General features: G+C 35.8%; 3 protein-coding genes and 5 pseudogenes across 3 annotated transcripts; 6 read left to right on the forward strand and 2 right to left on the reverse strand.

Moving 5' to 3' along the window:
• The first annotated feature begins 7,195 nt into the window (after positions 1 to 7,195).
• LOC120147838 lies at positions 7,196 to 11,074 on the forward strand (annotated as a pseudogene).
• Positions 11,075 to 12,485: 1,411 nt separating this feature from the next.
• On the reverse strand, positions 12,486 to 13,238 carry LOC120147820 (ethylene-responsive transcription factor ERF017-like). The gene has a single exon (XM_039161107.1). The coding sequence runs from the start codon at positions 13,192 to 13,194 to the stop codon at positions 12,493 to 12,495; it is 702 nt and encodes a 233-aa protein (XP_039017038.1). The 5' UTR covers positions 13,195 to 13,238; the 3' UTR covers positions 12,486 to 12,492.
• Positions 13,239 to 14,915: 1,677 nt separating this feature from the next.
• Positions 14,916 to 16,986, forward strand: LOC120147839 (annotated as a pseudogene).
• A 6,626-nt stretch (positions 16,987 to 23,612) lies between these two features.
• LOC120147840 lies at positions 23,613 to 25,617 on the forward strand (annotated as a pseudogene).
• Positions 25,618 to 30,997: 5,380 nt separating this feature from the next.
• Positions 30,998 to 51,719, forward strand: LOC120147842 (annotated as a pseudogene).
• Positions 51,720 to 88,433: 36,714 nt separating this feature from the next.
• LOC120147843 (secreted RxLR effector protein 161-like) lies at positions 88,434 to 89,084 on the forward strand. Its single transcript, XM_039161120.1, has one exon. It carries the CDS (start codon positions 88,434 to 88,436, stop codon positions 89,082 to 89,084), a length of 651 nt encoding a protein of 216 aa, XP_039017051.1.
• A 5,313-nt stretch (positions 89,085 to 94,397) lies between these two features.
• Positions 94,398 to 96,347, reverse strand: LOC120147826 (E3 ubiquitin-protein ligase AIP2-like). Its single transcript, XM_039161113.1, has 5 exons — positions 96,127 to 96,347; positions 95,806 to 96,022; positions 95,082 to 95,284; positions 94,770 to 94,985; positions 94,398 to 94,656 (listed from the first exon to the last, which is right to left on the reverse strand). The coding sequence occupies exons 1-5, from the start codon at positions 96,283 to 96,285 to the stop codon at positions 94,507 to 94,509; spliced, it is 945 nt and encodes a 314-aa protein (XP_039017044.1). The 5' UTR covers positions 96,286 to 96,347; the 3' UTR covers positions 94,398 to 94,506.
• A 1,488-nt stretch (positions 96,348 to 97,835) lies between these two features.
• LOC120147844 lies at positions 97,836 to 99,401 on the forward strand (annotated as a pseudogene).
• The last annotated feature ends 20,955 nt before the right edge of the window (positions 99,402 to 120,356 follow it).

Consider the following 120,356-nt stretch of genomic DNA (forward strand, 5'->3'; position numbering starts at 1 on the left):
TGTTCTTCACTCTGCCTGACCAGGGCAGGTTAATTACTGCTTTCAGCGTCTAACGCCTCCCGCTTCATTTCTAGATCTACTTTGTCCGGACATCTATAAATACAACCATATAGTTCTATTAGCAAAATACATACTTACTATTCCATCAGATCAGAGTTTCCACTATTTGTTGGCATGTATACCTTATAAGACACTCTAGACTTCGTTTATGCTGAGAATCGACTAAACCTGGCTCTGATACCATTAAATGTAACACCCTTAACTCATATCCGACCCAAATACAAGTCTGAGGTGTCACATTGACTTTTCAAAACCTTGACTCTTATAGAAAATCCCGGGATTTTTTAAAACTTTCATTAAAACGAAATACTTTAATTTACATAAGACCATAAAATACAAAATCGATCAGAGTATTCGTAATTAACACTTATTACAACCAACATTCTATACATACCAACATACTTTGTCAATTACTTATGATCTGATCTCCTAGTAGTATTGATGTCCGTGCTACTTCTATTTTCACTTTTCCTGATTCTTGGTACCTACGTGTAAATCACTTCCACGCTAAGTCATAGACTTAGTGAGGCAATAATGAATATGCAACAATAAACTTATGAATGTTCATACTTACCATTGGATCATGACATTTCAATATGCATGTATCTATCGCACGATAACATATAATGCACATACGAAACTTACCTTCTTGTATCATTTTCACTGTAAATCTGCATTTCAATTGTATAGCCCATAATATTGAGAATAGAGGTATGTGAGTACATTGAGGTTGTGCACTAACGCTGTCACCACAGCTTGTATCAATTCCCTCATGGGGCACCGAACCTTAGTTCAGTATTCGTCCCATAGGACTATTATCTATGTCCCGTAGGACCCCTACATCCCGAAGGACTATATCCCGAAGGACTATTATACCTTCGACTCTTGGCATGCCAATTACACCTATAGTTCTCATATCGTATACTATGGGCATTATTGTTATTTCATATGTTCATTTACTCATATCATTTCTCTATTGATCATGTATCTCATATCACTTCATATCATGTTCTCATATCACATGTCATATCACATATCATATCACATGAACATACATATGTCTTATGCATGTATCACAATAATTATCATGTATGCATGTTCACCACTATATATTATAAAAATCAATAGGGATTAGACTTATCACAAGTCTTATTCCATTATAATATACATATAGTATGCACTCACCTTAGCTTTCTTTGATTCGATTCTAATCCTTTGATCGTTCCGAAATAAGCTTACTTTTAGTATCTACATAATCACACATGGATTTATATCAGTATTATAACTAATATACTCTAATGGTTCACTCTTTAGACTAAGAGAAAGTCAATTTCATCTTTTAATGAAGGTATGCATCGATGCACTACTGATGCATCGGTGCATAAAAGGTATTCGATGTATTATTATTGCTGGGATGCATCGATGCACTCCTTATGCATCAATGCACCAATTGCATTCGATGTTCATTATTAATTGGATGCATCGATGCACTACTTATGCATCGATGCATGAATTGCATTCGATGTTTTTATTTTAAAAGAGTGCATCGATGCACTACTAATGCATCGATACACCTTCAAACAATTTCTGGGTTTTAACCTTAAAGCATCGATGTACTATGAATGTGCATCGATGCACTCTGCCCATAATCCTCTTTTTGAACCCGAAAATTCATTCATTTGGATTAATCCTTCATGTTTAATCCTCTTTTTCATTATTAACTCTAGTACACATCCTTAAACCAATTTATACTAATTTATTCATCTTAACCTTCAATCCTATCCTTCATATGTAATTCAAGAATTACATTAAAAATCAACATGTTTGAATTCCGCTTTTAACACTTCGTATATCTTAACTAGATTGATGACAAGTCAAATATAACTTTTAATTCTATTATGAACTCTCTTCCAGATTTCAATTAAGAACTTCAAATCTTAAATCTCTCCTAACTCAACCATCCTTTGATGTTAAGATAACTTAAGCTTTCCTCAAGCTTAGTTATCATCCAATAATCAAAAACCAATATTAAATTTAACAAGAAACTCAATAATCAGAAATCTTACCTTTGCTTTGGTTCATACGCACAAGGAAGAAAGAAGAAGAAGAGAACTCTGGAAGCCTTTGTTGTTCTCTCCTTTTCAACCCACTTGTACTCATATATATCCTTATCCCTTCTTTAATTAATTTTCCTTGCAAATGACTCTTTGGCCCTTTCATTCCTTCTTCCTTTCAATTAAATTATACACAATCATTTACATATAAATCTTATACTATTCATTCATTCTATTTAATCACCAAAATCTGAAACTTTCCAATTTAGTCACTAACCGGTATTGAGGATGTTACAACATTAGTGACTAATTTATTTCTTTTGGAATTTTAGTGGGGAAAACAAAAATTACTCAAGCATTAGTGATCATTTTTGTAGTTTACCCTTAAATTAACATTTTTTATTGGGTAAACTACACATTTAGTACCTAAACTATCAATTTTGGTCCATTTTAGTACCTAAACTTTCAATTTTTTCAATCATACCTAATGTTTAGTTTCCATTTCATTTTAGTACATTGCCATTAAAAACTTAAATCGTTTTGTACCTAAACTATCAGTTTGACCCGTTTAATACCTAAACTTTCAATTTCTTCAAAACTTAATGTTAAATTTTGAACGATATACTAAAATAAAACAAAAACTAAACTGTAGGCATAGTTTAAAAAAAAAAAGTTTATATACTAAAATGGATCAAAACTAATAGTTTAGATACTAAATGTATGATTTACCATTTTATATTTTGTTCACAGTTGAACTCTAATTATGAGTCCAAAATTTTGATTATTCAATACCAACACGCGTTGTTAACGGGTTGGGTTTGGTTTGGCTTTAAAGAAAGTAGAGTATGCCATTTTCCCTTTAAATTGTCCCCCGGAAAAATTTCAAATTTAAAGTCCAGATTCTGAAACACAAAAGCAATGCTCTCAATTTCCTCGACATCCCATCTTATAAACCACGCCGTCACGGGCGTCGTTGACGACGAGGACGATTTTAAGCTCCTCCCAACTCAAACCCTTTCAGTTTCCTTAAAATCTACATCAGGCAAGGTCAACCGAATTATGGTCGAAGACTATTAGGAAAGATTATAAACAACGGTATTGAACAAGCAAAATGATTACTTAATTGAATTACACACGCTTATATACACTGGTGCAGCTTACATTCCTCATAACTGCAGCTTAACAGACTCTAACAGTCTAGCTTAGCTGCTTAACAAACTAACCAACTTTAACACCTTAACCACTAGTATACATACACGTCTCTAATTATAACAGTCTAATATTCCCCCTACTTGTTTCAGCTTCCTTATTTGTTCTTACAAACAGGCACAACACATATTCTGCTGCGAAACTCTTCAAAGGCAGTTTGGTCAGAGGTTTGGTGAACCCATCAACAATCTCATGTACAGCTGGAACATAGTTAACCTGAATCTGCTTGGCATCTACCTTCTCTCGAACAAAGTGCACGTCCAAGTCTATGTGTTTGACTGAGTGTGATAAACCGAATTGTCACTCATTGCCACTGCACCAGTGTTATCACACAAACTACTGGTTCTTATAGTTTCTGTAGCCCTAGATCAGCAAGTAAGGCATTCCCCCATGTTACTTCAGTAGCAGTGTCAGCAACACATTTGTACTCAGCTTCCATCATTGATTGAGACTGATTTCTGCTTCTTGGAGCTCCAGCAACAAGACATCGACCAACAAATACTCCATAGCCAAGATAGATCTCCTATCATTAACACTAGCTCCCCAATCCACATCAGCAAACGCTGAAATTGTCAACATTGCATCAATCGACTGAAATAATAGTCTATAGTCCACAGTTCCATCCAATACCTCAATATTCTCTTAACTACAAGCATATGCGTTTCTCGTGGAGCATGCATATACTGTGCTACCGTCCCAACATTGTGACTAAGTCTGGTCGCGTGTGACTATATTCACTAGGGTTCATCAATAATTCACCCTCGTCCCCCAAAAGCTTAGAGGACATACCATTGGTGTCGTGCACGCAGCAGCTCTTTTCATTCCAGACTTTTCAAGTAATTCAGTACAAACTTCCTCTGACTCAACATAACTGAGCCATGTACCCTGCACTTCAATTCCCAAGAAGAAACTAAGTAAGCCAAGGTCTTTTAACGAGAACATGTTGCTGAGTAGCTGAACCACCTCTTGAATTACAATCAATGACTGCCCAGTTATGACAATGTCATCAACATATACCATAGAAATAACTCTCCATTATCCCTTTTGCTGATGAACAACGAGGGATCAACTCGTGAGGTTGCAAAGCCAATCTGAACCACTATCTCGAAGTTCGGTGTGCCAATTTCTTGGGGCTTGCCTAAGACATAGAGAGCCTTTTTAAGTTTACAGACAGAGGAGTTCCATCTACATAATTTTTATCGAATCCTCGCGGTTACTACATATAGACATCTTCATCAAGATCCCATTAAGGAATGCATTGTTGATGTCTACATGTCTCAATTCCCAACTGTTAGCCACATCTAAAGTTAACACAACATTAAAGGAAGAAACCTTACAAATGGGCTAAAGATGTCAGTAAAATCATGTCCAGGTACTTGTGAGAAACCTTTTACAACCAATCGTGTCTTATGTCATTGTATAGAACTGTCAGGATTGCGTTTGATTTTAAACAACCACTTGCAGCCAACTGGAGCACAACCTGCTGGCAACTTATCCAACACCCACATGTGTTCTTCTGAAGAGCATCATACTCAGCTTGAATTGCTTCTCTCTAACTAGCAGACTGTAATGCTTACTGAATCGTAAAGGGCACTTCATTCTCAAAATAACTGGTGTAGAATTTAGGTTTAAACACTCCATACTTGCTACGTGTTAGCATGGGATAAAAATTTGTACCAATGTGTACTCAACAGCCGACTGCATGTTGCTGTGTCTATCCCTCCACCTGATTCAGCATGATCATCTACACCAGCCATGCTCAGAGGCATAGTTGAATTTACATCATCGTTCACAATGGTATCTGTGATTGCTTCTGTTGTGACTTCCTCAGCCACATGCGATGTATCTCCATGCTGAGCAAGGACGTCCAACCGAGTTTGATCCGTAGCCTCATTATCATGACCACAGTCAACTACCTCGTCTGGAGTAGTGCTGCGTGGCCAGCTTCTCACAACAGTAACAATAGGGATGTCCCGAAACTACACTCCTGAACAATGATGTTTTAAACAAAGCACTACTTTATTTGTAAAGGGAAAACCCATTTTGTTAAATACGACATGGCGTGATATATACACCCCTACCATCACTCGCAAAGCACTGATATCCTTTCTGCTGAGGACTGAAGCCAAGGTAAGTGCATGGTTGTGATCGAAAATCTAACTTGTGATTCTAAAAGGGTCTTAGATGTAGAAAACATTGGCGCCCGAAAACTTTTAACGAATCATACTCTGGTTTATTTTGAAATAACTTTTCAAATGGTGTCATTCCATCAAGAATCACTGTAGACAGTCGATTAATAAGTGAATTAAAGCTACAACTGCATATGACCAGTATTGAATAGGCAGGGATGCTTGAGCCAGAAGAACGAGCCCGAGTTCAACTATATGCTGGTGTTTACGCTCCACAACACCATTCTGTTTAGATGTGTGGGAAGGATAACCGATGAGTGATCCCTGATTTTGCCAGAATCATTGAGAGCGGTCGAAACTCAACACCCCAGTCTGACTGGACTGCCTTGATTATCAGCCCAAACTGATTTTCTATAAGTTTATGAAACAATTGAAAAGTTGTACAAGCTTATGCTTTACTTTTGAGGGGATAAACCCATGTGTAACGTGTGCATGCATCAACAAATGAGATTTAGTAATGGAAGCCATTAGATGCGACATGGGGAGGTCCCCACAAATCAAAGAACACAAGTTCAATGGAGTAGCATACTGACTCTTCGAGGAAGAAAATGGCAGTTTATGGCTTTTTCCCATAAAGCAAGCCACACACGTTTTATTAACATTCAAATCAAGTTTTACATCAATTACTTTAGCTATTTTATTCATAGCATAGCTGGCTGGATACCCTAATCGACGGTGCCACAGTTAGATTGTGACATGCTGGCAGACACGAGATGAGCTGGAGTATTATGGCTCTCTACACGCTTACAGCCAAACGAAAAGATGTACAACCCTTCTTTCTCTTCACCTTGCAGAAGAATTTCCTTAGTAGCCTTATCACGAACATAGCACTTTTCTGCATGAAATTTAAGGAAGACAAAATTGTCCCTAGCAAGCTTCGAGACCGAAAGTAAATTCTTGGTTATCCGAGGCACATGTAATAATTCATTTAACAGCAAAGTTCTTGAAGAAGAAGAAACAACAACAATATTACCGATGTTATGTATATTAAGGGAAACTCCATTTCCCACAGTGAGCTTACCTGGACCTCTAAACTCAGCCAAATTTAAAACATTTGTTGCATCAGGTGTAATGTGATGTGTTGCACCCGAGTCGATAACCCAGTGATCAGCAGTTTTGGAGATCATATTAACTTGAGCTTGACCAGTCCCTTTACAGCACTCACAACTCATATTAGGGGTCTCTGACACTGAATAATATGCATTAGCAGGCTGGTCTTTGTGAGATCGTGAATAAGAGTTTACACACATATATTCCTCATCGAAATGATGCCAACACCAGTCAACTAGGTGACCAAGTTTCCCACATAGTTGACATTGAATCTTAGCTCTTCCCCGACCTCAACTCCTAGGTCTGTGCATTGAAGACAATCGAGTAACCTTGCACTCGTGTCGATCACCTTTACCAGAATTGTAATCTTCCTGATGCTGAGCTAAATTGGCACTCATGGGAAGTAAGTCTAACTTCTCATCAAAGCCAGCTAACTGCTTCAGCATATAAAGGACTGTATAAAGACTGTCCAACAAGATTGTCTCATTCATCGTAGTAATAACAACCATAAATGGTTGGTACTCCTTGAGCAACCCTTTCAAGACGTTGGCAACATGACAAACATGTGAAACCGCACTGCCACACGAGGCAAGTGCATCGCAAACCTCTTTAACTTTGGTAAGATAAGTACGCATGCTGTCATTACCTTTCTTGAGTGACTGCAGTTTACAATGCAAGCTCATCGCAGTCGTTGTAGACCTATTGGCAAAGAGCTGTTGTATCGTAGCCCATACTGTAGCAGCCGATTCAGCACCAACAAAACTGGGGAAGAAGATTGGAGCTGATGGTGGAGAGAAGCCGCGACGCAAGCGCACTATCTTGTGCCACGAAATCCTCAAAAGCATCATTAACGCTCACTTCACCATTGTTGCCAATAATCGTCTCAGGTGGTGGCTTTAGAGCACCGATCAACAACTGTTCTAGACTATGGCTACGGACAGTGAACAGGATTTGCTGCTTCCATAGCAAGTAGTTCGTCTCATCGAGAACAACGTTAACTTTCTTATGCGAGAAGCCTTTGGACGACTCATTTCCAGGCGAGAACGAGCAGCAGCAGCGGAGGTTTAACAAGAAACCCCAAGATCTTCAGTGAAAGATACCATATTAGGAAAGATTGTAAACAACAGTATTTAACAAGCAAGATGATTACTTCATTGAATTACACACGCTTATATACACTGGTGCAACTTACATTCCTCATAACTACAGCTTAACAGACTCTAATAGTCTAGCTTAGCTGCTTAACAAACTAACCGACTCTAACACCTCAGCCACTAGTATACACACACATGTCTCTAATTATAACAGTCTAATAAAGGCCAGTGCAGAAAAATCGTGTTAAAAATGGGAAACTTAAAAATATTCCTTCATGGTGTTGCATTCCTGGGACACAATTTCGAGTGGTAATGGTCCCTATCTGTTAATCGTAATTTTCAGCTAATATATTTTTCATAAGAAACAATTCTACTGCAGAAACGAGTTTTTCTTTCTTTGTATCACACTATTTTGCGGACACCCTATAACATGCATGGTTTATTATGTATTGGGACAAGCTACTAGTTAAGTACAGCGGTGCATATATATTGTCTTTTATGGAGCTATTTGATAGCTAACTGAATCAGGCTTTAGATATTTTTCTTTTTTCGGTGGTTCTTAAGTTTGTCATAATTTGAATTTTCAGGATGCTTTCAGATACCTCAGAGGAGATTGTTCCCACTGGTTTCTAACACACTTCCATATGGACCGTAATGACAATTTTCTTATTCAGTATATTCTCAAATACATAGCAGGAAGCTACTTTTATATATATAATAGCCAGCTTTGTTTTTACATATAAGTTCCCATCAGAGGGGTGGTCACCAAAATTGAATTTCTAATAGTTGCAGACTCGCTGCAAGGAGAACTGTATTCTTATATTCTCTGATTATGCCTATTCTTTTTACAGCCATTCTATAGGAGATACCCAACTAAACCGTTAGGGTGGACTGACCTGCTACGGTGTATATATATTTACTTAAATCGATTTCATTACTGATGCGAAAGAGAATTGAATAGAATCTTTTCGATCATGCCTTTACCTTTCAATGTCTTATATTGACTTTAATGTGCAGACAAATCCATGCTCATTCTATTTTGCCTTTATATTTGATAGTGCAGCAACTCCATTACCCTGAACACTGTTACATTGCAAGACTTTATCCTTAAACCCATGGTCAATAATCTGTTTTATCCTCTTCTTTGGTTTTCCTTGGCAGATTATCAAGGTTTAACCAAGTCTTTTCGTCATGGTAAAATTTACTGCTCCTCAATCACAGCACGGCTTGTAAATCTGAAGCTTGGAATCCCATGGGCAATGTTGCCAGTTTTATCTCTCAATCAAAAGATCAATATTTCTGGTATTTACATAACATGTCTGGACGCAAATCACTGTCTAGGATCCATCATGATACTCTTTGAACCACCAAACGGTAAGGTGTGGTCTTCACCGAATTCTTGAGACATTTTGTAATCATTTTGCAAATTGCAATTAATTTGCCTTTTTCCCCTCTTAAACATATCTGCATTTGTTTATGTATCCAGGCTGTTCTACACACAGCAGATTTTCGCAACAGTGAGGAAATGGCAAGCATGTCTCTTTGGAATGCCTGTCCCATAAATACCCTAATCCTTGACACAACTCACTGTAATCCTCAGGTTAGGCTTTGTATCAATAATACCATTGCCTTAGACAATAATTGGTTGCTCACTTGCTCTTCAATTGTATGCTTGGTATTTTTGAACTGGCTGCGGCTCTAATATTGATGATTGTTTCATGATTATTTTTGTTTGAGATTTGCTTCTGTGCCGTAGATCAACTAATGTACGTATTAACTTATGGCAATCTCCTCTCTTTCATTTAGTTCTTTATGCCAACATAAGACAAAATTTTATGTCTATGGTCCACATGTTTACACGTACAACCTTCGAATACAAGATTTTATATTTTATGTAGTTTTCTTTAACTTTCCATAAGATAGATTTCTCATCGATAACTAAATCAAATTTATTTTTCATGCCATAATGTCCATCAGTATGACTTCCCAAAGCAAGAGGATGTAATACAATTTGTCATCGAGGCAATCCAAGCAGAGACTCAACCCAAAGATGCTCTTTCTAATCGGCAGCTATACAATTGGTAGAGTTTCACTGCCTTTTTTTTGACTTGCACAAATACATGCTTTCACCTATGGTGGATATATATTGAATAAGGCCTGCACTTATTAAGAAAACAGGAAAGGAAAGGCTATTCTTGGAGGTCGCGCGTGTCCTTCGTAGAAAGGTTTACTGCTGCAAAGCTCCGTCTATTGGAATGCTTGGGATTCTCCGAGGAAGACATGCAGTGGTTCACATCTAATGATCAGAAAAGCCAGATCCATGTTGTCCCTATGTGGACACTTGCAATCTTCAAACGACTGAAACACGTATCTAATCACTCTGCGGTGTGGAACATCTAGTATTTTACCTTAATTCTTTTCTTTCATGAGATAAATATACGTAATGAGAAATGAGTTTGCTATAACATGAGAAATAATTTGTTTAGTTTCTCATTGTCAGCCTTCTTCTCAGCGTCGATTCAGTCTAGTGGTTGCTTTCTTTCCTACGGGTTGGTCCTTTGGTAAGGGCAAAAAGAAGTCTCCTGGGAGAAGGTGGCAGCAGGGTACCATCAGAAGGTATTTCTCTCATCCATATCTGTTCGTGAACAAAGTCTAATTCAACTAATAATATGAAGCTGCACTGCACTGGAATACATATAATGTAGGCATAAGGGTACCAAAAGCATCAAACTTTTAAGAAAAAAAAATTAAGTTCCTGGTTATATTTTTCTTTTTACTTCAAAATAACATTAATTCATTCATTTGATGACACTAAACCTAACAGTTTTTTTTTGAACCCGTTAGTGCTACTTGTCATGTCATAGTGTTGTCAAATTTCAATATATTTTTAGGATCTTTTTTTAAAAATTTTGTAAATTCTGCTTGGTGGAACCATAGTGTATCATGTCACAGTAATAACTTAGGAAAAACTGTTAAGACTTAACGATCAAAACTGGTTAAATTTGATTTAATTTCTCGGTTTGAGGACATAATTAATTTAATTTATTGATTTGAGAGTTCAACTGAGGGCAAAAAATATTCAGGGACTTAATTGGTTCTTTTCACAAGTTTGAGGGCTTTATACGCCCTTAAGACAAAAATATAGTATCAAACCTTTCTACTCATGTGACCACATCCAAATATGGTGCCCATCACAAGCATCAAACACAGATACTTTAGAGAAAAGGAGTAAGCAATATAGGGTCTGATTGATCACAATTGATGCTATTTTGCAGGTATGAAGTACCTTACAGTGAACACAGCAGCTTCTCAGAGCTGAGAGACTTTGTGAAACTTGTATCTCCAGAAAACATAACCAAGTGTAAATAACGATGGACCAGATTCTGCTAAAGCCATGATATCCCAGTTGCTCTCTTGATCTGTTCTCTCAAGCTGCAGCATTTTGTCTTCTGCAAGGTAAAACCAATCTATACTTTTATCAATTGTAAACTATATAACCATGTCTTATGTAGCTCGTAGATGGAATAAGAACCATAAGTTTTGCCTGTTTTCGTACAATTAACCATAAGAATATTGCTTTGGCATTATCTGCTACATCATTAGAGAATAGCGAGCAAACCAATAATTATTAGAGAATTTATAAATAAATATTCAAACCTAATTTAAAATTAATGATATATAACTACTATTGCAATAATTTATAATTCTGTTTAAATACAATTATAGTACTTATTATAGGTGTTTAATTTTTTTTCCAATAATAACAACAATAGTATATGAATATATTTTTTGGGTAAATTGCGCATTTAGTATCTAAACTATCGGTTTTGATCCGATTTAGTACTTAAACTATCGGTTTTGATCCGATTTAGTACCTAAACTTTTAATTTATACAAAATCACACCTATTGTTTAGTTTTCATTTCATTTTTAGTACCCGCTGTTAAAAATTTAATGTGTACACAAAGTTAAATTTTGAATGGGGTACAAAAATGAAACAACAATTAAAGTTTTTAACGTTGTGGTACTAAAATAAAATAAAAATTAAACTTTAGGTATAATTTAAAAAAAATAAAAGTTTAGATATTGAAATGAACCAAATTAATAATTTATTTAATTTATCCTATTATTTTAAGGTGCGTGACATCAAATATAACCCCATAACAAATATTGGTTTTGAGCACGTGTTAAAATTAGAGGTTTCGTTTTGTTGCTTTATAAAATATCCACAATATTGAAATGTCCAAGTATCAGTGCGGCACTAAAAATCTGATGCTCACTTTTAAGGAATGTTTTTGAATAAAATACAATGATTCCACGTGCTTGATGCTCACGTTAAAGAAAAATTTTAGAGATATAATACACCGTTAATAGGAAATTTTTTTTTTATAAATGAGTCGAATATTTTCAAATTTATTAAAAGTAACTTTAATTTTAATTTAAATCATTATAAAAATTAAGTAATTTTATATTTCATAAAATTTAGTTGTTTTGGATATATTATTTAAATTTTTTATTCATTATCGTACAACTTGTTGAATTTAACTAAGAAACGGCTTTAAATTGGTTTATTAGAATTGAATATGCGCTCTTGATCCGTAGATTAATGAGTATACATTAGACAATTAAATTAACCCAGGAACCATGAGTATATATGAATAAAGTACAAAAAGAAACTTGACCTATGTCAATGGAATATCATAATCTTACTGTATATCTGGGGGGAACCAGTGACTTTAGCAGCTAAAATTCGCCAAAATTATGATTATCCCAGTGAATAATGACCAAAAATGAAACACGAGATCAAGATGGAATAAATATACTGTGGCGTTTATCTTCAAAAGTTCCATAGAAACGATGACTGTGAAAAAGCGTCGCAAGCGTTTCCGTCATCAAAGTCGACGTCAACCGGCGGAGGAGGTAACATTTGCGGCGGCGTAGGAGTGTAGAGTTGATCGACGCTAGGCAAATAAAAGCTATAATCGGACATCCCTTGATAATTGGTATTATCCAACATGCTCAAAAACGACCAATCCATCATCTCTTCATCGTCATGATGACCACTATCCTCTACTTGTGCTGTCACCGCTGTCACATCCGACACTGACATCGATGAAGATGTCGTATACTGTTCTGTCCCTACACTGTTGTTGTTATTATTATTATGGTTATCGTCCCCGCCGGTTTTCACCTCTCTGGCGAACCTAGCCGCTACCACCTGAATCTCCTGTGGACTAAGCGACCTCCCGCCGGCGATATCTGGTGGGTTTTCTGGGAAATTGAACTTAGCATCGCGGCCACGTAAACAGTAAAGCGCCGCGTCGAACGCCCTCGCCGCTTTCTCCGCCGACTCGTAAGAACCTAACCAAATACGCTCGCGGCTGTTGGGAAGTCTGATTTCGGACACCCATCTCCCCCATTTCCTCTTCCGGACACCCTTATACTTTGAACTGTTACTACTATTACTACCATTTATGTCAACATACTCCGACGTCGGTGATGCTGAAGATGATTGTTCGCAGATTGTCGGCTTCACCATCAATTGAAAAGCTTGAAAATTTATTTTGCAAAACGGTCCCTTCGGTTGTTAATTTTGCTTTAAAAAAGGGTTGGCTTTGAAATCTTTGAAGGCTGAGCTTTGGATAATGAAAATGGCGGCTCTTTGGGGATGAATATATATTGGTGGGGGAGGGTTGACAAGTGAAGAGTGAAGACCGGAGTAGCAGCAATTTATTAACGTTTTCGTTGAAGATCGAAGCGTGTTGAATTGAAGTAAAGGGAACGGATACTTGGCGGTCTAAACACAGCTAGAAAACGCGGTGGGGGCCGGAGACGAAAACCACGTGCATGAATTTTGTAGCCTTGTGTTTTAATTGGTCTAATTTTTCTTCCTGTCCCTCTACTCTTCAATCCCTTTAAAATTTAGTTTCTCAATTTATTTTTCTGAACTGTCCGAGGTGATTAAAAGGATTAAAGGCTACACTATTATTCATAATTTTTAATCTATTGGCAACACTCATACATCTTACAGAAACAGCTGCTCGAACTCGAGTCTTCAAAAGAAAACAAAACAACATTATTTTTATTATTGAAGCCACTCAATAGATTCTAGTTTCATAACCTATAGTTATTGGAAGTTAATCAATTAAATATTAAAATGCCACATATTTGATTTTAATGGAGTTCTGTTAATTATATTATCTGATAGATTTTAATTTTCAAATCATACCGCTGGAGAGGTTAGATTCTCAAAAATAAAAGTAAAAGGACTAAATTTTAAAAGCTCAAAGAGTATAGGGATCGAAATGAAATTAAGTTTTTTTTAATAATTCCCAGAGAGTAAATTCGCCCAAGTTAATTCCTTTGAATATTAAAACAAAATTTTAATAGAAATTCATTATTGGTATCATCAATTGAACATAAAATTTTAAATTAGGAAATCAAACAGACTAAATTCTTGGAAGTGAAAATAAAAGCACTAAATTCGAAGTTCACACTACTCGGTCGGTTGCCCTCCAGACGATGCTAATTAGTTTGGCGGCTGAGTATTCATTTTGGATTTTCTGTTTAATCGATTAGATCCCGCGATTCAGTTATTTAAAAAAAAATCAAAATATTATTTTTTTTCCGTTGTGAAAAGGTGAGACATAAAACAGAAATAAATAAATGTAAGTATTTTTGTTTATTAACTTTTCTAATAGGTTTAATCGGGAAAAAAAATTTGTAATAAGTCAAAAGTGTGACAATTTTAAAAATCAAAAGGGTAAATTACACATTTAGTATCTAAACTATAAGTTTTGATATATTTTAATACCTAAACTTTCGATATTTTAAAAATCACACGTAATGTTTAGTTTTCATATGATTTATTACTCGCCGTAAAAAGATTAACGTATTTAGTACTTAAACTATCAGTTTTGGTCCACTTTAGTACCTAAATTTTTAATCTTTTCAAAACTTAACGTTAAATTTTGAACGAGGGTACTAAAATGAAAAAAAAAACTAAAGTTTTTAACGACATAGTACTAAAATAAAATTAAAAAACTAAACTTTAGGTATGCTTTTGGAAAAATTGAAAGTTTAGATATTAAAACGAACAAAAAAAATTAATGATAGTTTAGATAACAATCATCCCTTTAACCACTGAGGTCGATTGGTTGGTGCTATTAATTGTAGAATTAAAAAGCAATACATGAATATATTAATATAAAGGAAAGTGTGTATCTCAACTAAGGGGAAAGGAAGAATGTTGAGTAGTAGATGAAGTGGAGTGAGAGGTGAGAACGTAACGCGTTTGTCAAGTAAGACTGGTAATCGTGGGGAAAAGTTTGGCCTATATTCCATAAATTAACAAGCATTGTTTGCTCGGTTAAAACATGTTGAAAGACAAAAGTCTTCGTTTAGATAATTCAAGATTTGTTTTTGGTCAAAATTTTAATATATTTCTATCATTCGATTTATATATATATTTCTCGGTTGATATATGACTTGAAACTATTTGAGAAAATTATCACTTCAAATATAATTGTTTGTTAAGTAGTTTTAAAAATACATCTTTAATATAATTTTCAGTTTTTAGATTAAAATAGGATAAAATAATATAAAATAAATAAATTTTTAATTTTCATAAAATAAGGGATGTAATCCATAATTAGACAGAGAAAATACGTACATAAAGTACAAATAAATAAATAAATTAAAAATCTTTCACGCCATTTCTTCGGACAAATTAATGATAGCCGCTGCTGCCTCCGCAGCGTTCTGATCGCCGTCCATTTTCCCTTCCAACCCCCAGTGCTCTGCCTTATCCGCCGTCGTTCTGCTCTGGCTTCACTTGTTCTTTTCCCTTTCTATTTTTTCACTCAGAAAACGAGGTAAAAAAATTAAAATCCCCCCACCAATTCCTGATTGACTTGTTTTGAACCTAAACCATTCTTTCCAGGAAGCTTGAAAAAGCAAAAAAGCTTAAGCAACGGCCACGCAGTTTATTATAGACCAAGTTTTATTGAACAAATCAGTACATAACCGGCGGCTAATTCAAACTCTCACCAAATGTTTGATCTTTTGTCTCTGAGAAGAAACTGTTACCAACAACCCTTATTTGGGTGGTTTCAAATTAGACCAATGACTTCCAGTAGACGTGTACAAGACCGTAGCAAGAGCAAACGAATTCACCATCTCGAAATTGTAAAAGAGAAATGGAAAATATTATCAAAGGTGGTGTTTTTATGGAAGTTATGAAGAGAGAAAACGAGATGGTTATCCCCGTGAGGTCATTGTATCAATAAAGGAAGCAAATCAATTTACTGAAACCCCATAAAACAACCGATTTCATCGAGAATTGTCCCAAGTTGTTCGAATTATATAAGGATCGAAGGGGAACCTTATGGTGTGGGATGACTAAAGAAGCTGAGGATTTGTTGGAAGAAGAGGAAAGGTTGATTGAGGAACAATCAACCAAAGCTGTCGAGTATGTTACTAGGATTCTGATGATATCGGTCGATAAATGGATTCAGTTAGATAAGAATAAGATTGCTAATTTCAGGAGATATTTTGGTTTGCCAGTTGAGTTCAGGACCAAGTGGGTGAATCAGTATCCACAACATTTTAGGGTGGTAAAATCTAAAGATGGGGTGGAGTTTTTGGAGGTTGTAAATTGGAATCCTGCTTGGGCTGTTACGGACGTGGAGAAGAAAGCATTGGGTTTGAACAATGGGATTGGACGTCAACCAGGTGTACTTTCGTTGCCTTTTCCTTTGAAGTTCCCTCCTAACTACAAGAAGGTGTATAGGCATGGAGAGAAGATCGAGCATTTCCAGAAAAGGTCTTATTTGTCTCCCTATGCGGATGCTAGGGAGCTGAAAGCGGGTTCATTTGAATTTGATAAGAGACCAGTTGCTGTTATGCACTCATTTCCAACCATCACACTCATTTCCAACGGGAGCTTGAGATGCCGCAGAAGTTGATGAGGCTACTTTTGAAGCATTTAGCATCTTTTATGTTTCTGAAAGGGGGAAGAGATTTAGTGTTTTCTTGACTGAAGCTTATGAAGGTTGTGAGCTGATTGAGAAATGCCCGTTGGTGTTATGGAAGGAAAAGGTCCTGAGCTTTGTTGGTTATAGAGGAAAGAAGAAAAAGATTCTTACTTTCAGTGACCTGTCAGAGATGGAGGAAAGGGATATAATTGAGGGTGATACCGAGATGGAAAGCATATGTGCGAATTTTGAGGAAGAGGAAATCATGGATGATTTATAGGCTGTTTCACTAACTAATGATGATGTTGGAGATTCCTCATGTTAGCAATGCATATAAAGGCACAAATAAAACTTGAGGTTATTTTCTTTTGCACATTTAGTTTGTGTCGCTTCAGTTGAGTTTGAAAGTTCAAATATGCCAGTACTTAAAATGGATTTTTTAAGCAAAGCTTATTGCCTCCTTGTTATTTGTTTGTAAGTGTTTTACTCTGTATTTTTAGTTGTTCTCTTGTTAATATAATTACATGTCAGAAATGAGCTAACAACATAATATGCATTGGATGTAATAATGTAAAGATATTCAAAGTTTGAGTAGGCTCTTGAAGCACTCCTCTAAACTCATGAGTTGTGAACTTCCTGTATCTGAAACTGATTGGTGGTTCTTGGTATGAATTTGCCTATTATCTCCCAACAAGTTTTGACTGCTACATTGAGGTGTATGGATTCAATCTGGGCTCTCAATTATATATGCATGAATTCCTTGGTAATTTCTGTCCACCATGGATGAATAGTAATCAATATCACATACCACATATTGCTTGCTTTTGATGCTCTGATATTCAGATTCTATTTGCAGATTTGAAATTTGGAAGATAGCCTCTCCGTTAATTTGGGACTCAATGGAAGCCATTTGAAACTTCTAACCAATTCTTGTTATGACTTGTTAGTGCTATAGGCTATGAATTTCATTTTGGATTGTGATATTTTTCTCTTTTCATATGAAAATATGGAATCTGATTGAAACTCACTTATGATAGAGTTTCTCCGTTGTGCTTGTCTTAGTTGACCTTATCAGATGTGAGCTTTCTTTTAAAGTGAACACTGTAATAGTCAAACCTTTATGCATGAATTGTTCAACTCTTCAAATATGTTTCTAATTTTTTGTCTCATTCTTGTTCTGTTTAAGCAATCACTGTTTCACATTTTCCCCTCTATTCAGATTTATGTTTAGCAACCAGATGGATTTATATATTTAACTACTTCATGTTGGATATTGGCAAATCTAATTTGCAATCAGTGATAGCATGAATTCTTCATTCGAAAGCTTTCCTTCAATCAGGGATCTGTCTTGTTTTTTACAGTGAGTAATTTATTTTTCTGTCTTTCTTTCTAGTTTACAGAAAGTTCAAATAGTTGTTACCGGTATGAGTTTTCTTGTTTACATAAACTGCGATTTGATTTTCCTTTCAGATTGAACAAGAAAACTCATTCAACAATAGAAAATATTTGCAGTGAAGTGAAAACAGAAAATCTCAGACTGGACGGTGATGGCACAACGGCAAGAAATTCAGCCAATAACTTGGCCATGTTTCCTTTTCATACTGGTAACTTGCACGCAATTCCTTAGGCCAAAGTAGAACATTTTTTACGGTTTATAGATGCCTAAAGCATTAGTGCTTCTATAATGATGAACTAAGTCTACCTAGCTTAGAAATTAAATTTGAAAGCTACTGTTATCTAGTTGCTGCCTTTTTCATAATGATCTTTCCAACCAGGAAAGAAATTGAAATTTCATCCAACTACATGGCAGAGTTTTTATATTGCCACATTTTAGATCTTGAAAAGACTGCACTGGTTTGTTTGAAAGCTATCTACTGACTATATAGTCTAAACGAACTTACCCTAGCTAAGTCATGTCGAGGAAAGGCCCCCATAGTCTACTTCTCACCGAACTTTTTTAAATGTACATGGAGTTCTTAACTACACCTTTAATGGTTTCGCATTGTCAAACAGCAGGGGCAAGAGTGAGAGAGACTTACTGTACACAAATAATGATGATGGATAGAGATAACCCAATTTTCTTTAACAATTAAGCTCTAGATAAAGTTATTTAATATATAATTAGTTATAATTATTAATGTTTTGATACAGTGTAAGTAGGTTATCCCTCATGTTATTTGTAGATATATCTGCATGCAAAATGTATTGAAGATTAATGATATATAGGAAACGAAGTTATAGAAAAGGAGCATTGAGCAATCTCTATATGTAGTGTTACGATTTCGAATTCGTTATTATATGTTTGCTCTAGTTTTTTTTTTATGTTGAAACCTTTTATTTTCTTCTAAATGCTTGGGGATTTTGATGTGTTGGGTATTCGTATTCATGAAGCTTCAATTTCCATTACTTTTTTGCTTCATTTATTTATTAATTGAAAACCATGTCAATTAATATATCCAATAAACTAGTAAACTTTGTAGTAGTAGTAGCAGTAGTATTTATTCCAAGTAAAGATGGTAGCTAGACAATGCACAGGGCTAAACAGCTAATGACAGGTCTGGAAACCTTAAGGCAGTTGGAAACCTTACAACTAGATCACCAAGTTGGTTCCTACATTAACTATACTCTACCCACCACTTTACAACTAAAATTATTACATATATATATATATATTTATGCATGTATGTATATAAGCCTGGATCTTTATCATCCTAGCATTAATCCTGGCTGTAACATGGCTAGAAATGAGCAAGTTCTCTTGTCAACGAAGATCATAAACTGTGGGATCGAGTCCTCCAGGCCTAACATGTTGAAAGTATTGTTAAAAGTTCAAAGATTGACAACCAATTTTGAAAAAATGGTTTTCAAAGTTTGGTAAATGTTTCTTTGAAAAATGGTTTTTCAAAGTTTGTTAGATGTCTATTGAAAATGATAATGGGATAATTACAAATAGTCACTGCACTTCAGGGTATTTACAAGATTAGTCCTTAAGCTTCAACTATAAATACCCTAGCTCTTTTAGCTTCAAAATCATCCCAAATTATTTCTTTCTCCCAATACTAGAGAGTTTTCTTGTGAGTAGTGAGTGTTTTGTAAACACCTGTAAATTTTCTCTCTTTAGTAAAAGATCTATAGTAGTCCGGAGACATAGGCATAATTGGCTGAACTCCGTTATCAATTTCGGGTATTATTTTTTCGCTTTTATTTCGTATTCTCACTAATCTGGTTATAGGGAAATTACTCGTTCTCGTTTTATTTTCCTAACAACTGGCATCAGAGCTTTTGGTTGTGAATTTTACAAATTTTTTTTGCGATGTTAGTATTCATTACTATTCACTTGAATAGTGAATTTCGTAAATAGTAAAATTTTGTCGGGGATACGAATTTGTTGACGGAGGTGTTCTAATACATGGTGGTTTGCAAGAAATTATCAGAAACGATCCAAACGAAGCCAGATTCGAGTAGGAGCGATGGCTGCAGACGAAGGGACGGTGAAAATTGAAAAGTTCGATGGTGCGGACTTTGGCTTTTGGATGATGCAGATTAAAGATTTTTTGTACCAGAAAAATCTATATCAACCTCTCTCAGGAAAACAACCAAAGGGCATGAAGAATGAAGACTGGGCTCTTCTCGACAGACAAGCTTTCGGAGTTATCCGACTGACATTATCCCGCAATGTTGCTTTCAACATAGCAAAGGAAAAGACCACGGCAGGTCTTATGGCGGCTCTCTCTAGTATGTATGAGAAGCCATCAGCCTCAAACAAAGTTCACTTGATGAGGCGATTATTCAATTTGTGGATGGCGGAAGGGGAGGATGGCGGAAGGGGCATCAGTAGCTCAACACTTAAATGAACTCAACATAATTACAACCCAGTTGAGTTCCGTGGAAATTGAATTCGATGATGATGTTCGAGCTTTAATTATCTTATTATCTCTACCAAACAGTTGGAATGCTACTGTTACAACAGTCAGCAGCTCGTCGGGAAGCAGCAAATTAAAATTTGATGATGTTCGGGATCTGGTATTGAGTGAAGAAATTCGACGGAGAGAATCGGGTGAAGCATCAAGCTCCTCAGCCTTGCACACGGAGTCTAGAGGGAGAACTTCATAAAGAAATTCAAATCGTGACAGATCGAAATCCAGAAAGAGAAAATCAAGAACGAGAAAGAAAAATTTTACCTGTTATAATTGTGGCTAGAAAGATCACTTTAAAAGAGATTGTCGAACACTGAAGAAAGATACCGACGCACAGGAAGCCAACATGACAGAGGAGATAGGTGATGCCATGATTCTAAGCGTCAACAGTCCGATTGAATCATGGATCTTTGATTCAGGGGCATCTTTTCACTCCACCCCATGCCAAGAAATCATAGAAAACTATGTCAGTGGTGATTTTGAGAAGGTTAATCTAGCTGATGATGAAACCTTGAAGATCGTCGGAAAAGGAGACATCCGACTATAGTTGTCAAACCAGACCACCTGGAAGCTGACAGGAGTGAGACATATTCCTGTCTTCAAAAGAAATTTGATTTATGTAAGACAGCTTGATGGAGAAGGATATAGTACAACCTTTTCAGGCTGTGAATGGAAGATTAACAAAGGAGCACTCGTCATTGCTATGTAACCTCAAATTTAGAGAATATCATTGCAGTAGCAGATGCTGATGGAAAATCAAACTTATGACACCCAAGGCTTGGCCATATGAGCGAGAAAGGGATGACACTTTTGTCAAAAGGGAAGCTGTCGGATCTAAAGAATATAGATGTCGGACTATGTGAGGATTGCATCTTTGGCAAACAAAAGAAAGTCAGTTTTGCAAAGATTGACAAGACACCCAAGGCTGAAAGTTAGAGTTGGTTCATACTGATGTATGAGGACCATCTCCAGTTCCATCTCTTGCGGGCTATGTCACCTTCATCGATGATTCTACAAGGAATGTGTGAGTTTATTTTCTTAAGAAGAAATCATAAGTCTTTGATACCTTCGGAAAATAGAAGGTCATGGTGGAAAATGAGACTGGTTTGAAAGTCAAGCGATTGAGGTTTGATAATGGAGGAGAGTACAAAAAGTAGATTCAGAGATTTTGCACAAACAATGGGATCAAGATGGAGACAACAGTTCCCATGACACCGCAGCAGAATGGCGTAGCAGAATGCATGAATAGAACTCTGAATGAACGTGCCAGAAGCATGAGGATACATGCCGGCTTGCCCAAATTACTATGGGCTGAAGTTATCAACACTGCAGCTTACTTGATCAACCGTGGGCCCTCAGTTCCTTTGGATGGTAGAATACCAGAGGAAGTTTGGAGCAAGAAAGAAATAAATCTTTCACACTTAAGAGTGTTTGGTTGCATTTCTTATGTACACATAAATTCTGCTGAAAGAAATAAACTTGATGTCAAATCCAATAAATGCGTCTTTGTTGGATATGGTGGTGATGAGTTCGGTTACCGGTTTTGGGATTACAAAAATCAAAAGATCATCAGAAGCAGAGATGTCATTTTCAATGAGAATGTGATGTGCAAAGACAGGTCAACCATAGAATCAAGTAGCTCCAATACCGAAGCTGAAACAAAAGAATTTGTTGAGTTCAAGGAGATTTCTGGAAATGATGTTCAAATCAGTCCTGAAGCAGTTCAAGAAGAACCAGACACACCGGAACTAATACGCTCCTCTAGAATTCCTAAATCAACACAGCGTTATTCGCATTCTTTGCACTATTTGTTGCTGACTGACAATGGTGAACAAGAGTGCTATGATGAAGCAATGCAGGTGGAAGATTCAGTCAAGTGGGAGTCTTCTATGAAAAATGAGATGGACTCACTTATGTTAAATCAGACGTGGGAATTAGTTGAATTACTACCAGGCAAGAAAGCGCTCCATAACAAGTGGATTTACAGGATCAAAGAAGAGCACGATGGAAGGAAACACTACAAAGCAAGATTGGTTGTCAAAGGTTTTCAGCAAAAAGAAGGTATTGATTACAATGAAATTTTCTCCCCAGTCGTGAAACTGTCTACAATCAGATTGGTGTTGAAAATTGTAGCTGCAAAAAATCTACATCTTGAGCAGTTAGATGTAAAGACAGTTTTCCTTCATGGTGATTTGGAGAAAGAAATCTATATGAGACAACCAGAAGTCTTCATAAAGGCAGACAAGAAAAACCTGGTATGCAGGTTGAAGAAGAGCTTGTATGGTTTAAAACAAGCACCTAGACAGTGGTACAAGAAGTTCGATAGTTTCATGGGTAGCAATTGTTTTACCAAATGCCAAGCAGATCATTGTTGCTACATCAAGAGGTTCGACAACAACTTCATTATTTTATTATTGTACGTTGATGACATGCTCGTTGCATGCTCAGACATGCAAGAGATTATAAACTTGAAGCAAAAATTGTCGAAGCAGTTTGCTATGAAAGATCTGTGCGCTGCAAAGTAGATTCTTGGGATGAGGATCAAGAGAGACACAAGTCGGGGACTCTGATGTTATCACAGGCTGAGTACATCAACAAAGTACTCTCCAGGTTCAACATACAATATGCTAAACCAGTAAGTACACCTTTAGGTGTTCATTTTAGACTTTCCAAAGAACAGTCACCAAAGACGGAGGAAGAACGTGCACACATGGTGAAGGTGTCGTATGCCTCAGCAATTGGAAGCCTGATGTATGCCATGGTTTGTACTAGACCAGATATTGCTCATGTAGTGGGAGCTGTTAGCAGGTACATGAATAATCCAGGCAAGGTACACTGGGAAGCTGTCAAATGGATCCTCAGATATCTGCGGGGTACTACAAACAAAGCACTTTGTTTCAAAGGTGGAGAAATGATACTGACAGGCTATGTAGATGCTGACTTAGCTGGAGATATTGTCATCAGAAGGAGTACTACGAGGTATGTCTATACTCTAGGAGGTACTACAGTGAGTTGGGTTTCTCAACTACAGAAGATAGTTGCTCTCTCCACAACTGAAGCAGAATATGTCGCTGTTGCAGAAGCCAGCAAGTAGATGGTTTGACTCCATTTATCTGATCGATTTTGAATGTTTTCAACCAAGTGATGACTTAAAGAGTCTACATTTCATTGTGTTCTCCATTTCTTTCTACTTCATGTCAGGGCCCCAATCCATTTATCTGATTGATTTTGCATGTTTTCGACCAAGTGATGACTTAAAGGTTTAACTGTTCTTGCATGAATGAAAATATACTTGCATTTCTTGCTATACAAGAAACAAGGTCTAATTTCTCTGAATTTCATCCCTCTACTTTGTGAAAACTGAGAAGTTAGTCCCTCTAATGTTAGAATTTGATCATATACTTTATGAAAACTGAAAGTCAGTGCAGTTGTTAGACATGTGAACCTAAACTGCTGGTTTTTTGGATAATTTATTGCATATAAATTGCTTAGTTGCTGATTTTTGCTAATTCTTTATGTTTAAATTACTAACATGTTGACTTCTAAGTCAGCCAACTAATGGTAAGATTTAACAGTGTAATCCAATTGGATTGGATTCTACTTGGCTCTATTCCGGACTTAGTCAGGGCCCTTGTGGCTACTATATAACAGAGAGTCTCATATCAAAATTTTAAAAAATAGAGGGATAAAATTCTTAATTATACCTGAGAAACAATTAATTTACGTTTATCCTAATTGCTATTACATTTTCAGGTGACAAAGGAGCAGTTCATTGAAATGGCAAGAACATCAGGCAAGTTTGACGTATCTAGTCTTGAATTCCAGAACAGGATTGTGAAATCATCGGGAGTTGGTGATGAAACTTACGTCCCTAAAACTATAATGTCCAATGAGATCTGTGCAACCATGAAACAAGGTCGCATGGAAGCCTCGACAGTGATGTTTGGTGCACTCGATGAGCTATTCAAGAAGACCAGGGTTCCACCCAAGGATGTCGGTGTCCTTGTCGTGAACTGCAGCATCTTCAATCCGACACCATCGCTCTCTGCAATGATCATCAACCACTATAATATGAGAGGCAACATTTTGAGCTACAATCTTGGTGGGTTGGGGTGCAGTGCCGGGATCATAGCTGTGGACTTGGCTCGAGACATGTTGCAAGCAAGCCCGAACAACTATGCTGTTGTGGTGAGCACTGAAATGGTGGGTTACAATTGGTACCCTGGTCCGGAACGGCCTATGCTTGTTTCAAATTGCTTTTTCAGAATGGGATGCTCGGCAGTTCTTTTGTCGAATCATCGTCGTGACTAACACCGTGCCAAGTACCGTCTCAAACACCTTGTACGGACACATAAAGGTGCTGATGAACGTAGCTTCAGGTTTGTTTTCTTTGGCTTTTGGAACCAAATCATGGAATTTATGATATCTATCCAAATTTGAGTATGTGGCTTTTTGCATTGTGGTTATACGAAGTACTTTATGTTAATATTTTCTCGATTATAAATTACGGATCAGGTCTATCTACCAAGAGGAAGATGAACAAGGTTTTAAAGGGCTTAAGGTAAGCAAAGATCTAATGGAAGTAGGTGGATATGCACTGAAAACCAACATCACCACATTGGGGCCATTGCTACCCTTCTCCGAGCAACTTTTCTTCTTTGCTAAGTTAATTTGGTGACACTTTTTCGGCGGCGATAACACCAAAGCATCATTGTCACCATCCTCAAAGCCTTACATCCCCGACTATAAACTTGCATTCAAGCACTTTTGTGTGCATGCTGTGAGCAAGTCCGTGCTCGACGAGCTCCAGAAGAATCTCGGACTCACCGACAACAACATGGAAGCCTCGAGGATGACCTTGCATCGCTTCAGGAACACTTCGAGTAGCAGCATATGGTATGAACTGGCATATTTGGAAGCTAAAGAAAGGGTTAAAAGAGGAGATAGGGTTTGGCAGATTGCTTTCGGTTCGGGTTTTAAGTGCAACAGTGTTTGGTGCGTCGTGTTAGTAAGCCGTCGAGGGATAATCCTTGGCTTGACTGCATTGATAGATACCCTTTGGCACCTTAAAACTGCCATGGCTGGTTAATAATAATGGGGTTTGAATGAGTATTTGAGATATTTATATAATACATTTAGTTTTAAAACTTTATGATAATATGTCGTTATTTGATTCGTCCACAATACATAAAATAAAATTATACATTTTGAATGCATCAAATATCAATCCATCATTTAGTTGCATGAAAAAGATTTGATGAATGTTAAAAGACTAAGAGAGCCATATATTATTTGTAATTATAATAATATTATATTAGAACCGTAAATATTAATGTTAAAATCTCGAATCTTATGTTATAAAATCATATATATTACAATTGAATCACGCTCATAATTTCGGCATATATTACTTTAGTATTTGTTTAATACATGTATATAGAACATGGTCATATATATATATATATGATTTATTATAATCATTTTTTTATTAATATGTGGTAAATACAAGATAATATTTATTTAAAGATAAATCTTAACAATTTGGATATTAAATGCTTATGCTTTTAACATTCATAGTGTTTGAACTTAGGTTCTCAGAATAACAATAATTCTTTTATCACAGAAGCAAGATGTCACTTGGTTTGTGTTATTATTATTATTATATATATTATTATTAAAAATTATATTTGAGTTTTAGAATGTTGGCAAACATCCAGATGACAAATTGCAAATACTTGGCAAACTATATAAAAATGTGGTAATATGGGGAGTCGGCAAATCTTGGATTAAAGGAGCAACAAATCATCACCTGGAGGATGAAGTAGCAGCAGCTTAAAATTCAAGTATGGCAAGTAATTTGTGCTTAATTATTAAGAAGACTTCAAAGCGGTGGTGACTTGGCAGCAAACTGATGGATTACAAAATTAAAGACAAGCACGTCATTGAATCTTGAAGCTTCACGAGACGGTTTAGATCTTTTATATATGTGTGTGTGTTCCATTAGGCTTAGGAATGTAATGTAATGTGTGCGTAATACATGTACGAGTGAGAGAAACACGAGAGTAAGAGTGAAAGCTTAGCAAAGTTATATCGGTAAACTAACCACATACGGTTAGTGTTGTATGTAATATCGTTATATCGAATTTTGTTTCATATCAATATTATTTAGGTTATTAAAATATATTGAATGTCCACTATGCTTCCAATATTTATATATTATAAAATAATAAATTAAAAAAAGAGAAAATACAGAATGGGACAAACATTGTCGTATTTGGTTGTACACATCTACTTCAATCAGAAATGGTAAATGTGAATTTAATAGAACAACACGGCTTTTAGATGAGACCGCCAAAACTTATGCTCTTTGAAAGAAGGACCGTCAAATCTGGATCAGTGTTGAATCTGGAACCAAGAATTTAACGCCCAATTTCTTCGCAACTTCCTACGTAGCTTCAGCTTCACTTACACCGTTTGATCGATTCTGAGGAGTTGGGACTACAACACCACGATTAGATTCTATTTGACCGATAAATTTCTGATTCTTCTTGTTGCGCTGTTGTCCTGCTTTGTTCCTTTTCCCTTTGTTTGGTCTCTTCTTCTTTGGTGTTTTCCCCACATGAGAATTTGATCCTACTGATTGGATTTGATCACACTGGCCAGCCTGCTGCAATGCCATACACAGCTTATTTGGGTTGAGAAAGTTCGAAAGTGGGCCCTCTGAAGACGCTACCACATTGGACTCTGGGTTGGTAACAACTCCGATGGAGACATTGAGGAATCTTGACCCATGTGAAATAAAGGACCCAACAGTAAAGTCCCCATTTTCCATACTATCATTAGCTTACCCAAAAGCAACCCTCTCAGCTTCAAATATCGACCCATTATCAGAACGCACTAGGACATCAAACAACCCTTCATTGACCGGAACCGAAACGATCTGTAAACCCATGGATATTACTTTCCTCGAAGCATGAGGAGACGTTCGCTACGAACCCAACACCTGCAACAATACATACAACTGCAATACCAACTTTTACAACATTCACCTCGAGACCCTCTTCTACATTTAAAACAGCATCATTGTTGAACAGATCTTCCGACTCAAACTGATTCTCGCCCCCAAACCTATTGAATGACGACCACCTCTCATGAACGTCCGATCCCTCTCAAATTCCTCGACTCTAGTCTCAATCTGGAAAACACTACCATTAATGATAATCCCGACTCTATTCGAGATACAAGATGATGTTTGAACGGAAACTAATACCCTTGCTTCATCAAACCTATTACGTTTCACAGTGTCCCCATCTTGTGTAGGGACATTTTGGAGAACCACCTAAACCTTCACATTCCTCTTGCTGTCGTAGCATACCAGTCTTTCCAGCTCCACAAACCATAAGCGAGTAAACTCTTCCCTCCTGCTCCAGCATCTTTCTAATTCCTCCACACTCAAGAATTGGATAATCGTTAATAGCCTATACCAAGGACAAACGTTAACGTCAAACCCATCTGACCTTAACACATCTTGAACAATCTCGAGATTATACATCCTAACAATCTGGTGATACACGCACCACAATCCTAAAAGCCAAGGAAAATGGGCTCATTCTACATTTAGATCCAATCACAAGATTGTTGAAAGTTTGACTATGCACCCAAAGTGCACAATTAATGCACCGAAAAGTAGCTGGAAATTGGCACATGTAGCAGGAAATTGTTGAATTTTTAGCATGGTAAAATCATACATTTAGTCTCTGGACTTTAAGATATTTATAAGATTAGTCATTAAGCTTCAACTATAAATACCCTAACACATTTAGTTTCAAAAGCATCCCAAATCATTCTAGTTTTAACCCAATATTAGAAAATTTAGAGAGTTTTCTTGAGAGTTGTTTTCTCCTTTTTTTTAAGAGAGAATTGTTATTGTTTTCTCCTTGTTAGATTGAGAGAAGTTGTAATTCCTATTTTCTCATAGTGAAATTCTTCTACCTTTGCCCGTAGTTTTTACTCTATATTATTTAGGGATTTTCCACGTAAAATTTATGTCTTCTTTATCTTCATTTTTTATTTTCTCAAATTATCAATTGCGATTTTTTCTATCTGATAGTCGTATTCCGCAATAAATATATGACAGGCCAAGCTACTCAAAGACAAACTCCATACTGCAGTCTATGCCTTTATCAGCAAGGCCCTACACGCCCACATGAGATTGAAGAGTTCAAGGAAGGAAACTCACTTATCCTTCCTCCCACATCAATTTGGATCACCACAACCCAAGTTACTTCCGAATCCAATTGCAAGACTCATGAAGATATGCCCGAAAATGAGTTTAAACCACCTTAAGTCAAGGACCTTGTAAAGTTACCCAATGCTAGAACTGTAAAGCTTAGGATAACTCATTATCTTAGGATTTTTTATTATTTCTTTTCTTTTCTTAGGATAAAGGTAAATGGATAATTGATTGTAAACCCTTGATAGCTTATTATCCTCCACCTTGCTTATCACACTATGTCGCCTATCACAAGCCTTGATAGCTTATCTACCCACATCACCTTAATTAACATAAGCATGGGCACTTATATCATCCTCTTTTCAAGCTATGCCGCCTTTTACCTTTCCAGAAGACTCATCTGGCTCGTCAATCAAGTTACAAGGGTCTCGTCATGCTTGTTTTCATCAACACCGTTGGATATTTAGGATATATTTTATTATTATTTTATTCTTCAATCATGATATAACTAGGACTCCTCAAAACCAATATAAGGGATTCTCCTCCCACCATTATAATCATCAATTCTTTTCATACAATGAGGGTTTGCTTTTGCAAGAGCTGATAGTCTTGTGCCTTCTTAACTTCTTTTTCTTTTAGTTCTTCTGAGTTCTTGAGAGAGATCTTCACACTTCGGTTTTCCTTTTCATTACGATTAGGAGGGTTGGTTAGAGTTGTATTATCGAGTTTGCATTTTCATTGATACTAGGAGGGTTTGATAGGACAATTATCCTTCACATTCATATTCTTCCCTAAACCACCACCACCATGCCATCACCATCCCTAAATTAAGGTTTACGTTATCACCATATCTATTGGGATAAATTTTCAAATTGATTTATCCATCAATACGACTATTCGATCTCAATTTTGTCTTCACCGTTACGATTCTTAAATTTTTATCTTTGCAACGAGCATCCATTCATCGTAATCCGATATAAAATCACCCTTGGTCGCCCACTTTAAGGAAGATAAGTACAAGTTCTTTATTACATATTTTGTCTTTAGTTCTTTTTTATTACCCTTGTTTTCACCTTCTTTATTTCTCCTTTTATTCTATTACCCTTGTTTTCCATTGTCCTGATCTTTGTTCACTTTGTCTTAAAACCAACAAAACACATCTTTGTTTAAACCTAGTTGTCGCCCACATCAATCACTCAATCTCTCTCGTTTTCTTCATCGAGTCTAAAATTTTATAGTTTTGATTTTTCAACAAGAACAACATTCATCTATCCGCTGCTTTTTCTCTATCATCTGGCTAACAAAATTTCGTTTTCTCTTCTCTACCCCAACTGTTGGGACCCAAATTTAACCTAAACCTGCTTCACGTTGGATGTCTTCTTCGGATGGAAGCTCATCAACTAACCTAACTTGGATATCTTCAACACGAAAAATTCTATTATTAACCAAAGGCTGTAAACTTTGGTTCTCCTCTCCTATTAGAGCTTCCTTAAAAGTTCACGAATCCTTTAGTGCCGAATCTCCTCCAAACCTTAGTGACCTTTTCTTTAGCTTTCGACGAGTGATTCTATACGTTTTCCTCCTTCAATGCAAGAAAAATTCTAATATCATATCCATCGATCCTTTTGCCATCTCCCTTCTCAACAGCACGCCTTGCCTCGGATAAGCTCTTAAATCTGACAATGCGAACGTCGACTTTCCAAACATTTTCTTAAGGTTTCAATATGCAATATAAACATCAAGAACTTTATCGTACGCCTGAAAATTTTCTTTTAAAGCCTCCTGATGAACCCTCTTACTTGTGTTATCGATGAACTCTGCTACTTCTTCCCGATTATATGCTCTAGCCCTCCCACCGATTGTCGTTGATATTCCCACTGCCTCCTTGCTCGACCATTTATATCCTCGCGACCATTCGTTTCCTCCCATTTGCATTATGGATTTTTTCTAGAATTAAAAGAATTGATAAGGAGTTATAACTATATAATTAATTAAAGATTAAATTAAAAATAAGATAAGAAAACTAAGAATAATAATAATAAGGCTCAAAATAAATTAAGTTATATAATTATGTTAAAAATTTATTTCAAACATTAACTACAACATTATATGAAATTTCTGTGATACAAACTAATTCACAAACTAGTTGATATAACTATAGTTGAAGTGATAAGGTCACTACTATTAATAAAGGTGGATAATTTGAATTCAAACATCATGAATAAGAAAATTGAGTTAAAACGATTATCCTCGTAATAAATGTCTATAAGATATGATCTAAACTAATCGATTAATATGTCATATAGTGGTGGTGAACCTAAACAAATCATGGATGTTTCTCCCATAACTTGTAACGAAGAGATGGGAAAAGTTTGACTACTATTAAACCTAACAATTTTGGATTAAATAATTAAACGTACGAACTTACAAGGAAATCCCATAATCTCTACTCCCATGTTGTCCCTTATAAATAATAAGCTAGACTCTGAGCTTCGGCACACTAAGACAATCTCTAAGAGCGAGTTGACTCAGCCTGTTTTAATTTGTTGCATACATTCATTCATAGCTACACCAACATTGCTTGTGAGCAAATTGGGTACCGAAAATCATCGAGAGTTGGGATTATCGGTGCTGGTATCAGCGGCATAGCTACTGCTAAACAGCTCTCCCGCCAAAATCCCATCGTCCTCGAGGCCACTGATTCAATAGGCGGCGTTTGGAAACATTGTTCATTCGCTTCCACTATGCTCCAAACCCCTTGGTGCGATTTTGAGTTCTCCGACTATCCCTGGCCCAAAAGGGACAATTCGAGTTTCCCTTTGTTAGCATGATGAGTCAGCAACAATGTAACCATGGTGTTGTTAGTAAAGTAGTTAGGAGCTTCTTGAAGCTGTTAGTGGAAGTTAGGGTTGTTAGTATCAGTAGTGAAGTATGTTAGGCTTGTAGTAGACATTAGAAGTTATATATAAACAGCAGAAGTCTTGTATTCCATATATAGTTCTTTTACACAATTAATATACAAATGTTATACTTTATTTACTGAATACTTGCTGCTCATCTCTTCTTCATGAACAACATAGCATTGATGGCCCCTTTCTCACATGGTATCATTCGCCAAAGATCCTGGCGTCATTACCTCCGTTGCGTGTTTGCAATGCTCTTTGCTTTCTCTTGGCTCCTGATAACATCTTTCTAATTGATTTGTGCATTCTTTGATTCCAATTGTGTTGGATTATCTTTGAGATTGCTTTGTTTTATGTTCGTGAGTTTTTCTTCCATTGCTACGCATAACCTATTTGTTGAATGACCTGATCGGTGTTGTTCTCAAGAATGACTCTCCAGCGTTGATCGAAGCGAACTAGAAAGCATTTCAATGGCGTTTCCATTAGTTGACACCGAGTACCTCAAGGAGATCGACAAAGCTCGTCGAGACCTCCGCGCTCTCATCGCCTTGAAGAACTGTGCTCCTATCATGCTTCGCTTAGCATGGCACGATGCTGGGTCGTACGATGTGAGCACTAAGACCGGTGGTCCGAATGGATTCATAAGGAATGAGGAAGAGTACACTCATGGCGCCAATAACGGCATGAAAATTGCTCTTGATTTTTGCGAGGGAGTGAAGGCTAAACATCCTAAGATCACATATGCAGACCTATACCAGCTTGTTGGTGTTGAAGTCACTGAAGGTTCTACTATTGGCTTTGTACCTGGAAGAAAAGATTCAAACATTTTCCCCAAGGAAGGGCGACTTCCAAAAGCTAAAAGAGGTGCACCTCATCTGAGGGACATCTTCTATCGAATGAGTCGTTCGACAATGGTCACCGAATTTGAATCCTGTTGATGATAGTTTCAAAAAACTCATAGCTTGGATCCGGCTTCCTAGTTTGCCTATGGAACACCTCATCTGAGGGATATCTTCTATCGAATGAGTCTATCTGACAAGGATATTGTATCATTATCTGGGGGTCACACTCTGGGAAGGGCTCATCCAGATAGATCAGGTTTTGATGGTCCTTGCATCAATGAACCTCTGAAGTTCGATAAGTCTTACTTTGTGGAGCTGCTAAAAGAGGAATCAGAAGGACTTTTGAAACTTCCAACAGACAGGGCTTTGTTAGATGACCCTGAATTCCGCAAATATGTAGAGCTCTATGCCAAGGACGAGGATGCATACTTCCAAGATTACACAGAATCTCATAATAAGCTTTCGGAACTCGGGATTACTCCTAGCTCTGCTCTCTCTCAAGTTGAACGGAAGAAATCATCGGCACTTCCGATTCAAGTCGAATCGGAACGGAAGGAGGCATCGACACTTCCGATTCAAGTCGAACGGAAGGAGGCATCGGTACTTCCGATTCAAGTCGAACAGAATGAGGCATCAGCACTTCCAATTCAAGTCGAACGGAAGGAAGCATCGGCACTTCCGATTCAAGTCGAACGGAAGGAAGCATCGGCACTTCCTATTCAAGTCGAACGGAAGGAAGCATCGGCACTTCCGATTCAAGTCGAACGGAAGGAGGCATCGACACTTCCGATTCAAGAAGCGCATCAAGTGGCTGATGGTTTTACTAAACCATTGGCTAAAGAAACTTTTTAAGTTTTTCGAGAGAAGATTGGAGTTCAAGGATATTCAAGTTCAAAAGAGCATAAGAAGAAGAAGTAAAGGGAATGTTAGCATGATGAGTCAGCAACAATGTAAGCATGGTGTTGTTAGTAAAGTAGTTAGGAGCTTCTTTAAGTTGTTAGTGGCAGTTAGGGTTGTTAGTATCAGTTATGAAGTCTGTTAGGCTTGTAGTAGACATTAGAAGCTGTATATAAACAGCAGAAGTCTTTTATTCCATATAGTTCTTTTACACAATTAATATACAAATGTTATATTTTATTTACTGAATACTTGCTGCTCATCTCTTCTTCATGAACAACATAGCATTGATGGCCCCTTTCTCACACCCTTCATATCTCGAGGTCCTTGAGTACTTGCACGGTTCCGCTACGCACTTTGATGTGTTGAAGTACATGAGGTTCTGTTCGAAAGTCGTCGAGATCCGATACGTCCACGACGGACAAACGACGAATTTGGATGGTCCCAGAGAGTTTGGACCTTTTTTGAGTGGCCACCTGGAAGTCACTGTGGAAACTTATCCATCGAAAACTGTTGAGGTTGTGCTTTAAAACATGTCACTAATTTGATTTGCACATATTTAGTTTGCTAAGGAATCCACGAAATTAGATATTTTTATCGTATTTTTATTAGTAATAATTAATTTTCGTATTTTAAAATTTTATAAGTTTTTTTTAACATAAAATCATACCTATTTCTGTCCCTGCAGGTAGTGGTATGAATTCGAATTACTTGTAGTTTGCATAGGCAAATACGGGGACATACCGAGAACGCCAGCCTTCTCTCCGAACAAAGGCCGAGACATTTACGGCGGCAAAGTTATGCACACCATCGGGTATTCCAAGTTGGATAAAGAAGCCGCTGGAGAGTTGTTGAAAGGCAAGAAAGTCTCCGTCGTTGGCTATAAGAAATCCGCCATTGATTTGGCTACTTAATGTGCTGAAGCAAACCAAGGTATACGCATATACACACGTACACATATACATATACATACACATTTGCATGCATGCTTAATCATAAAACGCACGTGGTCAACAAAAAGAAAGAACAATAAAATGTCAACTGATGACTTAAGTGTTTCTTACATGTGTAGACATCAATTTTTTTCATTTAAAATTATTATTATTAAAATTATTATTATTAGTATTATTATTAGTATTAGTATTATTATTATTATAATTATTATTATTATTATTATTTATTATTATTATTATTATTAATATTATATATTATTATTATTTAATAAATAATTACAAAACTGGAAGCCCATTTACAAGCCCAAATACCAGGCCCAACCAGAACCGACTCATACCCAAATGGAAACCCTAAACTGATTTAGGGTTTCAGCTAGGGTTTTTAAACCCTAGCCCCCAGCCGCCGTCAACATCATCAGCCGTTGGATCTGGCAAGATCCAACGGCCCAAAAGGGTTCCAGATGGAAAACCCTAGGGTTTTTAACCCTAGCAGCCAGCCGTTTCTAGATGTTTCCAGCCGCCTCCGATGAGTCCAGGTGGTCCAACAGCTGCTGCCGACACTCCAGAACGTCACGAAGCTACCCACGTTGAGCCCTATGGTGAGTCACCACCATAGCTATGGTGACTCACCGGGCCTTTCATCTCTGGAACCGGTCCAACGAGAGCCTCGGTGGTGGCTATAAAAGCCACCCCACCTGCAAGAAAGAAAGGACAGCCACAGAGAGCAACGGAGAACAACAGAAAAACAGACGAAGAGAGAACAAAAAAGAGAGATACAAACAGCAACCAACAACCAGACCAAAACAGAAACCAAGAAAGAAAGGAAAGCTTACCAAGGAAGCCACCGTGATCGAAGACGCTACAGGCCGACCAAACTATTTGAAATACCCGAAGGTATTTCTTCAGATCTACTCCGATCGGGAGTTTTTTAGGGGAAACTAACGCCGAATTCGGCCTAATAGGGTTTAGGAGGTTATTTGGGGTATTTAGGAAAAATCCGGCCACCGCGTGTGGTGGCCGGCGGTGGAGACCGACACCGGAGTACGGTGTCCGGCGACTGCCGGAAACTCTCTCGGTTAGAGAGAGGCGAGAGAGTTTTATAAACTCTCTCGGTTAGAGAGAGACGAAGCAGAGAGGAAATGAGGGATGCTGGCCCTACGGGCCAGCCATTTGGTCTTATATACCCCTCCCAAACGACGCCGTTTTGGGCAGGGTATATCTGTAATTTCGCGCACGGGTCAAACCTCTCGCGTAGTCATCCTAGATTTGTAAATTTCTATTTTTGTCACTAAAATCAATTCTTATACGTTTTAATTTCGTCTCGTAATTTTATTTTATTTCATTTTAGTCCTAGCCTGTATGTTTAAATATTTAGGATAAATAATATATTTAGTCCCTTAACTCTAATAAATAATATTTTAATCCCTAGTTTATATTTTTAATTTATTTTAATCTTATATTCGAATTTTAGATAAGTTTATTTTAGTCACTAAATTATTAAATAAGAAAATAGCATATTTAATCCCTGTAATTTTGAGTAATTATGAATTAGGTTTTTAATTTTAATTTTACTATAATTTAGTCATTTATTTTAAATGTTTTCATTTATTTTATTGCTTTTAAATATATAGCTCCAATTGTATTTTTATTTTTATTTTATTTGTTTATATATTTTTATTATATAGTCATAAATATATATATAATAAATAAATATTTATTTCAAATAAATTATTTCAAAATTTATTTTTCAATATCGAAGAAAAGGACAGTCTTAATACAACTGGATGTCCTATTCTGGTATTTTAAAATTTAATAATTAATTTTTTAAAATATTATTTAATTTAAATTAACATTTATCAATATCAAAGAAAAGAGCTGTCTTAAGGCACCTAGAAGTTCTTTTCTGATATTTTTAAATAAATAAATATTTTTATATAATTTTGAAATAATAGAATTATAAATTAAATATATTTTTGAATTTTTAAAAAAATTTTAATAATAGAGACAATTTATAATTAAAAAGTACTAATTTTGGGCGTTGTAGGGGTGCTAATCCTTCCCCAAACGTAACCGACCACGAATCCCTTTTTATTATTAAAAAGAACGAATTTTTGGTTATAAATGCAGATCAGTTCGTCTTTTAACTGATGTTTTCTTAAAAACTCTGTTAAAAGATAATTTTTAGGTATTCGACCTACCTGACCCAAAAGGCCGATGGCGACTCCCAAATTATTTTCAAAACCATTTATTCATATCATTTTTCCCGCCAAGTAATAAATTTTTCGTGCCCGGACGAAAACCGGTTACGACAGCTTGGCGACTCCGCTGGGGAATTGTCAAACTTTAAAATCAATTATAAATTGTCTCTATTAATTAGAAATGAAAAATTCATTTATTTAATTTTTAATTCTTTTTTTTAAAATTTTTATTATTTATTATTTTTATATTAATATTGTTTTTATTCAGGTATTAATTATTTTATTTATCTGTTAGAGGTTTGAATATTTCTCCTCACACACAACACTTGCATTGCATAACATAAAGCTCTATAATTGAGTTTGTTCCTTTTAAGTGGGAGTGAAAGCGACGTCTTCGTGAGAATTTATTCTCTGTGTCAGACCTAGCAAGTAACTTTCGGGGTTCATATGCTCTATGTCTTCGTGAGAATTTATTCTCCGTGACAGGTATAGAGAAATGTGTCCCCTCGAATTGAACTCGATCCGTTTAAGTCTGTAATGGACTAGGATTGAGGGTTGACAGCCCAAGGGGGCATCAACAAGGACAATTCGAGTACCTTTACTCCTAGAACTGAAACTCTGCATATAATAAACCCTAGAAATTCACCTAATCTAAGACAGTACTGAACCTCTATTCATAGGTGTACACCAAGGAGAAATAAGCTCTAGCTTTTAATTTATTTAATTTATTATTATTTTTTCTCCCTGAATAAATGCATGCGAACTAGAAATCATGCGGTTAGGTTAATTTTTCCAAACAAAGCATGGAACTAGAAAGCATGAGGTTAGGATTTATTATATACCATGATAAATAAATTTTTCTTTCAATTAGTTGGTATTAACCATTTTATTTTTTCTTATTTTCCCATGTATGTTATTTTTGCTCTAATTTGTTTAAATTATTTTCTTTTGTTTGCATTGCATGATCATGACCAAAAGGTGTTAACTGAAAAGACTGTTCATCAAATTAGAAAGAAATCATAAATGGACAAAAAGTTCTATGGTCAAACAAAATATGACGCGGCCAAGAAAAGACATCCTGAGGGAACTCTGAAGATAAAGAAGAGCTATGCACCCAAAGATCGTATGACCATTGAAGAGCAAAAGGAGATACGAGAAATAAGAGAGCAGATGACCAAGATGGTGGATAAAATATCTGTTTTGGCCAAAGGAAAAGAGATTCCAGCACAGAAAGAGAGAGAGCTCAATAAACTTAACTCTGCAGTTTCAGATACGCAAGAGATTTCGATTCTTAACCAATTTGAGAAATTACAGACAGTCATTATTCGTATTCACAAATTATCTGGAGATACCAAAGAAATGGTGATGACTGTACAATCTCCCAGACAAGAAAAGAAATCATGTAATAAAAAATCATCAAAGGTTGGTCTGCTTCCGATGTCTAAAACTCAAGTTCAATCCAAGACAAAAGGTGGTTCTCATGTTGATGCTATACCTATATCATATAAAGATTTGTATGAAAAGTTACTTGAAGTACGAGAAATAGCTCCATATTACATAAAACCATTCCAATCTCCATATCCAAATTGGTATGATATCAACGTTCATTGTGAATATCATGCCAGAGCTCAAGGACATACCATCGAGAATTGTCTTGCCTTTAAACGTCGAGTCCAAAGTCTTTTGGATCATGGAACCTTACAATTTATGGTAGATGATCGACCTAGTTTGATAACCAAAGGTCCTGCTAGATTAATACCAAAAGTATTCAAAGGTAAGAGTATCAGTAGGGGCGCCCAGAGAGAAGAAGATTTGCTGAGGTTTGAAGCTCAAATACATAATTTAAAGATTGAAAACGATAAATTGAGCACCAAAATGAAAACCATACATGAAGATTTCCAGAAGGTCAGTCAAGCCTTTCAAAATACTGGCATAGGGAACACCCCAGAAGAGTGGATAGCAGGGGTCACCAAACTGAAAAAAATTGCAACATACATAAAGATCCTGTCCAAAAACTTTTTGAACACAAATGTTCTCTCACAAGGGAAAATGAGCAACTCCGATGACATAGGAGAGGAAAGAACACCAGAATGTCATGGAAGAAGCTGCAGTCCAGACAAGCAATATGGTCCATAAGCTGATAATCTAACTTGGTTTTAGAGAAGAAAATGGGAAAGTTATTCCCTATATGTAAAGTTTTGTTGAAGTTAGGATTAAAGGTTGTCCCCTACATGTAAAAGTTTTGTTTGATGTACTGAAGCTTTTGTGTTCAATGAAATCTGTTCTAAGATGATCACTCTTAAGTAACACCTTTTCATACATGCATTTACATTTTGTATCTGTGCATTTTCATTTTGTATTTTTACTTTTTATATCTTTGAATTGCACATTTTGCATTCTTATTTTTCCATTTATGCATTTTTCACATTTTTATTTAAGTACTGTCATGTACTTTAATTATAAAAACATATAAATAATTCATGAAAGGTTTCTGTAACAGTAAAAACCAAGATCATTCATTTATTTTACTGTACCATCATCATGAAAACAATGGAGCAATCTTATGAGGGACTACAAGACCATTGGCCAGAACCATTGACAGGGTTACCTCGGGATACAAGGAAAGAAGTTTCAGATTCAGTACCAGATGGATCAGATCAAATTATCCAGGGAATGGAATCTGATAAAGAAGATACAACTGCTATAGAGAAATCGTGCTATCAGATTGAAGAGCCGAGAAAGATAACATACCCTGAGGCATCCCACTCAAACCCAAAGAATAGCTTCATTAATTATTCACAATATGAGGAGAAAGTCAAGAGGACAGAGAAAGCAATCAGAAACATGAAAGATGTTAGTGTCTACCACAAAGAATTAGAAGCAAGAGAGCTTAGTTTAGTTCAAGATTTGATTATTCCCCATGAATTCAAAATGCCTGATTTTGAGAAATATGATGGCACCAGTTGTCCCTTAATCCATTTGAGAATGTTTTACAGAAAAATGGGAGGATATTTAAATTCTGATGACCTGTTAATTCACTCTTTCCATGATAGTCTTGTTGGCCCAACAGTTGTCTGGTACAATCAGTTGACCCAAGAACAGATCAAGAGATGGGTAGATCTAGCTGATGCATTTTTGAGACAATATCGGTATATTAAAGGCTTAGCTCCAACACGTATGGATCTTCGAAGAGTAAAGAAGAAAACCAATGAAAGATTTCAAGAATATGCCCTAATATGGAGAGGAGTGGCAGCACAAGTTCAACCTCCCATGATAGAAGAAGAGATATCACGTATGTTTCGTGATTCCCTTCCTGCTCCTTTCCGCGAGTTGATGCAGGCAAATCCGACAAAGGAATTCGAGAATCTTGTGACAAGTGGAGATTTAATTGAGAATATAATCAATGAAGAAAACTCAAAAGTCATATCCAAGAGCCCGATGGATCAAAAAGCAAAAGCTGATCATGTGAATGAATGTTGCATCCAGAGTCCTCGTAATTACAAAAGAAAAAGAGCAAGTAACTGTTCGGATCGACCAAATAAAGTCATGCGATCAGGAAAAACTTTGGAAGTGTTCCAAACTTCCATTTCAGACTTGTATCCTCATTTGGTTAAAGGTCAGTACATCACACCAAGACCAATGAAAATGTCACCAAACCCTTCTGCTCATAGCTATGATCAAAGTAGTGTTTGTGATTTTCATTTTGGAGTATTTGGGCATTCCACGGGCAATTGTAGGCAACTGTTAAAAGAAATAGAGATGCTTGTTGACAAAAGAGTCTTGACACAAAAAATGATCAAGAAATGGGAGGCAAATGAAGACAATGACTCTGATCTTATTACACAACTGACATTAAAGGAGTGATGATGCATGAACAAGTGGAAGTGTTATGTACCACTGTAGTACCTTTCTATTTTCAGCATCTTGTTTGAACTTGTTTTTTGTTCCTTTCTCTGCCTTTTGTGAAAAAAAATAAATTGTGTTGCTTTTATGGTTATGAGCAAAGAATCAAGTTTTAATCTTGAGATTATTGAGTATCAAGTAGATTAAATATTCTTTTAAATTTGCAAGAGTTATAGATCTATTGGCAAATGATAAAATTATATCTTCCATATCCCATCCAACACCAATTACTCGACCCTTACCAAAACTAAATCCTGACACTACAAAGATTCTGAAGAAATGTCTCCACCTGTTTTTACACCTACTCCAGATGTTTACCTTTTCGGGTATAGTTGATTGATGATACTACATTCCACCATATACATGACTTCAAAATTCACACATTTGTCCTTCCAAATACAAAACCATCATAAACCAAAAGACCTCGAAAGAACCAAACTTTCAACTATTCGTGAATTTTACTGCAAGAAGAGCCGAGATGAGGCATCAAGGACAAACTCATTGATGATAATTTCGAGTGATTAGGGCTTACTCAAAGAAGAAGGGGAAAGTGATTGATTGAAATAAATATATCATGCATTAATTACATTTTTCATGTAAATAAAGTTAATCTTGAATATTCATCCCCCTGTGGATACCTCTTTTTACAAAGGTTTATGTGTATGAGATGATGAACGGCATTATTTCATTTATCCTTTAATATATATATATATATATCCTTTGTTATCCCCATTTGAGCCTGAATAATGTTTCTTCTAATTCAACCCTAACCAAGGATCACCCTCTACATTGGGGGGCAAGGTAAAAGATATTAGCTCACAAGAATAAAGATTGTCAATACATTTTTTTTCGAAGATAAGTTTCCATGAAGTCAAGAAAGTTTTGAACTACAAAGTATGTCAAATACAGAGTGCTTGAAGATCAATCCAATCAAGAATAATGGAAAACCTCCAAAATGAAAAAGGAAAAAGAGGTGATCAAAGCAATTGAAGTATTATACTCATCCAGCAAAGAAAGAAGGAAAAAAAAACAAAACAAAACAAAAAAAAAGGAAAAAAGAAAAAAATTGAATCAAGATGGGTGGATTATTGAGCCTCAAGTTACAAGGTTGATCAAGTACAAACAAAAGCAAGAAATGCTGAAGATATGAGAAAATGGAAATGAATCCAAAATTTGACAGTTTAGAGGGATCCAAATGATGGAAAAATCCCCAACAAAGCAGATCCAAGTTAAGCAAGGCAAGATTGATGGCATTAGAATGAATTGATCCTTGGTTTGATTACCCTTAAACACTTATTTTGGGCCTTTTTATCCCTTTCTTTCGTAACCATAAGCCATGGCCTACGTTACGTACCTGAAAAGTCCATTTTAATTATACATAGATTTCTAATTAAAAGAGAATATCATCAGAATTCATTCTGCTTCTTCAAGATTGATTTTTATTTGCAAAAATTGGTTTTTTAAAATCTTTAATGCATGATATGAAAACTGATAAAAGGAGGGTTCAAGATATAAATTTTTAAATAACATCTTAGAACCAAAGGAGGATTCGAGTTGAAAACCTGAAAAGGCGGCTCGAATATTGAATGGTGCAACAACGACATAAGAGACGATCTTAAGCTCTTAATTGAAGCACCGCACATCTCAAAAACGTTCCTGAGATTCTGGAAATGAGAAGCATCTCTACAAGATGAACATAACAACCATTTCTTCAAGTTGGTGTAAGCCGAAGCGACATACTGAACCAACTTGAAAGAACCTACTTTACCAAAATCAACCTACACCTCAAATCAGTCAATAATTTTGACACTTGCCATAAGATTATGATTTTTGAATGATTTAAAAGTGTAGTTGATTTATTTGATATTCACTAAACTCATTGTTTATGTTTCGATTATATTGTGAACCTAAGAAGGGCAATACTTTGTAAAGGTCTTTCATTCTTCAATAAACAAAGGAGGAAAAAACATTTTCAAACAGGACAGTCTCAAATGAGAAAGGTCCTTGAAGCAATTGTTGTTTATTCTACCTCTGTAGTAGAAAAAGAATGAACGAGGCCAGAATAATGAAGCACTTCACATTTCTGAAGGCAAGTGGTCCAAGAAGCCAGAAAGTCTGGATAATTGAACTTGTGACACTCCCCTATGACATTATTATCAACTCATCAAGAAAGATTATCTCATGCTGAGGGCGATAAGCATCACCAGACATATTATTTTCCCAAACCATCAATTCATGTTCTCTAGAAGATTACATCATAAAGCCAGGAACAAGTCACTACATGCACTCTGGTTATACTATGATGCTGGCTCAAGTCTTGATACATTATTGCTACTTCTTCTATACTGATCATTTTCTTTGTCATGATGATATCCATTATGTCCTTCAGAAGATTGCTGAATTTGAATTTGAGGACTTAGGGCACAGAACAAGACATTGGAACAGAATCTATCCTTATAAGCCTTTTATATAAGTAAGGTTGTTACATTAGATGTCACCAACAACAAGGTCGAATTCGACAAATCTACTCATCAATTGCTCCAACCGATACCATTCAGTTCTTGCACATATGTTTTCAAAAATATGCTAAGACAGTAGAAGACAGCCTCTGCATTATTGATCCCAGAAGAAAAAAAGAGACAGGACATTGATATCACCAGAGAACATATCTCTATACAGATCCTTGTATATGGTTTTTAAGGAAACCTAGAAGCATTTCCACCTCATTAGGTTCAAGTGGAGCAACTTTATTCCTTCCAACCCATACTAGATTCCATTTTCAGCACTCATCAAGAACATACTTCTGGACACTTGAAGGTGGCTCATTGTCATAAGCTTCAAGAGCCTTACAGATCCTTTCTGTCAATTTGGCACTTCCTGTACATGTTTATAGACAGTTCAAATTTGTTCTTGGATTCCAGGAAGACAATCATTTCTTTGTCAATGGAAAAGCATCAGCACATGGAGGAAGCAGAATAAGAGAAAATCTGTTCTTAATTGGCAGAATTATGAATATAGCCCTTTTCAATGTAGTAGCATGGAAATGTTTCGAATCTACGAATTCTGGCTCTACATCGAATAAGCATTGTGATATCCTAGTCCAAACATTAACTAGAAGATGAATTTGCCAATAGCATCTTCTGGAAGTGTTCTTTGAGTTATCTGATCTGGTTTGACAAAACCAATCATTAAATTTGGAAGATGAATTTGCTCATAGTAGAAATAAGGAGACTCAATAGCATCTTCTGGAAGTGTTCTTTGAGTTATATGATCTGGTTTGGTAGGAACCCCAGAACCGATTATTGGAATTGAAAGATGAACTGCATGATCATCTTCATTAAGAAGTTTCTTTTCAAGCTTCCTCTGCTTCTTCTTTTTCCACAAATCATAGCCCAAGTTTCGCCTTTGTTTGTAATTGGGATCATTACATAATGGCTTCCTATCTTCTACCATAAGAAGTGCGTCAGTAACCTTAGCCATTTGATCAGCACATATAAAATCTGTCAATTCTGTAATTGATGAATCTGAACCACATCTCTCCATGGTTATTGAAGCTTCAGCCTCTGAGAATCCCATTTTTGTCAAGTATAACAGTTTACTCTCCTCATCAGAATCAGAATTCAGGATTTCCTCGATATCAGAAGAACTATCAATATCTGTGAAATCATCCTGAAAGATCGCTTCATAATCAGATGAGTTGTTATCAGAATCAACATGTTGCATGGGTGCAGATTTTTGATGAGCTTGTACCATTGTATATGTAGTCTTGCCATTGCATCAGATTATTGTTTGCATAAATTGGTTTCTCTCCCACAGAAAAGTATATTTCAGATATGGCCTTCACTGAAAGATGATAAGCCACTGTGTCAGCTTGGAACGGATTACCAAGCTATGTTTACTGCACTGTCTGACTAAATCCCTCCAGATACAGAAAATGGTCACCTCATTCAGAAGACACATATCTCAGACGTTTCTGTTAGAATGATTGAATACTTCTTAAGTTTGTGATAACATGAAGAGAATTTCAGTTACTTGATAACACTACTGTTTAGTGACACCAGAATGAGAGTATTCAAGATAAATAGATTTGGGGCACGAATAAAGCTACAAGTACCTACAACAATTCATTGTCAAAATTGGACCTCGTGGGGATCATGACATTCCAGTCAAACAGAGATTGAGAGTGAATAAGATAAATCTAGAGGGACATCTTGAGGGCCCATTTCAACCAGAAATAGAATATTGGGGCATTTTGAAGGCTCACAGCAATATGAATATTTGGGCATTCTTGGAGGCTCATATCAACAAGAAGTAATGTTGAACACACTTTTAACATCTGTATCAGCAAATATTGGGGCATTTTAAAGCTCACTTCAGACAGATCCATGTGGGATATTTTGAAGACTGAGATTAACAAGAAGCAAATATTGGGGCATGCTGAAAACCCTTTTCAAACAGAATCAAAAATGTTGAAATATTCTGAATATTTATCAGCAAAATGCTGGGGCATGCTGAAAACCCATTTCAATCAGAATCAGAACTGTTGATGCATTTTGAACATTTGTATTAGCCAATGTTGGAGCATGCTGAAGGCCCACAATATCCAGTGTAAAGATCATTGACTTGAACAAATATTTCCAATGAGATAGAAATATATGAAGAATGAAAATGGTGAAACAGTGACAGTCGAGCTGACTATACATAATTGCTTCGTTCATCAGGCAATTACATTATGATCATGATGTTGGATAAATGTTTACTCAGCAATTGCAAAAATTCCACGGATATCTTTCTGTACATTGATCCTACAGTTGATGTGTTGCTATTTCCTACAAAGATCATTATAGAAGAAAATGTGATCAGTATCACATTTGTCTTTGCCCGAGATGATATCAAGATCATTTAGTGTCTCCTATTCAATTCGACACTAGCATATCTTGTGAATTTGACCAACTTTTTGGTCATACCAACATTACACTTGAATCCCCACTGAGTTTTTGTTCTCAAATGGTCTTGTGACATCATTCAAAAGCTTTGAACACTAGGCAAAGAACTTCAATAATTACGAACATCTGAACAGAAACCACAGGAAAGGATGAATGTGTTGTCAAATGTTTTACGAACATCTGAGCAGAAGCCACAGTAAAGGATGAATGTGTTGTCAAATGTTTTACGAACATCTGAGCAGAAGCCACAGTAAAGAATGAATGTGTTGTCAAATGTTTTATGAACATCTGAGCAGAAGCCACAGAAAAAGATGAATGTATTGTCAAATGTTTTACGAACCAGTGATTATGGTGTTGAACCAATGTTGCAATCATATGGTTTCCATTTATTGATCCAAGATGAAATCTGTCTTCTTCAACCCCAAGATATAATGAAGATTTCTTTCCACAGAAGGGAAGCAGAAATTTTAACAATAAGAAACTAGTGGAGCCAACTATGGTTGAACTACAAGTTGTTGTTAAGCATCTCGACATTATATGGTCCAAGTTGCCTTATTCGAGATCTGATTATATGTGGAGACATGAAATGAATTGGAATAAATCTTCCTTATGATGTGTTTCAAGAGTTAAATAAGAACATACTCTACTCTCCTAATTAATCCCTGCTGAGTCAGGCATATCTACATCTACACTCTTCAAAGATGATAGATTCTCTTTTTAAAGATGAAAGCTTTATGGGATTTACACACAAGTCCAAGCAAATAAAGTTGGTTTTATCCAAGACAAAATGGGGCATCAGGGTCATAATTTTGACTACGACAAGAGTTCCACAAGTGAAACATTTCTTCTAAGACTTTCATGAAGCAAAGAAGACAGCAAAGATACAAGTTGATCAGATGATTCTGCATGAATGCAAGCTTGATAGTATAAGTTTCTACACTGAAATCTAGAGGTAATCCTGGCATTAAATGATGAAGTGAAGGAAGACCAAGTTCACCACTTTGAAGCCAAATGAAGATTGCATCAACATTCATGCATTCATAAGAACATCATTTGCACAATAGACAATGCATTACATTGATACATCTGAATGCATTCAAACATGAAGTTTTACAGATATTCGGAAGAACAAAAAGATTCATGGTAAGAAATACCTTACAAGAAGAAGGTATTCAAAACCGTAAATACAGGAATCACGCAAACATCTGAAGAATAGATGGACGTAATCCACAAAAAGGAGCATTATTTTGAGATTGAGGCATGTTACCCAATCAACATGTTATTTTGAAAAATAATGAGAAAACGATTTCCATAGTTTCTCATTCAATCTTTTCTTAAAATGAAATTGTTGAATAGTAAGAAAACAATTTACATAGTTTCTTACTTAGTAAACTATTTCTCACATCTATAAGTCCTTCAGTGCATGATGTTTCCAAAAAGCCTTCGGGAGCTTTTTGATGTTTTCAAAGCCTTCGGGTCATCTGTAAGTCCTTCAGTGCATGATGTTTCCAAAAAGCCTTCGGGAGCTTTTTGATGTTTTTAAATCCTTCGGGTCATCTGTAAGTCCTTCAGTGCATGATGTTTCCAAAAAGCCTTCGGGAGCTTTTTGATGTTTTCAAAGCCTTCGGGTCATCTGTAAGTCCTTCAGTGCATGATGTTTCCAAAAGCCTTCGGGAGCTTTTTGATGTTTTCAAATCCTTCGGGTCATCTGTAAGTCCTTCAGTGCATGATGTTTCCAAAAAGCCTTCGGGAGCTTTTTGATGTTTTCAAAGCCTTCGGGTCATCTGTAAGTCCTTCAGTGCATGATGTTTCCAAAAAGCCTTCGGGAGCTTTTTGATGTTTTCAAATCCTTCGGGTCATCTGTAAGTCCTTCAGTGCATGATGTTTCCAAAAAGCCTTCGGGAGCTTTTTGATGTTTTCAAAGCCTTCGGGTCATCTGTAAGTCCTTCAGTGCATGATGTTTCCAAAAAGCCTTCGGGAGCTTTTTGATGTTTTCAAAGCCTTCGGGTCATCTGTAAGTCCTCCAATGCATGATGTTTCCAAAAAGCCTTCGGGAGCTTTTTGATGTTTTCAAAGCCTTCGGGTCATCTGTAAGTCCTTCAGTGCATGATGTTTCCAAAAAGCCTTCGGGAGCTTTTTGATGTTTTCAAATCCTTCGGGTCATCTGTAAGTCCTTCAGTGCATGATGTTTCCAAAAAGCCTTCGGGAGCTTTTGATGTTTTCAAAGCCTTCGGGTCATCTGTAAGTCCTTCAGTGCATGATGTTTCCAAAAAGCCTTCGGGAGCTTTTTGATGTTTTCAAAGCCTTCGGGTCATCTGTAAGTCCTTCAGTGCATGATGTTTCCAAAAAGCCTTCGGGAGCTTTTTGATGTTTTCAAAGCCTTCGGGTCATCTGTAAGTCCTTCAGTGCATGATGTTTCCAAAAAGCCTTCGGGAGCTTTTTGATGTTTTCAAAGCCTTCGGGTCATCTGTAAGTCCTCCAATGCATGATGTTTCCAAAAAGCCTTCGAGAGCTTTTTGATGTTTTCAAAAACATTCGGGTCATCTGTAAGCCCTTCAGTGCATGATGTTTCCAAAAAGCCTTCGGGAGCTTTTTGATGTTTTCAAAAACCTTCGGGTCATCTGTAAGTCCTTCAGTGCATGATGTTTCCAAAAAGCCTTCGGGAGCTTTTTAATGTTTTCAAAAACCTTCGGGTCATCTGTAATTCCTTCAGTGCATGATGTTTTCATTTAAAATTATTATTATTAGTATTATTATTAGTATTAGTATTATTATTATTATAATAATAATAATTATTATTATTATAATAATAATAATAATTATTATTATTATTTATTATTATTATTAATATTATATATTATTATTATTTAATAAATAATTACAAAACTGGAAGCCCATTTACAAGCCCAAATACCAGGCCCAACCAGAACCGACCCATACCCAAATGGAAACCCTAAACTGATTTAGGGTTTCAGCTAGGGTTTTCAAACCCTAGCCCCCAGCCGCCGTCAACATCATCAGCCGTTGGATCTGGCAAGATCCAACGGCCCAAAAGGGTTCCAGATGGAAAACCCTAGGGTTTTTAACCCTAGCAACCAGCCGTTTCTAGATGTTTCCAGCCGCCTCCGATGAGTCCAGGTGGTCCAACAGCTGCTGCCGACACTCCAGAACGTCACGAAGCTACCCACGTTGAGCCCTATGGTGAGTCACCACCATAGCTATGGTGACTCACCGGGCCTTTCATCTCTGGAACCGGTCCAACGAGAGCCTCGGTGGTGGCTATAAAAGCCACCCCACCTGCAAGAAAGAAAGGACAGCCACAGAGAGCAACGGAGAACAACAGAAAAACAGACGAAGAGAGAACAAAAAAGAGAGAGATACAAACAGCAACCAACAACCAGACCAAAACAGAAACCAAGAAAGAAAGGAAAGCTTACCAAGGAAGCCACCGGTGATCGAAGACGCTACAGGCCGACCAAACTATTTGAAATACCCGAAGGTATTTCTTCAGATCTACTCCGATCGGGAGTTTTTTAGGGGAAACTAACGCCGGATTCGGCCTAATAGGGTTTAGGAGGTTATTTGGGGTATTTAGGAAAAATCCGGTCACCGCGTGTGGTGGCCGGCTGTGGAGACCGACACCGGAGTACGGTGTCCGGCGACTGCCGGAAACTCTCTCGGTTAGAGAGAGGCGAGAGAGTTTTATAAACTCTCTCGGTTAGAGAGAGACGAAGCAGAGAGGAAATGAGGGATGCTGGCCCTACGGGCCAGCCATTTGGTCTTATATACCCCTCCCAAACGACGCCATTTTGGGCAGGGGTATATCTGTAATTTCGCGCACGGGTCAAACCTCTCGCGTAGTCATCCTAGATTTGTAAATTTCTATTTTTGTCACTAAAATCAATTCTTATACGTTTTAATTTCGTCTCGTAATTTTATTTTATTTCATTTTAGTCCTAGCCTGTATGTTTAAATATTTAGGATAAATAATATATTTAGTCCCTTAACTCTAATAAATAATATTTTAATCCCTAGTTTATATTTTTAATTTATTTTAATCTTATATTCGAATTTTAGATAAGTTTATTTTAGTCACTAAATTATTAAATAAGAAAATAGCATATTTAATCCCTGTAATTTTTGAGTAATTATGAATTAGGTTTTTAATTTTAATTTTACTATAATTTAGTCATTTATTTTAAATGTTTTCATTTATTTTATTGCTTTTAAATATATAGCTCCAATTGTATTTTTATTTTAATTTTATTTGTTTATATATTTTTATTATATAGTCATAAATAAATATATAATAAAATAAATATTTATTTCAAATAAATTATTTCAAAATTTATTTTTCAATATCGAAGAAAAGGACAATCTTAATACAACTGGATGTCCTATTCTGGTATTTTAAAATTTAATAATTAATTTTTTAAAATATTATTTAATTTAAATTAACATTTATCAATATCAAAGAAAAGAGCTGTCTTAAGGCACCTAGAAGTTCTTTTCTGATATTTTTAAATAAATAAATATTTTTATATAATTTTGAAATAATAGAATTATAAATTAAATATATTTTTGAATTTTTAAAAAAATTTTAATAATAGAGACAATTTATAATTAAAAAGTACCAATTTTGGGCGTTGTAGGGGTGCTAATCCTTCCCCAAACGTAACCGACCACGAATCCCTTTTTATTATTAAAAAGAACGAATTTTTGGTTATAAACGCAGATCAGTTCGTCTTTTAACTGATGTTTTCTTAAAAACTCTGTTAAAAGATAATTTTTAGGTATTCGACCTACCTGACCCAAAAGGCCGATGGCGACTCCCAAATTATTTTCAAAACCATTTATTCATATCATTTTTCCCGCCAAGTAATAAATTTTTCGTGCCCGGACGAAAACCGGTTACGACAACATGCTTATATTCTTACACAGGAAACTAACAACAGCTATCTACTGACCAAACCATTGTCGTCTTCTCCTTCTTTCCAAAACTAGCTGCTTAATTAAGCTTAACTTCGTAAATAGTCATAAAATGCATGCTAAACATTGTATCTTAAAGTGTTTTGGTTCTGCTGTTTTTTGTTTTTTTAAAAAACAGGATCAGATGGTCAACCTTGCACAATGGTGATAATGACTTTACATTGGACTGTTCCATGTTACTGGATTTGGGGTTTGCCCTTTTCCATGTTTTATTCAACAAGGTCTTCTCAGTTTCTCTATCACAGACCAAACCAAGGGCTTCTCAGGAATTTGCTTTGCCCTCTTTTGTCTCCTCTGGTACTACTTCGATTTCACTTCTATTTCCGGGTTTCCACATTGCTGCAGCTTTTTTGGTCCCTATATTATGCTCAAACTTGAGATTTTAGTCCCTCTACTTTATTTTTTTTATCTCAAGTTACTCCTTTTAAACATAATTAGTTAGTTCAAATAGCTAACACGTTAAATATTCCGGTAAAATAAAGTTTTTATGTTTCTTAAATTGAAATACAAAGACTAAATCTTAAATTTGAGCATAGTAGAGGGACCAAAACTAAATTTGACAGTTATTTTTTTTCATGCAATTAATTACTTGGCTTGGCTTCTTTTTAATGAAGAGAAAAGCAATTTCGAAGTTCATAGAGTCGTATTTGGTATGGAAGCTTCCACTAGTGAAGTATGGCCTGAAACCCGATCATCCATTCGAAGAAGATTATGCATCATGCCAAATGGTCATCCTACCCGACAATTTCTTCCCAGAGGCCGACAAGGGCAAAATCATGTTCAAAAACACAACCAGGTGGTGGTTTTGGACCAAAGGACACGAATTCAAAGACAACACCAAGCTCGAAGCCGATGTCGTGCTACTCGCCACCGGCTTCGACGGCAAGAAAAAGATCCAGTATCTACTGCCGCAGCCTTTCTTGAGCCTCGTGGTAGACTCGTCTGGGATCGTGCCGTTATATAGGGGCACGATCCAACCGTTGATCCCGAACATGGCGTTCGTGGGGGTACGTTGAGAGCGTTTCGAATCTTCACACGGTGGAGCTGAGGTGCAAATCGCTGTCAAGGCTGGCTGATGAACCGTTCGAACTTCCGAGCATCGAGAAGATGCTGGAACAGGCCGGGGAAGAAATGGAGATCATGAAGAAGATGACCCGGTTCTACAAGAGGCATTGCATTTCGACTTTTAGTATTAATCACTGTGATGAGATTTGTGAAGAGATGGGGTGCAAGTCTTGGAGGAAGAACACTTGGTTGTTGGAAGCTTTTGCTCCTTATAACAGTCAAGATTATGGAGAAGATGAATAAAAAAGATTTGGATTGTTATTGTTATATATGCATGCACCATCATGTATAAATTTATACAATGACTGCATTAAATAAAATGTTAGTTTTCATGTTAAAAATTCGTTTGATTGATTATAAATATGAGAAAATCATCCATGTATGTCCCATTGTTGCATATGATATTATAATAATCGAAAATAATAAGTAAAACAAACAAGATGGAAAATGAAAATATTAAGATTCATGTAGAAGTTTAGAAAAGAAAAACTACGGACATATTAAATTTATTATAACCTAATGTAAACAAGTTTAATATAACAAAGATTGTCAAGAAAAAAAGTTCAATATTATAAAAAAGTCTTTCCTAATATAAAATTTAGATCATAAACTCTACTGCATAACAATAATTAAATCTTGATGTTGAGAAATTTTTCTTAATAATATTTTTTGGAACAAATATGTACTAAATTGGGGTTTTGGCAGGGGAAGGAATCTTGACAAGTTTGGTCTTCATAAAAAATAAATTTAAAGAGGAGTTTGTGAGTGGATACACATAACTTGAAGAGTAATATATGTCATGTAGTACTTGGATTGCAAATAATAATAATAATAACTATAGCAACTAGTTTAATTGAAGTCCAAAGACTCATTATAATATATTATATAAATTATACACACTATTTAAACTATTAGTTTTGGTCTGTTTTAGTTTCTAAACTTTTAATATTTTAAAATCATACTTAACGTTTAATTTTTGTTTGATTTTAGTATATTGCCATTAAAAACTTAACAACACTGTATTTTTTATGGATAAATTACATCATTCAACATTCAACTATCTTCTCACTCCTATTTTGGTACTAAAATTTAAACAAAATTCAATTTAACCACTCTACTTTTGAATTATTCCTATTTTAATCACGCTAATTTATTTTATTAATAACTTATTATTATTATTTTATTAATATATAATTAAAAATAAAAAAAATGAACTTAAAAGTTAGAGTGATTAAATTAAGAGTAATTTGAAAGTTAATTAATTAAATTAAAAAAAATTTAAACATTAGTGACCAAAATACGAGTAAGAAGATAATTGAGTGATGAATGATGCAATTTACTCATAAAAAAGGCGCCACTTGCAAATCACATGCTAATTTTTTAACGACGAGGTACTAAAACGAAACAAAAATAAAACATTGAGTATGATTTTGAAAAAAATTAAAAGTTTAAACACTAAAATAAACTAAATTTGATAATTTAAGTACTAAACACATAATTTATCCTAATATATTTGGGGTCATCGGTCTAACCCCACGATTCAAAGCTCAAATCCAGTTTACTCAAAAGATACTTTCATATTGGAGACATCAATCTTTTCGTTTTATATTATATTGTCACGTTAAATTATTATTATTATTTTGGTTACAAAAAGTTTAAGTTAGGGTGGCTCCCCTATTCCAGGGCCAAAGCATACTTAAGACCCAATTGAGATTTACATAAGAATTTACAGATTGCCCACTAAGAGTGACGGTGGTAGGATTCAAACTTTGTAACGTCCTAAAACCTGGGTTAATAGTTTGGGTTAACCCGAGACCCATTATTGAAGCTCAAGGGACCAAGTTTAGTTGAATATGGGCTTGAATTGGGCCTAAAATTTTTTTTGAAGGGTGATGAGTTTTGGTTAAAATAGAAAGTAGGGGACCAAAAGTGTAATTTACCCATTTCTTATTTCAAAGGCTGAAAACTCCCCATATTTTATGTTGTTTACGTGAACCACTCCCCATTTCCCACCAAACACTTATGTTCTTCTTCTTTATCATCATTTATCTTTTCTTATTCCTCTCTTAAGTGAAAAGTTTTAAGGATTCAAGCTTAGTTGTTGTAACCAAGGTAAGAATATTTCTCTACATCTTTCAAGCTTTGTTTTAAGCTCCATATTTCAAGTTTTAGAATTTATTTTCAAAATTGGGTTTTATGGAGATTTGAGGGAATCCATGAATCCAAGCTTAGTTATAGTATATCCATGTTATCTAGAGTAACCCTTAGCTTTAATCCAAGAGCTTAGTTGGTTTATTAACCCCCTTTTCTCACTTTTGTTTAATAAATGAGGTGAGAGAGAGCTCAAAATCAAGAGGGAAAGAAAAGTTGACCCTTGGTTGATTTGAGAGAGTTTCCAACAATCAAAGAAACCAGGTAACACATCTACAACCTTTTCATACCAATTGTGAGATTTTTGAATGCATTTAAGCCATAAATTTAAGTTGGGAAGCTTGTATGATCATCCATGGTAGATTATAACATTTGATGTTATTTAACTTTTTTAAGCCCCTTTATGATTCATTCTATCATGTATAAACTTATACTGGTCAATTGAAAATGTTAAGATGGTTTTGTGAGTGTTTTGAAGTGTTTAAACATGTAAAAATTTCAAGTTGCAGAAAAGGTTTTAAAACCATCTCTGGCTGGTTTCGAAACCTTTTGTCTAGAAGGTAAGAATTTACAGAAGTTTCGAAACCTTTTGGGGAGGTTTTGAAACCCCCTGGCCAGAATGTTGATAAACTACTGAGTTTTTGAAACCCCTGAGGCTGGTTTCAAAACCCCTGCCTGAATTGGGCCAAATAGGCCTAGAATGGTACACGGATAGCCGTGGACTTATAGTATGCTTCAAATTGGGTAAACTTCCAATAAAACGTTAAGTGATAACAAGAATAATGCTTAATTACCTTTAGAAATGAGATAAATTAGGGGACATTAAACTAGCCTTGATTGATGCTCGGGAAACAAACAGGACACCTGAGTTCCTTTAGTAAGATTATGATGTCGAAACATAGAATCAGTCCGGATATCCTTAGGTAGGGCACGAGGCACTTTAAAATGACTAACTAGGGCCAAGGCCCGACACTCGCGAGGGGTGGGTTAGTCGAGGGTGTTGATCGATGCAGAGATTCCAGAAATCATTATCGGTAGACTAGAGGGGTGCGAGAACTCCGAGATGTAGAACCCTCAGCCGCACCATAATGTCTGTCATAGCGTAAAGAGTGTAGTATACGAGTATACTCACTATTTCATTATTATCAGTTGGCTTGAGAATGACATGAACACTTTTAGTATGGCTTAGTTGTTAGTGTGGCACTGGGCTAGTTAGCTCAACGTTTGAAATTTGTTTCATTATGCAGGTTAGTTGAGGAGCAGCCAGAGGACTATTTTGCCAGTAGTAATCCAGATCATACTAGTGAGGAGTAAGTCTCAAGTCCATCTTTAGAGGGTAAATATATTTGTAAACCCTGATTTTTATATTCAAGTCGTAAGTTATTTTAAACGATGGTCTGTATAAATTAAATTATTATTTTTGGGAACTCCTGGTTGTAAGCTATTTTATTTAAATTGTGGTTGAGTTATTTTAGCATGAGTATTTACAAATGATCATTTCAGATTGAAAAATAAAAGAAATTTTTGGTTAGCCTCTCCAGTGGTTCTGTGTGGCATTCAGATCGGTTGATTGTGTGTCATATCAATCTAGGGTGTTGCATTTAGTAGTATCAAAGTGTCAGGTTTAGATGTTCTTAGGGCCCGTGGGTTAGAGTCTGTAAAAGTTTATGAATATACATGCCTCTAGGGATGTTAAGAGTACTTCTACTTTTGAAGTAGTGATAATAACTCCCCGTATTGTTTTAATTTCATAGAGTTGTCATGGATGAGGTCCCTGGTCATAGTCAAGAGGGTAGGCACGTGATTAGAGCTTCCCTCGTGGGTAATTTTGATGATTAGTTTGTCCATGATACTGAGTTTGAGGAGCCTAGGGACGCGAGAGTCGAGGAGGCCACTTTCTTTAGAGAGATGTCTTCCACCCTGAGGCGCATAACTAGAGCCCTACCCAGAACACCAGCTACCCCACCTACTCATCCGGTCTACCAACCCCATTTGTTTTAACACCATAAGAGTCCATTGTTGAGAGGCTTTGAAGGTACTAGACCATAGACTTTTTTGGATATGGAGATGATTATCCTGTAGTGTCTGATCAGTGGCTGAGAGAGACTCTTAGGACCCTTCGACAGCTACACCTCACTCCTGATGGTATACTTGAGTGTGTCACCTCCTTGTTGAAAGGTGACGCAATAAACTGGTCGGAGGCAGTTGCGATGTCGATGGAGCCCGAGCGGCCTACCTGGGATCACTTCTTGGAAGAGTTTATATAGAATTATATAGGAGAGGCTCACATGGACGATCTGAGAGATCAGTTTTTACAGTTGACGTAGGGGGGCCATTTTGAGTTTGAGTATGAGGTGGAATTCCTTCAACTTAGCTGATATACACTAGAGTCAGTGTCTTCGAAGTATTTTTGCTGTAGAAGGTTCTGGGAAGGCCTCCTCCAAGATATCATCACCCATTTATCCGACAATCCACCCATAGTTTTTACTGAGTTAGTCTGCCAAGCAAAGGCTCTAGAGAGGGTTCTAGGGAGAGAAGTTATAATACCCCAAATAATAGGACAATGACTAAATTGAAAGGAATTAAAATATGGAAGACTAAATTGATTAATTGATAAAGATGAGAATGAGTGGGAATAGTAGTCTAGACTAAATTATTGCGAGAAAAGATTAAAAAGGCCATTTATGGGTATTTGGATATAAATGAATTTGAAATTCATTCATTATGGTAGATATATATATTAGAGAAATGAAGAGAATATGAAAAAGAAAGTCAAACTCTCTATTATTCTTCCTCTTTTACGTGAAAAAACCTTCAAGCCTAGCTAAAGGTAAGTTTTCAAATTAATGATTTATTTCTTCAATTTTTGTTTGTTATCAAATCCTTGCATATGATGGAAACTTAATAAAGGTTTAGAGGAGATTAAAACTAAGTTATGAATGAGATATTAGAGATTAAAGAAAATTGGTTTTATGATGATATGTTAATATATGAAGGTTTATTAATGTTTGTTGGTAAAATTGACTGGTCAAGAAGGTAAATGAAATATTAGAAGCATTGGTTGAGTGAAATAACAAGTTAGAAATTATGGTGTGATTCTTAAAATCAAATGCTCTTGAGGAATATTAGATGTTTTAAGTGGTTAAATGAAGGAAAGTTAGTAATGTTAAGAAGAGAAGTATTATATAGTATTGTTAGAGGTAAATGAGATGAAAATTGGCCCAAAGTTAGGTAAATTTCGGGTGAAAACTGGAAAATCTGGGTAGGGATATCGGTACCATATAGAACAGTACTGATGCCATAGGCAAATATTAGGCTAAATTATATGAGAGGTATCGATACTGATTCAATCAGTATCGGTACCCAAGCGATGTGGTATCAATACCATGGTAAGGGTATAGATACCAGTAAACATCGAATCTAATTTTGGTATCGTTACCTAATGGGGGTATCAGTACCATAGCATAGTGGTATTGATACCATGGTGAGGGTATTGATACCATGGTGAGGGTATCGATACCAAACTACATCAAAGCTAATTTTGGTATTGATACTGGAAGGGGGTATCGATACCATAATAGGGTAGTATCAATACCATAGTAGGGGTATCGATACTGAAGGGTCAGAAATTTTAAGTTGGGGATGATGTTTTTGAAGAAAAGTTAATAATAAATGTTTGATTAATATTAAGTTATAATTGTTAGGGAACACACTAGCAATTGATATTATGCATGTATTTAATGAATGTGGTTTGGATCATAATCAAGCTCCCGAAGCAAGCAAGGCGAAAGGCAAGGGTAAAGTTCCAGAGTAATCAACCTTACTTTTGGACATTTAGGTAGGAAAGCCAGGTGAGTACATTTTATGGTATGCAATCTAGATGAAAATGATTAGTAATTATTTAATATGAATTGTTTAATTCTTAATGTATGTTTCACTGTAATTACTATGATTTATTGAATATATGGAAATGATATTGTATATGAGTTAGAGTATGAATTACTCTAAAAGAAGATGAAAATATTAATGCATATGGGTGCATTATTAGCATGAAAGGATGCTATAGTTGAAATGTATATGGGTACATTATCAACAGAAAAATATGCTAGAGTTGAAATGCATATGGGTGCATTATCAACAGAAAAATGTGCTAGAGTTGAAATGTATTCATTATCAACAGAAGAGCATACTAGAGTTGAAATGTATATGGGTACATTGTCAACAGAAAAGTATACTATGGTTGAAATGTATATGGGTACATTATCAACAAAAAGTATACTATAATTGAAATGCATATGGGTACATTATCACCAGAAAAGATGTTATAGTTTAAAGTGCACAATAGTGTATTATAAAAAGAAATGGAGGTTACAAATTAAAAAAAAGAATCATGACAAATGATTTTGATAAATGGGAAATATAATATGTATGGATACACAAAGGTTATTTATTGTATTATGGCACACTAAGATATACTTAACATGTGTATTTCCACGCGTAGGTAGCAACAGAATTAACCAAGTAAGGGGGTGAAGCCGTAGCAGCATATATCATTCACCAAGGTTGACTCACTAGTAACAATAGGACGGTAGTGATCCTTTTGTAAACTTATTGGCATATAATTAAATTTAATATAACATTTTTTGATGTGGTTTTAATGAATACTTAATTATTATGTTTATTTATATGGAAATTAAGTTGCAACAAAATTTTAAAGACTATACAAATTTGGTAAACCGTTTTTAAAGTAATGTGACACTTATATACGTATACGAAAATGTAGGTACATATATAGGTGTTACAGAAGTTGCAGTGGCAAGTACTACTTTCGAACAGGTTAGAAAAACAACAGGGTCATCTGGACCATCTCAGTCATCTAAGAGGGCACGAAACTCTTAGGGTTCTTAGAGAGCCTTGTCAGGCTAGTATAGTAGATCCGGGCATCAGGCGGGAAAAGAGGTGGTATGTGAGATCAGCGTAAGAATCCATTGGTTACCACATTAGTAGCGAGTTCAGGGGGCTCATCGAGAGCACAATCTGATAACTCCCTAAAGAGGATACTTTCAAGGCCTTTTTCACTTAAGTTATTGTTTGTTTAAGGGCTCATTTAGGTCATTTTAGAAGCATGTAGATGCATATCATTGCATATGTGGTGGTCGTGTTATTTTATGTTGTTAAGGTGATGTATGAGGATGAATGTGTGATTTTTAGTGATGTGCAAGAAAATAGCAAGAAAAGGGGCGAGCTGAGAAGGAAAGCCATGGTATCACACGTTGCTGAAGCTTATAGAAATGCCTTGGCATTTCTGGTGCAGAAAAGGACAAAAATATATTATTATAAATTGTCAGTTGGCTAGGCACGTGTCTGATGGTTATAACCGCTTGCTGGGGACCACTGCTACCTGTAAGGATAGACATCACACCCAAGGAGTGACTCTATAGGTATGATGGGTATTTTGGAGTATTAAATCCCATGAATACCCTTAGATATTTTTACTATTTAATACACCTCATATGAGAGAGGAAAGGAGGTTACACACTCACACTCGGCAGCTTGAATTTCTTCATCTTCTCCATCGTTTTCTTCCCTTCATCTTCTTGGTGGCGTTCCTCCATTGGTGAAGCTTGAAGGAGTGGTAGGCTTGGAGTCCAACAGAAGCTAAAGAGCTAAGGCGGTTCGTGGTGGCCAAGGGGAGTTCTGGTAGCGTGTATAGAAAGCTTTTTCCTCCATCTCTTAACTATTTTCTTTCATTTATTTAAGTTGGGTTGTTTGGAATGAATGATTTTCATGTTTTATTTCATGGAATATTCTAGCCCTACCATGAACTAACCTTATTTGGTGGGGTTGATTTTATGGATGCTTGATTTTGTTTTATTGGTTGATTGAAGTTTATCTTTTGTATTTACTTGTTTTGCTTATTAAGGCTTTATCTTCTAAGTTTGTAGGAGGCATAAGAGTGTCCATTACTTAGATGAAGACTAGGTGTTCGAGAGAAACTTAGTCATTAATGTTTGTAGTATTCGATATAAACACAAGTAAGATCCACATAAGCAATGAGTAGTAGTAGTTTACTTAAGCTTAAACCCGACATAGTAGTATTGTATCCTAATCCTTTAGTGCTTGAGAGAGACTAAAATAGGATTTCAACGACTAAAAGGGGTAGTCTTTATCAATAGCATAGGCTGCCATAGTTGAGACTGAGAGGATATTCCATGGCATTCTATTCTATTAGGTTCATTTGACTAGAGATAGTGGGAGCACTTTCAAACCAAAATTTCCAGCACAATACACTAATTTCCAACAATTGCATAATTATGCTTTAATTTCTCAAGTCTTGCAAAATAGCGCCTAACCACTTAATCATGATTCAACTTAACCCAAAGCACAATTTCAAGCATCCAAGATCATTCTAACATTCAATCTAAGACCTTTGAAAACTTTTATAAAATTTTCCAATGACTCCTCACTATGGCCAAAAATCACACAATAGTCCCCTAATAATCTCCAACTTGTTTTCAAGCTTGATTCATCAAACAAAATTCATTTCCAATCCATTCCAACCATTCTCATTCAATTACATGTCAAAATAAATAAATAAATAAAATTCTCCATAAACCCATATGTTGGCCGAAAGTTTCAATTTAGTCCCTCTAATGGTTTTAAACCAAATTTCATGCTTGATTTTAAATCCTCAACACTGCTAACACCTTAATTCAACCTTATTTTAATCAAATTCAACTTCCCCTTCATCCACCAAAAATACCCATTTTCACATTTTAACATGAAACAATGTATTACTTATACCAATTTGTAGAGAATTTGGTGCAGATCATTTTCTTATTTCACAACTTAGTCCTAAATCTCACTAAAAATGGACCAAAAGTGAAAAAGAAAATTTACTAACCTTGGCTACGGAGGTTTCGAGCAGCAGCTCGAAAAGAGAAGAGATTTCTCCCGAAATTTCTAAGTAAAAATCCCCCAATTTTGACTTTTAAAACTCATAAATAATTTTTTTACTCATTTTGGTCCAAAAACCCAAATTTCCATTAATGAATCCTCTAAAATAAAAACCATGCCACTCCATTATCTCTAATTTAATATTATTAAATAACTTTAAAAATATGAGCTCCCAAATTTTCTTTTTGAATTCCAATTTTCTAAAATTTCATTTTAATCACTAAATTGCACTATTTCACTTTATAGTGCAATTCTCACCAAATTCCACACATACAGCTTAAATTTCACTAATTAAAAATATCCATATAATTGTTCCAACCCAAATATATATTCGTTCAAAATTTTATAGACTTTTGATTCAATACGGTTATCCGAATATTTTACCGATCTTTATCACTTAATAAACTTTTATACAAACTTCAAATCGAAATTCTAAAACATTATATTCTTGGGCTGAACTACTCAAATTACAGACCCAAAATATAAGTTTTAAAAATTTACATTTTTAGTCCCTAAACTTTTACAAATTTACATTTTGATCCCTAAACTTTCAAAATTTACTTTTTAGTCACCAATCCTAAATTTAGGATATTACACCCTCCAGCCTTCCCACAAAGACTGAAGAAGCCTAATGACGAAGTTCAGTCCAAGAAGTTTGTGAACATTCTTGATCAGCTCCATATCAATGTATCTTTCTTGGAATCTATTGAACAAAAGCCGATGTATACCAATTTTCTTAAGAAAATTTGCACCAAGAAAAGGAAAGTGGAGAAGTATGAGAAAATTTCCATAGCAACAGAATTTTTCTCTTCATTGAGTAAGTTGCCACCAAAGCAAAATGATTCTGGCAACTTCATTATTCTTTGTTATATAGGAGCTAATTTTTGTTGGAAAGGCACTATGTGATCTTGGTTCAAGTGTGAACTTAATCTTGAAGTCCATATTCTTGAAGCTTGGCATAAGAGTTACGAGACCGATTTCTGTGATTTTACAACTTGTCGATCGATCGCATGTTAGACCTGAAGAGAGAGTCGATGATGTCATAGTAAGGGTGGATAAATTTGTGTTTCTAGCCGACTTCCTTATTCTTGATTATGAAGTTGATGCCAAGGAACCCATCATTCTGGGTAGACCTTTCCTATCTACTGGTTGAATTTTGATATATTGCAAAAAAGGTGAACTTACCATGAGAGTGGTCGATCAGCTAGTGACTGTCAATGTGTTTCGTACTCTCAAGTATGCTGATGATCTTGAAGAATGGCAAGGCATGTCTGAATTGAAATCATTAATTAAAGAAGAAACCAAACACCTTAACCAGAACAGTTTCATTTAGCTAGCAAACAAGAAATGTTTGATTGATGATGAAAGCTTAGATAACTATGACAAATTACCAATTGGGGTTGAAAAATCTAGTTTACTACTAGCTAGATCAGATATGAACTTTGAACCCTTGAATTTTGATGAATTTATTCCTCCTAAGCCATCGTTATTGCATGCACCTACCCTAGAGCTTAAACCCTTTCCAGGGCATCTTAAATATGTTTACTTGGGTAACAATAATACTTTACCTGTGATTATTTCCTCTAACCTTACTACTAACCAATAGCAAAGTTTGTTAAGTGTGATGATGCAGCATAAGAAAACATTTGGTTGGACTATGGATGATTTGAAGGGAATTAGTCCCAAGATTTGCATGCATAAGATTCTACTCGAAGAATGACACGACAACTCGATAGAACCACAACGAAGACTTAACCCTATTATGAAGAAAGTGGTAATAAAAGAAATTATGAAATAGCTTGATGATGGAGTGATTTACCCTATATTAAATAGCTAATGGGTAAGCCCTGTCCAATGTGTACCAAAGAAACGTGGCACGACTGTGGTTACAAATTAGGATAATGAGCTATTAGCCACTCGCATTGTCACTGGATGGAGGATATGTATGGATTATCGTAAACGCAACAAAGCTACAAAGAATGACCATTTTCCTCCACCCTTCATCGACCAAATGTTGTATCGATTGGTAGGCAAAACATTCTACTACTTTTTAGATAGATATACTAGGTACAATCAAATTGCCATCACTCCAGAGGACCAAGAGAATACTACATTCACTTGTCCTTATGGAAGTTTCGCTTTTAAAAGGATGACTTTTTGACTCTGTAATGCCCCGATAACTTTTCAACGTTGCATACAAGTTATTTTTTCTGATATGGTTGAAGACTTCCTTGAGATATTCATGGATGATTTCTTCATTTCTGGAGACAATTTCAAGTGATGCCTTGGCAACCTGGCAAAAGTTCTCAAAAGATGTGAGGTGGCTGATTTGATCTTAAATTGGGACAAAATTTAACTTCATGGTGACTGAAGGCATTGTATTAGGGCACATGATATCTCATAAGGGCATTGAGGTGGATAAAGCAAAAATTGAAGTGATTGAAAAATTACCACTGGCAATTTTTTTCAATGGCATAAGGAGTTTTCTTGGACATGCTGACTTTTATAGAAGATTCATCAAGGACTTCTCCCAAATCTCTAAGCCCTTATGCACTTTGCTTCAACAAAACCAACCCTTTGTGTTTGACGAGTTATGTCTCGACGCATTCACTAGGCTGAAGCAACGATTGATCTCAACACCCATTGTAGTTCCTCCTGACTGGACATCACCATTTAAGATGATGTGTGATACGAGCGACTATGTCGTAGGAGCTATTTTGGGGCAACGCCAAGGTAAACTTTTTCATGTTATATATTATGCTAATCATACCTTGAATGAAGAACAATTGAACTATACAACCACTGAGAAATAATTACTTGTCGTGGTATTTGCTTTTGATAAATTTAGACCATACCTAATAAGCATTAAAGTTATTGTTCACACTTGATCATTCAGCTATAAAATATTTAGTGAACAAAAGGATGTCAAGCCTAGATTTATTAGGTGGATCTTACTTTTGTAAGAATTTGACTTAGAGGTTGTAGATGTAAAAGGTACTGAGAATCAAGTTGTTGATCATTTATCTAGGCTAGAGAACAACTCTGAATTCCATGACACTGTAGATATTCCAGAGGAATTTCCTTATGAGAAAATCTTATATGCCACGACAATCTCGTGGTACGCTGACCTTGTTAATTTTCTTATTAGTGGAATACTGCCTTTTGATTTAAATAGCCAAGGCAAGAAAAAAATCAAGCATGATGCAAGGATCTATTTTTGGGACGAGCCATATTTTTTCAAGCATTGTGTTGATCAACTCATTAGACGATGTGTACATGAAGAGGAGAAACGAGACATTTTATACCATTTTCACACGGCCCCTAGTGGATGCCATTTTCGAGGAGCAAAGACTTCTACCAAGGTTCTGTAGCTAGGTTTTTATTGGCCAACTTTGTTCAAAGATGCTCAGACATTTTACAAGTCATACGATTGATGCCAACGCACTGGAAACATATCCCGGCGACATAAAATGCCGCTACAAGGCATTTTGGAAATTGAGCTATTTGATGTTTGGGGCATTGATTTCATGTCATTCCCATCTTATGGAGGTAATCTATACATCTTACTTGCTACGGATTATGTATCCAAGTGGGTGGAGGCAACTGCGACATCGAAGAATGATTCCAAAATTGTGCTCAAGTTTTTGCACAAGAATACTTCACTCGGCTTAGAGTACCTAGAGCCATCATTAGTGATGAGGAAACCAACTTTGATAACAAGTTGATTGCCAAGGCATTAAGGAGGTATGGAGTCCGTCACAAGATTGCCATGACATATCATCCACAGATAAATGGTCAAGCTGAAAGATTCAACCACGAAATAAACCAAATTTTAGAAAAAAAAAGTGGTGAATCCAAGGTGAAATGATTGGTCACCGAAGTTAGATGAAGCACTCTAGGTGTATAGAACAACGTTCAAGACTCCTCTAGGCATGTTACCATTCAGGTTAGTGGGAAAACATGTCACCTCCCTGTTGAGTTCGAACATAAGGCATATTGGGCTATTAAAAGATTGAATTTTGATGCTCAGTTAGCTGGGGAACAGAGATTACTATAACTTAATGAGTTGGAAGGGTTTAGGGCACAGACATATGAGAATATTAGGATATAAAAGGAAAAGATAAAGAAGTGGCATGACTAAAAACTGATGCCACAACATTTTCATGTTGGAGAACAAGTGTTGCTTTACAATTCTAGACTTAAACGTTTTCCTGGGAAGCTCAAATCTCGATGGTCAGGACCATTTGAGGTGCATTATGTCTATCCCCATGGAGCAGTTGACATCAAGAACATAGATGATGGAACTATCTTTAAAGTCAACGGTCAGTGCCTGAAAATTTACAATGGAACTCCACCTGTGTGAGACAAGTCGGTGTTTTACTTGCACGATGCTTGAGTGTGCCTGCCCGAGAACCAAATTTCAATGCCACGTCATTGAATTTTGTTGATTGTGCATAAATAATGAATTTATTTTTTATTGTCATTTTTATTTTTATTTTTAGTTATTTTTCCTGAATAATTACAATTTGTTTTGTATTGTAGGACCATACTAGTACTGATATTGTATAAAGGAACGATTATCAAGGGAGGAAAAGACAAAAAAAAATTAATGGGGAAAATAGTCTTTTTACTTTATTCATTTCATTTATTTTATTTCCTTATTTTTGCTTCTTTCTTTTCATTCTCCTTTCATATTACATTAATCTTACAGTTTACTTTTTTCTTTTTCCCACCTACACATTTACCCCCATCCACTCATTTTCTCTTAAACCATCCACTCACTCTAGCTGTCCTATCATTGTTTGTAAATTCTTTTTTTTCTCTTCATCTCTTTATTCTCTCATTTTTCCTCCATAGCTGACACCATTGAAACCACATAAAGCTTTAAATTTTTCATCATTTCACTCTCAAACCGGCACAAAAACGGTACGAACAAGCCCTACGGAGGCCGAAGCCCCTATTCCTCAACAGCTCGTTGATGACGCGGTAAAGCAAAGATTTCAAAACTTCAAAAATCGTAAACTTTTCTTTGAGTTGGGATTCATTTTCACTGATGAACAAGATGGTGGTTTCGGACCAGACACCTCAGCTCCATGAATGCATCGTTGATGAAAGAGTTCTATGTGAATATTTCCAAACCGAACCAACATGAAGTTTACGTTCGAGGTAAATACATTCGATTCATACCATCTTCCATTAATAGGTATTTTCAATTGTAGGGTGTTAAAGATCAACATGCAAACTTTGACAAAGACGCCGGAAGTGCCACATACGATAGAGTCTTAGAGGATTTATGCTTTTCAAAAACGACTTGGAACGACCAACAGACTAGCCATTACTCTGTAAATCGTGAACGCCTCCAACCACAAGCAAAGCTTTGGAACCATTTCACGAAGCATAAGCTCATGACAACTGCCCACAACACAACGGTATCTCTCCCCTGGTTAATGCTTTTACATTCTATTATGGTCACACATTCTATTGATATGGGTAAAATTATTATTGAGCAAGTGCACGAATGCTTGGGTAAGAAAAGCTAGTGCTTTGGTTTTTCCAAATCATATTATTGTTTTTTGTCGAAAGAAAAAAGTTTGTGAGAGTTCTTTTGATGAAGTTTTGTATGGTGTTTCGGGTATAACTAGGGCTAGATTGCCATTACTGTTGGGTTTGGAAAACCCAAAGTCTAAGGCAACTATTAATGAAGAGTCTGTGGATGATACACCATCCAATGTCAAGGCAAGAATGCTTACTCTCGAAGAAGCTACCCATCAGACACAGACTCATTTTCATGCTTTACATGGTGATATAAGAAATTTCTTTGGTTATGTTAAGCACAGGGATGCTGTGGTGGAAGCCATATTTCAAGAAATGTTTCCTCTCATTGAACGGAATTTCCCAGGGTTCCCTGATGAAAGTTTGCTAGCATTTAATTTTGAGACATCTCCTGAGCCCGATGATGTTAACCCTTCTGTTGATGAGCCGATTCAAGAATCCCCCACAGTCTCCGACTCCGGACTCTCCAGTGGTACCATCTAAAAAAAAGCCCCAGTCCCGTTCCTACACCTGAACCTTCTCCCGCTCACCGAAGCAGCCGTCACACAAACACCTCGATCGGACGTGTTAATGTTGCCCATTATTATTCAACTTCTTATGATTCTAGCCATGCAACACTCCACAAGAGGACAAGACGAGGAGTTGCTAGTACCTCCACTGTAACACCATCACCGGAAAAAATGGGGTACCTCCTTTTGTATTCATTTTACATTTCATAGTATGGCATTTAGTTTCATTTCTTAATTAATTCTCTTTAAGCATTGAGGACAATGCTTCCCTTATGCATGACATAATAGTATTTGTAACATCTCAAAAACCAGACTACTGAATAAAACGTAAGTTTTTAAAACTTGATGTCTAAATTCAAAAAATTAAAATGTTTAGGGACTTAATTGTAATTATTTTTTCTAGAATTGATTTGGAAAAGAATGAGATAATGAAGGGCAAAAAGGGTCTTTAGCAAGAATTAATTTAAAATTCATAAGTGGGGTATTATATATACATGTGGGAAAAAGGGAAAGGAAGAATAAGTGATATCTAGAATTTTCTATATTCTTCTTCTTTCTTTCTCCTCTCCACCGTGAGTTGTTGTATAAGATGAGTGTGCTTTCTATTGATTATTCCTTTCATTTTAAAGATGGTTTTGGTTCTTGAAGTGTTAAGAAAGCTATATGAGAAGTAGAAACTAAAGGATTTTCAAATCAAGAGAGATTTAATATAAGGGTTTTAAAGTGAATTTTTTAGGAAGAAGTTGTAAATGAATTTTTAAGTCATATTTGACTTGTCATCAGTAAGAACAAGAGATTTTTGAAGACATAAATGGATTATGAACATGTTGATAAATAGGTAGTATTATTGAATTCAAGTATAATAGTTATATATTGGATGTTAAGATAAGTTAAAGTGACATAAGTTGATTTGAATAAGTATGGATGAGTTTAAAGACTTAAAAGAAGGGTAAAAATGAGGAATTTAGTTGAGTATGGTAGATTTTCGGGTTAAAAGAGTGACTTCTGGGTAAGGAGTATCGGTACTGATTCATCCAGTACCGATACTTCAAAGGTAAACGATTGATATTTGGAGTAGGGGGTATCGATAATGGTTGAACAATAGCGATACCATAAGCCAAAATTGGATAAGTTACTCAAGGAGTATCGATAACTAAAGGGTAGTATTGATACCAAGGGTACCGATACCTTAAGGCAAGTATCGATACCATTTTGAAATAAGGATTCCAGAATCGGGGAAAGGGTATCGATACCAAGGCTCGGTATCGTTACCACAGTAGGGGAGTATCGGTTCCATACCTTGGGTACCGATACTATTCAATGTAAAAATGTGAAATAAGCACTTTAGTTATCTTAGGTTATTGACGATCGATTTATAATGTTTAGAATTCTAATATTCGTATTAAAATGTACCATTGTGTAGATATCGAACGAAAGTAAGTATCGGATGAGTCAACAAGATAAGATCGATCAAGAAAGAGATAAGTGTATTACCTGGACTAGTGAGGCTAAGATGAGTGCATACTAGTATTTAATATGATTTGATGGAAATTAGACTTGTGACAAGTCTGTTTCTGACACTCTAACTATATGATTGTATGAGTAGAATAATGATTATGATTGTATTGTGTGAATATACTTTGTATGCATTATATGTTATATGATTTATATGAATATAATACAATAAACCATAAGCTATATGTTATGAAATAAGTTATTATATGCATATATAAAATATGTTATTAGATAGGACATATGAGATTATATGCCTAGGTAATAACACAAGACAGTAAAATAAGTTCAAATAAGTATGTGAAAAATGTGATATAAGGAATGTGAATTTGAGCTAGGCAAGTACATGATATTGTGATAATCTATGTGAACTATTATAATATAATTAAATGATTAAATGAGAATTGAGATAAAATAAGTATTATTGACTTATAGGATAATATGAGAATATTATATCAATTAGGAGACATGTACATAAATGAGTATACGAACATGTCAGATAAACCATATAGGGAGGACTATATGTTTAAATGAAACTATGATCTAAAACTTGTTAGATTCCTATGTGATATGAAATATAGAATAAAAATCTAGGAAATCATATGAAATTATATGTCTATGTGACAAGCCATGTGAAACTGAACTAAGGGAATATAGGAAATTAGTATATAAGAAATATGATATAATGATTAGGTGAAACTAGGATATAATTTATATAGCATTAATATATAGATTATATGAAAATGAGTACATGTTAGTGTGATAAACCATGTGAACTGGTATAAATTATCTATATGAGTACATGAAAAGATGATATAAGTTATATAAAATGGATATAAGGGATTATAGGAACATATGATATAAGCTATGTGCTAAGGAATTATATGATGTATGTGAACATAAGAGAACAAAGTGTAAGTTATATGATACAGTATAAGTGATTACACAAGAAATGTTATGAACTCCATGAGTACATGTATATACGATAATTTGATTGACTATGTGAATATGTGATAATATGAGAAACTGATATAAACTATGAGACTATACAAAAATGTTACATAAGCCATGTGATAAGAAGCTTTGAGATCATATGCCTTTGTGATATGAGTTATAAGAATTGTTTTAAATGATAATGCCTATGTTATATGATATTAGAGCTAGGGTATAGTTGGCATGCCAAGAGTTGAGGGTTCTATGATGTTCTTCGGGATATATATGAGGTCCTTCGGGACATATACGAGGTCATTCGGGAAAAATTTTATATGCCCCTAGTGAGACTTTATACGAGATGTGGTGACAACATATGTGCACAACCTCAATGTACTTATATATCTTTAGTTCTCATAAGTGCACATGGGCTATTAAAAGAAATAATATAAATAAGTAGTATGTGATGTGTTGATAGGTGTGTTGCTTTATGAAATGTCGTACATGATGTATAAATGATAAGTACAAGATTATATGTTAAATGGGGCTAATGATAATAATATGGATAACGATAATTATGTGGATGATGATATATGTATATGTATGTATTTGTTACATGAAATGTTATATGGTTTTATATGATAATATTGTATGAAATGTTTATAATTTATTAGATATTTAAGTTTACATTATATGTTTATATGCCTCACTAAGTCATCGACTTAGCGTGTGAATGTTTCACACGTAGGTTCCGAAGCAAGAAAAGGAACAGTGATAAGCAAGACAGGTCAGCTTCTCCTTTCCCAAGATCAGACCAGAAAAGTATTTGTACCATATGTATTTTGTTATATGGAATGTACTTGGCCTGTAACAAAAGATTTGAATTGTTTATGCTTTGATAAGTTTTGTAAACTTTTTTGTTGAAATGGTATAAATTATACAGTTTTATTGTATATAAGTTGGAAAATTTTCATTATAATGTACAAGTAAAGGTTTTGATGTGACACCTCGGACTCGTATCCGGGTCGGATACGGGTTGGGGGTGTTACAGTATTAGCATAAAAATATGCCATGACATCAGTAAATGGTAGGATAGTTAGATGAAATGTTTTGGTGATACCCGATGATGATGAACTTTTTAGGCTAGAAATTGAATGTAAATTACTGTTGAGAATGATAGAACTGACTTTAGGGCTTGATGCTTTGTGAACTATTTGTACACGACTTGTATGTTCTCTATACTTAATAAATTTAGGAAATTTTTATGAAGGAACTCTGGTTAGCCTTGGAATTGAATTTGGTATTGTGCTGAAATGATAAATCAATGAGAACTCCATTATATATGAAATTGTGAATAAATATAGATGTAGATGGACACTCTTCTTTATTGTGGAAGTGCCTTTAACTTTATTTAATAAATGACAGTCATATGCATATGAGTGAATGAAAGTAGTCACAAGATGACTCTACTTGACTAGCTTGGGGGTGGAAGGTATGCTCCCTTCCACGTAGAGTGTGGGAGAGTAGATGTGATGGGCTGACTCTTCTCATAATAGCATTATAAAACAATATATATATATATATATATATATATATATATATATATATATATATATTAAGTAAAAAAGGCAGTATGAATGTGCTAAATGAATAAGTCATGCTAAAGCAAAACTACGAGACTCAATTAGAAATTGCTTAAATTTGTTAAGTATATATTGGATACAATCACACACCCACAAAGAATCTTGACCTAGGCAAAAGTACTTGAATTCTTGATATGTCTAGCATGTTGGAGCCTAATTTTTCTGAGGGTTGAAATTTGATTTTTGTCTTGACTATCTTGCTATTGAAAATTGCCATGACATTCTATTTGTGTTAATTGCTATCTACTGCTTGAGGACAAGCAATAAATTAAGTTTAAGTGTGTGATAACTCCCTAAAAATGCTACTTTCAAGGCCTTTTTCACTTAAGTTATTGTTTTTAAGGGCTTATTTAGGTCATTTTAGATGCATGTAGATTCTTATCATTGCATTTGTGGTGGTTGTGTTATTTTATGTTGTTAAGGTGTTGTATGAGAAGGAAGGTACAATTTTTAGTGATGTGCATGAAAATAACAAGAAAAGGGGTGAGTTGGGAAGGAAAGTCGTGGCATCACACGTTGTGAAACAGATAGAAATGGCTTGGTATTTATGGTGCAGAAAAGGACAAAAAGATATTGTTATAAATTGATAGCTTGCTAGGTACGTGTCTGATGGTTATAATCGCTTACTGGGGACCATTGCCACATGTGAGGGTAGACATCACGCCCAAGGAGTGACTCTAGGGGTATGATGGGTATATTTTAGTGTTAAATCCCATGAATACCCTTAGATATTTTCTTATTATTTAATACACCTCACATGAGAGAGGAAATGAGGTTACACATTCACACTCGACAGCTTGAATTTCTTCATCTTCTCCATCGTTTTCTTTCATCCATCTTCTTGGTGGTGTTCCTCCATTGGTGAAGCTCGATAGAGTGGTGAGCTAGGCGTCCGAGAGGAGCTAGTGAGCTAAGGCAGTTCATGGTGCCCAAAGGGTGCTCTAGCAACTCGCTTCGAAAGCTTTTTCATCCATCCCTTTGTTGTTTTCTTTCATTTATTTTAGTTGGGTTGTTTGGAATAAATATTTTGATGTTTTATTTCATCGAATATTCGAGCCCCACCATAAACTAACCTTATTTGGCAGGGTTGATTTTATGGATGCTTGATTTTGTTTTAATGGTAGATTGAAGTTTATCTTTTGCATTTACTTGTTTTGCTTATGAAGGCTTCATCTTCTAAGTTTATAGGAGGCATGTGAGTTTCCATTACTTAGATAAAGGCTAGGTGTTCGAGAGAAACTTAGTCATTAATGTTTGGAGTATTCAAGAGAAACACGAGTAAGATCCACATAAACATTGGGATATAGTAGTTTAATTAAGCTTAAATCGGACATAGTAGTACTATATCCTAATCCCTTAGTGCTTGAGAGAGACTAAGATAGGATTTCAACGACTAAAAGGGGTAGTTTTTATCAATAGTATATGCTGCCATAGTTGAGACTGAGAGGAGATGTCGTGGCATTCTATTCTATTAAGTTCCTTTGTCTAGAGATAGCGGGAGCACTTTCAGCAAACTCTGTCGAGCAAGTGAAGCTTAGATATATTAAATCTGCTAGAGAGATAAGTTTTAGCATCCTTAAATCATTCCCCATCACTCATTTCTAAAGTAGTTTCCCTTGTGAGGATTGTCAAGTCATTTCATTTATTTGTTGTTTTTACCATTTTATGTTGCCTTGGTACTATTTTTATTTTCACCTTATAATTTGCTCTGTTTCCACTACATTTACATCCATTTTGCCTCAACATTACCATTTGCTGCCACATCATACCATTATTCCATCCCCACCAATATCTATTGCCTTGACATCCATCATTAGTGCATACCATTACTAACTATACATAGATAGAGTAGTGTTTTTGCTTTGGTTAAACTTTGTAATTTCCACCAATCCCTGTGGAGACAATACTCACTCATCACTTTATTACTTGTTCGATTATGTATACTTGCACATATTTCACGTCCATATTTAGTACTCACAAAACATGAACACAGTCTTAGCCTGCTTGTTCAGTTTGTGGCCAAAAGGTATGTGGGGGTTTGTCGTTAGGGATTTAGGGGTTATTACCTCTATGGTTCTTTGGACCACTTTATCAAAGATTGCCTAGAGGCACTGGATATGGCACCAGTTTCGAATCAGATGTCAACACCGTCGGTACAAAGGGGTAGAAAACCCTAGAGAGGTGGGAGTTCTGCATCGGGTCAGACAAGTAGGAGTATAGGCTGATATGGGGCCAATGTTGAGCCTAGAGTTATCGCTCGTCAGTATGCAATCTTAGGCATGAGGATTGCGACATCACTGATATAATTTCAAGTACTTTTATAGTTTTTTCTCTTCCAGTTAATGCGTTAATTGACTTAGGATCTACCAATTCCTATATCTGTTACTACTTAGTTTAAGAGAGAAATATTCCAAACGAGAATCTCAGGATAGGGGTTAAAGTGTCTAGCCCTTTAGGTTTAGATGTAATAGAGGACAAGATCTATCATAGATGTCCGGTGGAAATTCAAGGAGAACTTTTCTCTATCGATCTTATGTAGCTGTCATTAAGAGAATTTGATATAATTTTGGGTATAAAATGGTTGTCGAAGCACGATGTGAATTTGACGTGTAAGATTCGACGGCTCAAACTTAGGAAAGAGAATGGGACTAGAATAGTGATGTTTGGTAAGAAGCCCCAGAGTACAAGGGTAGTGTCAGCCTTTAACGTGTAAAGGATGTTAGATCAGGGTTGTGAATCCTTATTGGCTTATATAGTTGATACTAGAGGTACAGTTTAGAGGATCGAGGACATATGAACCTTCAGAGACTTCTCATATGTGTTTTCGGAGGAGTTCCTACCGCTAGACTGAGAGTTAGAGTTTGGCATAGAGGTAACACCAAGATCCGCTCCGGTGTCCATTGCTCATTATCGCATGGCACTGACAAAGCTAAAAGAATTTAAGTCATAATTTGAAGATTTTTTTGAGAAATGGTTTATCTGGCCAAATATCCTCAAGAAGAATGATGAATCAATGAGGTTGTGCATCGATTACCGTCAGTTGAATAAGTTGACCATTAAGAATTTTTATCTTCTTCATAGAATCGATGATCTTTTTGATCAGCTCATGGAGGCGTGTAATTTCTCTAAGATCAAACTGAGATATGGGTACTATCATCTAAAGGTTAAGGAAGTAGGTATAGCAAAGACAGTGTTCAGGACAAGATACAATCACTATGAGTTCCTTGTAATGCCATTTGGACTCACTAAAGCCCTGGCAGCATTCATAGACCTCATGTTTCCACCCGTACTTGGATTAGTTTGCGGTGGTATTCATTGATTATATTTTGGTATATTCACGATCATAAGATGAGCATATCTGACAGTGCCATATAGTTCTATAGACCCTTCGAGATAGTCAACTGTTCGATAAGTTTGGAAAGTGTAAATTTTGGTAATCTGAGATTTCATTTTTAAAACATGTAGTGGCAGCAGATGTCATTCGAGTTAATCCTCAGAAGATTCGAGTGGTACTCGAGTAGGAGCTGCCCAAGAGCGTTGATGAGGTATGTAATTTCGTAGGTCTTGCGGGCTATTATCGTCATTTCGTAAAGGGTTTTACGATGATATCAGCCCCGATGACTAAGTTGCTTCAAAAAGGATTATTGTTTGTGTGGGGTGAGAATCATCAAGGTAGTTTCGAGCAGTTGAAAACTCTTTTGACCCAAGTCCGAGTCTTAACCCAGCCTGAGTCAGGAAACGAGTTCATCGTGTATATTTATACTTCGCTAAAAGGCCTTGGATGCATTCTGATGTAGGAGAGAAAGGTAGTAGCTTATGCATCCCGTCAGCTTAAACCTCATAAACAGAGTTATCCCACCCATGATATAGAGCTTACAGCCGTAGTCTTCACGCTCAAGATTTGGAGGCACTATCTTTTTGGGGAGAAGTGTCACATTTTCACCGATCACAAGAGTAAGTATCTTCTCACCAAAAAAGAATTAAACCTGAGGCAGTTTAGATGGGTTGAGTTGTTAAAGAACTATGACTGTGTTATCAATTACCAACCAGTAAAAGCAAACGTCGTAGTATATACGCTGGGTTGAAAGTTGATGTCAGAACTGAAAGCCTTATTAGCACGCCTGAGTATTTCTAGTGATGGGGGTCTATTAGTCGAGCTCCAAGTAGAACCCGAGTTAGTGAATGAACTTAAAAGACTACAAAGTTCTGACAGTTGTTTAAGAGCTCAAGTGGAGCAAGTCTGCCAAAGTGAGGCCCCATGATTTGAGTTACGAGATGGAGATATGTAGTATTCTAGGGTTCATCTTTGTATGCCCAATGATGAGTAGTTGCGTAACAGGATCCTCTATGAAGCCCATTGTAGTATGTTTTTCGTCCATTATGGTAGTAATAAGATGTACCAAGAGCTTCGACTCTTGTACTTTTGGCCGAGGATAAAGAAAGAAGTGTCTGAATTTGTTGTAAAATGTCTAGCGTTCTAGCAAGTTAAGGCGGAACATCAAATTCCCTTGGGGTTACTCCAGTCGATTCAAATACCACAGTGGAAGTGTGACAGAATAACTATGGATTTTGTGACTGGGTTGCTGATAACAAGATACAAGCATGATGCAGTTTGGGTGATAATGGATCGCTTGACCGAGTCTGCTCACTTCTTACCGATTAGAATGAACTTCACCTTGGAGAGGCTAGTGCAACTCTACATTCACAAGATAGTGAGATTGCATGGATTCTTGACTTCAATCCTCTCAGACAGAGACCCTAGATTCACTTCTCGATTTTGGAAAGCTCTTCATCTTTCCCTAGGTACCAAACTTCATTTCAACACCACGTTTTACCCTCAGATAGACAGTCAGTCAGAGTGCGCTATTCAGATTCTTGAAGACATGCTTAAATGCGTCGTTATTGATTTTGAAGGTAGTTAGGAAGATCACCTACCTTTAGTGGAGTGTACAATAATAGTTATTAGTCGAGCATCCGAATGGCCCCGTACGAAGCTTTGTATGGGCGTAAATGTAGAACTCCTCTCTGTTGAACCAATCTTAGTGAAGGAAAAATAGTATGACCAGATCTAATTAGAGAAACTGAGGAAAAGATAATAACAATTCTATAACGTCCTAAAGTTGGGTCTGGTAGTTAAGGTCAGTTTCATATTGATTTTTGGATTTTCGATAAAAATGAAGAAAATTTCTAAAATTTATATTTTTGTTTTAAAAAATATTTTTGGAAAGGTTTTAAGTGATTTTAGATGATTAATTTTAAGTATGAAAGTTTAATTAAATGATTTGGTGGCCGAATTGAATGGATTGGAAATTATAATTTCGGTGATCATTTTATAAATTTTCACAATGTTCAAATTCTATGAAGCAATTATACCAAGGCTTATGTTTAGAGTTTTCCCTCCTAAATTAAAATGTTTTAATTTTCCCTTTTTACCATTTTTCCATGTTGATTCATTTTAATCTAAATTATATTTCCTTATTAACTTGTTTTTAGTCACGTGCTTTTTATTTCCTTCTTATTTTTCATTTTGGTAACTTCCCGTAACTTCCTCCATTTTAATCTAAATTATATTTCCTTATTAACTTGTTTTCAGTCACGTGCTTTTTATTTCATTCTTATTTTGCATTTTGGTAACTTCCTCCATTTTTCTCATTTTCTCCCAAACAAGCTGATCAATTCTTTCTCTTTTTCTTCTTGATTTCTAAATTCATTCATCTCAATCTTGATTTTAATTCTTAAGTTTCTCTTCTCTTCTCTTCTTGTTTTTAAAGCTTGATCATAATGGAGTTCCATTGATGATGTCAATTTCAATATATTTTCCAGCAAGATAAGGATCTTTTACTTGGTTTTCTTTCAAGCTTCGAGGGCAAGTGACTAAGTGTTAATGATTCTATTGAATTGTTGATTTAATTTAAAGGATTTCTAATATTTTAATTGCTTTTTGGAGCTAATTAATGTGTTGATTTATTGAATTGATTTTTGAGGTTTTCTTAATGAAATTGAGTTGTTTTTGGAGTGATTATAATCATATTAAATCAGTTTTTCAATAGCAAATGATTTGGATGTTGATTTCTTGAAAATAATATCAATTTTTTGTATTTTTGGGAATCCGGGAATTTAGGTTTGTAGATGTTGTTTTGTACGGTTCTAGTTGAGTTAGGTGTCGATTTGGAGATTCCAGAGTGACATTTCAGAAAGGTTTTCAGTGTTGTTGGTTGAGAAAACTTGGTTCTTTGAGTTTGTTAAACGTTGAGGTAGTGTTTGAAAGCATTTTCGGACAGTAAGGTGAGTGGCTCTCATTCTTAGGAAATGAACATGGCTCAAGGTCGAGGTTGTATAGTGTTACATTGTAATTCCGATATATGTGTTATTTGGTTAATTTTGATGATGGAATATGAATTATGTAGATTTACATATGATGCCACTTACGTTGGAAATGAGAATGTGATGTGTTGCAAATGATGGATAGAATTTTAGAAACGGTTTTGTGAAAATCTATATATATTCTGAATGTGAATTAAATGAGCTGAAATTTCTCACTGTACAAATATGTGGGTTGATCATGACAACCAAATCCGTAAGTGTGTTTCAAAGTGTATTTGAATCGATATGTGAATACTATGCATCATTGACAACCTCTCTTGGTGAATTGGATTAATTGGCTATTGTTCTTAGTAGGACCTTTGGATATGAAAGGCATTCCTAGGAAAGAGTACTCTATGTATTTTGTATTAGTGTGTGATTCGGGATTATACGAGGTTCGAATGGTACGTTAAGTTTTACTCCGAGAAGATAAGGGGTAAGGTTGGGCGTTGAGTTTACTATGTAATTTTTGGTTTTGGATCTACGTGAGTCCGTAAGCAAAATGGGAGTTGTATGGAGTCCGTTTATCCAATGAGTGAGTTGTGTTTCGAACAAAAGCCATTGATTTTAAAATGGAAAAAATGTGTGTGATTGTGTGACTTATCAAGGAAGGTAATTGTGCATGTGTGTTTGTGATTGCTTTTGAACTATATGGTCCTTTGATGTTTGTTTAATCTGGAAATCAAATGATTTGGAAAATATTAGCTGATCATTCAAGTATGAGATGTTGAATTATATGTGTAAAGTAAGGAACAAGTTACATATGAACATATAAGATTGATCTTTATCTTGGTTATGTGCATTGCTCTGAATGTTAGTCGTTCACTGGGGTTTATACGCTCACATTCGTTGTTAACATTTTTTAGAGGATTAGAATCAAGTTTGGAGGCGAGTAGCTTGGCATCGGTGTGATCAAGCAAGGGTAAGGCATACAACTATACGTGTGTGGTTTTTGGAAACTTTGTGTGGCAATTTGGGGACGTTTTGGACTTATACTTATTATTCACTTTGTTGGACTTATAATGATGGATTTTAGTTTGTAATAAGTGGATTTACGTTTGAGATTTGATGTTGTTTTGATTTGTTGACATTGGATTTATAAGTATGAACATGTTGCTTGAAGCATGAGATTACTCAAATGTTGATTTAGACCCTAAAAAAGTATTTGGAGTGTTTAGTTAATTGTAACTTGGTAAACTAAATGTGTTAGACTCTTAGGTTTCATGAAACGACCTTAAATGCCAAAAATGAGTAGGTGACTTGTGCTTGAAATGAACTTTTATGCAATTATTGACTTTTGGTGCCAAATCCTTGATTAATGTGTTGACTTGTGTTATAGAGCATGCTACACCTTTGTTTTGACATGTATGAAGTGGTTGAATAGTGTCCAAGCATATTCCTAGTCCATGATTACTTTTATGTGGGTGAATATGCATGTTCATAGCGAATATGTAATTTTTCAAAAAAATGATCGATCCCTAAGGGAAAGGATCGATCCCAAACTTTTTGTTTTGCAAAGAATCGATCCATTTTCAAAATGATCGATCTCTTCGCTCTTTTTCTCGATGAAAAATGGTGAAACTGCATTCATTAAAGGTCTGAAGTATTCTTAAATTCTAATTTGACCCCTGAATGATTATGTGAGTTCAAGTTAACCCAAGAATTGATTTGCTTAATTACTTAAACTCTTAAAATTGGAATTTGATAAGATTTGAGTGATCACTTCTTTAACACACTTAATTACATAATGGAACCCTCATTTGCATGTCATTGTTTGGTACATAAGTTTTGTATATTTAAGTTTAGGTCCCTAATCTTGCATGATCAACTTAGTGATTGTTTGATGTCCGATTGGTATGAAATTTTGTGTGCTTCTTCCTTATGACATTGTTTAACATATAGTAACCTTAATTAGGAAATTTGACTTGTTGATTTATTATGTGATGTAAAATGACCAAAATACCCCTAAACATTTAAATATAATGTTTGCATGTTTAATTGAGATTTAATTGCATGTTAGTTACATTGAATGTTGTATGTGATGAATAATAATATATTTTAATTTGTTTACTTTCACAAAATGTGTGTAATGTGGATCTTGATCTATCCAATACGATTAGAACCTAATGTACGCTCAGGTATCCGGCTCGAACACTTGGACTGGGTATGGGTCGTTACAAATTCATAATGGACTAAAGGAGGCATCAGATATGAAATGGTCTTATGTGAATTTGAAAAGAAAAAGAACGAGTTTGTTGTGGGCGATAAAGTATTCCTTGAGGTGTCTCTTTGGAAGAAGGTACTTTGGTTTGTATGCAAAGGGAAGTTGACTCTGCGTTTTATCGATCCCTATGAGCTGGTTGATAGAATTGGACCAGTAACCTATTGTTTAGCATTACCCCCAAAGTTGGAACGTATTCATGATTTGTTACATGTGTTCATGCTTCAAAGATATTGTTCCAACCCATCTCATGTCCTATCTTTAGAGCAAGTTATGCTGAACCCTGACATGACTTATAAGGAGGAGTCGATCAAAATTCTAGCCAAGGAAGTGAAAGATTGAGGAACAAGAGGACTCCCTTAGAAAAAGTACTTTGGAGAAATCATGGGGTTGAGGAAGCTACCTGGGAAACTGAGAAAGACATGAAGCTTTAGTATCTGTATTTTTTCTGTCCAGGTAAATTTCAAGGATGAAATTTCTTATTAGGAGGGGAGAGTTGTAACACCCCGAAACCTGGGTTAGTAGTTCAGGTTAACTCGAGACCCATTATTGGAGCTCAAGGGACCAAGTTTAGTTGAATCTGGGCTTGATTTAGGCCCAAAATAATTTTTGAAGAGTGATGAGTTTTTGTTAAAATAGAAAATAGGGGGACCAAAAGTGTAATTTACCCATTTCTTATTTCAAAGGCTGAAAACTCCCCCTATTTTATGTTTTTTTCGTGAACCACTCCCTATTTCCCACCAAACACTCATATTCTTCTTCTTCATCATCATCATTTCTCTTTTCTTCTTCCTCTCTTAAGTGAAAAGTTTTAAGGATTCAAGCTTAGTTGTTGTAACCAAGGAAAGAATATTTTTCTCCATCCTTCAAGCTTTGTTTTAAGCTGCATATTTCAAGTTTTAGAATTTGTTTTCAAAAATGAGTTTTATGGGGATTTAAGGGAATCCATGAATCCAAGCTTAGTTATAGTATATCCAAGTTATGTAGAGCACCCTTAGCTTTAATCCAAGAGCTTAGTTGGTTTAGTAACCACTTTTTTCTTACATTTATTTAGTGAAGGAGATGTGAGATAGCTCAAAATAAATAGGGAAAGAAAAGTTGACCCTTGATTGATTTGAGAGAGCTTCTAGAAGCCAAAGAAACAAGGTACATTTACAACCTTTTCATACCAATTGTGAGATTTTAGAATGCATTCAAGCTAGACATTTTATGTTGGGAAGCTTGTATGATCATCCAAGGTAAATTCTAGCATTTAATGTTATTTAATTTATTTTAATCCCCTTTATGATTCATTCTATCATGTATAAACTTATATAGGTCAATTGGAAATGTTGACATGGTTTTGTGAGGGTTTTGAAGTGTTTAAACGTGTAAAAATTTCAAGTTGCAAAAGAGGTTTCGAAACCCCCTCTGGCTAGTTTCAAAACCTTTTGTTTAGAATGTAAGAATTTGCAGAGGTTTCGAAACCCCCTGGCCAGAATGTTAATAATTTTCTAAGGTTTCAAAACTCCTGAGGTTGGTTTCGAAACCCCTACCTAAATTGGGCCAAATAGGCTATAATGGTATACGGATGGCCGTAGACTTATAATATGCTTCAAATTGGGTAAACTTCCAATAAAATATTAAGTGAGAACAAGAATAATTCTTAATTACATTTAGAAATTAGATAGATTAGGGGACATAAAACTAGCCTAGATTGATTCTCGGGAAACAAACAGGACACACGAGTTCCTTTAATAAGATTATGATGTCGAAGTATATAATTAGTCTGGATATCCATAGGCAGTGCGCAAGGCACTTTAAAATGACTAACTAGGGCCAAGGCCCGACACTCGTGAGGGGTGGGTTAGTCAAGGGTGTTGACAAAAGCAGAGATTTTGGGTAATCATCCTCAATAGACTAGAGGGGTACGAGAGCTTTGAGCTGCAGAACCCTCAACCGCACCATGATGTCTACTATAGCGTAGAGAGTGTAGTATACAAGTATTCTCACTATTTCATTATTATCAGTTAGCTTGAACATAACATGAACACTTTTAGTATGGCTTAATTGTTAGTGTGGCACTGGGCTAGTTAGCTCAGCGTTTGGAATTTGTTTCCTTACGCAGGTTAGTTAAGAAGCAGCCAGAGGACCTTTTTGCCAGCAGTGATCTATAGCAGACTAGTGTAGAGTATGTCTCGAGTCCATCTTTAGAGGGCATGTATATTTGTAAACTATGTTTTGTATATTCGAGTCGTAACTTATTTTAAACAATGGTTTGTATAAATTGAATTATTATTTTTGGGAGCTCCTGGTTGAAAGTTATTTTATTTAAATTGTGGTTGAATTATTTTAGCATGAGTATTTATTTACAAATGATCATTTCTGTAGACACGTCATTTCGTCCTAAATATGCATCACATATATTTATCTTATACATTTATAATATACATTATACTAATATATATTTTTGTTTGGTTACAGGCCAAAAGACCAAATGCAAACAACTCGTGCTTCCATCTTTTCTCACAAACACCGTGTCGCAACAACCCACCGATCTTCACGGCTACACGCCTCAATCCCGAACCATCTGGCGCAGGGATCTCGCGAGCATCACTAACGAACCATAACATCAGTGTTTTACAAGAATTTAAACACCTAAAAATAGACTTTGTAAAACACTATAAAATCACACACAGGGGGGGACAAAAAGGGGGAGGAAGGAGAACCCAGATCCATTCGAAGCGAGTTACACAAAAAAAATCATTCGAAAAATAGAGAGAAGACCGAAAGCAAAGAACCCGCGACCTTTAACAGTAGATCTATACCGTTCGGAGGCGTTCCTTGCAAAACCAAGGCCAGATCCAAGTTACCGGTGTCGAAAACGACATACCTTTAAAGTTTGGCGTTGAATGGCTACCAGATAACGGCGACAAACGAAGGTCGTTCCTTTCCCGGTGAGAAAGCAGCGAAGCACCCAGTCTCTGTTTTTAATCTTTGGTAACAAATGTTTCATTCCTTTTTTTTTGTTTTGAATTTGCACAACATCAAATGCATACCTATATATTAAAACTAGTGGGCCATTATTGTTTTTGTGTTGTGTGCATTTAAGGTAATATACACATTTTACATATTTTATTATTGATTTCGTGCGGTGTGCATTTCATATAATATTAACATTATTTTTTGTGCGTGCATTTCACATTATGTATATATATATATTTAATTATTTTGCAGGTTAGTTGTCCAATTGTGCATTTCATATTCCTTTTTTTTGTGCCTTACGTGTTTCATAATATATATATATTGCATGGTAGTGTATATGCTTTCCCTCAATAATACATGTGGTTTATTGTTATTATTTCTAGGGTAGATGTAGGAAGATAGTTGTGATATTTTTTATAATACTTTTAATGTTTTAGGGGTATTTTTATCAATTGAAGGTAAGTAACTCGAATCGGATTTTTAAATTTTAATTTAAATTTTTAATATTCGCAATTAAAGACAACCGATAAATTAATTGGTACTGAAAGGGCGGTTCAAGGGTGCTAATCCTTCCTTGACCGTAACCGACTCTCGAACCCGACACGTTTCTGGTACAACGCAGATCAGGTAAGATGGTGTCCGACCCACCTAAATTCGTTTTAAAATGGTCGGTGGCGACTCCCAATCCACATTTTCCAAGTCGAAGCCCAATTCCGGGGCCCAACCGAAAGACGGTTCCGACAATTTCATATTGAAATTTTAAAGAAAATTTTGGTTAACCACTCTGGTAGTTTCGTGTGGCATTCAGATCGATCGACTGTGTGTTGTACCAACTTAAATTTTTGAATCCCAACCACTTGTACAAACACTCATTAGCCTTTTCAAATAATGATTATAGGATAATTCTATTGGAAAGAATTTCAATTCATTAAATATTCAAAGATTCCTTTCAACATTGAATATAAAATTTTTAAAGATTATAATCATCATCTCAATTACTGTGGTTATTTAATTATTATATTATTTTCTATAACTTTTTTTATAAAATTTTCGCATAAAATCTATAACATTTTTATTTTCAATCTCATTATTGTGGTTTTATTACTAATGTTGTTTTCCCAATAATTAATTTCGTCGTCCAGTTAAAAGAAACCTTCATTTTATTCGAAGATGATGAGGAATGCTAGAAATTTATTTTGTTTTATTCGATTAAACTTGTTATATATATATATATATATATATAACATCATTTGTAAAATTTTAATAAATTTAAATACCAGACTTTTTAACACTATTCAAATATTTGATTTAAAGATAAAAGTTTGACAGCATATTTAAAATTAACAAAAATCAATTAATAATATTATCAATTAGATTTTTATTTATTTTTAACTCAGACAAGTAGAGGGAATAGATTCTGAAATAAAAAAAACCATGGACTAAATTTCAAGATATGAAGAATGCAGGGACGAAAGGCATAATTAGACCTTTGATTAATCAAAATCTTAATTAATCCTTGTCACTTAAGCCAACCAATGCCAATCCCCATCAATCTCTCGAATGTCCATGCTGTGAATCACACAACAATACAAGTCAACAAACACAGAAAGGATAAACAAATAAACTCATTAAATCTAAAAAAACTTTATACGCGAAGGAACTTAATAAACTTTTTGGATTTATATTTAATGTGACATAAATTTGTACAACGATAATAAATCTCGTGTTGATATCTTATTAAAAAACCTTCAAAACTGATCAAAGTAATTAAATTATTTAATAATTAATTTTTTTATTCTTGTCTTTAATAGATAGAGTGGTATATACTTCAATTTACTTAATCTGCATATCGAAAAATTCTTCAATTCTATATACATAATAAAACCTAAATTATATGAAATATAAACCCAAAATTCATACGGCTCAAGTCAAAATAAAAAGATCAACAATATCAAATACCATTTTCGTTTTTAATTTTTTTTAGCTAAGATCTTTGGACTAATTTAATTCACCCAATGTTCTATGAGAAATGTCCATGGTAAACTTGAATGGGCCCTTCTTTTGGGCTCTCAGAGCAATAAATTATGGATAAATTACACGTTTAATATTTAGACTATCAATTTTAGTTCTTCCTAATATTTAAAATTTTATTTTTTTCCAAAATTATACGTATTGTTTAATTTTTGTTTTATTTTAGTACTCCTATTAAAAATTAAACCTTAAGTTTTTTAAAAAACTAAAGTTTAGATACTAAAACGGATTAAAATTAATAGTTTAGCTAAACATGTTAAATTTTTAATGACGAAGTATTAAAATGAAACAAAAAATAAATATTAGGCATGATTTTGAAAAAAATTAATAGTTTAGGTACTAAAGTCGTTGTTTACCCATAAATTTTGGCAAGGATGAAGGTGGCGTCTATCGATCCAGCTTTATTATGTTTAACAGAAAACTGTTGAGTTAATCTAGTTGTCTCCAGGAATTGTCTTTGTATGTTTTTTTGAATTTTAAGCATATTTTAGGTGGGTGAATTTTAGAGTCAGCAGTTACTAAAGTAGGGTAGCAGTTATTTAAGTGAAGTTGATATGGTTAGTTTTTTTTTAGAAAACGTGGGTTGTTATGTTAGTGTTGCAGTTATATTTTGTATTTGCTTGAATAATAAAAAAACCCAGAAAATGATGCAGTGTGTTGAGCATCACAAAATCCTTAGTGTTTGTTTTGTTTTTCAAGTTTGTTACTGCTTTGAGAAAACTAACATTTGGTAATCAGAGCCAGGTTGTCAAAGCAATGGACAGTGAAGTCGGAGACCAATCACAAACACTTGCAGTGGTCAAACCGATGGCAAGAGGAGCTTCATTCCCGATCCAATATCCAACGTTAAGCGAAACGAACTACGGCATATGGGCTGTCAAGATGAAGATAATCTTGCGTTCGCTAGGAGTATGGTCAGTGATCGAAGATGGAGACACAGACGACGACAAAGATCAAGGCGCCATGGTAGCCATTTCTCAAGCCGTGCCAGATGACGTGATGATGGCAATCGCTGAGAAGCAGACGGCAAAGGAGGCTTGGGACGCACTCAGGGAGATGCGGGTTGGTGAAGATCGCGTTAAGAAGGCACGCGTACAGGTGCTGAAACGGCAACTGAACAAGTTATACATGGAGGATTCAGAGACAATAAACGAATTTTCCATGAAGCTTACCACACTGGTGGGTGAGATTCGCTCGTTGGGCACGAAGCTCGATGACAGCGAAGTTATTGAAAAATTGTTCAACGCAGTTCCAGATAAATTTCTCCAGATTATTGGAACAATTGAGCAATTTGGCGATATTGAGATGATGTCAGTTTCAGAGGCGATCGGTCGTCTCAGAACTTTCGAGGAAGGGCTTAAAGGACGAATGCACTCAAAGAGCAGTGGAGAACAATTACTCCTTACCCAGGCCGAGTGGGAGGCAAGAATTCCAAAGGCAAAGAGAGATGAAGGTTCCTGCAGCAACAAAAGAGGAGGACGTCACGGGAGAGGACGTGGTCGTGGGCGTGGAAATGGTGGAGGTCGAGGAAATGGTGAACGCAAAAATGAAGACCAAAAGCCACGCAATTTCGACAAATCCAAGGTTAAGTGTTTCAATTGTAATGAATATGGTCACTTTGCAAAAGAGTGTCCCAAGCCAAACCGAAGAGAGAAGGCCAATCTTGTTACAAAACAAATCGATGATGAACCAACATTATTGATGATTGAAACTTGTGTTCTCAGCCACGCAATACAGAACGAACATGTGTTACTACACGAAGACAAGGTGGTGCCAAAGATGAACAGCACCCAAGACAAGGCTTGGTATTTAGATACCGGCGTAAGTAACCACATGCCCGGTTGTATCAGAAAATTTGCTGAAATTGACACGACCATTAAAAGGTCAGTCAAATTTGGAGATGGCTCGGCTGTAGAAATACAAGGAAGAGGTTCAATTTTATTTAAATGCTTCATAGGTGAACATCGTGTACTTACTAATGTCTACTATATCCCGAAGTTGAAGAGCAACATAATAAGCCTTGGTCAGTTAGAAGAGAATGGTTGCAAGGTTGTAATTGAAGGAGGAGTAATGTCTATCTACGACATATCACAAAGGGTACTAGAAAAAGTGAACAGGTCAAGGAGCCGGTTATATGTGTTTAACATAGTACCAGCCCTACCCGAATGCCTTCTCGCAAGGAGCAAAGAAGACGCTTGGCACTGGTATGCAAGATATGGGCATGTGAACTTTCATGCCTTGAAGCTTCTAAGTCAGAAACAAATGGTGCGTGGCTTGCCCATAATCGAGCATGAGGACCGCATCTGCGATGGTTGTTTGATAGGAAAGCAACACCGAAATCCTTTTCCAGCAGTGGTGAAATTTCGAGCAGAATCACCTCTTGAACTGTGGCATGGAGATTTGTGTGGGCCAATAACTCCTGCTACACACGGAGGCAAGAGTTATTTTCTGCTGTAAGTTGATGATTGTACTAGATTCATGTGGCAGGTGCTGATCCGAAACAAAGACAGCATTTGAGGCATTCAAGAAGATCAAAGCATCAGCAGAAATGGAGAAAAACATTAAGTTAAAGGCTTTTCGTATAGATCGTGGTGGCGAATTTACCTCAAATGAATTCAAGACTTACTATGAGTTGTTGGGAATTAAGCGTTATCTCACGGCGCCTTATTCTCCTCAGCAGAACGGAGTTGTTGAACGAAGAAATCAGACTGTGGTCGGCATGGCAAGGAGCTTGTTGAAAAGAATGGGAGTCTCAGGCGAATTTTGGGGAGAGGCGGTATCAACTGCCGTATATCTCCTAAATTGAGCACCAACAAGAAGCATCGTCGGCAAAACTCCCTATGAAGCATACTACAACCGTAAGCCAACTGTTGATCATTTTCGCATCTTTGGATGTGTGGGACACGTAAAAGATGTTACACCTCATCTTTCAAAACTTACAGATCGAAGCAAGCCAATGGTGTTTATTGGTTATGATTCGAATACAAAAGGCTATCGGATGTTTGATCCAAAGTCAAAACGAGTAGTGGTGACACGGGATGTCGTGTTCGAAGAGGAAAAGAAGTGGGAGTGGAGCAAATTTCCAGAAACAAAATCAGCAGAGAACACTCTTACAACACACTATTTTACCATAGCAGGCACATCTGATACGACAAATCAGAAAGATAAAGAGGGTGTCAGCGATTCTGGAATTGGCATTGGCATGGATTTCCCACAGCCGACACAGGAACAAACTGGTGACCGATACCAGTATGCTACACCAGTGATGAACACGAGATCCAGAACATTTGTTTCGAACTCGCCTTATACTCCAACAGCAACGGTTGAAGAATCAGTATCAACCGAAACACTACAACCCTTAACATCTGATGAGAGTTCATCAGTAGGACCACGGGGTAAGCGTGGCATCAAAAGCTTGTACGATGTAACGGTCCCCATAGAGTTACAGTATTCGGGTCTGTGCTTACTAGGAGAAGAGGAGCCATCGAATTTCGAAGAAGCCAAGGCAGATCCAATGTGGAGAAGAGCAATGGAGGAGGAAATTTCCTCTATTCGAAAAAATGAAACTTGGAAGCTCGTTCCATTACCCGACAGCCACAAACCTATAGGTCTAAAATGGGTTTACAAGTTAAAGAATGACACTCAAGGCAGAATTGTGAAGCACAAGGCGAGATTAATGGCAAAGGGGTACGTTCAACGACAAGGCATAGACTTTGATGAAGTTTTCGCCCCTGTTGCTCGGCTAGAGACAGTATGTTTGTTGATCTCTATTGCAGCACATGAAGGATGGGAGGTGCATCATATGGATGTGAAGTCAGCCTTCCTCAACGGTGATTTGAAATAGGAAGTGTATGTCATTCAACCACCGGGATTTGAAATAAAATGAGAAGAGCACAAGGTGTTAAAACTGTACAAAGCATTGTACGGTTTGCGTCAAGCACCTAGAGCCTGGAACTCAAAGCTGGACAAGTCATTGAGTACACTCGGTTTTGACATGTGTTCTTTAGAGCATGTCGTGTACATGAGAAATCAAGGTAAAGGGAATTTAATTGTTGGAGTCTACGTGGATGATTTAATAATCACTTGAGAGTGTATTCAAGACATAGACAAGTTCAAATCACAGATGAAGAAGTTGTTTAGCATGAGTGACCTTGGGTTACTAAGTTACTATCTGGGAATTGAAGTCTGTCAGAATTCTCAAAGGATGACACTCAACCAGTCGGCATATGCAAGAAAGGTTTTAGACAAATGTGGCATAAAAGATTGCAACCATTCAAAAATCCCGATGGAACCTCGTCTGAAACTGAGCAAGGAAAGCACAAGTCCACCTGTAGACACAACTCTGTATCGAAGTATTGTTGGCAGTTTAAGATATCTACTTCACACACGCCCAGATTTGGCATTCTCTGTCGGCATGGTGAGTAGATACATGGAGAAGCCCACAACGGAGCACATGGCCGTAGTAAAGCACATATTGCGGTATGTGAAAGGAACTTTAAACCTCGGTTGCGTTTATGAGAAAAAGGAAGGAAGCTTGGAGCTGATCGGTTACTCTGATAGTGATCTAGCTGGTGATACTAATGACAGGAAAAGCACCTCATGTTTAATATTTTTCCTTGGGTCTTATCCTATTATTTGGTGTTCACAAAAACATAAAGACATAAAGTGGTTGCATTATCTTCCTGTGAAGCGGAGTACATCGCTGCCTGTGCAGCAGCGTGTCAAAGAGTGTGGCTGGACGACTATTGGCAGATTTGTTAAAGACCGAGGTTAAGAAAGTGATTCTAAAGATCGATAATCAGTCTGCAATTGCATTGAGCAAGAATTCAGTTCACCAAGAGAGGAGCAAACACATCGATACCCGATTCCACTACATTAGAGATTGTGTTGAATAAGGAATGATTGAGATTCAACATGTTTGCACAAAAGATCAGTGTGTTGATATTATGACAAAGTCACTTGCAAAATTGAAGTTCTTGGAGATGAGAGAGAAAACTGGTTTGCGGATCGTCAGTGGAGGACAACAAGCTTAAGGAGGAGATTGTTGAGTTAATCTAGTTGTCTCCAGGAATTGTCTTTGTATGTTTTTTTGAATTTTAAGCATATTTTAGGTGGGTGAATTTTAGAGTCAGCAGTTACTAAAGTATGGTAGCAGTTATTTAAGTGAAGTTGATATGGTTAGTTTTTTTTTAGAAAACGTGGGCGGTTATATTAGTGGTGCAGTTATATTTTGTATTTGCTTGAATAATAAAAAAACCAGAAAATGATGTAGTGTGTTGAGCATCTCAAAATCCTTAGTGTTTGTTTTGTTTTTCAAGTTTGTTACTGTTTTGAGAAAATTAACAAAAACGAGGCAAACTTGACTATTTTCTTGGTGAAAATGAGGTAATTACTGTATTTTAACAAAAGTTTCATTCTAAATTATGGATTGAATTTATACTATATTGCCAATGTATGAATAAGCATTCCGAAAATCATTGTAATTTATACTTTTCTTGAACTTGTTGTCTTTGAAATTTTGGGTACTATTACTTACCAAGGTAAGGCAGAACCCTGGAAGCAGGTATCTGGGACAAGATCATCGAAATGCTGCCCCATGAAGCTGTCATTTGCATTCAACCAGGCAGGGAATTCCATGGCTTGATCAAATTCATTCAAGAACTTGAACCACCGTGCCGATGTTACTAAATTCATAGTGTCATTCCACTCCATTTTATGCTGCTCTCCTAATGGTTTCATCTCCGCATTCCCTCGTCGTCTACAGCTTGATGCAAGCTTCCCCCACCGTAGGATTCAGTTGAATCAGCCCCAGTTCCATGCCCCACTTCATGTTGTACTGCAACAGATAGAGTTGGTGAAGATGAAGATGAGGGAGATGAGTAGATTGAAGGGTTTTTGCTGTTGAAGTGAAAGTTAAGGTTTTGGCTTGGTAAACTGCAGTTCAAAGCTGGCCAAGTATAAGTACTGGACAAGTTGTTTGTGTTTGATTCAGAGTGGTGTGATAATTGCTGCTGCTGCTGTTGCTCATTGGCTTGTTTCATGGCAGCTCAATGGAACTTGAGCGCAGTGACAATCTCTCTCCTAGCTTCGGCCATGTTAATCAGCCTTTCTTGGTAAGGCCTGCTGGTGTGCACTCTCCTCCTATTCCTAACCTGTTTCCTATGTTGTTGAGGTGGTGGTGGTTCGGGTTGCTGGCTCTGGCTCTGTGGTGTTTCACTAAAACCATCACCAAGTTTGGTCAAATTTCGGGCACCGAAGCCATCAACGGATTCAGGGTCTTTGGTACATCTTGCTAAGGTGAGTTGCCTAACCAGGCTACGGATATAAGCACCAGAGAGATGAGGCTCCTGTTTGAACCTTCTCCTCCATTCAACCGCAACCACTTGCTTGGAAGATCGACCCTTCATCTCTAAACTTGTTTTCTTCTTTCTTTCTTTCTTTTTTTTTTTTGGATCTTTTTCTAATCTCTGAGAAATAAAGTACAAAAAATGCAGAGAGAAAGGGGTGCAGATGGTGCAGGAGGCTGAAGTTCCCACCAAGGGGTGTTATAAATACAAGCTAGGGACTGACCTAGGGTTTGTAAATTGTCTGGATTTTTCCTAGTTTTGGTAATTGACATTTGTTTACCCTTCATATTACAAGCTTCAAATGGGGCAGTTAGGCTTTGGAGTTGGGACTCTCCTTTATTAAATTGCCCCTTCTTTTCAACTACACATGCATTTACAAGAAGCTTGCATGTATTGCTATGTGTAACTATTTCATGCCAGCAGGCTGCAGAGTAAGGTCAATTACTTAACATTACACCAGGTTTCTTTTGCTGTTACTTGCATGTTTAAAATCTACAAAAAAAAGAGCAGAAAATAAAATATGGTGATGAATTTGGATACTAAATATTTTATTACGTTGAATGATTTGATTGTTTGTTCGTGGTTATGTGAAAGGGGACAAGATCTGAATTTTTCAGGAAGGATTCAACAAATGGCTTCTACTTTGTTTTTGATAATTGGATTGATATTTCATGCTGTAATCTCTTGAGTTTTTTACCGGTAATATATGAACTCACAATAGTAAAAGACGAGACTGACATAAGAATCTCCAATCCTGTCGAAACTGGACAAGATTTTTGGACCTAAAGGAAGCAGACAGAAATGCTCCATACCATCGTCTCCATCATCTAGTGGCGGAGCCTCAGCTCGGTGAGAATGGATATGTAGCCAAATGTTTTCTTCGATTAATTATTTATTTTATTGATAGTGTTCGTCCTAAAATTTTTCGTGCCTATCTTAAAATCTGAGTTTTCTTCTATTAGTTACTTATTTTATGGACGCTGCCCACTTTATAATTTTATTTATATCCATCTAATTTAACAGTTTTATGTTGTTAATATATGTGTGTCCACTTTGAAAAATATTTCTGAATCCGCCGCTGTGATCATCAATCTTTTCTTTTTAAATTTTCTTACTCTAATTGCATGAATGTAGAATTCACCCTTTGATTTTGTGTATTAAATTTCATCTGTTGTCAATGGAGCAAATGTTGCACCTTTTTTTTTTACAGTATCTTATGCATGGCCATCTGTAACAATAATTTCTCTGGGTTTCTCTTTGTAAACGGGAAAATCCCTTTGCATGGAAATTTAGGCGTTCAAACCAACGGTAATTTCGGCGAGGGAGCTGTTTATACATGGGAATATTAAATGTACGTGTTTGCGTTTACTTTCACGTCAAAAATCATCCCTTTTTTTAACTGATTTAAATAACTCGAGGTGGTAGAATTGATGACTCAAAGGCTTAAGAATGGGGGAGGGAGGACCGCCTGCAAAACACAGACGGACATGATGTGACGGCTCATAATTGCACGGCTGTATTTTTCCCCACTCAATGGAGGTTGGTGGGCAGGGAACCATTTGCTGACAAATGGATGCGATGCGGCAGATTCTTGAAGCTCCACGTCAAAGCAGGTTGCCACGTGGGAATGCAAGGAAAGGTACGATGACAACTGGCCACCGCCGAGAAAAAGCCTGCACCTTTATATCCCCTTCACGGCTCCATTTTGAACACGACGGTGGAAATTTTTGGATAGAAAGTGAAAATAACGTGATTATGAACTATAAAAAAATGATAAATAATTTATCATAAATTAAAAATGATTAAACATATAAATGTATATAGAAAGGAATAATAAAAAATAGTATTCGAAATCTAGAGATGAGATCAGGATCATACAGCCTTCTCCCACACTCATTTTCGTCTCCATTTTAGCTTTCAAAGGTCCAAATTGTAAGGTCACTTTCCGCCATAACTGCGGTGGTGTTGGTGGCGGTATCAACCTGCCATCAACAAACAACACATCACAAAAACTCCCAAGGCAAGAGTGCAGAGCAGCATGTTAAATTTCTGGACCCCTTTTTTTAGTATACCCATACGTGTGTGCATATATAGCTCGGGTTATGGTTTTGAATCATGACAAGTTGCAGCCAATGAGAACCCTCCATCACCAATCCAATTCTAGGCCAAACCACTTTCTCTCTGAATATAAACGCCGAACAGATAATTTCCCTTCTTCACCCTTTTTTCCACTTGAATGCATGCATGAGTGCATGCTGCAACATGCATTGTTGGCATGCATGAGTGCATGCTGCTACATGCATGGTCTACCATAGAATGTATCAGCATAAGCAGACATTGAACATCCATGGAAGTGACCTCCCTATTCTAAAACTTACCAAAACAAAACATTGTAATCATCATCAGATCTTCATGTAACTCCCCGAACACTTTCTGACATCGTCGTCAACAATATATCTATTTATATCTGCAAACTCTGTGTGTTCCTTCATCAATTCAATACTGGTAAAACGATATCTCTCTCATTCATTTGAGCCTGCATTTTCGATTCTAATTAGTCGATCAAGCTTCAAATGGCTGCGTTTGCTTCAATCCCAGCATGTTCATTAGCCAGCCCTGCTACATTTTCAATCGCCAAGGGATCCTATTCTCAGCACAAAAGCTTCTCCACTACTGTAAGCCATTACCCCTTTCTGAACTAATTCAATGTAAACCGAAACGAATTAAGTGGAGCTTTTATTGCAGGGGGGGTCCCGTTGTATGTAATGGATTAAATCTTATTCCAAAGGTTCAATTCTCAAAGCAGACGAACAAATTTTGTACTCGATCTAGCTGCTTTAACAAACCAGTTTCATACTCTCTTGTAAGAAACATAACTCCATTGTTTTCCTTTTTGCTCATTACAACTTTATTTAAGCTCATCGTCTTTGATACATATTGGATTTTCCGACTAGGCTGATCCCGAGACGTTGAAAACTGTCCAAAACACCATCGCCAAGCAGTTGTCGATCGATGTGAGCTCGGTGACTCCTGAAACCAAGTTTGCTGATCTGGGTGCTGATTCCCTTGACACGGTATTTTCATCTCTTCAAGACAAATCCCACATTTGTTTCTTCATTGCAATCCTTTTTTTTTTTATCAGTTTCTTACATCAAATTCATTTCAAGTGGAGATAGTGATGGCATTGGAGGAACAATTCAGAATCTCGGTTGGAGAAGACGGAGCTGAGAACATTGCAACTGTCCAAGACGCTTCGGACTTGATCGAGAAAGTGAAGGCTGCATAATAGACTACTTACAGTTCTTTTCTTCCTTTCCATTTTCTTTGATCAAGAGGGCAATTTTTGTTACAGGGTGATCTCAAATTGTAGCCTGTCACTTATCTCTTTGTTCTCTTCTATTTCATGCAAGCAAGAACAAAAATAATAAAAGCCAATGAATAAATATATGCATGAATCAATTTGAGCAAGAATCCAACCTCTAGTATATCCTATTAAGGGTGTTATTGTTGTAATTTGACGTGGAAGTAGCACTGTTAATGAACCCGAAGCTGCTTCCTTGGCAAATAAAGCCATTGGAAAACGGCCGGGGAATCAGAGAGCGAACGTTAGGAAAATTGGTCCCCTATCATAAACTTCTACAATACCCAATCTGATTTAATTGATCAGCAAATCAGATACTGATGATTATATATATATATACATAAAAAAAAAAAAACCCAGATTATGTTAAAGCCATCAGAAATATATTATCAGAATCTTTATTATACCATTAAGTCATGTGTTAAATACAATAATGAAATATCATTGACATTTGAGTATAAATCCAATAAGACCAGTGATCGACACAATTACACATACATGAATTCACCACCGCGAACAGCATTTTCGGCACCTTTTCTCTCTTCTTCAGCCTCCTTTTCCCGCTCCTTCCAGCTCTCGTAATCATGGTCATCTGTTTGCAACTCACATCGACAAATCGGGCAAGAATTGTGCTCATCCTGCCACAAAAACCATTTTAATCAGACAACCCACGACCTCATTTCATCCTCATTCTTTAAAACTAGGATTGTAGTATACCACTAATCAAATAAAGTCGAGCACTATTAATTGCCAGCCATGGCTTTAAACAAGGAGGATGAAACGTGTGCTTGCATGGCAATTCTTGCATGTTATCGCCTACAGCAAGGTTCTCCTTGCATATTGCACATTCTGCATCAGATCCAAGCTTAGCCAGGATTTCTTCTGTGAGAGTAAATATTGGAAGCTTAGCAACGACTTCTTTACTAGCCGGTGGGACTCTTCGAACACCACCCTCATTCTCCAATATCTTGAAAAACAAAGATTAATTCATTTACATGAATTGCAAAAGCTAAACAACATCTATGAATTGATATAAAACCATCTAGGAGATACCAAAAAATACCTCTGGTATAACAGTATCAAGGTGATTAATGAGTTGTTCAAGCACATTGGCAGCATTTTCTATAATGTTAACATTAGTGGCCGAACCCTTAGAAAATTCAGCATTTGCAGCAGATGCAAAAGCATTCATGAGATTCGATTGGACCAACCATTGGGGTTGTGGTGGTTCAGGATCCAATGTAAGATGTCCTTCAAAAAGATAACCTTTTTGGGAAAACAAACAATATAAAACAGAAACCTTTTAATCATTATGCAAGTTGAATATTTGCAATTTCTGTAAAATCTAATCTGCAAACCTACTCAAAACCCCAATCTGTTTATTATTTGCATTAAATCCGAGTATAACTATCCAAATCCGAATACATTAATTAAATTATCCTCAGAGCATCAATCTCCTATCAAAATCCACATGTCCAAAACTAAAGAAGATAATGGATTTGAATATCCGAATTCGTAATCAAAAAAAGTAAAGCGGAATTAGATAATGAATACCCAAATCCAAATCCAATTATGTAATCTATAGGTAAAGCGAATTCGAATAATGGATGTATGAAAGTTAATATCATAATCTTCTCCAAAGTCGTTACAAATAGTAATTAGAATATCCAAATCAAAAGGAAGTCGAATATATGCAAATATATTATTCCGAACCATCCCTACATTTCAATTTCTCTAAACATAAATAAGAAACTAGAAAAAGCAAAAGAGTTATTCCAGAAACAAACCTCTGTTTTCTGAAGATTCGGATGACTGGACGGGGTTTTCAATTTCGTTCAAGTGTTCCATAGCCTGAGAAATGCAATTCCTTAAATGATCATTTTCAGAAGGATCAGAGACGAGAGGTTCTAAGAGTTCAAAAAGGCGTAAACCAGCAAGCCAGAAACCGGGGGCGGTGTATCTGGTCTTCAAAATGGTCGCAACACGGCAAACAATGGAATAAAACTGACGAAAAACAACGATAATCCGTACCCAAAAAATCAATTTCAGCTTGAAATTAAAACAGAAAAAAGAAAAGAAAAGACGAATAAAGGAAAAAGATATCTCACCGATTTGCGAAGTGAGGGAGCAGCAGAAGGGTAATGGAGCTTCATGAGGGAATTGATGGAGGCAACTGCTTCCTCGAATCTCTGTTTCTTTCCGAGTTGTTTCTGCAATTCCTCTAATTGTTGCTTCAAGCTTTCATCTGAAGAAGAATAAGACTCCATTGTCTTGTTAAAGAGACAGCTTTCGATTTTCAGATTATTGAATTGGTTTCTTCTTTTGTAAGTCTGGGGGTATGGAAATTCTGATTCGAATTTTGTATTTAATTAAGATCAGGTTTCTTGGAGAAGGGAACAATGATTCATGATTCATTGGTGTCGCCCCGGTTCAATCTTAAATGGGCGGGTCTACTTTCTTCTATTTTTTTAGTAAACTACCAAAATTGTCATATTTGTTTCACAAGTGTTCACTTTTAGCCACTACATTTTATAAAAATAACATTCCAATCACTTATTAAATTAATTTATAACATTTTAATCAGTAGGATATTAAAAGTTGTTAGTTTGATGATGTAGTATGTTAGTAAAATGAGAAAATTCTTAATTTAATCTCTAAATTTGATTAAAATATAAATTTAACTTATAAATTAAAATATGAAATTAACCTTAAAAGGTAGAATCTAAACTAATATAAAACGAATATTAAATCAGTTGTAACAAAAAGAAAAAGGTAGAATGCATGTAGCATCCAAAAAGAGACTTTCCATGAAAGATGAAACCTTTGTAAGACCAAAGGAAGATCCTAGTTCCAAAGTAAGTATTCTATTCCTTGTATTGCCTTTTTTTTGGCTCCAATTGAATATCTCTACACGTAATGATGTCCACAATTTTCACTCTACACCTTTCTTGCTTTATAATAGCTCTGCCCATTAAGTGTATCAAACGTTTCCAAATTACTGGTTAAATCTAATTTCTTTAAGGGTTGTGTACACAAATGGTCCTCCAACTATAGGATATTGTTTTACTAACTTTTCTCGATTATTAGAAGTTATAAAATGATCCTCCAACTATAGGATATTATTTTATTAAGTCTCTCGATTATTACAAGTTACAAAAATCCTCCGAGAGTGTTATTTTATTGAATCTCTTAACTATTAAAAGTTACAAAATAGTCACCTAATTATTCATTATGTTCCAAACTCATCCTTTTTTCTTTAAAAATTTGACAGTATTCTGAGTTTAACATTAACATGTTGGCTGTGATATGATAAAATCTGATATCAGAATCTCAGTCATCATTCTAACGTCTAGCTTAGACAACCACTAATTTTTTAACGAAAAATGATGACTTTGGAACATGATGAATAGTCGAGTGACAATTTTATAACTTTAATAATCGAGGGACTTAATAAAGCAATATCCTTATGATAATTTAACCATTAACTTGAGGGTTAATAAATAATTTTAAATACGATTGATTCAAATTGTCATTTAAAATTCAGTCAGTAGTTCGAGATAGCATATTAACCCTCTTAAAATAATGTTTTTCTATTGAAGATTCAAATTTGAGTTTTCCAAACGGAACCCTGTTCCTTGGTGGGTCTTTAATGTGAAATTCCTTGCCTTTCTTTTTCCATCGGTAAAAGCACATTTTTCTCCATGATTCTAAACCCCAAACCACTGCATACATAAGCACATGCAAACAAAACTCAAAGCAGAAACAGAGGCTCATACATTGATCTCAAAATATTGATCAAATCCATTGGTTTCTGTTCATTCTTATTTGCCTGTTTGGGAATGGAGGCTTGGCCGAGGGTTTCTCGGGGTTGGCTTGCAACTAGGGGCTGCAATCGACGCATCCGTTGCCGGCCGACATAGTGGTCAGGCTCTTGAAAGACAACGGGTTCAACAAAGTGAAGCTTTTCGAAGCTGATCCTGGTGCACTCGAAGCTCTAGGCAGGTCTGGTATCCAAGTTATGGTTGGGATACCAACTTACATGCTGGCTTCGCTTGCTGGTGCTGTGAGAAATGCCGAGGCATGGATGCAACAAAATGTTTCCAAATATATATCCAGCCATGGGACTGATATAAGGTGCATTCTTTTACAAATTATGTGTACAAAATGTTCCCACGTAAAATGCACGAACAAATAGTTTTAGCTTAAATTCTGTTATTAGTCCTTGTATAATACATAAATTGTATACTTAGTATGTCATCACAACTTTGCAGGTCGGTTTCCATAGGCAATGAACCGTTCCTACAGGACTACAGAGATCAGTCGTGAGTACAATATTCCCAGCCCTTCAAAACATTGAAGCAGCTCTTATCAAAGCCAGCCCAGGCAAGCATGTAAAGGTCATCCCGCTAAACGCCGATGTCTACCAGACCGACTCTGGCCTACCTTCCGGCAGATATATCCGACCCGAACTCCAGAACCTAATGATGAACATCATCAAGTTCCTTCAAGACAATGGTGGCTTCCTCACCATCAACATCTACTCTTTTCTTAGCATGCAAGCCGACCCTAGTTTTCCCAAAGAATATGCTTTCTTCAACAACACTGCTAATCCCGTCGTCGACGGTTCCATCGTTCACACCAAAGTGTACGATGCCAACTTCGATACCCTCATTTCGGCTCTAGATAAAAAAGGCTTCGGACGTATGCCGGTTGTCATCGGTGAAGTTGGCTGGCCGACTGATGGTGATCCTGGTGCCAACATCGAGAACGCCAAGAGGTTCAACCAAGCACTTTTGGACCGTATAGTCCAAGGCCAAGGCAGTCCACGGCGGCGAACACCGCCGGATGTTTATATCTTTTCGCTCATCGACGAAGACCATAAGAGCACATTGCCGGCGAATTTCGAGAGCATTGGAAAATCTTTAAATACGATGGAAGCATCAAGTATCCACTGGATATGGGCAATGGACGGGCCATCGTGCCAGCCAAAGGTGTCAAGTATCTAGACAAGAAATGGTGCGTGATGTCGCCTTCGGCTGGCGTCTCGGACCCCAGCACGTTGGCTCAGAGCACCAGCCTCAGCTATGGTTCCTCGTGTGTGAACCTCGATGCTCAAAGCAACGCTTCTTATGCGTTCAAAACGTATTTTCAGACCATGAATCAAAGTAAAGGTGCATGTTCTTTTAACAACCTGGCTGTTATCACAACCGTTGATCCGTCGAAGCCGCCGTGTTGTTTCGAGATCATGATCGACACCCGAAAACAAAAGGAATCTTGTAACACTCATTTCCTGAATACGTTATCGCATACGAGTGAAGAATATCAAATAACTCTTTCAATACGGCCCTTATTCGAAAATCAGAAAAATTTTATATCTTTCTAAAATAATTCAATTATTATCAAGTTCTTAAAATATTTCATTTCGATAGCATTAAAAAGATCATTTAACTAAAATATTTATCAGCTAATCTTTATTTATAAACAATAATAAATAATATTATCCATCAAAAACCAAATTCAAACATAACTATTTTTAAGTTTCACAACCATTTAGTATACATGCCAACTAGTATTATCACCATTCAAAAATATGTCATATTGATTTTGGAGCGTATCTGATATTTAAAAGTTGATGATGGGCCTAGCTCCTTACTTCGAACGCTATTCTTTTCCTATGTGTGAAAATCATCACACGCTAAGTATACACTGAGTGAGGCATTAAGTTACTACTAAAATATTAATATCATTAAAATATAAACAGTAATAAAACATATTTATAACAAAATATAATGCATGTATAATTAAATTAAACATCATTTAAAATTTGTCTATGATTCAAAGAATCATCATAAAACATTTAAAGTCAAAACATAATTCCCAAAGCAACATCATTTTCAATTCACATCGTTTAGACTATTTCATTTTAATTTCATTCAAAATAAGCTTTTCATTCATATCATATCATATCATAGCATGTTACATTCACTTCATTTATTTCATAGCATGTATCATTCATTTAATTCATTTCGTAGCCTGTATCATTCACTTTTCATTCATAGCATATACTATTCACTTTTTCATTTCACAACCCAATGTAAACCACAGATAATACAAGGTATTCGAGTCAGATGAGCATATACATAAGTAGCACCACCGTTACATAAGTAACGTCAGACATGCTAGGTACCATCGATAGTAACACCACCATCACACAGAAGTCAGACGTGCTAGGTACCGTTCATAATAGCACCACCGTCACACAGACGTCAGGCGTGCTATTTATCATTAATAGTAGCACCACTGTCACAAAGACGTCAGATATGCTAAGTCATCATTAATAATAACACCACCGTCACAAAGACGTCAGACGTGCTAAATCATCATTAATAGTAGCACCACCGTCACAAAGACGTCAGACGTGCTAAATGCTCTACATCTATACCAATGATTCTCAATGCATTTACAATGGGCATTTTCTTTAAGTCATTTATCGTTCACTTATTAGAATCTTTTTAAACATCATCACAATTAAGTGTCATATTTGATTCACTCATCATGGTCTTTTTAAATATTAACAAAATCAAGTATCATACAATATAAATCTCAATACGCATACAATGGGGTTTTCCCTTACATTCACATATCATTTAAATATTTAAGTATTCATAAATACGAACATATCAAAATATAACATATAAAAATGCATTGGGTAATTCATACCCGAAATTATTCAAAAGAAATCATTTAGCAAAATAATATGAAATATAATAAAATGATTTGAAATCATTTTCATTCTAAATCATTCGAGGTTGACTCATCGCAAGTCTTCCTCATGTCATGCTTATGTTAGTATAAGTAAATTTCACTCACCTGGAAATGCCTTATTAGTAACCTTACTTAGCGATTTCAAGTTTTCTTTGCTCTCGATATTGATCACAATCTTCATGTTCTTCATTTATATATCACATACTGTTGGGATTTTCTTAAGCTCGAATCGACAACCGGAACGGTTTGCAAAGAGGGGTCGGAACGGTTTTGTGTTTAGGGAGTAAGGAGATTGAAAGATAGAGAATTGCACAGCGATTTATAGTGGTTCAACTTTCTCAACCAAAGTCTACGTCAACTACCTTAGATCCTCACTAAGGATTTTCCAACAAATTCACTAATTTGTTCTTTCTTTTGAGGACAAAGAGATAACCTTACAACTCCCTAGTTTTTTCGGGCTAAACTAGAACCTTTCCCCTTTACAAAAGGATAAGAAATGTAAACAATAAAACCTCTCTAAGGTAGGTGTTTACAAGAATTAAGCTCACAAGAACAAAATATTTACAAGAGAAAGATGAAATAAGAATAAAAAACTCTTCTTTTGTGTTTGATTGCTTGGATAGTTGTTCTCTTGCTTCTTCAAGTGTCCTTAGCTTGTATTTATAGCTTGGAATGTGTTTGATGTTGTATATAACCGTTGGGGATGTTTTGGAGCCATTTGGGGATGATTTTTTCTACTCAAAAAGGCTGCCCATAACATGGTGCATCGGTGCACTATCAAGGTGCATCGATGCCCCTTCATTAAATTCAAATAAACTAGCTGTTGCAGCCTTGGTGCATGGATGCACAGCAGGGTGCATCGATGCACTAATTGCATTCGAAATGGAGTGTATGGATGCACTACATGGTGCATCGATGCACTAGTGGCAGGTGCATGGATGCACTGCAGGGGTGCATAGATGCACTTTGACACCCTTTAGCATTTTTTGCACAAATCTGAATTTAATGGACTTTGAAATATTTTTGAAACCTTTTTAAAACGTTGAATAAATTCAATTCAAGTCCAAAAACATTTTGCCTTTAAATTTGTTATATCGAAACATAATTCAAAAATCTCCCCCTTTTTGATATAACAAAACATTTGAAAATTTGTTTTTGGCAAAACTCCCCCTTAATAAAATGTTTAATGAAAAATATATCAATTGTTAACAAAATAATATCAATTGTTACCAATTGTTTGAAAATATATGAAAATGTTAAGCTCCCCCTTTTTCATTAAGAAATTGAATTTTTCAAACCAAACTTCTCCCCCTTTTTGTTATATAAAAAATAATTCAATCTTTGAAGTTCTAAATAACTTTGGAGAGTAAGTAGTAAATTTGACATTTTAAAACTTATTTGAAAAATCAAAGCTCTCCCTCAATAAATGCATTCCAAACAAAATTTAGCTTTAAGAACTTGACACTTAAACAAAATTGAATTTCAACAAAGAATAACAAACATGTTAGTAGTACATGAAATTCAATATATCCAAGTCTAAAATACTTTATGCAATATTAATTATTGAAATTAAGTGTATATGCATAAAGTTTTCCAAAAATGTTATGCATTTGAAAATTTTGGTATCAATTGTTAGAGATATATCATTTCATTTAAATCACATGCATAAACATTTAAATTTAGGTAAAAATTTTAAAATTTGTAAAATCAAAGTTTTTGAAAAATTGATATCAATTGTTAGAGAGATATCATTTGCATTAAAACCAATTTTGACCAAAATTTTATTATGATGAACTAAAAATAAAAAAATCATTAAAATTTTAAAATGTTCATCATAACCATTTTTTAATATACATGAGATTAAAAACAATGCATAATCATTTAAAATCAAAACTCATGCATGCATAAATCCTATGAGCAACCAAATAACTAAAATTAAAAACATTAAGCTTAGAGGTTACCCATTCCTTTTCATGTGTGGCTAGAGCATCTTGAATATCATCATTTTCATCACCATTACTCCCACACACCTACAAGAGACATTTAAGTAGATTTTGGTATCCAAATTGCTTTGGATCATTGAACGTTAGTTTCAATGCCCCTTGTTCCTTTCATAACCCATACTTGTCTAATTTTAAAACGTTTTCCTTTCTTCAAAGGACAAGTATGTTCCATATGACCATGATAATGGCAATGTGAGCATTTTGCCATATTTAAACATAATAGGTTGTTTTTAGAAATTAATTCTTTTTCTTTTATTAAGCTTTTAAGCTTAACTCCTAACTCAAAATTTTCTTTTTCTAAATCATTTATTTTGATTTTTGAAAGCTCTAAATTATTTTTCAAATTTTCATTTTGATTTTCAAAATCAACTTTTGCTTTCAAAATCAAATTATCTTTAATTTTGAGTTTTGAAATTAATTTCGTATATTTGGAATTCATGGTCTTAAATCCCAAATACAATCTATTATAAGCATCTTGTAACTCATCAAAAGTAAATGAATTAAATTCATTTGAGTTAGAAGATACCTCGAATTCTTCTTGAATGGTCATGAGGCATAGGTTGACTACTTCATCTTCATCATTGGAATCATCTTCATCACTCCAAGATGCAACAAATGCCTTCTTCCCCTTTTTCTTTAGAAGAGGACATTCATACTTGACATGCCCCTTTCTTTGACAATTGAAACATACCGGGGGACTCTTCTTCTTGGTTGATTCATGTTTCACTTCCTTGTAAATCATGAATCTCTTGAGTTCCTTCAAGAGCTTGACCATCTCTTCTTCTAATTCATCATCGTCTTCATCCACCTCATCACTTGAATCTTGATAGCTTTCATTGGTGGATTTGAAGGCAATGCCTACCTCCTCCTCTTTCTTCTTCTTCTTCTTGTTTTTCTTCTCTTTCATTTCTTCATCTTCTTTCACCATCATCTCATGAGTGAGAAGGGAACCAATTAGCTCGTAAAAAATGAGAGACTTTAGGTTTCTTGCTTCGATAATGGTTGTCTTCTTTGATTGCCACTCCTTTGGAAGAGAGTAGATCATCTTCCTCACAAGCTTCTCATTTGAGATTACTTCTCCATATCCCTTGAGACCGTTGACAATCACAGAAAAAACTATCCGTCATATCTTTGATGTCTTCATCAGGTTTCATCTTGAAGTTCTCGTAGCTATGGTTGAGAAGACTTTTCTTTGATTCCCTCACTTCGTCGGTTCCTTCATGAGTGACTTGGAGCTTATCCCAAATCTCTTTGGCAATGGAACAAGATGAGATTCTTCCATATTCATTTGGGCCTAAAGCACATAATAGAATATGTATAGCCTTAGAATTAAGTTGAATTTTTTTTTTCACTTCTCTACTCTTCTCTACTCCAATCGTTGTACTTGTCGGGTTGAGAGGAGTAACCGTCCATGATTGAGTTCTAAGCTCCTAGATTGTAGGATTGAATAAAGTACATCGTCTTATTCTTCCAATGTGCATAATTTACTCCTTTGAACAAAGGGTGGCTTGTTGACCGGTTGTGAATCCATAATAGGATATTCTTCAAGATAATAAGCACTGGAGGAAAAAGTCATTTCTTTGTCAGTTGAGCCGGAAATTGATAGAGCTTCTTCGAGGACCGTCTCAAGGTGGTTAAACCTTCTTAACGAGTTAGGCTCTGATACCAATTGTTGGGATTTTTGTAAGCTCGATTCGACAATCGGAACGGTTTACAAAGAGGGGTCGGAATGGTTTTGTGTTTAGGAAGTAAGGAGATTGAAAGATAGAGAATTGTACAGCGATTTATAGTGGTTCAAATTTCTCAACCAAATTTTACGTCCACTACCTTATCTCCTCACCAAGGATTTTTCAACAAATTCACTAATTTGTTCTTTCTTTTGAGGACAAAGCGATAACTTTACAACTCCCTAGTTTTTCTGGGCTAAACTAGAACCTTTTCCCTTTACAAAATGATAAGAAATGTAAACAATAAAACCTCTCTAAGGTAGGTGTTTACAAGAATTAAGCTCACAAGAACAAAATATTTACAAGAGAAAGATTAAATAAGTATGAAAAACTCTTCTCTTGTGTTTGATTGCTTGGATAGTTGTTCTCTTGCTTCTTCAAGTGTCCTTTGCTTGTATTTATAGCTTAGAATGTGTTTGATGTCGCATATAACCGTTGGAGATGTTTTGGAGCCATTTGGGGATGATTTTTCTACTCAAAAAGGCTTCCCATAACATGGTGCATCGGTTCACTATCAAGGTGCATCGATACCCCTTCATTAAATTCAAATAAACTAGTCGTTGCAGCCTTGGTGCATGGATGCACAGCAGGGTGCATCAATGCACTAATTGCATTCGTAATGGAGTGCATGGATGCACTACATGGTGCATCGATGCACTAGTGGCAGGTGCATCGATGCACTAGTGGCAGGTGCATGGATGCACTGCAGGGGTGCATGGATGCACTTTGACACCCTTTAGCATTTTTTGCACAAATCCGAATTTAATGGACTTTGAAATATTTTTGAAACCTTTTTAAAACTTTGAATAAATTCAATTCAAGTCCAAAAACATTTTGCCTTTAAATTTGTTATATCGAAACATAATTCAACACATACATTCTAAAGCATTAGTATCTTACTAATATAGGCACAATCTAGTAATAAAATTCATAAAAATTATATCGGTACTTATTCGATACTAAATCCATTTCAAGACGTCAATGCTAACCTTAATACTTAAAATATAACTTCAATCCTCTTATCGTTCATGTTAACTCTTACTCAAGTAATCATTTCAAATTCTACCTTCTAACCATTAAAATGGATTCTTTTAGAACTCTTGTTAATATTTCCAATTTTTTCAAAATGGTCCATTTCCATTTAACTTCAATTCCACGCATCCAAAAAATATAATCAAGCATTCTAATCATACATTTAAACATTACTCTTCAACTTCTCAATTATAAAATTTTTATATTTTGACAACTTGTACTATCTTTAAAGAATCATTGTTCTGTATTAATATACACATTGGAATTTAATTTCTTTCTTCCGTTTGAAACTAGACTTGAATATGAATGTAACCATATAAACAACAACAACAAAACCCTATTCCCATATACAATGGGGTAAGGGGGAGGTAGGGTAGTAGGCTGCCCCCAACGCTAGGTTGAGAGCAGCTTCCATGGAAGACCTCCGACAGTCAGATAATTTAAAATAAAGATAAAATGCAATGCATGTATATATAAATAAATAAATACATAGTTGAAAAGTCTTCATATGCAGTCTTCATATGCGCATCTATAATGGGAAGTAAATCCCTGCAAATAAATCCCTACGTAAAACTTTGTGCATATAGAAAGCAACGTAAGACCCGACTAAATTCAAAAAGAGGAAACATGAAGAGAATGATACACAGAAGTCAACGATAGCATGCTACGTGAAGGAATGAAGTCAAATGGGTTAAAACCTAAACTAAGGCAGCACTACTCTGCTACCCTAGTTCTAAGGCTTCATAAATTCCAATGAATGAAACATATAAAAAGTAGAAGTCATGGAAATTACTACAAAGGTATTAAAAAGAAGACAGAGATGATACATCCTATGGATGTGACCCGCACTACTCGACTACCCTGGTCTTAAGTCTCCATACGTTCCTATCAAAGGTCATGTCCTCGGTAAGGGCTAAATCCTTCAAACAAGATCTCAAGTAGTCTTCCTACTTCCGCCTTGGTCGTCCTCTTCTTCTGGCACCGTTGACTGTAATCGACTCTACCCTCCTGACCGCATCTAACGGTTGCCATCAAAGGACATGCCCAAACCCCCGTAATCTTCCCTCCCTCAAATTTTCGGATACATGCACCACCCCAAGGACATCCTAATAGCAGAGTTTGGTGTCATGTCCCACAGAGTCCTACCATATACCCATCGAAGCATTCTCATTTCTGCGGCCTCCATCCTCCTTACGTGATCCTTCTTGATTACCCAACATTCTGATCCATATAGCAGCACTGGTCTTATTGTCATTCTATAAAATTTTCCCTTAAGTTTTATAGGCACCTTCTTGTCACACAAAACTCCAGTAGCAGCTCTCCACTTTAGCCATCCCGCCTTTATACGGTGTGTAACATCGTTATCTACACCCCCATCTTTATGTATCATAGACCCTATGTACTTGAAACAATCCTTTGAGGGGAGAACGTGCCCTTCTATGCATACTTCTACATCTTCATCGTTTTGGTTCCCACTGAAGTTTGAACATAAATATTATCTTTTCAATATTGATCCTTAGACCTTTTTCTTCCAAAGCAGTCTTCCAGGTAGCTAGTCTACTATTCAGCTCAGTTTTTGTTTCAGCAACTAGGACAATATCGTCAGTGAAAAGCATACACCATGGAACACCGTCTGGTGTTACATAATAGATGTCATCCATAATCAAGGAGAAGATGTAAGGGCTAAGAGCCTACCCCTGGTGGAGTCCAATTTCCACCAGGAATGCCTCGGTGTCACCAATTGTAGTCCTGACGTATGTAGTAGATCTACAATACATATCACGAATCACCCGGATATAAGCAGATGGGATCTGTCTCGTTTCCAAGGTATTCCAGATCGTATCGCGGGGAACGCTATCATACGCATTCTCAAGGTCAATGAACGCCATGTGAAGATCTCTATTTTTTCCCCTATATTTCTCCATAAGCCGTCGAAGTAGATGAATTGCCTCCGTAGTATACATGCCTGGCATAAAGCCAAATTGGTTTTCTGAAACCCTAGTAACATGTCTCAACCTAGCCTCTATTACCCTTTCCCATAGCTTCATGGTATGTCTGAGTAGTTTAATACCTATATAGTTTCCACAACGTTGGGGATATCCTTTATTCTTATAGATTGGTATCACCGTAGACTCTCTCCACTCCTCTGACATCTTGGCAATCTCTAAAATAATATTAAAGATGATGGTCAACCACTTAACTCCCTCTTCTCCTAGGGCCAACCACACAGTGATAGGAATTTGATTTGGACCGACAGCTTTGTCCCTCCCTATCTTTCTAAGAGCCATTTTGACTTCCTCAAACCCAATCCTACTTGTAGGGCAGTCATTGGTCGTAGTATAATGGTTGGTTGACCCATCAACGGTACTATCTCTACAGGGAGAGGCACCATCATTAAATAAGCCAAAGAAGTAACTACCCAAACCCTCTTAATATCATGATCTTTCACTAAAAGAACATCATTGTTGTCCTTAATAAACCTAATGCTACCTAGATCCATTTTCCTATTCTCCCTGGATTTTGCAAGCCTGAAGATGCCATTTTGTCCTTCCTTGGTGTCTAATCTCTTGTACATTTCCTCGTATGCCTTATCATTTGCTTTAGCCACTGTTTTCTTGGCTTTCTGATTTGCCTCCTTGTATCTTTGTTTAGCTCTCGATCTTTCTTCGTCGTCATTGCATTGTAGAAACTCCTTGAAGCAAGTTTACTTTGTCTTCACCTTAGTTTGGATTTCGTCGTTCCACCACCACGATTCTTTATGTTCATTGACCTTCCCTGTTGACAACCCTAGGGTGTTTTTGCCCACCTCTCTGATGGAATTTGCCATATTTTTCCATAACATATATGCATTATTTGGGTTTGTAGTTCCAAAACCTGTATTATATAAAATCTTACTCCTAAAGTAATCCTTATAATTCAACTTGTACAATTTATAGTAAATTTTCTAATCCAATTTCCAGAATCTGTTTTGAGCAAAATCTATTGCCCTGTTTTTTGACCTATCATCTATCAAAAATTCATATATTTCATTATACAATTTGAAATAGATCTCAATTTGTGTTAAACAAAACTATACTGAAATACAAACACAAAATTATGAAAATAACCTCCTAATCATATTTATATAATTTCTTGTGGTTTTTCAAACTTACTGTCAGATTAAAAAATCTAAATAGTTTTCATTGTTTTGCATCCTTAATTTCTTCACCAATTCTTACAGCTTGTATTCTTGGTCCTTCATCATTTTTACTTATTCAAGTCAATCCCAAATATTCTAGCATTGTCAAATATATTCAATTTAATACTGTCATAACCGTTTTTCCGGCGGGACAATCGTTTAATTGTTTTAAAAACAGTTCCGACTTTTAATTTTGGAAAATGGGTGATTTGGAATTAATTTAAATAAAATTGGATAGAGTCGCCATCAACCTTTGGGTTAGGTAGGTCAAATACCTAAAAACATCTTTTAAAAACAATTTTAAGAAAAATCGTTTTTAAGATAAAAGTTGGTATGCGTTTACCAAAGATTCGATTAAAACGAGTTCGGGAGTCGGTTACGCGTGGGGAAGGATTAGCACCCCCACAGCGCCCAAAATTGGTACTGTGTCACTTACATATTATCGTAATGGTGGAAATCCTGATTGAAATATCAAGTTAAATTATGATCCATTTATTGAAGTTAATTAATTTCCTTCGAAGTGATTATTTCTTGAAATATATTTGAATAAATAACATAAAATATTGACAACTAGATATTTTAAAAATAAATCAGATTAACTAACATGTAATAATCATTTGTAATATTTATATATATATATATACATACAAATATATCATAATATTAATTCATACGAGATAAAGATTAAATCAAATAAACTAAAACTCAACATAAATAATGAAATATTAAACATATAATTAACAAAGGATATAAGCAATACTTAAATAAAATAATAAGACCAAACAAACAAATACATCCAAACTGGGATGGATGCTTTCAAAATAATGATGGACCCCGCATGGTGGTGAAATTTTAAGAAACAACTCTTGCTTGGATTATTACTATCACGCACCATGATATGAAAATGGCTGCCACCAAAATTAAAAACACTAACCTAGGTGTTTATCCCAAGGTTTTAAAAATTAAATATGCACAACATGTGTGAAAAAGAGACTCATGAGATTACTGTATTCAAAATGATGGGTGAACCGGTCAAATGTCTATTATGGGCATTAAATAATACACGAACATGAAATATTAACTACACACAGCTAAATGACTAAGATATGAACTTTTCAAATAAAGTGCACGAAATACAATATAAGTAAGTTACAACAAATGACTAAAAAAATAAAATTAAAAAAAACAGAGACCTTATTACGAAAATTACTCACACGCTAGAATTACACAATTTAATAAAAAAATGAAAAAATTGAATGTCTAACCAATTTAATAATTTATATATTTCATAATGTAAAAATAACACGTTTTAAAACTCTAAAATATAATATAACCATATAATTAGGATTAAAATATAAATTATCCAAAATTTCAAAATAAAACTTGAGATAATAAATTATATTGAGCAAAATAAAGATGTGTAACATAATATATTCGAATTAAATAATATTTAGTGAGGAATCAACATGCAAATAAACCTAAAAAAAATAATATTATGATAATAGCATGACTAAAATAGGATATTTATCAAATTTCGTGGCCAAATTGAATACTAGGAGAATATTATAACACTAAAAAAATCAGTGACTAATATACAATAATTATAAACATCATAACCAAAGTCAAATAATAACATAATATATAATAATGTGACTAAAAATAAAATAAATAAACACTTAAAATAAAATAAACATAATAGTTAAATGATTAAATTTAAAGTATTGAAAAATGTAAAGCAAAAATAAAAATAAAAATTAAATTAATGGAATTAAAGGAATTAAATAAAATTAAATTAAAATATAAAATAAAGGATTAAAATAAAAGATATCAAAATATAAAACTCAAAATAAAATAGTTTAGAAGACTAAAATATAAAATTAAAATGACTAAAATATAATATAGTAAAGTATAGAGATCAAAATAAAAAAATAAAATATAACAACTAATTTCGAAATAATAAAAAAACAGAGAAATCAGAGATTAAAGTGTAAATATGCTCCTAAATTAAAGGGATTATTTTGTGATTTTCCCTATTTTAAGAATAAAGCAATGAACTCCCAAAGCCCAGGGATCTGACACATGATTTGCCCCAAACAAACCCCTTCTTCCCTTTATTTCTTTCTAGTAATGTGAAACCAAAAATATCATTCCTTCTTTTCTCTTTCATTTCATTTTTTTTCTCCTTTCTTCATAACCTCCTCGGCTGCACCTCCTCTTCACGCCAGAATAACCGGACGGCCACCGCACCTTGGTGGTCGGATCTTATTCCAACAAAACCTCAAGTCTCCTCTATTTTCCTAGTCCCTAAACCGAGAGCTAGAAATAAAAAAATACCAAAAGCTTCCTAAAATAACTCTCGAAATCATTCAATTGTCACCGTGAACCGACGATCCCTTCTCCGATCGGCCACCACTCACCGAAGGTAAAACAAGTTTTTTTTATCCTATATTTCCAATGAAATCAAAATAAATAAATAAAAAATTGCATGCAATGTAAAGATACCTTTGAGAAAAATGTTGCTTATGAATCTGATTTTTTTTTGCTGTGTAGTGATGATTTTCAGATGATTACATGATTTTTTTAATGATTACAATATATCACTTTTTTTTATCTTCCCCTTAATCTTTCTCTCTGTTTTTTTTTCTGTTTCCCTTGATAATTTCTTTTTTTCCCCTCTAATCCTCTGCCTATTTTATGGTTGATATCTCCACCTAATCTTCATGGATGCATCTGCATTTTCTTCGTTTTTGGTAGGATATTGACATGTTAGGTATGATTTAGGTGATATGCTTTTGACTTTGCTGATATTGTTTGTTTGTTTTTGCTGTTCAGTGGCCGACATGATGATGATGATGTTTCAACTTGCTCAGAGGTGACTAGCCTTAGTGACTCGTCGGTGGAGAGGCTTGGTACTGTTATTGATCTGGGTCTGTTGGGTTGCTTATAATTGGGCCACATTTGGCCTGCACAAAAATATAAATACACTTAATAATATTAATAATAATAATAATAATAATAATAATTTAATAATATTTTTTAACTCTGACAAAAAATGGGTGTCTACAGCTGCCCCTCTTTGCACATTCTTATGTTAACAAGAATAGGGCAAAGACGAAAAAGACAACCATTTTTTATTCTTCCTTCGTCGTTAGATTGAACAAGTTCTTCTCATTATGAACTTCTTCTTTCTCGTGGATGAGTTCTTCTCATTATGAACTCTTTTGGAAATGTCAATCCCTCTAACGAGGCGTCACTGATTCAAAATGTCGTGAATCGAGTGATAGATCGAACAAGCTCTTCTCATTATGAACTTCTTCTTCCTCATTGGATGAGATCTTCTCATTATGAGCTCTCCATTGAAAATGTTGATGCGAAGTTGGACAAGTTCTTCTCATTATGAACTTATTCTCTCTCATTGGATGAGTTCTTCTTATTATGAACTCTCCATTGGAAATGTTGATCCATCTCTTTCTGTGATGGACTTGAAAGGAACAAGTTCTCCTCATTATGAACTTTCTCCTTTAGGACGAGTTCTTCTCATTATGAACTCTTCTGAAAATGTCAATCCCTCAAGCGAGGTGTCACTAATTCGAAATGTCATGAATCTAGTGATAGGTCGAATAGGCTCTTCTCATTATGAACTTCTTCTACCTCTTTCGGATGAGTTCTTCTCATTATGAACTCTCCATTGGAAATGCTGGTTCACCTCCTTCTGCGATGAATCTTAATAGTTATTGACTCTCTGAATTTATGTCAAAATATTCAAAGCATTTCAATGAATATGAATGAATGAGCATGCTCCTATTCATAGATGCTTACTGATGTATGCATGATGTCATTTTAATATTATGAACTTTGTGGTCCTACAAATCTTCATTTTAAATGCGTCATTTGTCCTTTCGTTTGCACTCCGCCTTTTGCTTAGGCTATTTTATGCAAATTCTCATTTCTCTTGTTCCCATGCAAATCCTTTTATGTTTCCTTTTTAACTGCTCATCTTTATCAGCGTATCAAAATATCAGTGTTTTCAATGTGCTTTCTTTTCTCAACTCACATGCATTTTCTTTGGCCATGTCATACCCTAATCTTTTCGATCATTAGGGTTAGAATCTCTGATATGGAAGTATTAATTCAGAGTAATACCAAAAATATTTTATTTTTTAATGCCATATCAATCTACTTATAAGAAGAATGAATAAAATTGGGACTTGAAATAACAAACTTCGAATTTACTGACAAGAAATTGAATTTACAAAGTTATGGCAATCACATGAATAATGGAAATTTAAAACCATAAGTCAAATGTCCTTATAGATCATTAGCACAAATGTTCCTGAATCAATCCACTTGATATAACTGTTGAGTTGAGCTTCTGTCTAGAGGACTTTGAGAATTGCCAAAACGTCTATAGATGTGAAGCTTTTCTCAAAATATCAGACCCTCAAGAAGATTTAGTTGTCTGATGCCTAATCTCAAAATGCTTTTGAGCCACCTTTTCAGGTTTTCAACTCAAAGTCTTCCTTTGGTTTCAAGATGTCATTTGCAAATTTTCATCTCAAACCCTCATTTTTCTCTTTTCATTTTTTTATTTCTTTTTTTTTTTCATTTTTTTCATCTTTTTATTTATTTCTTTTTTCTTCAAGCATAGTACTTCTTGACAGAGTCTGAGTTTACTGGATTTCTCAATTTTTCTCCATCCATCTCTACCAAGATCAACGCTCCCCCAGAGAAGGCCTTATTGACAATATATGGACCTTCCCAATTAGGCATCCATTTCCCTCGGAAATCTTTATGAATTGGCAGGATCTTTTTTAGCACTAGATCACCCTCTCGAAATTCTCTTGGATGAACTTTCTTATCATGAGCTCTCATCATCCGTTTCTGATACATCTGACCATGGCAAATAGCTTTTAATCTCTTTTCTTCAATGAGATTCAATTGGTCAAACCGAGCCTGAACCCATTCAGCTTTATCCAACTTCACCTCTTTCAAAATTCGAAGTGATGGGATTTCTACTTCCACTGGCAAGACTGCTTCCATCCCATATACTAAAGAGAAAGGTGTTGCCCCTGTCGAATTCCGCACTGTAGTTCGATATGCATACAAGGCAAAATGTAATTTATCATGCCAATCTTTGTAAGTATCAGTGGTCTTTGTGATGATCCTTTTAATATTTTTATTTGCTGCTTCCACTGCTCCATTCATCATTGGACGGTAGGTCACTGAATTAGAATGTTTTATCTTGAACTGAGTACAAAGTTCTATCATCATCTTTTTATTCAAATTAGTGGCATTATCTGTGACAATTCTTTCTGGCAATCTATACCGACAAATTATCTCTTTCTTTATGAATTTGCAAATTGTAGATCTCGTGATATTTGCATACGAGGTAGCCTCAACCCACTTAGTGAAGTATTTAATTGCCACAAATATGAAACGATGTCCATTCGAAGCCTTTGGTGTAATTGTCCCAATGACATCCATGCCCCACATAGAAAACGGCCATAGTGTGGTCATCACTTGCAAAGTTGATGGAGATGTATGGATCTTATCCCCATAGATTTGACATTTGTGACATTTTCTTGCATAATCAACACAGTCTGAATGCATAGTGGCCCAATAGTATCCATATCTCATGATCTTCCTGTCCATAGAAAGCCCATTTGCATGTGTTCCACATATCCCTTCATGCACTTCTTCAAGTATACCTTTTGCTTCTCGGGCATCCACACATCTCATCAAAACTTGATCACTACCTTTTTTGTACATAACTTCCCCATCTAATACATATCCGGCAGCCATTCTCCTTATTGTCTTTTTATCGATCTCAATATATGGGTAAGTTTGATGCTTGATGTATTGCAAAATATCATAATACCATGGAAGACCATCTATCTCTTCTTTGATATCATAACAGTGTGCCGGGGTATTATACATTTTCATTTTAATTGGCATCATGTCAACTCTTCTATTTGGTTGGAACATTGCAGCAAGTGTGGCCAAAGCATCAGCCATTTGATTATCTTCTCGAGGGAGATAATTGAAAGTGACATCTTCAAATTCTTTTACCAATTCAAGGATCAATCTTCGGTATTCCACTAACTTTGGATCCTTCGTCTCCCATTCTCCTCGCAATTGATACACCACTAGTGAGGAGTCTCCATATACTTGGAGCACTTTGATTTTTCTTTTTATAGCTGCTCTTAACCCCATGACACAAGCCTCATACTCTTCCATATTGTTGGTGCAAAAGAACTCCAATTTGCTTGTAAAAGGATAATAGACATTTTTCGGGGAGATCAGTACTGCTCCAATTCCATGTCCTAAAGCATTAGATACCCCATCAAAATACAACCTCCAAGATTTATCATCTGAAATTGTTTCCTCCTTGGTTGTGATGCACATCAAATCCTCATCTGGAAAATTAAGGTTTAAGGACTCATAATTATTTGAGGCACGACTTGCAAGGAAATCTGCTATGGCACTCCCTTTGATTGTTTTTTGGTTCACATATACAATGTCAAATTCTGATAACAACATCTGTCATCTAGCCAATCTACCAGTTAAAGCTGGTGATTCCATTAAAAATTTGAAAGGGTCAAGCTTAGATATCAACCAAGTAGTATGGTATAACATGTATTGCCTGAGCCTTCGAGGAGTCCATACCAAAGCACAACATAGCTTTTGAATTGGTGGGTATCGAATCTCACAATCAGTGAACTTTTTGCTTAGATAATAGATAGCTCTCTCTTTCTTTCCAGATTCGTCATGTTGCCTCAATACATATCCCATTGAATTTTCAAAGACCGTTAGATAAAGGATCAATGGTTTACCAGGGACTGGTGATACCAGAATTGGAGTATTAGAAAAATATCCCTTGATTATTTCCAAATCCTTTTGGCACTCGCAGTTCCAAACTTCGAGGTTGTTCTTTCGAAGCAATTTGAAAACTGGGTCACATTTTTCAGTTAATTGTGAAATGAATCGAGATATATAATTTAACCTTCCTAAGAATCCTCGAACTTATTTCTGTGTACGAGGCAGTGGAAGATATTGAATGGCCTTTACTTTATCTGGATCAATCTCAATTCCTTTTTGACTAACCACGAAACCCAAGAGTTTCCCTGACGTTACCCCGAATGTGCATTTAGTTGGATTGAGTTTCAATTGATATTTCCTCAACCTTTGGAAAAGCTTCCTCAAGTTTTGAATGTGTTCACCTTCAGTCCTGGACTTGGCAATCATGTCATCCACATACACTTCAATTTCTTTGTGCATCATGTCATGGAAAAGAGTCACCATAGCTCTTTGGTAAGTTGCCCCAGCATTTTTCAAACCAAATGGCATCACTTTATAGAAAAATATGCCCCACATAGTCACAAATGTGGTTTTTTCCATGTCTTCAATGTTCATTTTTATTTGGTTATACCCCGAGAAGCCATCCATAAAAGAAAACCACGAATGACCAGCAGTGTTATCCACTAAAGTATCTATATGAGGCAATGGAAAATTGTCCTTCGGGATTGCTTTATTAAGATCTCTGTAATCCACACACATGCGAACTTTACCAATTTTCTTTGGCACAAGGACTATGTTGGCAACCCATTCTGGATACTTTGCCGCTTGAAGAAACCCTGCATCAATTTGTTTCATCACTTCCTCTTTAATTTTTAACAACATTTCTGGCTTCATTCTTCTGAGCTTTTGTTGAATTGGCTTACACTCAGGCTTTATCGGAAGCTTGTGCACTACTATATATGTACTCAGCCCTGACATATCTTGGTAAGACCATGCAAAGATGTCCTTGAATTCTCGAAGAAGATCTATCAAGTCTTGCCTTATCTCAGCAGAAAGTGTGCTGCCGATTTTCACTTCTCTCTTATCATCATCAGTTCCCAAGTTTATAAGCTCAGTTTCTTCCTGGTGAGGTAAAATCTGTTTGTCCTCATTTTCTACCAGTCTTAATAGTTCGTTAGGAACATCACATTCTACCACATCCTGACACTCATTGATTTCTTCCAGACATATGGGTTGCTCAAAGTTTATCTCAGTATTAAATTCAGAAACATTCATGCTATTGATATGGTGACACCTGCAAAGGGAAAAATTGAATCGAATATATATTTGGAAGGAGACCAAAATTTCTGAAATGAATGTAAAGAATAAAGAATAAAGAATGAAAATGTAAAAATAATGATGGCCATTTAAGAAACAAAAGACTGTCTTTTATTGAAAGCAAGTAGAGTTAACATAGCTGCCCTTATGAAAATTCCTTAATACTTGCGGGCACAAGTATAAGGATTAGTACTGGGTATTACTCTGAATTAATCTTAAAAACTATAGGGAGATCCTCTGCAGACCAATTTTTCAGTGTTTCCCCTGGGAAGCAAGGACGTATTCCAGCCAAATATTTTCCTGCTTTATCATCCCCAGTTATTATGTTAATAACCAAATCCTCCATAGCTTCATTGAACAAGTTTATGTCTTTCATCTGCTCTTCTTCGTCAATTGCTCTGGCTAACTGTTGCTCTATATCAAACACTCCTCCAAAATTGAAAGAGCTCATCAGAGGAGGAAAAGACATATGCTCCCATGGAATGTCATCTCCTTTCAGTCTAGCTCTTCTTATTTCACCCCTCTTTTTCGTTTCTTTCTTTCTTTGCTGAAAATCAGGCTTAAATCCCAGCCCGAAGCGATCGCTCTTCATCATGACAAATTTGAGATATAAAGTCCCTTGCAGGCATCTACCAAGACCCCTTCCTATCTTGGCTCCTTTTCCTAGAGTCTCTCGCACAATCATCTTAGTACAATTAGATAAGCGTGGGAGAGGAATCTTGTTTCCTTCAGCAACAAAAGTAGCATTGACAAATTCTAAGGCTCTGAAGGAACACTCTAGAGCATTCTCATTTGTCTCAATATATGGGGCGACAGTCGTCACAGAAGCAATAATTTCTTCCTCTGCCCCAATACTAATCAACTGACCATCTGACACTAATTTCAATTTTTGGTGTAAGGATGAAGGGACTGCCCCTGTAGAATGAATCCATGGCCTCCCAAGCAAGCAATTATATGAAGGGTTGATGTCCATCACCATAAAATCAATATTGTAGACAGTTGGTCCAATCAATAGTGGTATCTTTATCTTTCCAAGCACATCCCCCTGAGTTCCATCAAAGGCTCTGACAATATTTTGGTAGGCCCTCATATGTGAGTTGTCCACCGGTAACCTTCATAATGTGGCCATAGGCATAACATTAAGTGTAGACCCATTATCAATCAAAACACCTGGTAAGACATGACCATGAAAGTGAGTTATGATATTGAGGGCTTTTACCGATCCCATTCCACCATCAGGAATTTCATCATCAATGAAAGTTATGTAGTTGTCAGCATATATATGCCCTACAATTCGATCCAACTTGTTCACTGGTATATTCTCAGGCACTAACGTTTGATTGAGCACTCTTAGTAAAGCATTCCGATGTACCTCTGAATTTATTAACAAATCCAGAATCGAAATTTGTGCTTGTTGCTTGTGTAGCTGCTCAACTACACTATACTCACTATGTTTTAGAAAATTCAAGAATTCTTGAGCTTTTGTTTCTATTACCGGCTCATTGATCATTGGTGGGGGTTCATCGTTGAATATCTTCTGCGGTACCACTACAACTTTTCCTTTTGCTTTCACTTTGTCTACTTCTTTCGATATCTCGAGAGAATAACACCTCCCACTTCTTGTGAAGTGACCAACTTCATTCACTATTTCAGTCATCAAGTTGCCTCCTGGTGCTTCACCTTCAACTACCTTTATTTACTCTAGCGAACCAGATTCCCTTATCAATGAAACATTGGTAGTGTAGTTCCAAGGCACCTTGCGGGTGTCTTTAAATTGGAATGGTGAAGGAGCTGTGATTACAACTTTTGGTTTTGACGACCCATAATTCATTGTTGATGGTTTCACAGTAATGACCACTGGCTTACTTGTTCTGTGAACAAGCTCGGAATTTTCTGTCGTGAAGACATCTTCTTCTCTTTTTTCCTTATCTTCCTCAAAGAACTCTACCTCCTTATTATTCATCAATCTTTGTAATAACCCCCTGAATTCAGGGCAAAGCTGAATTTCAAGTCCTTCTTCTTGGTGATATTTGCAATAGTGTCCACACTAATTGGTCTTTGGCTTAGGATCTTGTCGAATTATGTCAGCCTGACAGAGTTGTTGGAATACCCAACTGAAGCGAGATTTAATTTCATGAACGTCTTTCTTTGCCTTCCTCCTATTCTACTCCTGGATTGCATTTACCCCTTTACCTCTATGATTCGGTAGTGGGTGTGTTGATACATCTGGTGAGTCAAACTGTAATCCTCCTGTGTTAATCAGATTTTTCACTATCTTTTTGAAGGCAAAACAATTCTCAATAGAATGGCCAACAATTCCATCGTGGAAATCACAATGTGCATTTGCGTCATACCAATGAGGGTACGGTGGTTGAAGAGGAGTCAAACGGTAGGGGCGTACCACATCTGCTTTTAATAAATAGGCGTATATCTCTGAATAAGGTATGGGTAGTGGTGTGAAGGATACTTTTTCTCTCTCCTTGCGAGGTCCCTTGAAATCATTTCTGACGGTGTTCAAGTCATTCTTCTCCGCCCTTAATTGGGTTATTGTGACACTATTTGCAGTATTCTTGTGGTAGACACTTGCAACTTCATTCTCTTTTTTCCGGTATACAGGTTTTTTGGAGTTAGACCCTTCAGCTACTTCAATCTTGCCACTTTTTATAGCATTTTCGATGAGCTCACCAGAGATGATCAAATCAGCAAAATTTTTGGTGGCATTTCCAAGCAAGTGCCCCAAGTATGGAGCTTTTAAAGTGTTGACAAAAATTATAGTAGCTTCCTTTTTGAGTAAAGGGGGTTGGACCTGGGCAGCAACATCATGCCACCTTTGAGCATATTGTCGGAAAGTCTCATTACTTCTTTTTTCCATATTCTGAAGAGTCCACCGATCAGGAGCTATATCTGTAACACGGTGATACTGTTCTAGGAATGCTTTTGCCAAGTCCTTCCATGATTTGATGTGAGCCCTAGTTAATTGGTTATACCACTTGGCGGCAGAACCTGTTAAACTGTCTTGAAAATAGTGAATAAATAATTTTTCATCATTCACATGGCCAGCCATCCTCCGGCAAAACATAGTATTATGAGATTAAGGGAAAGTGGTTCCATTGTATTTTTCGAATTCAAGAACCTTGAAATTTATAGGGATGATCAAGTATGGGACCAAACTCAGCTCTCTGGCGTAAGACCCATAGAACGGTTCAATCATTTCTACTGATTTTACCATTTCTTCCAATTTCTTCAACTGTTGAGTTATTTGTTCATTGGCTTTTTCCTTTTCAGCTAACTCATTTAGATATAGAGTTAAGTGTTCAGTAACAGGCTGATAATTGTTTGGGAATGCAGATCCCATGTGTTGTTGCTGATTCTCATTGTTGACATATACATAAGGTCTTGCTTCTTGAGGTACCGAAGGGTGATCAGAGATGTGTACAGGTGTGAAACCAGGAAGAGGACCAGATTCTGGTATAAACCCTAGTGGGTGCTGGGGATCAGAAGTAAACCCCGCAGGATGT

The sequence above is a fragment of the Hibiscus syriacus genome, unplaced genomic scaffold, assembly GCF_006381635.1.
Source record: "Hibiscus syriacus cultivar Baekdansim isolate YM2019G1 unplaced genomic scaffold, ASM638163v2 tig00110944_pilon, whole genome shotgun sequence".
NCBI lineage: Eukaryota > Viridiplantae > Streptophyta > Magnoliopsida > Malvales > Malvaceae > Hibiscus > Hibiscus syriacus.

What these genes read in the sequence shown, in the direction of transcription:
- LOC120147820 (XM_039161107.1), bottom strand. Translation starts at nt 13,194, where the DNA reads ATGGTGAAGCCGACAATCTGCGAACAATCATCTTCAGCATCACCGACG.
- LOC120147843 (XM_039161120.1), top strand. Translation starts at nt 88,434, where the DNA reads ATGAAGAAGTTGTTTAGCATGAGTGACCTTGGGTTACTAAGTTACTAT.
- LOC120147826 (XM_039161113.1), bottom strand. Translation starts at nt 96,285, where the DNA reads ATGGAGTCTTATTCTTCTTCAGATGAAAGCTTGAAGCAACAATTAGAG. An exon ending in CTCCCTCACTTCGCAAATCG is followed by an intron (nt 96,023 to 96,126) that starts GTGAGATATCTT and finishes GTTTTTCGTCAG; the next exon opens with TTTTATTCCATTGTTTGCCG. An exon ending in TTGATACTGTTATACCAGAG is followed by an intron (nt 94,986 to 95,081) that starts GTATTTTTTGGT and finishes TTGTTTTTCAAG; the next exon opens with ATATTGGAGAATGAGGGTGG.